Here is a 144,179-nt window from a genome sequence, read left to right as displayed (position 1 = left end):
AAATACAGGAATTATTTGGGCAGGGAAACTATCCAAGCTAACTACATTGTTAACATGGGAAAGTATGTGGCAGGAAAGAAACTGATGCAATATTAATTATGGTGATACAGAATAAAGTACTTGTACGTGGGTTGGTGTGTTAGAGCAACCCAGGGCAGAACCATCCACTTCTCTTCTCTAGAGGTGGATTGCCTAGAACTTTTTCCTGATTTTGAAATTTTGGAGAAATCATGTATGTGTGGGTTTTTGTCTATTTTTTTCACTGGATATTAAAATTATATTCATCTGATAGTATTGGTGTGGAGCTTAAATGAATCAACACATGTAAAGTGCTTGAACAGTATGAGTTAGCAGTAACATTACCACCTCTTCATTTATACCTTACTAATAAAACAGAAATATACCCAAGTACATATGGGGACTTTGTATGTAAGGCAGATGTATTGTAAAACATTAAGGAATGTGTCATTTGAGAAATGGTGTTCAGAAAACTGGTCATCTAGATAGAAAAATTTCATAAATTCTCTCAAGCTAAAAACATTCCTGATGGGCATTTTTGGTAGGAGGGGGTTCCTGGGGATTGAACCCAGGGACATACTATCCCTGAGTTACACTCCTGGATTTTTTTACTTTTTATTTTGAAACAGGGTCTCTATAAATTGCTGGGGGCCTCAGAGTTGCTGAGGCCAAGTACTAGAATTATAGGCGTGTACCACCACACCTGGCTAGCATTTTTCAATACTGCAAATTATGATCCTATTTTACATTAAAATTGATGAGTTCTATTTATGCAAATTTACCCTCTATAGGATGATTTAATTTTTAAAATTAAGGCAATAGCAGTATAGCAGTTATAAAGCATGCCCAGATATCTTTGACACTCTTCTCATTGAAAGGTGGAGTATACATTCTATTCCTTAAATCTTATCTCTGACTGCTTAACCAGCAGAGTGACCTTAAGAAATGAGCAGCTTCCACTTCTGTTTTTGAGACACTTGCTTTTGGGGACTCAGTTACTAAGATGGGCAACATAGAAAGATATCAGCCGACAGGGAGAATCAGCTGTCAGATGCATGAGTGCAGATGTTTCTGAGGTGCCACAACTTTGACACTGATTGTATAAGCTGTCAATTATGATGTGAGCCTACAATGCACCAATAAGTGTATATATGTATATTTACACTATGTATACGTTTATATATGTATAAATATATATACTTTTATGTAAAAATATAAGATATATTTATATAAAATTATATAAATATATATTTTTCATTTTACATATAATGAAAAACATTCTAAAAAAGTTGTAATAGTAACACATTTGGCACACATACAACATATTATTTAGTTGTTTTAATTAACTAATACACATTTTTTTTTTTGGTGGTACTGGGGTTCCTGGAAGCCCTTCTATCTCCGGGCTACACTCCCAGACCTATTTTTACATTTTTATTTGGAAACAGGGTCTCCTAAGCCAGCGCGCGCGGCTAGCTTCGAACCTGCGCGATCCTCCTGTCTCTGCCTCCCAAGCGCGGGGATTAAAAGCGTGCACCACCACGCCTGGCTAATTAACTAATACACATTTATAAGTCAAGAAAAACTAGCAAGTCTGTAGAAAATTGGCATAGAATGACAGTAAAAATAAGATAAATTAATATAGCTCTGACACATAAGGATGGTCATTCTCACTTACAATACAAAAGATACAAATCAGTGCTACTATAAACCACCACTTACTCTTAAAATGTGAAAAAAATATACAAATTTATCTGTGTTATGTAAGGAGTTACTAAGAAAGCTCTCCAGTGTATACTTGTGTAAACTGGGTCAACCCCCTTTGAAGGCCCCTTAATTTTAACTATGAACATTTATAATGTTGAGATATAAATGTTGACATAATGTTGAGATTTTCCTGTTAGGAAAATCAGTTGTAGTAAATATGTTTTTACAAATTTTATTTATCCAAGGTATTAATACTATATGCTGCAGGATGGGTTGATGAAGATTCTGTGCAACTCAAGCATTCAAGTCTCTGGGTTCCTTTTGTGTAGATTCTTTGTAGTGCTGTAGGATTTTTCGGTCTTCCTGAATTGTCTCTATGTGGCTGCTGGCCCGTAGAAGTGAGGATGTCTGCTGATAAGAAGCTGGTGGGGTAGAGAGGATTCACTGAAAATAATAATTTAAAACAAGCTGGGGAGCTGGGTTTATTTTAGTTTCAGCTTTATACAAACATTTGTCTTCTGTTTCACCCCTTTTGTCTCTAGACTTCTTTTATTTTATAGACAACTTAAAAAGATGTACTTAGTTTCAGAAATCTGCTTCAACTATTTCTGTAATTTGGAGATTTTGCATTTTTAAATAAAAAGACACAGTAAGATATTACTTTCCTTTGTGTTAGAAGGAGAAAATCACAAATAATTTAAGAATATATATTAATATTTTAGGCCAACATCTTTCATGGAATGAAAACTACTTGTACATTCTGGTTCTTCATATTTCTCAACAAATAATGTGCACAGAAAAGGTACATTGAGATTTCATTTGTTTCCATAATTGATTTTTTGATCATTGTTATTAAAACATATTTTGATATCTGAGTCTTACGAATTCCCTTAATAAGACACACCATGGGCACACACTGAGTATTTGTCTGCATTTATTTGAATCAAAAGCTAAAATTAGTAACATGACAGGTTAAAAAAATTACCTCTCCCCAATTATATTAAAGAAAACAATCAGGAAAAGCAGATCTGAAGCACCCTTAGTCAAATGTAATTAGGTGCACTGGTATAAAATATTTCTTGATGCTTTCTTCAAAAACACCTGTGTGCCAATTAGGCAGAATTTTTGCCCATTTCTGCACAGCCACACAAAGTCTCATCTTTGAGGCTCTGCATGTGAATGTTACTCATCATATTTGTAACAGAAAATTAGTTCCCCTCATTAGACATTGGTGGGACACTGTTATTTTCTTTATGAAATTGCTTTCCTTCATATATATTTTCAGAAATGAAACTCCTTTTTCTGTTAACATTCTCAATGATAAAATCTCCACCCCCTAAAAATGACCATACTACTTGAGGAAGGAAGAGCTATTTGCTTACAGTTTTTTTTTTGGAAATCATGACAATTCAGTCCATGGCAGACCAGGTTATGACTGTGGAACTCAGAGATTGGTGGTGGGGAAAGAGAGGAAGGAATCAAGGCCTGGCCTGGACTCTAATGGAGAGAGAGGGAGGGAGGGAGTCTGGGAGAGGGCGAGGGAGAGAGAGAGAGAGAGAGGAAGGGAGAGCGAAGGAGAGTGTGAGGGGGAAGGAGAGGGAGGGGGAGAGAGAACACAACTGACCTTTTATAATCTCCAAGGTCATAGGGGCCCTCTTTAGCAACCAAGATCTACTTCTAATATTCCTACCTTGTTTCTGCGAGGGCCAGGGGGACATTTTAAATCCAAATGACTGCAACCTCTAAATATAAGGCTTACTAATGGTATATCTTAAAAGTCTAAAATTTTACTTTTCTTCTGCTCAAATGGAATCTCTGTCTGTCACCATCATTTAGATCTTGTGACTTGTTATCAGTCATCTCTTTTGAGCCCCATAAATTCCCCAAATCATTGATACCTCCTTGGATGGGATGCTGAACCCCTTAAGGGAGGAGCAATATCCTTAGGTGCAATGGGGTGGGGTACTGAATAAAAACAAGTCAGTGGTGAAGCCCTCAAGAAGGTGTTGAGTTTTATGTATTTTTTCTGAGAAGGAGGTGGTAAGTCAGTAAGTTCGGTAATCTGTGGAGCTGAGCCCAGCCCTAAAAATTAATCTTCCTTCCTGGTCAGGTACTAGCTTTGTAGTTTGTCTTAATAATAACAGCACTTGGGTTGTAGAAAGAGTTTACAACTAGATTGTTTTCTTTTATCCTAGAAATATTCCTAAGCAAACATATAGTTATTACCTAAAACTATAAAATCACAATCCTCTATTAAGGGAATGATAATAATTGTATAGTCTAACATACCAGAATGTATGTTCATTCTAAGTTCCTAGGTACTGAGGGGAAGAGGCAGGATTGAGAAAATAGATTTATAAATGAAGTCATGGTAAGAAACACTACAATAATGGACAGAGCAAGATGTGAGCTTTTATGTTTATCCATAAGGTTAACTACTACTTTGCCTGGTAGAGTAATAGGACCATAGACATTACCTATATAATTTATCACCTAAATTAGGTCACTTGTGGCTATGAAGAGGGATGCTATTAATAAATACCCCCAAGATTGCACACCAGCCCCAGTTGAACATATGGTCTCCATAAATTAAGTAGATGATGAACTAGCCGATTGCAGGTGCAGCTGAACTGGTTGTAGAATTCATTTGACCTTAAGACAAAGGTCATGGGAAAATTTTCAGAGCATAATAAGAGAAACAGTAAAGAAAAGGCAGACAATTAGAAGCAAAAGTTGTTCTTAAACCAGCATAGTGGGTGACTGGAGCTCAATCCTCTGGGAAATCTTAAGAACAATTGGTAAGATATATGTCTCAGGAATATTCTGCTTCTGAGTTGAAGGTAAAGGTATTAAGACTCCCAACTGTCAAGAGTCATTGAGAGTTGCTTTTGGGGTGCCTTCTTTACTTGGCAGCTTTCTATACGTCTAGGGAGAAATCTGAGGCAAGAAGTACCCGGGAAGGTGGCGACACCGAGTTCTTTAGAATGGCAGCCACATATTTCTATGATCATGGTGTAAAACTAGTGTCTACAAAGGGTAGTTTTAGCTTGCAAAAGATAAGATATTCTAAGCAAAATTTTCTTTTCAAATTGCTTTTGACTTGTCAATATCCCTGGAATGAAACTATTCCTATTACTTGGTCTTATCTGGGTCCTTGTTTGAGGAGAGTTTAAAATTGACAAACAGTGCAAAATATTTTCATGAGTTCTAAAATCCAATCTTACAGTTTATAACTGAGAATTGGAATTTTTCTTTGGTGATTCATAAGAGTTTTATTTAGAGAGTATTAATTTTTATGTAGAACTGGGGATTAGATTGAAAATAGGACAATCGTTTCAAAACTCACATGCTTTGAAGGGAGTATGTGAGAGACCTTTGGGGAAGCTTTTTTTATTACATGTCCAAACTGTTAAGTTGTTTAATTCTGAGATTACTCTTTAAGTTCCAGTAAGAATTTGAACATTGATTTTGGTATAATTATTGTTACTACAGTTTTTGAGACCAGCTTTTTTCCAGTGTAATTTTTATTATTTTTTTCAAGGTGTGTGTGTGTGTGTGTGTGTGTGTGTGTGTGTGTGTGTGTGAGTGAGAGAGAGAGAGAGAGAGAGAGAGAGAGAGACAGACAGACAGACAGACAGAGACAGACAGACACAGACAGACACAGACAGACAGACAGAGAGGGAGGGAGGAAGGGAGGGAGAGATATCATTGCACCCAGGGGCATTCTACCTCCGAGTTACTCTCCATAATTGTTTTATTTTGAAATGGAGTCTCTCTTGCTAAAGTGCAGAGTTAGAAATTATGTTAAAAGTTAGAAATTATGTCCTTGTTATGTTTTCTGGTTTTCTTTCTCAAGCCTGAACAGTGGCTTGGGCATAGAAGGGCCTAGACTAGATCTGATCAGGGATAGGTGGAGTCATGCACCTGAACAAGCCCGTGCAGTAAGCATATGAATCAGACACAAGTCTCTCTGCTGGATCTGAAAATCCAGCCAGGTTAGTAGAGCTTCAAATTCAGAATATGATGAAGCTAATCGAAATAAATAACTAGACACACATAAAAGTTCCATGGGTATGGTGTAGGGGTAGAGTAAAGTTGGAGACCCTGTTTTAGATGGTACATACCCCGGACTTAGCACTGGGATTCAGAGTTTGTTTCTTGCCTAAAGGATCGAGATGGAAAGAAATGGGAAGAGCAAGTCATCTCTGGTTCTGTAGTTATTCCCTTGGATTTAGACCCAAGGTAGCTTTATGGAAAGACTGTCCTTAAATCTGGGATTCAGCTCAGTAGATTGACAGGAGCTCAATGGCCAGGATTAGAGCACTAAAAAAAAATGTCAGAAAGAGCAGCAAGATGAGTTGATGTTGAATCTTGTCAACTCTGTCAGTATCTAGAGCTAAGGGTTAAGCTAACTCTGCCTTTGTGGATTAAATGTTCCAGCTGAGTGTAGAAAAGAAATATAACAGCAGGGAGGCAAACACACCAGTCTATTTGGTTTTAGAATAATTGCTTAAAATAGCATTTCCCTAAGGATGTTTCATGGATCGCTATTCCTATGAGACACTCTGTGAAATGAGAGCTTTATTTCTACAAACTTTGAAATGCTACTTATCTTTTCCCCTTCTTGAAGAATCGCAGGGCACATTACCATGTTAAAAGCTCTGATCCTATAGTAAAGAAAGTTTTTTTTTTTTTAATTTCCCCAATCTGGCCCTTGGGAAATTACCATATCATGAAACCAAACTTCTGTGCAATGTCACATTGAAAGTGGCTGGATTAAGGACCCTCTTTGCACTAATGGTCTTTGAAGGCTGGAAGTCGCTTTGTAAAGCTTTGTAAAGACTTAAATGGGTAAAGGCTAGAAACACTTTATCAATTGAATCTTGAAGGAATAAAGATTTAGTAAGAGACTATTAAGAGGAGAAAACAGAATCAAGTTCAGAAAAGCTTTTGAGTTTGTCATTAAGATAAAGGTTGTCAAGAGGTAAAGGGACTCAGACATTCTTGTTTTATTCTTAACAGAAACTAGGAAACAAGCACCAACTTGATTGCGCTGGGGTGGCTGTAACCAGATGAACAGAAATGGAGAAAGGTAGATCAGGTGCACCCATTTCAGTGGTTCCTTTCTGTCTTTTATAAAAACCAGACTTGAAGTGTACCTGGCTATGGGCCTAGGGATTGGAGCAGCTGGATACCTAGATTAGAGAGCTTTTGTTGTGTCATTTATAAACCACAAATAAACCTTTGAAACTGAGTATTACCTATTCAATGATGTCTCTAGCAATAACATGGTGTTTAATTTATTGGTTTTTTTTATTAAAATATTTTTTAAAAAACCAATGCTTACTAGAAACATACAGCTAAAAGAATTGTTTTTGATTTATGAGATCATTGATGGGCCATGTGAGACACAAATTGTTTTTATTTTGACTGAGTTCATAATTTATTTTTCTCACATAAATCATATTATTAAGGATTTTTTTGCTTCGATTTATTTAACTTGCAAAAAGTTACAAAAATACTCATATCTGAAAACTTTATATTTGATTAAAAGCCTGCCAAGGGAGTAGCTGTCATGAGTCTAGGCATGCCTACACATGTCAGTTAGGTATTTATATTTGTAGCAATATTTTTATTTTTCTATATTTGTTTACAAAATGAGATGCTATGTTGAGTTTCTGACTAAGGGAAAATTGTTTGTATTGGATTCAATAAAAATGATTTTGCTCTATGTTTGTACTGATGACTCTATTACAAATTTTCTTATTATATCTCGATTTTAATGAAGGCATTGGTTTAAATGTAAAATATTCATGTTATAGTATGTATATATGTACTTAAGTTATCAGGTAATTTATATATTTAGTAGTGTTTGGAAGAAGCATCAGAACTCAATGGAGGTTATATTTTTAATAAAAGGACTGCACTGATATGAATAAGTTAAATATTAAATGACTAGTGAGAAGCAGCTCATTTATTCACTATTGTTTGAATAGTTTTCAGGAGAGAAAATAGTTAACTTTTATACCAGACTCTGAGCTATAATTTAAAGAAATTGTTCCATAATTCAAAAGTCATCCCTACTTAAATATGCTTCCAAAGTTTGTATTATAGTGGATATCTCTAAAATCCAAAAACTAAATGCTTCCAAGGTTTGCAGCATTCATAATGTCTTATGTGCTCTTGTTCTTTATGTCCTTTCATTTTTAAAGTGCAAATAGACAAAGTAGACCACACTATAGAATAAAATAAGGGGATTTGGGAACCATAAAATATCTTCAGCTATGAATGTTAAGGCTTTAAGCAAATGTTAATTAACTGTACCTCCTGCCATTTCCTATGAGTAGTCACTAAGTATATCATACCATTCTTTTTAAATGGAATAAAATTGAATAAACAATTGGAAAACCAAATTGAGTACATATCTTCTCTAGCTGTAAATATTTTCATGTATACATAGAAGGAAATTGTACTTAATGCATTGAATTCCAAGTTGCTGCTATTTTTCATAATTTGTTAAAGTACATATATAAAAAAATTTAAAACTTATTAGAATTATTTTGTGGGAGACCTCTTACACTTGATAGTATGATAGCCATAAAACTTTCACTTTCTACCTTCAAATAGTTTATAGCCTAAGAGCTGAGGGTGGAGATAGTTGCTAGAGAAATAGAGAAGATGATTTGCAATGTGGTAGACAAATGAATTCACTAGACAGTGGGAAGAGAGTAGGAGATGGATATATTTATTATGAGGTTTGGCAAGGTGAGGAAGAGCATGTGTTAGACATTATAATCTTTGAAGGTATTTGAGTATGACCAGCACAGTGTGCAAAAAGTAAGAGTTGAGGAATGTGATTGGGTTGCCTTTAAAGAGCATGAAATAGGCAGGCATGGTGGTGCACACCTGTAATACCAGCTATTGGGGAGGTTGAGGCAAGAGGATCACAAGTTTGAGGCCAGCCTGGGCAAAGTACTGAAACTCTCATCTCAAAAATTAAAAAAATAACTAAGTCAAAATGTCTGGGGATATATCTTGGTGGTAGAGCATCCCTAGGTTCAATCTCTCATACCAGTAAACACACTAATAAAACACAAAACGAAAAACTGAGCAGCAGCAGCAACAACAACAAAATAGCTAGGAGCTGGAAGAAAAGCAAAAGGAAAGTAGGGATAAGAGAATGGAAAAGGAAGAGGGGTGAGAGAGGAGACAGATACTAGAGCAAATGTCAGATGATTTAAATCTTTGGAGAGAAGATTTTAGAATATCCTGTTATGTGTTGTGTTCTATAATTTTCTCATCATTTCCACTTTAAGAAAAGACAAAATAAAAAAACCCTGCCTTCTCTACCTTTTGTTGTCAAATGGAAGGAAGTTTGATTTATGGTTTTGATAGAATACCCTCCATATCTAGGGAGAGCATGAATCAATCTAGTTATGAGCATTTTATAAATTTGCAAGCTCAGGAAGCCAAGGAAGCTTGTTTGTGAAATTTCAGGCTGGAATTTGCCCCTCTTTCCTCTGGAGAGACTCTATAGTAACTTCAACCTGAAATAAATTGTAGGATTTCTTTAATGGGAGCAAAGAAGTTTGAGGTTTTTGCATGTTCACGTTGCGGGGAGGGAACTGCAGCTATAAGCAAGACCATTAAGCAATCAGAACACTTAATGGAGGTTACATCTTATAGGAAATGAGGTAAGCATGTGGAGAAAATAACAAAGGCAGAATAGGAGGGGAAAAACGAGGCTTGGTTAGAAAACTCCACTGAAATGTAACAGAGGAAGGAAGTCTCAGAGTTGAAAAAAATGTTGCAAATTTAGTGAGAGGGTATCCAGTGTCTTCCACTAGAAATTTTGTGACCTCAAAGACATAAAGAACATTATGTGCCAGAATTATCAATGGTCCAATAACTCTTTGGCAGAACATAGAGTGATAAAGAATTTGGTGAAGGATAAGGGTGGATTGGAGGATGCAAGAGTGATATCCGTGTGACCAGTGTATTAATGGCGGGCAGAGAGAGGCAGGTGTTTTCTACTTCAGGGCACCAGGGAACCAGATTTGTGTTGTGCCAGTGGCTGTTTTTTATCAAAATGAGAGAAGGTGAGCCAGGTATGGTGATGCACACTTGTAATCCTAGCATTTGGGAAGCTGAAACAGGAGGCTCGCGGTTTGCAGCCAGCCTCAGCTACTTAGTGAGGCCCTTTGCAACTCAGTGAGACCCTATTTAAAAATAAAAAAGTAGGGCTGGGAGTGTAGCTTGGAGATAGAATGCCCTTGGGTTCCATCCCCAGTATCAAAAAAAATAAACAAACAAAAAATGAGAGAACACAAACAAGAACATGTGTGCATAAACTCAAAAGTGACCCTGATTTTTCAAGCACTTCAAACTAGGTAGAAAACTAGAAAACGCAGAAATTGAAAAGAACGACTAAGATACTTTTGAAATTTTGGTTGGACTTCAAGGGTAGGGGCTCTCAGAATTTGGTAGTCAGTAAAAAATTTCATGCTAGAAATCTCATAGATGAGATGTTAAGAACTTAATAAAATGAGAGAAATGTCGTAGACAAGATGTTTAGAACTGGGTATAAAATAAACAAGGGAAGTATTGAGGACAAAGAAAACAAGACCTAACATAAGAACTTTGGGAAGAGCTGAGGTAAGGAGGAAGGCTGGCAAAGAACTGCTGAGAAAAGTAGTTTAGAAAGGAGAAGAAAGCCACGAGGGGTCTCTATCCAAATAAAACCATTACACAAATGAATCTGGGGTGGTCCGCTGCAACACATCTTCTCTCATAGGGAAGCAACTAAAAGCCTAAGCAGGGGGTTCATGCAGCTCAAGGTTCAGAACATTCTGGAGATGCAGTCTCCTTCTTCAAGACCAGACAGAGCTCTTTGCAGACCAGTGTTCTAGAAACTATCAACTATAACATTGAAATTGAGTTGGGGTTGCAAAGGAGTGTGATATTAGGCCCCTTTTTATTAAAGGTCTGTGGCTCCTGGTTGAAGTCTGCAGACTGATATTGGGAGGGGTCTGTCAGTCTTCAGAGTAGTGCTGCAGAGAGGAAGTAAAGATATTTATGTAGCCAGGGTCTTGGGGGAGGCTACCAAGGTGGGAGAATGTTGGTACTCTCCCAACATCTGGAGTCTGGCCCATCTGTGCTTCTGGCTTCCGGGGTTCTGCCTCCTGTTTCAGCCGAGGGGGAGGGACCCAACCTATCATCCTGGCCTTTTGGTGATACTGGTTGATGACTAAGTCAATAACTACTTCCTTGCTGTCAGAGGAGACGACGTCATTATAGGGACCCCTTGGCCAGGAGAGGTTGGGTCATTTGGAAGTGGGTATGTGGGAGTATGGCTACAGCAACAGTTACCCTGGACAGCTTAGTAATGCACGTTTGAATGAACTTTAGCAGACAAGGGGCTTGTGGTTGGTCCAATGTTTGGTGGAGGGGAGCATATAAGTCTCCCACATGGTGAATTTACAGACATACACAGGTGGGCCTGCTGAAATAAAAACATTAAAGAAAATTATGCTGAGAAAAATGGAGCTTAGTGGGCCTCAACACTGTAGAGGATAATTTGTCATAAGGCTGTTGTAATGGAGCCCTTTTTAGCCAAGTAAGGTGATGCCAATTAGGGTCACCCAGAAGTTTGGCCATAGTAGGTGTGGTGAAGATCACTGTAAGGGGCTCAGTTCACTATGGTTAGAAATGTTTTGGTTGAAGTGACTTGAGGAGGACTTGGTCTCCCAGTTTAAGGGTCTTGGCTGTTGGGCGTGAAGACGCTTCTTTGGTCTCAGGTTGGGAAAGATATTGGTCAGTGTGTTCCTGAAGGAAGTGCCTTTCCTGATGACTGCAGTTAATATGGGATGTGGGGCTTCCAAGAAATGCCAAGGGCTTGTGCCATCTGTTGAATAACCTTAGAAATAAAAACTGGTCCATTATCAGACTGTAAGAAATTAGTGAGTTCAAACCAAAAAATGATGTCCAAGCTTAGAGCATTGGCCACTGTGCTAGTTGTCTCATCCTTTGAGGGTAAAGCTTCTGTGCATCCTGTTAGGGTGTCAACACTGGTAAGAAGATATTTTAGGTTTTTGTGAGAGGGCATATGAGTGAAATAAATTTGTTACTCCTGCCCTGGAAAATGTCCTTTTATTTGGTGGGTAGGAAAAGAGTGATATAGGCCACCTTGGGGAGAAATGGCAGTACAAGTAGAACATGAAGCACTGACTTTACTAATCAGCTGTTGCAGGAGGGGAGAATAAAACATAGGGTCTAGGAAATGTTTAAGTGTTATAGGCTCAACATGTAGGAAAGTATGTATTAGGTTAATGGCCACTTCAGCATGAGCCTTGGGCAGGGCGATTTTGTTCTGTATCATAAGCCATGGTCAGGAGGGTTTACTGTCAATCCTTTGTACTCAGATTGGAGAAGGTAACTGGGACCCAAAAAGTATTGAAGGACTGAGTAGGTAGCCTTAATGCCAACCAAAAAAGTAAATTGAGAAAGTGGTAGGTGCCATTTTTCCTTGCAGCACCAGGCTCCAGAGAGGAGGAGAACTCATAACGGAGCTCAGAACCAGAGAGGAGATAAGCCAGCCTCACACCCGAGGACGTGGCAGCAGTGCCTTACTGCCGGCGGCAGCGGCGAGCTCACCAGATGCCACCAGACCAACACACTCAACAGCCCACCAGGCTCCAGAGAGGAGCGGCGGACAGTGAGCCGAGGTGAGCCGCTGCCGAACAGCCGGGCGGGATTCGGCAGATTTCTCGGCGCAAGGAGCATCTAAAGCTCCCAGAGGCTGGGGGCTCAGCACACCCTGCAGGGACTCAGAGCAGAGCTCAAAAACAGAAAAGAAATATGCCAGCCTCATGGCCAAGGGCGGAACAGCAGCGCCATATTGCCACTGGTGGCAGCAGCAGCGAATTCACCAAGTCCACTACAGCTCCATCTGTGTACTCAACAAGTGTGAGTCAAATTGTGGCCCCTAAAGGAGAAATCCCAGTACTGCACTCCCAGGGACTTGACCCAGTGGGGGAGTGGTGGTGGCAGAGATATCACACCATAGGAGAAGCCCAACCTGGCACCCCCCCATGGTCTAAAGCAGCCTCAATTGACTCCCTGGGTCTGAGACTCTGCGATACAACCCAGTAAAGGAGTAGTAGGGACCAAGATACCAGAGAGCACCTTAAGTGAAGTCATAGTGACCCAAGGGAAGAACCCAGAGAAGGCACAAACTTCCGAAATCATGGGAAAGAGGAATAACAATGGAGCAATGAATGCCCACAACCCCACAACATCAGAACCCAATAAAACAGAAATTCAGAGATTTCTAGAAGATCAAAGCAGGAAAATAACTGTAGAAATAATAGAGGTGTTTTTAAAAGAATTCAGAGAGAGCCAAAAAGAGATAAAGGATGTAATTAATGAAGTCAAGGCCTCAATTCAAAGTACAAACAACTGATTAGACCACATGGAGAATAGAATCTCGCTCTTAGAAGATGATCAATCCAAAAATGAACGCATAGTTTCTAATCTAGAAAAAAATATCCGACAGCAGGAATCTGACATTGAAGAAATATGGGCCCATTTTAAGAGAGCTAACCTAAGAATAATTGGAATAGAGGAGGGAAAAGAAAGTGAAACCAAAGGGATCAACAATCTCTTCAAGGAAGTAATAGCAGAACATTTTCCAAACATAGAGCAAGAGGTCGATACACAGGTCCAGGAAATTATAGAACTCCCGTTAGAGAGGATCAGAGAAGAGGATCCCCACGCCACATAATTGTCAAAATGACCAATGTGGAAGCCAAGCAGAGAATCTTAAAGGCAACAAAAACAAAAGGCCATGTGACATTCAGAGGCAAACCAATTAGAATCACTCCAGACTTCCCAAACCAAGTCATGAAAGTCAGAAGGGCATGGGTTAACATATTCCAAACTCTGAAAGAAAACAACTTCCAGCCAAAAATTTCCTACCCAGCAAAACTTTCTATCAAATTAGATGGGGAAATAAGAAGCTTCCATGACAAACAGAAACTGAAGGAATTTGTCTTCAAAACCAGCGCTAGAGAAAATACTCAGAGATTAAATACAAAGAAGAAATAGGTAATATATACCAGAACCAGAGAAACAAGATTTTCCATCCAACAGACAACTAAGACTGGTTATCTGTGGAGATTCATTATTTATGTTAGTCTTTTACCTATCTCTAAATTGTATTGTTTGCTTTTATTGTTACTAATTTTTAGGATTTCTAGTTGGAATATTAATATACCTTCAGATATAGCATTTGGAAATATTTTATCCTATTTTATCAGTAACTTTTAACTGTTTACGTTGTCTTTGGATATATAATATTTTTTTATTTTTTAGGGAGTTTGTTGCCTGTGCCATTGAAATCATATCCAAGAAATCACTGCCAATTTCAGTGTTGTGAGGTTTTATGACCCAGATTTTCTTCTAAAAGTTTATAGTATTAAGATTTATATTTAGGTCTTTTATCTATTTTGAGTTAATATTTGTATATGGTGTTAGGTAAGGGTTCAATTTTATTCTTTTTCATGTAATTATTATTTTTCAGCAATATTTAGTTAAAAGATTAGTATTTCCTCCACCAAATGTTCATGGAAACTTTGTCAAAAATAACTTGACAATATATGGAAGAATTTATCTCTAGGCTTTTATTTAATTCCAATGTTTTATATATCTGCCTTTAGAACAGTACTACACTGTTTCAATTATTGTAGCTTTATATGGTTTGAAATCAGAAAATATACATCTTCTAGCTTTGTTCTTCTTCGAGATTGTTTTGGGTACCTAGAGTCCATATTCCATATCAGGATAGATTTTTTCTGAAAAATAAATAAATAAATAAATAAATGTATGATAGTTTCACCTAAAAAAAATATTCTCTGGTAAGAAAGAAAGCAAAAAGAAATATTGAAATGTTATCTCTAAGTCATCAAAAGCTTGGTATCCAACAAATTAAACTGTTATGTGAGATTATCATCGTTAATATTGCATAAATTGGTATAAAACTAGATGTCAACCACTGAGCCAAGCATGGGAAGGATGGGGAGGGAATGGGGAGGGGATTGGGTAGGGGCTAACTGGGCGATGTGTGCATGTATGTCTACAAAAGTATTTTCTTTATACCATTATGATGTATGAATTCAGTGCACCAATTAAAAAAAATAGATGAAACAAAAAAAATAGAACAACCTAAACGCTAAAATAAATAAATAAATAAATAAATTGACTTACCTGCTACTTTAAGAGTTATCCTGGGCTCAACAAAGGTGATTTGGACTGATGAGTCTGGGAGCCGTCAGTCTTCGGTCAGGCCGAGTAGGGCCAGTGATGGAGTCTGGTCTGGAAGGGTGATCCCCTTATGTTGAGGCACCTGTGGCTCACTAGTTTTCCAAGGACAATCACTTTTACAGTAGCCGTCCTAGCCACACACCAGGCACAGTCTGATTGGTGGGAGTGGCTGAGAGCAGTGCTTAGCCCAGTATCCTTCCTTGCCATACTTGAAGCAGGCTCCTGAAGGTAGTTGTCATTGCTGTCCCCCACCCCTAGGTGGTGCTCATTGCCCAGAGGGCTGAGCCACCACTGTCTGCTTCAGGGCTGCTATCAAGGCATGGGCTTGCAAATATGCCTTTAAATGGAACCAGATTGTATGTTTCACTTCAGCTTGTTCATCTTGGGAATGAAAAACCTAAAATGCCATGTTCACCAAATCTCAAATGGGGGTCTGAGGGCCATCCTCTGCCTTTTTAATTTTTTTTCTGAATTAGCGGGGTGGGGAAAGGAACAGGTTAGGGTGAGAGGCTGTCTTAGGGTAGGGTGGTGTTAGGGGCAGTGAGGAAAGATCTTAGGGATCGGGGGTGGAATCAAAAGATCCCTCTAACTCAGCGAAATCACAAGATGGTGCCTGTGACTCAGCAGAGTTAGAAAATGGTGGCTGATAGGAGAGAGGGGTTGTTTCCCTAGCCAGCAGGACTTGGGTGGTAGAAGAGTAGGAACAAGGCCAGGATATGAAGAATTTCACACCATTTACCAGAACACTTACAAATGATGCTGAGATAGGTCAGGATATTAAAATCCAGAGTTCTGTTTTTGGGCCACTGGGATCTATTATCTAATTTGTACTGAGACCATGCCATGTTAGAATAGAAATGGATGCATTCAGGGCATAAATCTTCTGATAGCCCCAGAGTCTGGAGATTAGTGACGAGACAACCCAGTGGGGACTGGGAATCTATTTTGGAATTTTGGCTTCCTATGTTTGGTCCACGGGCAAGAATGAAGAACAGGATACAGACATCCTCATTATCATGGTCAACGTCTGGGAATGGGGCCAAGAGTGTACCAGTATTGGGAAAGGGCTTCAAAATGTATCAGTGTGCCAGTATTGGAAAATGACTTAAAAATGTATGAATGTACCAGTATTGGGAAATGGTGTATGTGAAAATAACTTCAGTATTCGAAAGCCAGAAGCTTCAGGGAAAGGGCTGCAGAATTCCAGGTGCCAAGGGGGATTAGCAAGATAATGAGGAAGCCCAGGGTCTTTTACATTTCTAAGAGAAGCAAACTTCCCCAAGGATGGAAGGATGGCTCATGAGGAAGCCCAGAGTCTTTTACATTTTAAAGATAAATGAACTTCCCAAGGATGTGAGAGGATGCCATGAGCCACCAAGAGATCCTGGACTCCAATAATGAACTAACACATTTTGGGTGTAACAAAAGACTTGGAGTTTGTGCGGAGACAGGGCAGGTCTACAGGAAGGAATCCCCACATCAAAAGACCTGCCCTGGAGAAAGGATGGATCTAGTCTTGTCAAAAGACTGGGTATAAAATGTCCTGTGTCCAGAAAAACCTCGGGTGACTTCAAGGCACCTCCCATACTACCTCTTGTATAGGGCTGTATTAAATCTGTTCTATCTTTCCATCTTAGCAATATAAACTAATTTAAACTTCCAGCAAGAGTTCGAGCTAGTGTTTTGTATACATAGCTCAGTACAAGAACCCATGGGTACATCTAACTGTAACAGTTTCAGGAGCCCAACAGGGCCCCCAGAACACATCTGCCACTTAAACAATTTCCCAATGTTACAAAAAGAACAGGAGGGACGTCTCCATTCCCTTCTCAAGGCCAGAGGCCAACCCAGTTGTTCAGAGGCAATTCTGACATGGCCATGCATTTGGACAGAGAAGCCAAAGGCAAGAATCCAGAGGAGATGACCCATTGACCAGAGGAAGAGATGGGAACTCACTCTGTCTGAAAGCGGTTGGTTCATTTAAGGGTCGGAGAATCCAGGTTCCTGGGAGTAAAAAGGAGGGCTCCCCTCAGGGGTTTAGTGGAACCACCAGGGAGTCACAGGGGCTCATGGAGGGGTAAAAACATGAAAAAATCCTTCTGGGTTCAGCACCAAATGTAATGTTGAAATTGAGTCAGGGGTTGCAAAGGAGGCAAAATATGGCAAAAGAGTGTGATATTAGGCCCCTTTTTATTAAAGGTCTGTTGCTCCCAGTTGAGGTCTGCAGATCAATATTGCATGGGCTATCGGTCTGCAGAGTCATGCCACAGAGATGAAGTGAGGGTATTTATGTAGCTGGGATCTTGGGGTGGGGCTAGCAAGGTGGGAGAATGTCGGTCCTCTTGCGACATCTGGAGTCAGCCTGGCGATATCTGGTCCTCTTGCAACATCTGGAGTCTGCCCCATCTCTTCTGTTTCTGGCTTCTGGGGTTCTGCCTCCTGTCCCAACTGAGGGAAGTGGGAAGGACCCCACCTATCATCAATCAAGCAACCTTATCCCAACTCTCACAGTGGTGGAATGGGAACAGGATAACTACTAAAACATTGCATTTGTAAAGACAACGTTGCTGACAAAGTCCACTTTTCTACCACGGTAAAAATCAAATGAGATGATGATTCTACTATCTGGAAGTTCAAAGTTTAATACAGAAATAAATGAAGTAGTTAAAACACTTCATAGAAAACTTGTTTACATGTGTGGAATGTTTGTAAGAATCTGTTAAGTCTTAGTTAGTAGATGAATTTAGCAAAATTGGTAGAAATGAGACCAATATATAAAACGTTCTAATTTTTTTTACTAATAGGAAAAATGATAATGATTTTTTAAAAAGATACCATTTACAATAATATAAATACTTAAAAGTAAAATTAATGAAACAGAAATTAAATGGAGAAAATTTCATAAGTGCAATTAAAGAAGACCTACACAAATGGGGAGATAAGTTTTATATTTTGGAAGAGTCAGCATTGTAAATGTAATTTTTTTGTAAATTGATCTATAGACAGTAATAATAATGGAAATGTATGTCGAATTTTGTGTTTGTGTGAAAGTTAATATATATTCTTATGAAAATTTAGACTACAATTTTTTGAATATAAATTTAAATTTTATATTTTTATAAAAAATTTTTTTCAGTACTGGAGGTTGAACCCACAGGAATTCTACCTCTGAGCTAAATTCTTTCATTTGAAACAGGGTCTAAGTTGTGGAGGGCCTAACTAAGTAGCTGAGGATGGCCTCCAACCTGTGATCTCCTCAGCCTCCCAAATACCAAGATAACAAGTGTGTGCTACCATGCCTGGTGTCAAATTCTTATTAAAAGAAGAAAATCTGGAATATATCAAAGTAACAAAATAAAAAGCTGTAGTAATTAAGATATTAGTTACTGTAATTAAGATATATTACTGTTAAAATATATAAGCCAATCGAACAAAGAAAAAAAATCTAGAAACAGTTATGTAGCTCAAAGATTGTGTTGAGTTAACTAAACTTCCACATTAAAAAAAAATCACCTAGACATAAAAATCTATCTAGATTTTGGATCTAAATGTGAAAGGTAAATCAGCAAGTCTATAAAAGAGATGAAAGAATATCTTTATGACCCTGTTATTGATAAAAATTTATTAGGACACAAAAATCCATAAATAAAATAATCAGACTACATTAAAATGTAAACTTTCACAAAGGACATCACTATGCTAATAAAAAAGAATAGCTATGAAGATTTTGTAACATAAATCCAATAAAAGTTGCTCATAAAGCCTATCTAAAGTATTCCTAGAAATCAATAAAAAATCAATAAGCCCAATAGAAAAAGGATTGAAAGCCTTCAGTACTTTGCAAAAGAAAATACCCAATGGTCAATAAATACATGAAAGGTATGTGACTTCATTAGTCAAGATTGAAATGCAGATTAAAACTTCAATCTGCTTTCCTTTATCTCCCAGTAAGATGAAAAGGAAAGAAATAGACCAAGTGTTAGGATGTGGAGAAGTAGAAATCTCAAGTATTGTTGTAAAGCGTTAAATTCCCATTAGAAAACTGGTCCTGTTCTACAGTTGAACATATGGGGCAAATCCTCTGACCCAGCAGTTCTTCTCATTTATATATGTCGAGAAAAATGTGTAGATGTTCACCAACATAGCACATTCTTAAGTTGATAATATTTAAAACTGAAAACTATCCAGACAAACAGTGAACTGTATAAATGGTTTTTAGTACAATGAAACATTCTTCAGAACTAAGAATGATCAAGAATTGTAGCACACAACCATATTAGTGTGTCTCAAACAATTGAGAGGTCAGGCACAAAAAAGTATTGCATGAATCTTTTAAATTAAGTGTAGAAATAGGTAAAATCAATCTATGGCATTAGACTTAGTGATGCTAATTACTCTTGAGAGGAAGAGAGATAATATGGGATTTTGAGAGGAAAGCAAGTTGTTGGTTCTGTTTGGTTGCTCTTGTATTTTTTGACTCATATTCTGGTTAGGTATCTTTGATTTCTGAAAATACTGAGTTCTACTCTTAAGCATTCTGTAATTTTTCTCCTCCTTCCCCCTCTTTCTGCCTCCTCCTTCATGCTAATAATTAAACCTAGGGGCACTATGTTTCTGAGCTATACCCCTTGACATATTTTATTATTTATTTGGAAAAGATCTTACTATGTAAGACTTGATATGTTGCTAAGGCTGGCTTTGAACCTGTGATCCTCTTGACTCAGTCTGAGTTTACAGCTGAGAATCAGCACACTCAGTTTACTTTCTCAACAAAAATTACTGTGTTTCCAGTAAGATAACTGTAGCAGAAGTAGAAAACTGCATATTGAGAAAATCATAATTTTTTATTACTGTGGTAGGAAACATAAATTTAAAAAGTTAAGCAAATGTGATGAGATTTTTTTCCCCTTGTAAGTCTGGGAATGTTCAGTTTCATTTCTCTGCAAATACCTGCATACAAATGCTGGTTTATGGGTATTTTGTGGTGTGACTCAGATTCATTCTTTTTTAGGCTACCTTTGACATACAACATTTTACTAAAGGATTTAATGGAATACTATGTAATGGAATGGTAAAGACAGATGATTAAGACATGAATTAAATTTTCTGGGTGGAGTGAATACTAATTGAAAATTGTGCTTCAGTGTACTAGCCCTGGATAGACTGAGTCATATCACTAGAGTCTGCCAGGTTTCTACCAACCTATAATTACTAACATGTATGGTAATCTTGAGATATTATTGGTATAGGATTTATATAATTAGCTTCAGAAATTGTGAGATTTGTTCTTACACACTTTAATATGCAAAGGTCCTGGTCCTGGACTGTCCTCAATGTAACCAGGCAAGTACTTGTGGAAATAGATTTGTTATATCATGAAGTGTTCTAGGTGCCTGCATTCAAAGGGTGTCAGGAGGATTGCAGCTCTCCATCTGTGTTGTTGTGTCTGCTTGAGACAATGTGTGTTTTCCAGAGCCAAAGAAAATCAGCTTCCTTCCTCAGATCAGATAAAAGAAGGCTTGGAAAGTAATGAAACGCCTTGTACAGCTCGCTTCTTTAATAAAACTCTAGGCGTGATGAAAAGTTGTTTCAAAGAGCTGTTTCTGGGTAGATGCATTTGGCATCGTAGCATTCTGAGAAATATTCAGCAGAAACTTAACCATAAATTGCTCTCTGGAGATGCAAATTGCCTGGGGGTGTTCAACTACCAATTGAATTTGAAGCTGTTTGCAGCTGCAAGAGAACATAAAGACATCAGATAAACCTCATCATCTCTGCTTCCACGGAGCATTGTCCAATACTTGGTGACACTCCCAAGTCTCTCTGGGCTCTTATAACCCAGAGACATTGAAAAAGCATTTTGTCTGCTTCTCTTTGGTCTTCTCAGAATTCTGTTGTGAGGGTTTGGGGAAGGATAATTGGGAACTAGCCATCTTGGCCTACATAACACCCAGAAATCAGGAAGAGGTTATTGCTCTTCTATTATACTTCTCATTGAAGAGGGAAAACAAGACATTTTCACAAGAAACCCTCATAGTATTGGGGTCTGAAGAGTGATTTATACTTAGTAATAGAACCACAATACCGGCTATTGATTGAACACTGATGGTATGGTTACATATGTTTTTCTCAGGACTTTAAATCTTACATAATTCTCTTACATTTAGTAGTAGTTTTCAAATTTTACAGATGTGAAACCTGAAGCAGAAGGGTGATGAAGTAAGTAGTGTGTTACAGCCTTAAGTGGCAGAGCTTAAGATGATCAGTCTTCCCCTGTGGCACACAGAAATGTGCAGATAGTGTAATGGACCCAGATTCCTGCAGTGCCCCAAAGCCAAGAAAATATCATAGCCATGCTTCTGTTTTTTTTTTTTTTTAATGTAAGTCAGGTTATATTTTACTTCATTTTGTCTTTATTTGTGAAGCAGAGATTGAACCCAATGGTGTTCTACCACTGAACTACAGCCCAGTTTATTTTTATTTTTGGGTAGATACCCAGAAGTGGTATTGCTGGATCAAATGGTAGATTTGTTCCCATTTTTCTGAGGATTCTCCATGCTGTTTTCCAAAGTGGTTGCACTAATTTGCAATCCCACCAACAATGTCTTAGAGTTCCCACTTCTTCACATCCTGCCAGCATCTACTGTTGTTTGTATTTTGAATTATTGCCATTCTAGTTGGAGTTAGGTGAAATCTCAGAGTAGTTTTGATTTGCATCTCTCTGATTGCCAGTGATGTTGAGCATTTTTTCATGCTCAACATTTTTTCATGCTCAAATGGCATTTATTGGCCATTTGAATTTCTTCTTTTGTGAAGTGTCTATTTAGTTCATTTGCCCATTTTGTTATTGGATGCTTTGTTTTCTTAGTGTTGAGTTTCTTGAGTTCTCTGTATATTCTAGAATTAGTCCTGTATCGGAGGGGTAGGTGGCAAAAATCTTCTCCCATTCTGTTGGCTCTTGATTGAGGTTCTTGACAGTTTCCTTTGCTGAACAGAAGCTCTTCAGTTTCATGCAATCCCATGTATTGATTCACCTTTTGTTGTGCCTTTGGGGTCTTGTTGAGAAAGTGTTTATCTGTGCCTATGTGTTGCAGTGTTGGACCTATGCCCTCTTCAAGGAGCTTCAAGGTCTCTGGTTTGATTTCCAAGTCTTTGATCCATCCTGAGTTGACTTTTGTGCAGGGTGAGAAAGTGGGATTAATTTCCAATTTTCTGCATATGGTTAACCAGTTTTGCCAGCACCATTTGTTGAAGAGACTATCTTTTCCAGTGTATGTTTTTGGCCCCTTTGTCAAAAATCAATTGGCTGAAAGTGTGTGGATTTGTTTCTGGGTCTTCTATTCTGCTCCATTGGTCTATGTATATATATATATATATATATATATATATATATATATATATATATATATATATATATATATTTGCCAGTACCATGCTGTTTTTATTACAATGGCTTTGTAGTATAGTTTAAAGTCAGGTATTGTGATTCCTCCAGCATGGTTTTTGTTGCTGAGAACTACCTTGGCTATTCTGGGCTTTTTGTTATTCCAGATAAATTTAAGAACTGATTTTTCTATGTCTGTGAGAAATGATCTTGGTAGTTTAATGTATGTGTATCTATGTTCATAGCTGCCCAATTCACCATAACCAAACTATGGAACCAGCCAAGATGTCCATCAACAGATGAATGGATTACAAAACTGTGGAATATGTACACAATGGAATTTTACTCAGCCATCAAAAAAAACTCAGTTACATCATTTTCAGGGAAATGGATGGAACTGGAGGACATTTTGCTAAGTGGGATTAGTCAGTCACAAAAAATAACTCAGATACTTTCCCTAAAATGTGAGAGTTAGGGAGAATTGGGTCATCAGAGGAACTCTAGATGAAAAAGAAAATCCTATGGAGGAGCAAACAAGACAACCTAAAGGAGGAGAAAGGATGGGGGAAGAGGAAAATCTCTAAAACACACAATGTACTTAAACATATCGAAGTCAACCACTAAGCTGAGCAAGGGAGGGAGGGAAGGGAAGGGAATGGGGTGGGAATTAGGTAGGGGTTAAATCAGTGATGTGTGCATGTCTGTACACACAAGTTTTTTACCCCAATATGATGTATGAATATAATGCACCAATAAAAATACAAAAAACAATTTGGAACAGGGTCTTGCTAGGTTGTAGAGGTTGGCCTTCAACCTGGGATCCCTTGCCTTAGCTTCCTGAGTAATTGGGATTACAAGTATGTGCCATCATACCCAGTATAATTTCATATGTTTTTAGTGATGTAGAATAATCTGAAAAGGAAGGTTCAGTTCAACAAGTGGGGTTCTTTTTCTATGAAGAAGCCTAGATTGTTATTCTCTGTGGCCATCTTTATATATACTCCCAGTCATAGGCCTGGACAAACTGTAAAGTCAAATTAAAAAAAAAATCTCCTAAGCAAGAAGTACTGTTAATCCTTTTGGTTAGACAATTGGATTTTTAGTGCCTAGCAAATAAATCTAAGCATTAATTAATGTCTGCTTCTTATTTGCCATCCTTCTTTAAGGAAACAATACTTTTCTTTAGTTGCAGAAGACAACTTTGCTTTGAAGAAACTAGTTAAATTTTGTCCACTTTTGTAGTTTTGCAATGGAGAAGTCACTGTTTTGTTAGTTGTGCCTCCTGCTGAATGATGCTTGATATGTCTGCTCCTTGGCTAGTGCAGGGACCTGACAGCCTCATTAGTTCCTGACGGTCTGCTCTCTTGAACATAGTTATCATCAGCTCCCTATTGGGATTCAAATCATTTCATCCCTGAAAGCCCAGCTAGTATACACATACCCTCCCACCGAGCTCTATTATTTTCCACAACTAGATTCACAGCCTGTGGGAGTGGATCACATTATGGTTATCAGGACTCAAACTGCCCTTCAGCTGGGCTTTCCCCCTCTCTCCCATCCTACCTCCTTCTTTATACTTTTCTAATCATACTCATAGATATTTAGATGTTCAGTTCATCGATTCATTTTTATCTGCCATTGAGTCCACATGGCAATGAACAACCTGTGATGATTTTTTCCCTAATATTCATTTCTGTATCTTTTCTCCCTTCTTCAAAACTGAACCCAGATTTTGTTCTTGCATTTTTTCTTTTCCACTGGTTTCAAAGGAAGTGGCTTAAGCTCTATTCCTAGCTCAGTGGGTACTTTGGGGCTCAAGTCAAACATTACTGGCTTTATTTCTCTTGCGTGACATTATTCTAGATATTGGCGAATGAAAGAGTCAGAGGAAGGGGAAGGCTGCTGGGGAAGGCTTTGTGGCTAAGAGGTACTCCAGCCTCTTCGGGATGTTATTGTATCTGGATATTTGGGCTGGAGTTGTGGATATACTGGGTTTATGAGGAAAATAAGCCTGAGGATCAAGCTAACCCACTTATACACTCAGACTCACAGATGGCTAGAACCAACTATTTGATCAATGACTTCATTAAGCTACTGAATTAACCAGTCCCCATAGTCACTGTAGTTCTGGACACTTTGTTACTTGAAGTAATTCTCTTTTTATTTCGAGCCCACTGAGGTGCGTTTCTGCCACTCATTGGGAAAACCTGGTTACTCTGTGCTCAGTCAGTTTTCAATGCTAGCATCACCTTTCAGAGCGCTACCTCCTTGCTCTGTAATCCTGTACTAGTCTGTGAAGAGGTTGAAATAGCACAGTAATAAAAGTAAGTACTGATTGAGCCCTTTTTTTCAGTATTGTGCTACATACTTTTGACTGTCTAATGTGCCTGCAAAAATCTAGAACAGCAACTGGCCTCTCCTCAAGGGGAAAGTCATTTCTCTCTTCCTTGTTCATCAATATATTTTGTGTGATGGAGAGAATAAACAAGTGATGTATTCTTGCTTTTGAGGACAGCATTGGTGGAAGAGAGTTTAGGAGTATGTGTAGTTAACAATTAGGCACAGTAGATAGTAGGAGAAAACATAAAAAATAAATTGCATGGTAAGTAATGATACGAGGGTAATTGGAAAGCAAAGTTGGGAAATAGAGAATCTTGGAAACTAGACCAAGTAGGTAAGACCTGATATAACATAAACTAGGGTATGGATAGAAGCTTTTGTACCAGGAAGTTACATGATCAAAGCAGTGTTTAAGAAGATAAGTCAGGTGGCTTGATGTTGGATGAGTTGATTAGGAAGCTATTAAAATCAATTTGGGTGGAAGGTGATAAGTTCTAAATTAAAATTTCAATCAACTCTGGCTTGTTAAAATCTCAGAAAGCAGGACACTCTAATTAAAAAAACAAACATTGTGTATTTTAGCATGAGGACTATTGGTGTTCACTGTAATTGCTAGAAGAATTCTGGATACATAAATGGCATCTAGATCATAGAGATAGATCAATTTATGTTCAGTCCTTTTTATGTTGATTGTTTTTTAAAAGCCCCTTTATTTGAAGAATTTTAACCTACTTACTGTTTGTGACAATTATCAGTTAAATACATATGTGTCCCTGTGTGTGTGTGGTATAGGGATTGAGCCCAGAAGCATGCTACTACAGAGTTATACTCCCAGTACTTTTTATTAGTTTTTGTTTGAAACAGGTTCTCACTGGGTTGTTGAAAATCTAAGTTGCAAAGGCTGGCTTGGAATCTGTGATCCTCTTGTCTGTTTCCCAAATACCAGGATTAGAGGTGTGAGCCACTGTGCCCAGCTTGTTAGGTACAGAAATGCCCTCCTTCCCTATCATTATGGACAAAAGAAACTACGCCGGGGGGGGGGGGGTGTGCATGATTGTGACCATGGTAGTTGGAAGGCTGAGATTGGAGGATCACAGGTTCAAGGATAGCCTCAGAAAGTAGTAAGACTCTGATCAACCTACTGAGACCCTGTTTCAAAATAAAAATAAATTGAGGCTGAGGGTGTAGACCAGAGTTAGAATGCCCTTGAGTTCAATCCCTAGTACCAAGTAATAAAAAAATTATGTCCTTAGTTACTAATTTGGAATACTTATAGTTAACATACAGAACATTTCATGCTTTTTTTTGTAAAGTAAAGGTTTTTCTTTCTGTATTTTTTAAGTTCATTTGATTGCAAATATTATTCTTTTCCATATCAGAAGAGAAAACAGACCTACATATTTCAGGTGACATTTTTCTCTGACTAGTGCAAAGTAGAATTGTGGAGAGAAAATACCTAGAAAAAGACTCTATCTGTGTCAGGTAACAACAGAGTGGTTTAAAAGAACAAGCCTGAGCAAATCATAGACTGAAAGAACAAAAAAAAAAAAAAAAAAAAAGAAACAAGAAAGAGATAAGGACCTGCCACAGAACAGAGGGGACCCAGACCTAGGCTGGGCAACTCATTACAAGTACAGGCATAAAACCTCAAACGAATACAAGGTCAAAAACAAAATTGTCACTTAGGACCTCAATTTCAGGAAACAAATCATATGTGGCCTAGATGTTGTCACGAAAGGTTATTTTTTGACCTCTCATCAGATTTTCTTATTGTATTTTTTGATTGATTATCTTGGATATACAAAAAAACAGTAGGAAACCAGGCAAAATGACTGGTCATGTGTTTAAATATGTGTTTGACTCCAGCATTTTGAATACTGTTAACCAGAAAGTAAACACTTGTAAAAACATCAAAGCTTCTGCACACACACACGCATACACACACACAGGAAAACCACATACAAACACACACAGAAAACAAACCACATACAAACACAACACACACACATACATATATACTATTGAAACCAGTCTTTAGAATTTAGGGGAAAAATCACACATTAGTAGAAAAATGAGAATCTTCTTTTTTCTTTCTTCCTTATGTCCTTTATTAACAAATGTTGCATTATAACCAACCCTTTCTGATTCCTAGACTTCAAAAAAGCTTCTGATTTTGAGATGCATGTTGAGGTTAGTAAACATTTCTGGGAGAATTCGTTAATTTGAAAACTCTTTCATAACTCATTAACCCTGAATTTCACTGGCATGTATTTCACTTTTAAGCATGTTTTTAGCATAGCATCTCATTGAGCAAGTAAGTTTTAAAATGTTATGTAAATATTTATGACGATCTATTTATTACGTGACAAGCAAGATAGATGCTGCTTATTTTTTGTAGTTCTTGGTGAAGGAAGATTGACTTTTTTCCTCTCTCTTCCCTCCTTCCATTTTTCCTTCTTTCCCATTTTTCTGGTAAAAAGGCCCATTTTCTTTTTGCTACTTTTTTCTTGTTCCATTACTCTGGGCTTATCAAGGTATAATTGACAAATATAAAATGTTTGTATTTAAGGTGTATAGTGAATGTGATGGTTTGACATGTGCATATATTGTCTAACAATTACTACCATCAGATTGATTGACACGTCCTTTTCCACAGTTAGTTAACATTTTTGTGTGTGTATATGTATGTGGAAGGGTTGGGGTGAGAGTGCTTAGGTTCTGATCTCTTAGCAAAGTTTGAATAAATAGTACATTATTTTTATTATGCCGTGCATTAGATCCTAAGAACTTAATCATCTGTAAAGTTGGTATTCATTATACAATATTTCCCCTTAGCCCACCACCCTCTGCACTGCCAGTTCCAGCCCTTGACAGATTTTACATACAGGGGTGATCATCTCATATTCATATTGTGTTTGGCTTATTTCACTTAGCATAATGTTCTACACATTTATTCATGTGGATACAAATGTCAGGAATTCCATCTTTTTAAAGTCAGAATGATATTTCATTGTTTGTGTGTGTATACACATTCATACATGCATTTTCTATGTCGAGGGGCAAATACTTCAGACATTGATTGCATTTCCTTGGATATATATTTAGAAGTAGGATTTCTGGATCATATGGTACTTTTATTTTTTAATTTTTGAGAAACCATACTGTTTACCGTAATGGCTATGCCAGTTTATATTTCCATAAACAATGTACAAAGATTTCACTTTTCCCCACATTTCTGCCAATACTTGTTATCTCTTGTCTTTTTGTATTAGTCACCCTAATTGATATGAAGGGATAATTCATTTTAATTTTGATTTGCAATTCTCCAATGACTTGATGGCGGTTGATACCTTTTGGTAAGACTTTGGCTTTTTAAATATTTTCTTTTGAAAAACTTCACAAATTGTCTTCCCATTTTATTACTGTTAGGTAATAACTTAACAATTTATGAAGAATAAAAATTTATTTCTTACAGTCCCAGAGTTTAGGAAATTTAACATAAGGCCATTAGCATTTGGAGTCTGGTGAAGGGACTTCTTGCTGCATCTTTTCTGTATGGAAGGGACAAGGACCAAGGAAAGGGTGTAAATGCTGTGTGCCTGTTCGGTGGAAGGGCAAAGGAGAAAAAAGGCAGGTGGTGTGTGAAGCCTCCTTTATGATGGTCTTAGTCCCTTTCAATAAGACTCTTCCCCACTGCGGGAGGCATTGCCTAGAGCCTCCATCCTCTATTGTTATCACTAGATAGTTAAGCTTCAACAAGTGAATTTTGGGAATATTTAGACTATAGGAAAGTCCTTTGCCCATTTTAAAAACCAGGTTATGTGTTTGCTCTTCAGTTGGGTGAGTTTTTAAATATTTTTTAATGCATTGTAGACTCCCATCATAATGAAGTTCAGAGTGATAAGAACACACGCACATGACCCTTGGTGTCGTGATGTTGAGATTGGCATCAATAATTTCATAGTGTACATAACATCAATGGAAATGTTTCCTTCATTAATTCTGCCTTTGCCCTCACCTTCGTACCCTAGATCCTCTCCACTCTGTTAAAGTTTTTCTTCCTTTCTATAAAGTCCCTCTTATATCCCCCTAGCTTCCATATATGACAGAAAACATATGAGCCTTCACTTTCTGTGACTGGCTAATTTCACTTAATAATGTTCTTCAGTTCCGTCAACTTTTATGCAAATAATTTTATTCTTTATAGCAGAGTCAAATTCCATTGTGTATATATCCCATAATTTTGTAATCCATTCATCTCTTCATGGACATCTAGACTGGTGCCATGATTTGGCTGTTATAAATTATTCTGTTAAAAGCTGAGCATGGTGGCACCCACCTGTAATCCCAGTACTTGGGAGGCTGAGACAGGAGAATTGCAGGTTTGCAAACAACATTAGCTACTCAATGAGGCCCTCTGCAACTTAGTAAGACCTTGCTTCAAAATAGAGAATAAAAAATAGGACTGACTGGAAGTATAGAATGGAGGTAGAATACCCCTGGGTTCCATTCCCAGTACTGAAAAAAAATGTAATAAACATGGATATGCATGTATCACTATAGTATTCTGATTTCAGTTCTTTTGGAAAGATATCCAGGAGTGGCATAGCTATATTGTATGGTGGTTTTATTCTCAATTTTCTGAGGAGTTACAAACTGATTTTCATAGCATTTGTACTAATTTGCTACTGACCAACAGTGTATGAGTCCCTATTTCTCCACATCCTTACCAGTATTTGTTTGTTGTTGTTTTGTATTCTTGATGGTTGTAATTTTGGATATTGCCTCCTAATCAGATGTTTGTTTCCTGAATATTCTTTCTAATCCATAGATTTTATTTTCTTTCCATTCTCTCCACTTTGCTATATGGATGCTTTTTTCTTTGTAGTCTTACAGGTCGATTTTTAAAAAAATTCAGATAATCATTGTCCACACCATCATCAAGCAGGTTTTTTTTTTCCCTCTAGGAATTTCATGGTTTCAGATGTTATATTTAAGTCTTTAATCCACTTCAATTTTTTTGTGTATGGATAAGAAAAAAGTAACAATTTCATTTGAATATCCAGTCTTCTCAGCACCATTTATTAAAAAAATATTCTTTCCCTTTGTGTGTTCTTGGGATCTTTATCAATGATTAGCTAACTTAATACATATGGGTTTATTTTGTGTTTTTAACTCTGCTTCATTGGTATGTTTTTATTTAATGCCAGTATGATACTGTTTGATAACTATAACTATAAAAATTCTTTGAAATAAAGTGTGATTGCTTTTGCATTTTGGAATCTTTTGCCATCCTATGTTAATTTTAGGGTAATTTTTTTCTATTTCTTTGAAAAGTGTCATTGGTGTTCTGATAGGAATTACACTGACTGGAATAATTTGAATAGTTTAAATCTTTTAACAACACTGTTTCAGTTTATGAATATGGCATACCTTTTTATTTTTGTCTTCAGTTTATTTTATATTTATTTATTTATTTATTTTTCTGGTGGTACTGGGGATGGAACCCTTCTACCTCTGGGCTACAATCCCAGACCTATTTTATATTTTTTAATTTGGAAACAGGATCCCTTAAGCCAGTGCTGCTGGCTTTGAAACTGTGCAATCCTCCTGTCTCTGCCTCCCAAGCTTGGGGATTACAAGCATGCGCCACCACGCCAGCCTTTGGTTTCTTTTAATGTATTAGTTTCCAGTGGACAGATGTTTTGATTAATTTGTTTAACTTATTTCTAAGTATTTTATTCTTTTATGATGCTGTGGAACATGGGCTTGTTTCTTTTTCAGGTTGTTAGTGTAGAGAAACACAACTGATTTTTGTACGTTGATTTTTGTATCTTTGAACTGTACTGAATTCATTTATTAATCTCAACAATTTTTTGGAGTCTTGAAGGTTTTTTAGATAAAGATCATGCCACCTACAAACAAACAATTTCATTTCTCCTCTTTTTCCAGTTGGATGCATTTCTTTTTTCTTTTTGTGTGTTGCTCTGGCTAGAATTTTCAGTGTTTTGTTGAATAGAAACAGCAAGAGTGGACAGTCTTGTCTTGTTCTTGATTATAGTGGAAATGATTTCAGCTTTTTACTGTTGAATGTAATGTCAGCTGTGTGCTTGTAATATGTGGCCTTTATTATGTTGAAGTGCATTGCAGGCATACCAAACTTGTAGAAAATTTCTATAATAAAAAGATGTTCAGTTTTGTCATGTTCTGTGTCTATTGAGATGATATATAGTTTTAATCTGTTATTGTGTTTATATGATGCAAAACATTGATTTCCATATGGTGAAACATCTTTGCATCCCGGAAATGTATCTGACTTGATCCTGGTATTTGATAATGTTAATAGGCTGTTGAATTTTGTTTACTAGTGTTATGCAGAGGACTTTTGTATCTATGTTCACCAGGAATATTGGTATATAATCTTTTTCTTATTTTATAGTGTTCCTATTTGGCTTTGCTCTAAGGGTAATGCTGACCTCCTTAAATACATTTGGAAGTCTTCTTTTTAAATCTTGAAATATTTTGAGGATTGCTGTTAATTGTTTAAATGCTTGTTATAATTCATCCATGTAGCTTTCTATCCAAGAGCTTCCTTGGTTGAGAATTTTCTATGTGTGTGTTGAATATTTTATTGATTATAAATTTGGTCACTTTACTCATCATCGGTTTATTTAGATTTTCTATTCATGTTTCATGCTTTGTAGATTGTGTGTCTAGAAATTTTTTTCCAGACAATTTATTGGCATCATAGTTTTATTCATCACAGTTTTCTTTCATGATTATTTGTATTTTGGAGATATTGGTTGTAGTATATCCTCTTTAAAAATTTAGGTTTTCTCTTTTTCTTGATTGTTTTAGCTAAGATCTTTTATCTGTCCAAAATACTATCGGTGTTATTGGTCTTTTCAATTGCTTTCCTAGATTCTGTATTATTTCTACCTTGATCCTTACCTTGATCCTTATTTCCTTCTTTTTGCACACTTTGGGGTTAGATTGTTTTTCTAGTTTCTTTGGGGGTATACAATTAGTTGTTTACTTAAGTTTTTTTTTTCAGTGTGGAAATTTATTCCTATGATCTTCCATCTTTTTTTGTTGCTATTCTTTTTATATATAGTACTGGGGATTGAACCCAGTATCTACTGCTAAGCTACATCTCCAGGCCAAACTTCCATCTTAGAACTGATTTTGCTATATCCCATATGTTTTGATATATTGTGGTTCATTCTTAGACATGGCATTTTAGCTATGGATTATTTATACATATTACTTGATTTTTCAAAATCCTGTAATTTATCTCTAGTTTCATATTATTGTGGTTTTATATAACACTTTATATAATTGGAGACTTTTAAATTTAGATCTTTATAGTTCAATAGATGACTTATTTGAGAATGTCCCATGTACACGTGAGAGGAATATATATTTTGCTATTCTGTATGTTGGGTCCATTTATTATATAGCAGTATTCAAGTCTGCTGTTTCCTTCTTGATTTTATGCCTGAATGTACCTATTCATTGTTGAAAGTAGATTATTAAAGTCTTCTACTTTTGGAGAGATATAATGGTACATAACTGTAATTCTAGCACTTGGGAGGCTGAGACAAGAGGATCACAGTTTTCAGGCGAGGCCTTCAGCAAATTGGCGAGAAGACCCTGTTTTAAAATAGAAAATAAAATAGGGATGGGGTAACAGCTTAGGGATGGAATATCCATGGCTATAATCCATAGTACTATGCGTACACACGTACACACACACACACACACACACACACACACACACACCTATTAATATTGCATTCCTTTTTATTTCCCCCTTTAGTCCTGTTAATATTGTCTTCATATAATTAGGTGCCCCATGCTGGGTGCATACATATCATAGGATGAGTTTTTGTCTTTCTTGACAGATTTTTTATTGAGATGATATTTTTAATGATAGCCACCTCTGCTCTCTTTTGGTTAACATTTGGATTGGATTAGTTTCACCTGCATATGCCTCAGGTTAAGGTGAATCCCTGTTTGTTGATTCCATCTTGAACACCACTTGAATCTTGTTTTATTCATTCTGGCACTGTATGTTTTGACTGGAGAATTTGGTCCAGTTATATCCAAGTTAATTATTAATAGGTAAGGAATTACTACTACTATATTGGTATTTTCAGATTATTTTTTAGGTCTTCTAATCCATCCTTGCTTGCTGTCTTCCACTGTTATTTGATAACTTCTTGTATTGATGTAGTTATTCTTTTTCTTTTCCTAATTTTTGTGGATCTACTAAAGGCTTTTTTGTGATAACCATGGAGCTTATATAGAAATTTACATACTTTTATTAATGCATTATAGGCCTACATCATAATGTAGTTCAGAGTGATAATGACATGTGTGCCCATAGCCCTCGGTGGGCTTTCCCTGGGCTCCCTCCCCACACTCCCTCTTCCCCATATAGGATATTGAGATTGGCATTAGTATTCTCACATATTTATATAATGTCAGTGAAAGTGCTTGCTTCATTAATTCTACCTCTCTTCTCTCTCTCCCTCCCACCTCTATCCACTGGCTTTCTCTTGTATTATCTAAAGTCCTTCTTATATTATGATTACTTTCTAGCTTTCACATATGAGAGAAAACATATGACCCTTCACTTTCTGTGTCTGGCTAATCTCATTTAACACAATTTTCTCCAGGTCCGTCTATTTTTCCACAAATGACATCACTTTGTTTTTCTTAATTGCTGAGTAGAAGTCCATTGTGTGTATATCTTATAATTTTGTAATGGATTAATCAACTGATGGACACCTATGTCAGTTCCATAATTAGGCTTTTATGAATTATGCTGATATAAACATAAACATGTACTTATTATTTCATTTTAAATTGGTAACAACTTCAGACACATAAAAAGCTGCTACTTCTTCCATCCTCTCATTTTAGGTATTGATGACACATCTTCCATGTCAGATATTTTCCAACAAATTACCAATATAGTTATTTTTGAGTACCTTTTGCTTAGGTTTTATTCAAGAAGAATGATTTACTTACCATTAATAATGGCATTAGGATATTCTGAATTTGACTATATTTTGTCTTCATAATTGAATTTTATAGTTTAATATGCTTACTCAATATCAGTTTGTTTTAATTTGAATAATTTAGTTTTTCCTGTAAAGTAGGTTCAGTGATTGTGTACTGCTTTAGCTTTTGTCTGAGAAAGTCTTTATCCTTTATTTCTGAATGTCAAATTTGCTGGGCATAGTATTCTAGTTGGTCATTTTTTTCTCTCAGCATTTTAAATATACCACAACATTCATTTCCAACCTGCAAATATTCTCCTGAGAAGTTTGCTAAATGCCTTGTGACATTTCCTGTGTATGTGATAAATATCTTTAATTCTGATGTTCTCAGTATTCTTTTTGTCTTTAACTTTTGAAAATTTTAAAATAATGTGTCTCAGGATATTTATGGGCTAACCTGCATTGGTATCCTTTCAGCTTAACAAATCTGGATGTCTATTTTTAATTTTAATTTTTATTGTGGTACTGGGGATGGAATCCAGGGGCATTCTTCTTTTATTTCACATTTTCATTCTTTTTTTTTTTTTTTTTTGGTGGTACTGGGCTTCCTGGAAACCCTTCTACCTCTGAGCTATGCTCCCAGACACCTATTTTTTATAGTTTTATTTGGAAACAGAGTCTCCTAAGCCAGCAAGGCTGGCTTCGAGCCTGATCGATCCTCCTGTCTCTGCCTCCCAAGCACAGGGATTACAAGTTTGCACCACCATGCCCGGAGTTCATATTTTCTTTTTTTATTTTGAAGTGGGGTCTCAGTAAGTTGCAAATGGCCCCACTAAGTTTCGGAGGCTGGCTGAGAACCTGTGATCCTCCGGTCTCTCTGGATCTGAGTTACAGGGATGTTGCAGAGCCTTCTGTGGGATGGAAATTAGCAGGAGTATTCTGGTGCATCCCTGGCTAGGCAGGACTGTTGGTTGACTTCAGCGGACAGGTGTTTGAAATTACAGGGTTGCTTTAGGGTCCACAGCTGGGACAGAGGTATTAGGCAGGCATTACATAAAGTACAGGTGGACACAACTCCTTTTAGTCGTTGGCATATGTTGCCAGTGTCAGGGTGAAGGCTGAATAAAGCTGTAGCCAAGTTCAAGGACAAAGATGTATTTGTATCTGAAAGTGGGACCACCACTGGTAAGCCTCCTACTTGGGAGTCAGCCTGTCCATTCAATCTTGGCTTCCAGCAGGATTTTACAACGTCCTGCCTGTGTTCCAAAATTCTCAGAAAAGCATGTGTATTGTAGATAGTCGCTAAATTATTGTCACCGTGAAAGAATACAAGCAGGAGATCAATTATCATGTCATCTTACAGACAACACTTCCTTGATAGGTCTTGATTAGATTGCCAATAAGGCTCCAAAGACATTTGTTGGAGATGGCAGTTGTTGGCAATAGGGGATATGGAGTTTAAGCCAAAATTCGAACAGTGAATAGGAATTTTCAGGTGTCAATGTAGGGAAAGAGAATCCAAGAGGAACTTTGTGTGTGGGAGGCAAGAGAGAACATTGGCTTTCCAAGAATTGGAAACCTAATTGTAACGTAAAAAGATAAATTGGGGCTGGATAATTAAGAGGTCCTCTTCTTTCTCTTAGTAGAAAGATGACAAGTAGATACTTTACCAATATAGATCTTTAAGGATATTTAAAAAGAAGGGCTAGAAAAGAGAGTGAACTTTGTGTTTGCTGTTTATTAGACTAATTACTTGATTTCCTTGAGGCAAATCTCAACTTCTGTTATTCCCTGGGCTCTCAAGATGGAACTTTTGCTTTGCTCTGGTACCTACATCCATAGTATTTTTCCCTTCTAGCAAATTGAGGCGCTTCATGCCAGGACTCAATTTCCAATAAGAAATTTATAATTCTCCAAGGAAAACACAGGGAGGAGAGAAGCATTATATTAAGAGGAATGGATATACTTTCTCATCTTGAAACATACTTATGAGTCTCGAGAGGCAAAGTAGAAATTCCCCAGAAGAGAACTACAGAAATGAGAAGGAATGAGGACTCTTTCTCTCTGCAGGTAACCTCATTAATGTATTATCTGTGGGATGGATTCAGGTTGACATTTTGTCTTAAACACTTTTCTTCCAATGAGTTTCATTTCATTGCATGGTTCACTTAGGACTTCATAGCTCCACCCAGAGAGATTCCTCAGTGCACTGTCTTACAGAGTCAGAGTGAGACTGTCACTGTCTCCACACAAACATTGAAAAGTCTGACAGGCTGTAGTGTTGGAAATATTTCCCTGTGCTGCAATTGTGGTTTAAGCTTTGAATGTACCTCATGTAAGATGGTCCTTGGTTACTGGGAAGAGATAATAGCATCATTCCTGAATTAACAGTCCCTTGGTCTGTGAGTTCATTTTTATGTAATTCTTAGCGTGCTTAAAGAGATAAGACATAGAATTCTAATTTGAGTTCTAATTGTCAGTCATTAGTTATATGATTTTAAAAAGAAACTTCATCTCAACTGCAGATTCCTTAAATCTAAAATGGAGATAATTAAGAAAAAAAATCAATCTGGGCATGGTGTGTGCCTGCCTGTCATCCCAGTATTTAAGAGGCTGAGACAAGACGATTGCAGGTTCATTTTTTCTCTCTAGCTCCCCTTAGTGGGTTTTATAAAAAAATTGAGTAATAAGTAAATAAATATATATTTATACCTAATTCTTCATCTATTGGTAGACCCAAAGTACATGGCTAGTTAATAGGAAATGTGGTTCCAGGATTGTGAACCATTAAATCCCAAGATAGCTATGCACTTTGATAATATGTGTCCTGGCCTGCTTCTTTTTCCCTCAAAATGAAGGATAGATTATTGGTATAACCAGATTCTAGTTGTGAAATTAGCGTTTTAATGAACAAGATTTCAGGGTGAATGGAAACTGGGTTAACTTCTACACCGTCTCCTAGGGAGAGGGATTGGCATCATTCTATGATTTTATAGCAGCATGTAGATGAGTTAGATCTTAGGAGTTGTCTGGCTATGTGGCCCATCTTCTCTCTTCGGGTGGTCTGCTAAATTAAATGGATGAACATAGAAAAATAGGATGGCCCTCAAAGGATAAAATAACAGTTCCTGAAAATAAATGTGCAAGTGAAAAAGTCTTCTAATTAATGCATTGCTGTAGCTTGAATAGGTCAGCTTTTGAAAAACACAGTGGATTTCTCAGTGACTTCTTGCAAGTTGCTGAGTTTTTGTACCCACAGAATGATGTGACAGGGCTCTATTGGGTATCTCTTCTTGAGGCAGTGGCTTGGAAACTCTGGCTTCTTCTGTGTGTATTTCTTCATTCCTAGTGCTTAGAGAAGAGAAAATAGAGAATTGTGTATGGGAGCATGGGAGCGTGGCAGGCCAAACCTACCAGTGTCTCCCACCAGTCTGTTCACATTTCATTCACCAAAACTCAGTCCCATGCTTCAGTCCAAGTGTAAGGGAGGCTGGGAAATGTAACCCAGCCATGCCAAGAAGGAAGAGAGCAATGGGTTAGAGTCCAAATAATTAGTATGCTACAGCAAAGCATAATTAGTAAACGGAGTGAGTGATCAGGGAATGCAAGTTTGTTTACCTTCTGGGGTAGATCAGATTTTCTCCCCACTCGTTTATTCCTCATTTTCCCTCTGAGAGATGAGATGCTCTCCCCAATTCCTTAGAACTTGGAGTCTCCCACTGGAAAGAAGATGCTTCCTCCCCTCATAGCAACTGAGCATGCCATGCTATTTGCTTTGGTCAATGAGATGTAAATTGTACCACCTTCTGGCAGATGCTTAAAGAGCCATTGAGGTTTTGGCTGCTGCTCCTTTCTCTGTGCCATGAGAACAGCATGTCCCAAACAGAGCTGGTCCTTCAATCCGTGCCCTTTAATGAGAAGACCGTAGAGCAGAGCCAAATAGAGCTGAGCAGACTGGACTAGAGCTGCAGCAGCTACAGATAAGTAGCTCCCATTACATAACAGGAGCAAGAAATCAGTTATTCTTATTAAAAGTTTGGAGTTATTTCTTACATCAATGAAACTGGCTAATCTTTGTTTGGCATATGTATAATTGCTTTGAGTAAGGTTATACAAAAGTTGGATCAGAGTGGAAGACTGAAAGATACAAACTGAAGATCTTTATGTCTTAGACCTGACTCATTTGATAGTGGTTGGTGTAGTCTGATTTTGGTGCACACATAAATGCAACCATTAATTCTTTAATATTTTACCAGCTAGCCATGTTGGTTACCTTCTATTTTTAATTGTAATAAGTTTTCTAGTAACAACAGTAAATTGTTAGGAAATAAACATATTGCTATTATGTAAAAATGGTTATTTAAAAAGTCAGTGTGCCCTGGGGATCGTAAGAAGTCCAGGGAGAAAGGAAATGATTGGACAGTTTACCATTGACTTAAGATCATGTATTAAATTTTTTGATAGCTTGGTATATTGAAAGCAAAGTTTTGAGCAAGTAGAACATAAAACTAAAATACATTTTAATAGGGGACAAAGCGTAGAACATATCGGCCAATAGATTTAGGACTGAGGACCCTGTGAAAGTTCTGATGACTGCCTGCAGGCAGGGAATGACATGCCTGAATTGGGGCCAGGAATTAGTTAAAAAGCAATGTGGAGTATCAAAGAAGTACTTTCTCCACAGTTGCCCTATTTACTATTGTTGACTGACTTCTAAAAATTGTTTGAACCTATATGGTAATAAAACTTGTGTGAAAATATAGTTCATTGTGTAGGGGTTATATAAGTGGAATCATTACTGAAGGCATATGAGATTTGTCACTATTAGTTTTTTAATAATTAGAAAAGTAAATTGGCATTTTGCTGGTGTATTTATTAAAATTATGTTGGGTAATGTGGTTACTTGTTTGGAAAGAAATAAGACAAAAAGTTGAGCTGAGCACAAGATCATCTTTATGACATTGTGTTTGGTTTAATGGGATGTTACTCTGATGTTGGATTGATTTTAGGTTAGACTCTGGGGCATTTAGGGATTTTGTTTTTGGTACTGGGGATGAAACCCAGGGGCATTCTTTCTCCAAGCTATACTCCCAGCCCTATTTTTATTCTTTATTTTGATACAGGGTCTCATTAAGTTACAAAGGGCCTCACTAAGTAGCTGAGGCTGTCTGTGAACTGGGATCTTCCTGTCTCAGCCTCCCAAATGCTGGGATTAGAAGCACCATTCCTGGTTTTAGTGAGATATTTTTAGTAGTTGCAAGTAAAAAAAAAAAAAAATTAATCTGTGGGTCACGTCATTGGCAACTCTGGAGACAGGTGAGAGTTGAGGATTGGCTTAATGCCAAGGCTTTAGTTCAAGTTCTTAGTGACCATCTAAGCTCTGCCCTTTATCACCTATCTGCTTTGATTGTAGGCTAGTACCCTTCTTGCTTGCCAGCAATAATCATGGGTAAATGCTACTTCTTCGACACTTAAGGGGCAGAAGACGACTGTTTTCTATACTCATCTAAGCAATTTTTTGAATTTTACTCTTCCAACTTGAACCTATCACTGGATCTAGGTGAAACTCACGTACCAATTGCTTTTGCTGATTTTTCAAGCATGTACTGTGATAAATGAATAAACTTGTATCCCTTAGCTAATGCCCCCAGAACTATGTGGCCACCATACTGTGGGAAAAGGTAGTTTCCTATGGATACAGTTATAGGGAGAGGGCAGAGTGGGATTGGATCCTGAGTAAGCAATGGATGAATGGCCTGTACAGATGATGTGTCTGGCAAGAGATGATATGGCTATTATCTCAATTTCCAGGCTATTGGATGAAAGTGGAATTTCTCAGGGCTTAAGAGACAAACAGATTTGCCTCTGGCTTTATGTCACATAGTATCATGTGTACTTGGATGAGGATTTTTTTAAACTCCTATGAACCTCAATTTTTTTATATGTAAAAGAAAGATAATTGAAATTTTCTCTCCTTAGTACATGAGTGATTCCCTGATGCATCTTTGGTAAAAAGATAAAGTATTAGCGGTGCTTAAAAATTTTAAGATGCATCTCAATTTCAGAAAATATAAATTATTTGTTAAAATAATGGCTAATCTCAAATCTGAAGAGATGATAACGGGGATAATTAATACTGAGGCTTTTTCCCCCCAAAGATTGGTGATTATGGCCTAAGGTAAACAAGAAAGTATGGTAGTATGAACTGTCTTACGGGGACTTGGTTAGTTGTTTTGAATGGGTGTGTGTGTATCATAGTAGACTTTGTCTTTAATTTTTCTCCAAATGAACATGATTATTGGGGCTACTTGTTCTGGGTTTCTGTGTATAAAATGAGTGGTCTTGATCAGATGATGTCTAGCATTTCTTTCCTTAGTTTTAGAGCTAAGAATGTTGGCATTGTTCCATATTCCTAGAATTAACCTAGTTTTAAGCAGCACCTGAGATGTAGGGGCAAGAGCTTGAGTGATTGGGTGAATGGCCTTTCTTTTTGACACATGCTCAGTGTTGGCTCACAGACCTTTGAAAGCCGAAGCACCTCTGGTTTGCAGTGGTGCTGGCGCCACGCAACTCACCTTTTAAGAAACCAACATGGAAAACTTCCAGAGCATCTGCCACTCTAATTTATACTTTAGAGGATACAGCTGGCCAGAAAGGCCATGGAAATAGCTAAATTTATTCCCATTTGTTCAATTACACTGTCTCTCTCAGAAAAGTAGGCTTGTTGCTAAGGATTTTGAGTATTTATCCTCTTTCTTAAAAAAGGCATATGTTACCCATAAAAATGGCAACATGAAAGCATTTAATACATTGAAAGAATCCATAAATGATTTACTAAACAATTTGTTCTAAAGAAGTGTAAGTAAAAAAACCTGTATGTCAAATACCATGTTGTTCTAAGGATCCTGCCTATTCATTGCCTTAAGTTAAAAGGAAAAGAGAAAACTTTCTATTTAATTCAAATCCTGTCCTCTTCCCACTTTGTTTAGGATGGATGACCATTTTTCTGCTAAAAATGTGAGACCTTATTTCTGCATGTCCTTTGTTTATAAAGGGCCTATTTTCCAACCATATAAAGTTATAGTAAGTAAGGAACTTTGGAAGGCAGAATTGATACTCTTAGATTATCTTCCAATAAATGTAACCAAGCAGCCATTTACCATATAAATACTACATGACATAACTTACATAAAATAGCTCCTGACAAGCTAATTCTTTTGGGAAGGGAGAAGGGAAGAAAAGTATTCACTCAAGATAACTGTAACTAGGCTTTTGCCAAACATTTTTAAACTAACATCAATATATTTCTTTCACAAATGTACCATAATATATGTGGAATTATTCCTATTTCTGTCCAAGGAAATGGAGTTTCAGATGGGACTATGGAACTCAGGCTAATAAATTAAAAAAAGATAATTATAAATATTCTTATATGGCTATGATACTTATTAATGCATTGTTATAATCTGGATTTTTGTTTTATAAGAATTCTTCATTGACCACTAGTAAACAACAACATTGATTGAATATTTAGACTGTGTCATTCTTTATGCCAATTACTCTACCTGCATTATTTCACTTAACTCTTACAACAAATACTCCATATTTTCTTCATTTAACATATAAAATCCAGAGGTAGTTAGGTGCATGGTATCTATTCTCTTCATTTTTAGACAAATTTAAATTTTTTTTTTTTTTAGTACTGGTGCTTGAACCCAGGGGTATTCTTTCTCCCAGCTATACCCCCAGCCCTATTTTTTTATTTTGAAGCAATGTCTCACATAAGTTGCAGAGAGCCTCACTAAGTAACTGAGGCTGGTTGTGGACTTGTGATCCTCCTGTCTCACCATCCCAGTTACTGGGATTATAAGCATGCACCATCACGCTCAGTTCTAGGCAGAGATTTTTAAAAAATCAAAGTCTGGTCACATTACTCACTTTAGTAAACTGTTTCCAGGGCTTGCTTTCCCTCAAAGCCTGATGAGACCCAACTCTGCTGACTCTCCATCCATTTCACTTTGCTTTGCCACATGTCTCTGTACAGCAGCTGTTCTTATCTCATCCTGGTATGACATCTGCCATCTCTTCCCTAATTCTCCATTCACTCTCTACACCTCTACACTGGGCTAACTCAAATCCTTCTTCAATTCTTGTAGCAGCATTCTGGAGATCTTTTGGAGCCACCATGGGATTAGGACCATCTTTGTTTCTCTCAGCATTTCGTTGTATAGTTATGCCTTCAATTTTGTATTTCTTTTTAAAGTAAGATTCATGCATATAAGCAGTAGTTTTATTATCATCCCTAGTGCCAAGCACATTTCTTGGCATTTAGTGGTTATTCAATATTCTGCTTGTTGAATAATTCAATGACTAGGACTGAAAATACTTTTATCTGACTTCAAAACTCATCAATAAAATACATCAATAGAGATAACTTCTATACAGCAGGTTGATATACAAAGCTGTACATATTTTACTTTTTCCTAAATCCAATTATTTTTACCCACTTCAACGGCAAGAATTAAGGCTATTAGTATCCTAATTGTGAAGAGAAGGTCCACTGGAGAAACCATAGATCTAGTTATGTCCCATAGCCTCTGACCAGAAATGAAACTAGAGAAGGACCTCTAAATTAATTGCAAGGTGAGGAGGAGAGATTGGTCACTAAATATCAGAGGTGGATACTAGTATGAACCTTTGGGCGAAGATGATTGACTCCTTTAGGTCATGGAGATTGAAAAAGGAGGAGAATATTCATTTGCCTAGGGAACTGTAAGCATGACAGAAAGAGTTGTGCTACCACAGGTGGAGCGAGTAGAATTGAGATGACTTCATGGGGTGACTAGCAGATGGGCCTCAATGTAGCCTTGGATGGAGGTTTCCAGTGGGGGCCAAGAACATTGGAATATTTTTCTATGGAGCCCGGAGAAGCCATGGATATTATGATTAGAGCTGGTGGTCTGAAGAACTTTCACAGGAGTGGTACAAGATGCAGGCACAGATGGATGCATGAGCTGGGTGAGCTGGAGGCCAGATGGTGGCCATAATGTCCTCCATGAATTCTAGTATAGGAGAGTGAACACAGCTGAATGACAGTTGTGGGTAAGAGCAGTCCACGATAATATATTTAACTATCTTGTGATGGGATGATCATTCATTTCAGTGTCTAGAGTCTGAACAGAGCAAGGCTAAGGAATGAATATTCCCCACTCTCCCCATGCTACTCCAAGATGGGAGGAGGAAGAAATCAAGCTTGGCTGGGTTTAAACCTAGATAAAATGGCTGGGCATATCTGAAATTAACTAGAGAAAGTTTGCTTCTCTGAATGAAATGAAATGAAGAGTGTAAGTAGAAATTAAATTTAATTATGGAAATATATATAGAGTTGTGCACACTGAACTTTGGATTTGTGAGAAATTGTACTTCCTGCAACTCTACTGTATTTTTCAAACTTATTTTGTGATAATTAAAATATCATGAATTTTAGGTTGGGTAAAATCCTCATACTCAAACACACTATCTTTGTGTAAGTCCCAAAGAAAATAATATTTTGTCTTTAGTTGCTAGAATTGGTAAATACTTTGGTGATTGCCTTCTCTCATTATGCCAATACAACAGTAGGAACTGTATATTTTGTGTGAAGCAAGTTATTCAGTCTGCAAAAATAAATTACTCACAGAAAAGGAGAAACCACTTTTTATTATTTTTCCATATAACGTGGTATTATTGCATTGAAGATAAACTGCCTTAAATTCCAATTTACCAAACTAGAATGCTCTAATAAAAGCAAGATCTGTCAGGTGGCCAGATTTAGCCTTTTCATTACTTTGAATCACTGGCAAATACAAAAATTTTCTAATATAGTAATGTTTTCATTTTGCATTCTGTTCCAAACTTAACTGGGAAAAAAAGTACAAGACCTCTAGATCCAATTTTGCCATTTGGAATATTTTCCATTTTGTTATTAGTCTTGTTTTTTAAATGTTTCCTCAAAAGACAATGACCTTTTGAGAGTAAAGTCTGTATTTCTGACATTTTATCAAATGTGCTTTGAACACATTTTTACTTCTTCAAGGAATATGATACTTTTTGAGATTTGGTAAAATAAATTATTTTTCATGTCACATAGTAATTACTTGATTTAATTCAGAACTGTATAATGAACAAAATATTAAAATAAATTGTGCCTTTTTAATTTCTGCCTTATCAAGAATCAGCCTCATTTTGCATTTGAGAATTTGTTGGGATTCTCTTTGAGAGAAAAAAGTAGTCTATGTAGTCTAAGGTAATTTGATCCAACATTTAGAGCTTTTGAGATATATATATATATATATATATATATATATATATATATGGAAAGGGAAACCTCCATATACACATATATACATATATATTATATAGGTTTCCCTTTCCAAGCAGCACTAAGGACTGTACATTGTAATATACCATAGTAAATAATAAACTAAGTTCAAATGGCAATAAATATTCTTTATATAAAGCTACTTTCAGCCTGAGTTACTTGCCTTGGGAGCCTCCATTGGTCATTTTAACTGGATGATTTGCACATAGTTAATGTTCAGATGCACTGCCAGATTGAGCATATTGGCTCCTAAAAGTTGATCCAGATTTTTATTTCATGTAAATGAGAAGAACTGAATACAATCAGAATTGCTCTGTTAAATTTTTCTCAGCATGAACCCCCAATGAAAGCAATCCATACTCAAGCTCAGATGAGATGAATTTAGAGGTTAAAACATACTGTTGACATTCTATTTAAAATGCTTGACTACCTGGGCATGGTGGAACACACTTGTAATCCCAGTACTTGGGAGGCTGAACAGTGGATCAGGAAGGTTTGAAGCTGGTCTCAGCTACTTAGGCTCTCAGCAACTTAGTGTGACCCTTTCCAAATAAAACATAAAACAGGTCTGGAAGAGTAGCTTAGAGGTAGAAATCCCCTGGGTTCCATCCCAAGTACTACACACACAAGAAAAACTTGACTAGCTTGACTAAAGCAATTAGGCTAAATGCTAATTTTAATGTTTATATTTAATTCAGTGATTGATTTGGGCAGGAAGTATCTTATAAGCAATGCAAAGTATAAGGGAGAAACATCTAACACGAGGGCATATACTAAAGTCAACTGAAGACAATAGATACATTCCAAGATATTGATAAAACTCACTTGCATCTCGAATTTATCTTTTCAGATAGGTTTCCTATGTCCCAGTCTCATATATTCAACTCTACATTTCCAATAAAATATATTCTAAAGTAAATCCCTTGATAGTCCCTTCCTGAATCTCCTCTGCTTCACCAAATCCAGTAATGGCAGCTTTATCTTTCTTACGTTTTTGGCAGTGTTGGTGCTTGAACCCTGAGGCATATGCAGTCTAGGCAAGTGCTCTATCACTGAAGTACATACTCTCCCCCTTTATTAAAGTTAGTTTCATACAGATTCTGTGTAAGTTGAGCCCGAGATCCTCCTGGCTCAGCATCCTGAGTAGCTGGCATTTTAGGTGTGCATCACCACACCAAGCCCACTTTGTCCTGGTCACTTTTGACTTCATTCCACAACCTCATCAACTCCACAAACTGCTTTTCTTCTCCTCACTCATTTTCTTCCAAGCATATAAGCTTCCAACCCAGGAATGAAATTTTCTTAGCACTTAGTGCTTTTGCACTGATAATTTCTACTAAGTTCTTCCTCAGAGAACTGCATATAAATTTTATTTTTACATCCTTCAAATCTTTGCTCAAAAAAGAAATTCTCAATGAGATCTTCTGTAACCATGCTATTTTGAAGTAACCTTCCCATTTATTGACCCGGCCCTCCTCTTAGCACATGTAACTTAACCTTACTTTGCTTTACTTTGTCTTTTCTCATAGCACTGAAAGCTTTTTTTTTTTTTTTTACACAGTAACCAGTATTTTTTTTTTATGGTTTGTATGTCTTTCCATGTTAGAATATAAGGTGCACAAGTGGAGGAATCTTGTTTACTTTGGGGCATATGATATAGTCTAAACAGTGCACATTAATTAAAGGATTAATGTTGACTAGAACAGAATCCCTGGAAGATCAAAACTGAGTTGTTCAATCATATTTTGTGTTTTAGCTTTCGGTTCTTTTCCCTGGAGAGCAGAGATGGAGGTTGAGTTTGAAAAGTTGCCTCAGTGCCCCACCCTTTCAGTGTAACCCTGCCAATAAATAAGTAAATGGTTAAGCTTCTACTTGGTCTTTGAGATTGATCCCTAAAATGGATACTGATGCCTCCAAGCCAATGGTAGAATAGCACATTGTGAGTAAGGTGCCATTCTTTATATGATGAGGATGAGTGCTTGATATTCCCATGAAGGAAACAATGAAGAGAGGGAGAGTATATTACGTGTGTGGTATAGTTAGAGAGACTAAAGGAACAGAGGATTTTCAAGGTTAGAGAGGAATGCCAGTGAGAAGCAGAAGTATACAATTTTTGACATTGAATACTAAGAAACATAAGATGTGAGAACAGAAATAGCTACTACTAGAGACAAACAGGTGAGAATCAGCCTTTGACTAAGATGAGGAATTCTTGGAAGTGCACACATCTGGCCATGGAATAGCAACAAGTGTCAAAATGGGGAACATGCAAAATGAGTATTAAATTGAAAGATAGTGTTTCTTCTACACAAAAGAGTATTAAATTGAACGATAGTGTTTCTTCTACACAAAGGAAAAAGGCTAATCGGGTTTAGGTGTAATCAAGGAAGAATTCATGGGTTATACCAGCATGCTGAGCACAGATCTTAGAGTAAGCCAGAGGATTAAAATTCTTTAGAGATGATAACTCTTTCCACTTGGAATACAAATAGAGAATGGCCCTTGACTACATAACAAGCCTTCTGTTTGGGCTTCGTAAAATATTGCTAGAGTCTTCATGATGCCCAATTCATCTCTGTCCCTTCTGTCATCCACATATATAACTGGAAATCTGAACAGGTCACACATCTGCATTACACTAAATCCATCTGTAATCTTAGCACTTTGGAAAAATACCACTTTATTGGTAGTTGTAATTAAGTTCAAAGGAATTTTTTTATATTAAGACTCTTGAAGGAAAAGAAATATTCAAGAGATTAATAAGAGAAAGTTATGCCTTATTTATAATAAGCAGGCTAAGTAAACTACCTTAAACATTTACATTAGTACTTAGGAAAAATAATTTTCTTTTTTTGGTCATGCTTTTGTATTTAAAAATTTTATTTTTCATTTTTATTTCATCATCAGAAAATGGAGGGATGCATTAAACTTAGATTATTATTTCATTGATATATTCTAGAAGACAATGTACTACTTTTAATTTCAGAGTACTTTTTATATGTTACTTATTTTTTTAGTATATTATAATTATGTATAATAGCATTCTTTGTTCAAATGGATTCTTCGTTACATAGCTGTACATATAAATAACATAACAACTTCATTCTTGATGTCAAAAATAGCCCCAACAAGTATGCAAGTAAAGAATGAAAAAAGGCAAAGTTCAGGAATGAAAATTTTGGAATCTTTAAAACAGAGATGAACAATAGAATAACTATCAGTGGGCATCAGTGTTTTTGATAATGGAATTACTCTCAGTGGAATGTGTACTTTATGTTATCATGTAATATTGAGAGATATATAATGATATAGATGAGATAGGTCCCTTTTTTAATCATGTGCTCAATCTGAGCTAGATGAGATGAGCTTAGAAGTGCAGTGTATGAAGCTATTGGCTGACTCAGCCTTCTGTATATAACATTTTAACTATATATAATTTTATCTGGGCGTGGTAGTACACACTTGTAATCCCCGCACTTGGGAGGTGGAGACAGGGGGATCGTGCAGGTTCAAAGCCAGCCACGCTGGCTTAAGAGACCCCTTTTCCAAATCAAAAAAGTATAAAAATAGGTCTGGGAGTGTAGCCCAAAAGTAGAAGGGTTTCCAAGAACCCCAGCACCACATACACATACACAAACTATAGATAATTTTATAATCATCCAAATGTATGCCAATTTTATTGTAACATTTTTGCCACATATGATAAATCTTGTTCTGTGTTTGGAATTATAGACCATAATTAGAAAGCTTCAGGAGAATTAGAGTGCTTACTAATATATCTGAAGAAGAAAAAACAAAAATAAAACATGTCTAGCTTTCTAATTATGGGCCATGAAATACATGCAGAACCCTTCCTCTGGTCTTGTGAAGGCATCACTAGCTTATTAGCGTGGTGGTACCCGATTGTTGAAAGAATAGTTTGTTTTCATATACTTCTGAGCCCACTTGAAATTAGGTGGGCTATTTTGGATCATTTTGGCCAATAATTCGTGGAGAGAAGAACATTTATTGGTTATGCATGAGAGAATAGCACCTGACCAGCAAGCTGCCCCTCTCCTGGCAGGTCAGGGGAGGACTCATGAACCAGGTGGCGCAGTTACAGCGTGCTGGCATCTCTATCAGCTTGGCTCTTATCTCCTGAAATCCTTCTCATCTCTGATTTTTCAGGTTTTAGAATCCATCCTGAGATGCAAGTACAATTTATAATAATAAAAAATACTAGTAAATTTTAACTAATAAAAGCATGTATATTCAAATTTACTTCAAAAACATAAGTCACTAGCACAAAATCAAACATATTGTGTGAGGACGTGGAGTCAGGAAGTGATATGAATGTGAGGGAAACTGTCACTTGACTGAACCAGCTATAGCTTATAATGGTTGAAAAGTCATGAACAGACATCAACTCAGATGGTTTACCTGGATGAATGGTATATGCTTGCAGTTGTAATTAAGATAAAGTATAGCATTAAGAGAATGTATATCACACAAGTACTTAAACAGTAAGAATTTCAGTCATTCATGACACCAAAATATAGTAGCCTTGGCGCCATAGCACACAAGGCCACAATGTCTACACAACCATTACTTAGAGAGCAATGATTCTCAACCTTGGATAGACGGGAGACATTTCTGGAGGTCTATACAACATCCATTGTACCCTAGCCACACCAAGGACTACTTAAGTCAGAATCTCAGAGAGAACCCAAATATCTTTATTTGGTAAATCCTTAAGATCCAAGGTATAGCCAATGCTGAGAACCACTGTTCTCATGAGGGGAAACATACTATTACATGAAATATGCTTCTTCATCTTTGGTTTACTTAAAAAAAAAAAAATATATATATATATATATATATATATATATATATATATATATATATATATATGCTGGGCATGGTGATGCATTTCTGTAATTCCAGTACTTGGGAGGCTAAGACAGGAACACGGGTCCAAAGACAGCCTTAGTAAGTAGTGAGACTATCATCAACTTAGTGAGACCCTGTTTCAAAAAAAGAAAAAATAGCCTGGGGATATAACTCAGAGGTAGAATGCCCCTGGGTTCAATTCCTCAGTACATAGATATGTTTTCTACCTTAGTAATAACTCTCTTCTGGTTTTTGAGTACAAAATGTGTCGTCATTTTTAAGGGCCAGATTTTCTTGTATGATTTTCACTGCCTTTTTATGATGAGTGTTAGTTAAAAGGAAGAATAGCAATACCTCGAGGGAAATCTTAGAGATTCCAGTTCTCCTTCAAGTTTCAAGGGCTGGATTAGTGTTTCCCTGGGTTTTGATCTATTAATTTACTTCCTCAAGGCTTAAGCTAGACAAGGAAAGTGCCATGTGGGAGCTGACATTCAGGTAAAATCACTACATGTGTTTGTTTGAAGGTAATTATTGAAGTAAACACAGTTGACATTATTCCAGCGCACCAGGTGCAGTATATGTGTATGTACAAATGAGTGTGTCTTGGGAACAACAATATGTCCTCTGTGTATTAAAAAGTTGGTAAAGAAAAACACTTGATATTTACATACCAGAAGAAAATAATTTTAAAGCTTTTGCATCTCTTATGAAATCCTTGCAAAGCTTTAAATTTGTGGGCACAAGTGAATTCCATCTGTTGCTCTTAAAGAAAAATTAACTTCCTCTTTTTATTTGAAAAGACATTTTAACTTGGAAATAAATCACAACAAAGGTACTTATATAAATAGGTGTTTATACTTGTGCATGTAGCATATCATACTGTGCTTATGCTAATAAATTTTCTTAGCTATATGAACTACTAATGTGCAATATGTTCTTATTTCTAAGCATTCTCTAAGTGGAGCATTTTCTGAATGGATAAACCATAGACTTTTCAGTTAGACAGATGGGGCTTGAATCTTACCTATTAGTATGACTTTGATAAATTTACTTGACATCACTGTCATGATTTTTTTTATCCTGAAGGTGGAAATAATAATAGTATTTACTTTCTTCGTCTAATAGGTTGATTGAGACATACATAAGGTGATATATTTAAAGTGCTTGAAACAGGGCTAGATCATCACTTAATGCTAAACAATATTTCCTATTATTCTGAAGTAGTCTAAAATAGAGCTTGAGACATAATGTCCCTTATATGTACATAGAACTTCAGCAAAAAGCTGTTACCCAGACCACATGTACCATAGGCACAAATTCCTAGGTTACCTTTGTCTTCAAAGTGCATTTGCTTTATGCACACATTGATGGTGAAGGTTCATGCAATTTTATGATTTCTGCCTTCTGGCTTTCACACAGTTTGCATTGCCACCACATAGACTCCTCTGGTGTGTTCTGTGAAACTGCTTCTGCTTGCTTCATTTCCAGGTTGTTGTAGTTCTGAAGCATTGGTGTTTTCCAGCCAAGACTTTGTTATAATCTGTTGACCCTGGGTGTATTATCTGGTTTTCCATTACTGTTATATCTATTCACTCCTGCTGGTTCTATGGGGACAGATGCTATTTTTATTCCTTTCACTGACCGAACCTGTTCAGGATAATCTGGTGTTTTCTGGTGATTGAGGTCTCTTGTTTGTTATTGAAGATTCATCTAATAGTTGATAAACAACAACAGAGACATCTTTCTTCTTCTTTTCACTCAATATACATGGTTTTATTTTTCTATGGAACAGGTGATGATTATCCGGGGAGAAGGTTCCTTTAAATTAGATCTTTATATACCAACTGTCATAAGTCAATGAAATAAACATGTAATGAAATTCTGAGCATCCATGGCACATGGATGAATAAATCTGAGGCTAAAACATCTAATGTCCCATTTTCTAGTTTAATTGATTACCTCTACTAAGTCTTTGTCACCTTAGTAAGGAAACTATTTTGACCTAAGGTCATATCCACATTCTAAAATAATGAGCAAAAGTTTCAAATCATACATTTTCTAGAATTATCTCAAAATACATCTATGAAGTTTTAAGCTAATGATAAAAGAGTCATAGCATGCCAGTAGGAGCAGTTTCTATGGAAAAATCCAACCAGAACTAGTTTTCTTTTAAAATCATATTCATTTAATGTGACATCAGCTGATAGGAGTCACCTGCTAATCTTATCATTTGACACTATGAATTAAGGTAGCTGTGGCAGCTTTAATAGAATAAATAGGTCGCTATCTGCCAATGGATATTTTAAATCAGAATCAATTTTAGTATTTTAGTCAATGAGAGCTTCTTTTATTACTTTCTCATAGAATGTGAAAGGGACTTATCAAATGGAGAGATTCATTATGGCTAACTCAAGGATGTTTCTCTTTTCAGCTCAGAGAGAGTTTACTCTGATAGAAGTAACGGAGCAAGTTAAGAAAGCCTCTGTATGATGCTTTAGAAACAGCCAGCGTGGTAAAGAGAAACCATAGTTGTTTTTAGCAGTAAAATTCTCTTATTTTAGAACTTGTTTTAGGTATCTGGCTTAACAGAGGAATGTGAACGAAATGCTAATTTTGTGGCATCTAAAAGCTAATAGTTTAATTTAGCTTGCATGATCTGTATCTTTCTATTAGTTTCTATGAATATTCTCAATAGGCTCCTCAGATTATTCTTCATCTTATCAGGAAATTATTAATGGTATTTTAAACACTTTTGAAATCCCAGGGCAGAAAAAAGGTGGCCTGTTTAACAGTTGCATCTATAGGCCTGAAGGGCTGCAGAACGGTTCAGAGTCCAGGCCTCTTTTGGCCACTCCTGTTACTTGCTTACAGCAGAGCATGAGACAGATGATACTGTGATTGGGAGATAATTCTCCAGGGTCTCTCAAATCTCTACATGTCTTAAGAAGTGCTGACTGCTTTTGCTCTGGGCTCTGTTCAGCTTTTGAATAGTAAGCAGCCTTGGATGATAGAGACAGTAGCTCACTCTGGAGGAAAGAACAGGCATGCTCGTCCAGTATAGTGAAGATAGTGTTTTCCTCTGCAGTAAAAGATAGCCATACATGTTGCCCATTTCGGTGTCCCAGTGATCTTCTCCTGGAGACATCTTACTGGGTGTGCAGGTATCACGGACACCTCTTTATCTCACCCTGGGGGAACTGGAGTTTGAGAGCTACAGCCAATGCTGACATTCTGGCTCCTGTTATTGCTAATATAAGCTGTCCTTTGTCTCTGACACTGAAGCCTCATATTCTACAAGCATTCGTGAAATTATAGCAGAATGACTTGTTAAAATCAAGTCTTCTGTTTTTATTTATTACAATTATTTTAGTCTCCCTCATATTCTATAGTTTGGAGTTAATATCATCACTAAGCCTCAGTTTACTTAACTGCAAAATATAAGATTCTCGCACCTACTTTCTTGCCTATTTGGAGAATGAAATAATATATGCAACAAGACTTTGTGTATAAAACAGTCTACAGCTTTTTGTAATTTTAGTGATTCATTTGGTAGCTTACATTGAGTTTTCTGCTGTAATGTACAAGTGATCATTGGCATGCTAAAAATAATTGCTATAATCTGTCATCAGGACACTTAATGCATTCTTGTGAAAATAGAAAATAGAGGTAAGAATTTTTTACTCGTGTTAAGTTGACAAAAGTTAAAAGAATTTTTTTATAGTAGTTACACAGCTTTTAGGACTCATGTGTCATGAGAGGTGGTCAAAATTCATAAATGGAACGCCATGGATTTTTCTAATCATGTGACATTTTCAAGATTTTTCTTTTCATAAATTAGATCACTGAATTGTAGCTGTGGAAAAATTAAAGAAAATGATAAGACTAGACATTTTTATGTAGGAATATTTTCTTTACGACAGCTTCATAAAATGAATTTAAACTAACTATAAATATTAAAATAGCAAACTGCATTTATGGATATATAACAATAATAATCTAAAATCCAAAGCAGACTGGGACTCAGTTCACTAATGTCCCTGATGGGTTTATGCCATACCTCATTTCTGCTCTGCCATGCTATGCTGGGTATTTCCAGTCCAAGGACAGGTGATGGAGAATAGGACAGTTGGTTCTGAGAGAAAGAGAAGAGATTCAGGTCCCTAGCATAGGTGACTGATTCCAGAGTCATTTCTCATGAATACATGGATACTGGACTTGTTTTCTACAGGCAATTCCTAACCATGAACATCCTGTTAAGGACACTTAATAGATAAGATCCCTCCTAGTAGCAGATACTATTCCTGTATTCGCTCCAAGGTCCAGTTATCCTCTTGACAAAGAGATTAGATCAGCTATATACTTTCTTTTCCCTCCTTCAGGGACTTGTATAGTTAACATAGTGGATCTATTTCAAACCAGGTGTGTTAACTCTTCTCTCCAAGTGATAAAGGAAAAAACGAGAAAGTCATTTCTTTACAAGCATCATACTTAGAATGAATCCTGATGTCTTTGTTAAAACTTTAATGAATAATTTATTTTCTTTTTTATTATTTTAAACTTTGCTGTAGTTACATAAAGCAAATCTTGACATTTTGTTTTATCTTAACCACCTTCTATCTCCTGTAAGGAAAATGACATTTTTTTTTTTACATAGCTGTAATACCATTTTCACATCTCACACAACTAACAATTCCTTGATATCACCAAATACCCAGTCTGAATTTAAATCTCCTTAGTTGGTTTATTTGAATCAGGATCCAAACAGGATGTACATTTTGTGTTCTCTCATTTTGCCTTTGTGGTTCTTTTGTTTAGAAACTCCCCTTTTTCCCAGGCCACTGACTTGAAAACCCTGGGCTGGTGGTCCTACATTTTCAACTGGGCCTTTGCTTCCTCACAATGCTGTGTCGTTTAATTTTTATCTCCCATATTTCCTACAGGTTGGAACTCTATTATAAAGTATCGAGTGAGCTTTTTAATACTCTTATTGATGCACTGTAATTGTACATCACGCTGAAATATAGTGACAGGAATGTACATGCACACAGAATTTTGGAGTATTTTCCTTTATATCCCACGCCTCCCTCTTCTTCCTTGTACATATCATTGAGATTGGCATTGGCAAATTCATATAATATATAGCAATATTTCAACTGTTATCTTTTTTGTGTCTCCATTCCCCCCTCCTTCCTCTCCTAACCCTCCCCATCACTTGACTGGAGTCTCTTCTCTACCTGAGGACTTTTGTTTTCAAATTATTTATCTGGCCTCAACATATATAACTATTCACTTACTGAGACTGGCTAATTTTGCTTAGCACAATATTCTCAAGTTCTGTCCATTTTCCTGCAAATGACATTATTTTCTCTTCTTTATGGTAGAGTAAAATTTTACTGTGTGTATACCACAGTTTTGTGTTCCATTCATCTGTTGATGGACACTTTTGGCAGATTCCATAGTTTGGCTATTGTGAATTGTGCTGATATAAATATGGATATGCATCTATCTCTACAATACTTTGACTTCAATTTCTTTAAAAGAACACCCAGGAGCGATATCACTGGGTCATATGGTGGTTCTACTCCCAATCTTCTGAAAAACCTCTACACTCGATGAGTTTGAGTTTCTCTGGAAGGTGGCAAGAATATGACATATTACTTCATCACAATATTATTTTACCATAGAAATGACACAAATACTGGGAGTACAATTTGGTATTTTTAAATGAGTACAAATGAAGAAGTTGAACTTGGAGTAATCATTTTTTCAAAATTGTATAGGTAAAATTATGTAGGTATAAATGTTCCATCAAGTGTGATGCTATATCCTTCTTAAGACTTTGTCGATGGACTTTTTATGTATCACACTATTTCTCTTCAAAACACCTGTATTTTGACTCAAGTATGTGTGATCCACATATTAGAAAATTAGTTTTGCATGGTGTGTGTCTGGAGGGTGGTTTAGTTTCTTCCAAAGTAGTGACCACCCTGGCAGAAACCTTGCACTAATTTAGGGAAGCAGGTGCTGACTCTCTAAATTATGTATCCTAAGGACTCTTCTTTGGTGGGCACTGTAAAAATTAGAGAGTGAGTCTAATGTTATAAAAATACTTCAAATTCTTGTCCACACACATTATTTCACATTCCCTTTCTCTCCCTTTAACAAACTAAAATGGCAGTTAACAAAATATGAAGTGTTAAAATCTTTAAGATCAAGAGAATGGAGAAAAGAATGACTTGCGAGTACTTAGAGAATAATAGAGCTTCACTAGTGTATTGTGACCCAAAGCTAACTTCAGGTAGCAGACACAGATTGAATGAGATGCTCTTAGGGCCCAAGTGCTTTCCCTGAGTAGATGTTCAGGGCTTCTTTATCCTCAAGAATGTCTCTATACTTCTTTTTTGTTCTCCCTCTGCTAAGCACAGAGAAATCCCAAACTTCTATCATGTTCATATTATGTATTGAACACTTTAGTTATTGTATATTTTAAACTCTCATGTTTCAAACAGCAAGAAAGCCATAGGCCACCCTATCCTCTTTCTTTACCTTTTTTCTCAGGTGGCAAAACAGTTTACACTGTAAGAAGGAAGGTGGTTGGTGTGTGTTTTTGTGTATACCTGTGTAGGGGGTGGTAGGTGGAGGATAAATAGAGTCTTGTAAATTTCAAAAACCTGTGTTTTGCATGCTAAAATTTTCAAATGTGTATTTTGAAGGTTCTCAAAAGTGAGTACTTATTTACCAGTAGGTTAGAAGTGGTCCTACCTAGTATACGAGAAATTCATTATGTTGGCTTTCTTCTTGTAAACCACATATGGTGAATCATTTATAAAAGAAAAATAATATGTTTATAGACATAATATGTATGCATTTAAATGGTTTTTTGAAAAGTATTTCTCACACATTATACATAATGGATGGCAGCAATTGCTTTTCTTAAGTATTTAAACTGCACTTTACTTGTTATTATATGGTAGCCTATTTAGCAGTAATTAATAAAAAGCAAGTAGTCAGATTGCAAAAACCAAGAATTTTATATTGTTTATATACACATATAAAATATATCCATGTTGATATATATTAATATATAAATATATTATATATATATATATATACACACATATATTTACATTAGATCCCCACAGTTCATTACAAGATGATACAACTTCTGGATATAGTTACCCAAAAGGTGAGATTGTTAAGATTATTTTTAAATTTTCTAAAAAAAACACTCATAGAAAAATAACAAAAATTTCATGTAAGGAAGGTATGCTGAGACTGAGAATTTGAGATAAAGAGCGGTGGCATGGCTTCCTTGTTGAATGTCATGACAGCTGCCTCATCTTTGATGAACATACCAGTGAGTGTCTTAGGATAAATCATTTTACCTGGAGACCTAACGTTGTTAATGGTGAAATGTATCCCGTTCTCTAAATTGCCCATTTCATTGGCCGCATGGAGGAATAAATGAGGTAGTGCCCAGACTTTTGTTTCTCAGCCCTTTTAATGGCTGGCTCGTTTTTAGCTCTCAACTCTAAGGCAACCCCTGGGCAGGCCTTCCTTCACCATCCATGTTCCACCCACCTCCCCCGGTGTGGACTCACATTCTTCATCAAATCGCGCTATTTGTTGCCTTTATAGCACTTAACACTATGCCATGTTATCTTGCTGACATAGATGCTTACTTGTTAATTTTCTGTCTGTTCCCATTGGATATATGTTTCATAAAGTTAGAGAATTGTGTTTCATCTTATATTCTGTATGAAAGTACCTGAAATGACATCTGGCATATAGTAGGCATTCATGAAGAAAGTATCGAGTGTAAGACACGAGGCAAGTTGGCTACTCTGACTTCATATTAAAATGCACATTTTCTGTTTTATTTAGATATGTGCTTTCTTTCCTAGTAAGAATTTTTTCCCCTGTAAAATTTGAGGATCTTTTTTATCTTATTTTCTCTTTTCTCCTTTATATCTTCTTGTCTGTCATTCTTTATTTCTGTTTGTCTGCCTTGTTGTATAAATATTTATTTTAAGCTGACAGAAAATAGAAGACAGAAAAGACCTCCCTGTACAGTAAGAAGGGGTTCCCCAAAGAGAGTAACCCTGCTCTCTCCCTTCTAAAAAAAAGTTCTATGGCAAGTCCTAGCTGTGTGAAGACACAGTAAGCTCAGGCTGTTAAACAGGGCCAAGCTTGCACTTTGTGAAAGAAAATAATATAGGAATGATCTGTTTAGAATGGGTGGGCCTTGGACATAATATGGAAATGTTATTACTTGTGACATTGAATGGGGACAGATGAGTAGATAAAGCTCTGGCCAAAAAGGAAACTTCCTGTATGATGTTGTAATGAGACATTTGACTATCCAGTTGTACTGGCTAAGAAGTGAAATAATTAAAGGTGATCTTTCATAGATGACAGCTATTTTTGTGAAAGCTTATGCTTACCTGAATTTACTGTTAATAAGTGTATTCAATACAAGCCACATGGGGAATCTTATTTGGACAAGGGATAATCCTCAGCCACTTAACCATCTAAAAATATAAAACACCTCAATTCCTGGATCAAAATATATGTATATTGAGAGAAGGATGGAAGAAAAATAATTTTTTGTTTTACCTTGGAAAGCTGGTGGGTTGCCATTCTGAAGGAGGCAGGAGGGCCTGATGGTGATAACATTCAGCTTTGGGATCACAGGAACAGGATCCAATCTTGGCCAGTCATTAATGCTTTGATTGTAACTCCATAGCTTCAATTTCCTCAGCTATAAGGTGGAGGCAACAGTGGTATCAGAGTTGCTTTGAGGATTCAGTGGGATAAAGATGGGGAGAAGATTGACATATAGAACAGAAAAATGGTGAGTATGATACTATTCTCTAATGGCTCACTGTAATGGTGTTAGTGTAGACCCCAAATTTTATATGTTGGAAAACTCAATTCCTAGTGTAACAGGAATTACTGAGAGGTGGGACCTGTAAGAAGTAAGTAATCAGGAGGTCTCTGCACTTAGGAGGACTGCTGCTATCATGGGAGTGGATTATTGATTAAAAGGATGAGTTTGTCTTCTCCTATCATGCCCCCTTCATCTTCTCCCAGGTGATGATGTAGCATAAAGGTCCTTCTTGATTATAGTTTTCTGGTATTCAGAACTATAAGAAATAAATCTGTTGTTTATGAATGTCACGGGCCAACTGTGGTTGCAGAAGAAGTTTTGGCAATGAGATCCTCAGGGAAGATAAAGCACATGGAGTTGCCATCAAGAGGAGAATAATAGGAGCTTTATTCTATAGACCCATTCCTTATCTAGGGTTCTGGGCAAAATGGCACACATTACAGAAGCTTGGACATGCACAGGCATGTTGTGTTTTCCCAGCCATGCTTACATAATTAAATACCTATCTGTGGCTTTGTGGGATAAGTGGATTTATGTCTTTATCACTAGCCTTGATTTCCTCTGTGCCCTACCCTTCACCCTCTAAAGGGTGGTGGTGGGTGACTTGACCCAGAAAGAAATGAATTGGGCACAAATACCACAATAGCAGTGGAGGCTGCAATAGGTAACCACTAGTCCTCCAACCACATAGGCGAGGATTGTCAGTACTCATTTCCAGAAGGAGCTCAGTGAGATTTACCGCATTGTAAGTAAGTCATATCATATATCTTTGCCTCACAACAGGTAGTGCCCAGTCAACCAATCTTGTGCTGCTCAGTCTCTTTCATGAGAGCTTACAAAACTGCTCATAGCTTGGCCCATTGGCTAGAGCATCCAGTACTGGTCTTATGCCAAAAGGTCTCTGTGGCAGGGTATAAGGCCACAGCCACCCATGTGGGTGACTGCTCATGTTTGGAACCATCAGTATACCATGCTTCTGTGGATATAGGCCTTTTCCTTCCTCATAGGGACTTGTGGTGTTTTTTATATCCATGTATTTTGAGGGAGCTATTGCTTAGAATTATATTGGCCCTGGTAGAATATGGAGCTTCTCAAAAAGAGAGCTACTAAAAAACTGTGCTGTTGCTCTAAATATGTTCTTACTTTACCAGAGTGGGCATTTGAGCTATCCCTGTCCAAGGTGTCTGAGTACAGGACTTCAGCCAGTCTTCATTAGGTTAGATGGTTTACATCATCATTGATCCAGTACCTGGAATGGGTTCACAAGCTAAGAGGGCAGCCTATACAGCTGCTAACTTTTATTCAATGAGAGAAGCACACTTTTGCCCCTTTCTATGACTATGACCAAAACACAAGTGGGCTATTCCTAGCATTAACTCCCATCCGAATCCTGTGTTACCCACTTGGACTGTGGCAGGAAAGGCAGTTCAGGGTCTACTACATTACCCTCTTGGTGGTAGAGTGCATGCAATTTTGATTTCAGAGATACAATCCCAAGTTGCCTCCTTATGGACAAGGTGGTATAAGGGGGTGCATAAGCATAGATAAGTAGGGTAAACACCCAAACTCCCAAAGACCCAGATGTGTCTGTAAATGTTTGACCATTCCTGGTTGAAGATACACTCCTATCTTGTCCATCACTGCTTTGGGCATCACCTTTATCTTATATGACTAGACAACTCCCAAGGATTTGACAGAATATCCAGGTTCTTGAACTTGGTCTTTGTTTATAACCCATGTCCATTCCTAGAAAGTGGCTCAGAGGCTGCGTGCTGCTGCTTCCATCTCTGCAAGAGTGCGAAGTTAGCACAATGTCATCAACATAATGGTACAACTGTACAGCTTCAGGCTTTCACCAAGAAGCTAAATCTTGTGCCACCAAACTGTGATACAAGGTAGGACTATGTAGGTATCTCTGGATCAATACCAAAAAGGTTCATTTCCACCCTTCCCAGGTAAAAGTAAGTTGATTTTGGCTTTCTGTGGTAATGCCAATGGAGAAAATGGCATTTGCCAAGTTGACAACATAATGGAACTGTGCCAGTTCATGGGGCAGGTGACCCATCAGTTATGAAGTGTTGAATATCGCTGAATGCAAGGGTGACGTCAATTTGTTTGGCCCTCCATAGTCTATTTGTCATGTTCCAGGAACTGTCAGATAGTTGTATTTGCCAGTGCACAAGGGAACATGTGGCCCCAGCAGTTCTACGGCCTTCTGAACTTTGGTTGAGCATGTATATTGTTTCAGTTTTCAGGTGGGGTGCACACCATCAGATAGGCTGTTACTGGGAATCACAGGGAGGCCAGGGGACACATCTCCACCTTGGGTTGCTTTTCCTGGGGCTGCTGCTTCACAGAGGCACTGGGGATAGTTACTTAATTCTGCCAATGGTGCCAAGTGTCAGAGGCCAGCCATGGATTCAGGGGATGTTTCAATGGTGAGATCCCTAGAGAGAAGGAAGTGCTAGAAATCACTGTTAGGAGGGTAAGAGTAACAGCTTTATTCTACAGACCTGTCCCTTATATGGGGTTCTGGGGCAAAATAGCACATGTGCACAGGATGTTCACAGGTGTTGTGTTTTGCCCAGTCTTGCTTACATAACTAAATGCACATCTGCAGCTTTGTGGGATGAATGGGTCACATCTTTGCCGATGGCCTGTCCTTCCTCTGGGCCTCACAATGAATTACCTGGTCTCAGGTATTCTGTTATCAGTGGTACAAAGTAAATTAAGATGGACACCCAGAACTGGAAATAAAGATCTGATAGCTTTCTTCTGCACTGGCCTTGTGCTTTTGCAACAAAAGCTTTTTGAAGTAAAGTGTTTGTACTATTCTCTACGAGGTCTGAAGGTGTAGGAATTACAATAGGCCTTTGATATGGTGGTGAATAAATCAGGTGACAGAAAAGACAGTTCTGAATCACAGTGAAAGGACCTGCAGTTGCTCTGTGAGGTGTTTGGTGATTATTAAATATAGCAGTTTTCTGTACTTCTTCAGAGGAAAATTAGTGTTTTTGAAATGAATTCTGTTCACAAAAGCCGTGCATTAGAAGTCTTATCTTTGGGGTATATTAATGTGAGCAGAATATGAAAAAATGAATTCATGTCTCTGTGTCTTTGAGACTTATTGGGGAGAGCGCTTATTTTTTCTGTCAAAATACTAAATGGGCAGTATCACTTTTTACATGAGTAATTTGAAATGGCTCAGATTTATTAACTACTGTAAACTTGAAAGCAAAAATATGTGAAAACTTCCCCCGCCCCTCCCCAATATACATATTTAAGGCAAGCCATGGAAGTCAGGCTTTTTTGTTTTTTTTTTTGTTCTGGGGCCTGAACTCTGTGGCGTTACACCTTCAGTCTTTATTCTGAGCTTACACCTTCAGTGTTTTTTAATTTTTATTTTGAGGCAAGGACTCGTTAAATATGTGGAAAAGTGTGAATATAGCATGGTCAGACTGGACACTCATTGTTGGGAGGGGGAAGGAGAAGTGGGGAGGAGAAGGCACCAAGCACAGTCTAAATGTATGCCAATTTTAATATGTTCCATATAAAAATATAAAAAGAAATTAAAAAAAAGAAATTGAGGCACAAAGTTGAAAAACAAAATTGCTAAGCCTGGCCTCAAACTTGCGATTCTCCATCTCGGCATTCCAAGTACTAAGATTACAGGTGTGCACCGGCCTGGCAGGTATGTTCTTTTTACATAGTTGAAATAAGAGAAGGTATATCTTGGTTTTAATATTTTTATTGATTAATAAAAACCTGTAATACTTTATGAGGTAGCTCTGATGCATGAAGCCCTAGTAACTTTTTTCAGGGTTTTTATTATTTATTGGCCCGAATCACAAAACCAGCCAATTCGTTTAGTCATCAGTGAACTTTCTAAAAAATGTAAAGCAATAAAGCCAGAAAAGAAAGTTCATATAATTAAAAAAATAAGTATTAAAGTGGTTATTTTGGGCAAAACAAGAAAATCATTGTTAGGAGTCTCAAATTTAATTAAAATATTCCTTATGTAAGTGTTTCTTGATGTTTCACTGTGCATTGGGTCTCTCCTCCAAAGATAATCAAGACAGGTCCATGCCCCTAAGGAAATTCACAGCTTGGGGAAGTAAGGGAGAAAGAGAACTAGAAAAAATAAAAATACATGGAATATTCTTGAACGATTCCATTATTTATAGTTCCTGTGTGGGGTCAGGGTAACCTGGATAGCCGGGTTTATTCAAGGGCTGGCTCTATGATCCCTAGCCAGGTAATGCTGTTGGGATATTGTCTGCCATTGTTTTTAACAAATTCTGCAGCTCTACATTATGCTCTAAGATTGTGTGATGTATGGGCTCTGTGTATGTGCACATGTGTGTGTATGTGTGAATGAAGATATGAATATATTTTTATTCACATCTCATACTGAAGACTTTTATTCTCTTGCATCTTGAGTTATTACTAGATTTATAATTGTAGAATACATGCTCATAGGCTGGTGCAGGATACCGCAAGCTGTCTGGCAGTGGACTGTACTCAGAAAGCTGAGAAACTTTTCCAGCTTTTTAGACAGAGGTTGGTTCATTTAAGATTTTAGACAATTTTGCTTCCGTTCTGCTTAAACCACAAATGTTGTCTTTTCTGAAGTTTATATATTTGGGAGAACTTTTATTGATATAAGAAAATTTGCTGATAAATCTTTTTTTCCCCTCAAATTATCTTTTGCTTACCAAGTATGGCTTACTTCGCTTTGTTTTTGTGGTAACTATTTGTGTGGTGTGTGTGTGTGTGTGTGTGTGTATGTGTGTTACTAGTGATTGAATTCAAGGACATTCTACCTTTGAGCTAGACATCAAGCCTGTTAAATTGTGCTGTAGAATCTTAAAGTTTGTTGAATAGAAAAATTAAAACTAATAGGCAGCTTGGTGCAGGTTTAACAAATCTTTATTACAAGATCAGTAGGAAATAGAGAAGTAAAAAGCAGCATGATAGCGCACAGGCCGGATAACCCAACAGTGGAAATCTTACTGCTTTTTGGGACCCCAGCCTTTAAATAGAGTTTGTATTGGTACCTTCTTATCTGCGTTACCAAGGCAATGGGCTAGTAACTTATTTCTTAGCCAGGTGGTGCCTCTTTTTCTCTGGACAGTGCACTTACTAAGTGCAGGGGTCAATAACCTACCTGGCCTTTGCCTCTCTTGTATTGGGCAGTATTGGTTGCTTTATCAACTATGGGTGCTTTTAATTTACCTTTCCTATACCCAGGTCAAGTCACAGAGGAGAGGAGGTAAACAGAGACACTGATTGCCTCTTTATATATTTAGGTCTAAAGGCTTCAATTGACTCTAAGGCTTTTACTATAGGTTAATCATTAGAAGGAAGGGCAAAGAGAGAGAGGAACTCTGCATTGTAACAGCTGCTGCCCCTTCCTGCCTGAGTGCCTGCGCAGCATCCAGGCTCTGACTACATTTTACATTTTGGTAATTAATACCAAAGCAATTTTCCAATACCAGCACAGAGCCCTATTTTTTTTTTTTTTTTGAAACAGGGACTCACTAAGTTGTAAAGGACTTCACTAATTTGCCGAGGCTGTTTGTAAACCTGTGATCCTTCTGTCTCAGCCTTCCAAGTATTGTGCCACCATGCCCGGCTGTGTTTGGCTAATTTTTTGTTCTTTCTGTTCTCTTAACTAAAATTGTCTTGGTGGGCACCAAGTGCTGTGTGCAAGTATGTCACTATCAGTATGGTTTACATTATGTTGTGAGACTATAATGTACCAGTAAAAGCAAATAAATACAAAATTAAATTTAAAATGGTCTTTGGTATTCTTGTCTGCTTCAGAAGTTGAACTCTTCTTAACAGGTTTTAATATTTAAGAGAGTCATTCTCATTCTTTTCCCTGAAATAAAAAATTTCCCTTTTATTATTTAAGACAAATTTTAGAATCTTGTCAATTTCTAAAAATTAACCTCTTGGAATTCTGTTCAATTTACCATATCATTTGAAGATTACTGCATCTTATTACTCATTTCTCAAGTCCCTGGGAATGTTTTACATTTCTCAATAAAGTTTTGCAGTTGTCTTCAAGTAGTTCTTCACCCACATAGGATTTTGAAGGTAATTTTTTTTTAGCAGATACTATAAACAAACTGGAATTATTTTAGCTTGTCTTAGTCTATTTGTGCTGCTAAGACAAAATATCTGAAGCGAGGTTAATTTTAGAAGAACAGATATTTATTTCTCACAGTCTGGAGGCTATAAAGTCCAAGATAAGGCACTTGAAGGTTTGGAGCCTGGGGAAGGATACGTCTCTGTGATTCCAAACTAGAGCCTTGTTTCTGTGACCTTGCTCTGCGGAAGATGGGAGGGCAAAAAGGACCTAAGCAGAAATAGTTTAATGAGGGTAGAACTTTGATTGGCCTCATCATTTCCCAGAGGGGCCTACTTCTTAATTCCATTGCCATGACAATTAAATTTCAACAGGTTTTTTTGAGGGAACACATTCCAACAATGGCACATCTGGTTAATAGTCATCACCATCATCATCAAACTAGCATCTAGAAAGTAGTTTTATATAAAGTATCTTATTTGATCCTCTCAATTACTGTGAAGTGGAAGCTCCCATAATCTTCATTTTTATAGATAGCCTCTGCCCAAGATGCTCCTTTACCCCACTGATGTATCTTTGAGTCCTGTATATCCATCAAAGTTGGTTAAAATGTTATCTCTTCCCCATAGAATTTCCTGATCCTCCCAATTCACTCAAAGAAATAGTCTTCCCTTTTACTAGCCCTTAGCTATCTCTCTCAAAGAGAATATGCATTTGCTTTTTCTTATGCCTTTCAACTTAGATCACTGTAGCACTCAGCACAGTGCCTGTTACAAAGAGGGCTTGCAAGTCATATTGCTCCTAGCAACCTGAAAATCCTGCCAGGCTGTGGACATAGGATTCCAGCATTACAGGTGCCATTTCACATGGTTGACACCCCAAACACACTAAGACCATCATGCAGTAGCATTCATATAATAATGAAACCCACATTTTAGTCTTAGAATACTTATCTCCTAATACTGATTTTATTTTGTACTTGTGTCATGTCATAAATATGTTACAATGTGATAGTAACTAGTTCTACATGGAAAGAATATTAGAAATGTCATATATACAAAATAATTCTACCTTTAATGTTTCTTTATGTTTATCTTCTTTGCACAAAACTACATACTGTGTATACAACACTATACTGGACATTTTTATATTCTTATGGGAATTATTTTGAAACTCAGATCTGTTGATATATGCTATATTTTTTGAGTGTAAAAGAAATCAGATTCTGGTTTGTGTCATTAAAAAGGCAATAATGCAATGTTTTACAATAATAGGTTCTTGCAACATTTTAAACACACATCAGAAGGCACACACACCTCTGCTGGTAATAATAAAATGCAATTTTTATGAGATATATGTAGTCAGAGACTACTATGTTTAAAATGAATCCTCAAAGACCTTGATGGAAAGATAGATGTGATATAATCCCATATATGCCATAATAAAGAAGCTACATAATTTAAGGGTTTTATTGGTCAGAATAAAACATTTTGCATTTTGAAGACACTCATAATTGAGCATTAAAATATTCATGGTATTATCCTTTTCAGCTTTCATAAAATTTGTAAAGAAAAGGATATTCTTCTTTACTCTTAAGAAAATAAAAGGAAAATTCATTATAGTTTACTTCTATAAATATAATGAAATAAAAATGACAAGCACAGAGTCCCACCTGGTGGGAAAAATACATGTCATTATTTTGTGTCCCAGTTTAGTTTTTATTCTGCTATAACCTTCGATCAACAAAAGTTTCTTTCCTTTCCCTTCAAATAGAAGAAGGTCAACATAAACGTGCCTGTCAAGGATCTGACAGAACAGATTTATTGTGCAAGTTAGATTTTGTTGGAGTACTTTCCCCTTACGTGTTGCCTCAGGTGCTGAATTTTTTTCTATCTTGAAATTTATATATATTTCTCTCCTGAAGGGATGCAAACACAAGACATAGGTTATCCCAAGAACTCTGAGGTATTACAGTATAATCTATTAAAAATTGAGACTGTACCTCACTGCTGGAACTATAGTAACAATGCAAAAATGTGAAAAGTCAGATATCTGGAGATAAAATGGGTATATTCAAAAGAAAAACATTTGCAAATGCATAATCTCCATACAGACAGCTTATTATTTGTTTCTAAATGCATCTCTGTCTATGCATCAAAAGTCATATGAAAATTGAAGCATTTTTATATACAGGTCAAGAGAAAATATCAGCCTCCCTCCTTTTTTTAAAAAAAATTAATCACCTGGATGATTCAGGTTAATTATTTTCCTGACCTAACTCTTTTGGAGAATGACTTTAATTATCCAGTTAACCTTGCACATGTAACAAAGTTTAAGCAAGGCACATGATCAGAAGAATATATATTTTTAAAAGTGTAAATCTAGTTAAACTGTTGACTGAAATTATGTGATTAAAAATACAAAGAAAAATTATTTCTCAATTTAACTTGAATTAACTAGGGCCATTGGCTGAAATCAGTCCAATGTCATCCAATGACCAAGAGGCCATGGGAAAGCTGAAGTATACAGTGGTTCAGAACTGCTCCTAACCTTGTGAACAGGGATGAACTTAGACCTCATTTGAGTGCTGTATCAGTTTCTTAAGGCTGTTGTAACAAGCTACTAAAAAATTGGGTAGGTTAAAATAGCAATGGAAATTGATGCTGTCACAGTCTGGAGACTGGAAATCTGAAATAAAGGGTGTCATCAGGGCCATGCTCCCTCTGGGACCTTAGATGGAATCCTTCCTTCCCTCTGCCTTGCTTCTGATGGTAGCCATCAACCATTGGTGTCACTTGGCCTGCTGCTGGGTCACTCTGGCCGGTGCTCCTGTAATTTACGTGATGTTCTCTCTGTGTCTTCAGATGACCACCTTCATACAAGGACACCAGTTGGATTACAGGCCCACCCTGATCCAGTGTGACCTAATTATATTTGTAACAGTACATTTCTCAAATAATGTCAAATTCTGAGACACTGTTGACATACATTTTGGAGAAAGTCAGTTTAATCCCAAAGAAGTGTCTGTTCCTATTAAAAGAATATAAATCTGCTTACCACTACTGAATTCGTTAATGACTCCCTTATGGACCTACCTAATGGTCACTTTCATATGATTTCACTTTCAGGTAATTAAAATCTAAGTCCTAATGGAAAGGACACTGTCTTATCTGGAATTTTTCCCTCCCTTTATTGCTTAGCAACATTCCTGAGACATAGACATGATTATTTAAATGATCAGAGCAATTTGGCTGTTTAATGACTAATTAATTTCTACCCTCGTTAGGCTCAGGCTTATCTGATGGGATAAATCCATATTACACTTTATCCTTTTGATATTCTGTGGTATCTGTGTTCCAGGTTTTTAAAATTTTTCTTGCAGTATGCTTCCCTTGGTTGACATTAACAGTTTTTATGCCTTGTGTATGCTGACAATTGCCTCATTTATATGTCTGTTTAAGATCTTACATATCAGTCACCTATTGGACATCCAATGGGGATTTGCCCTAACTACTTGTACTTTTCTTGTCTCCAACTAAACATGTGTTTTCAACTTAGGGGCAGAAATTTAGGTACTATTACTGAACCTGCTTTATGTTTATCTTATCCATATTCAGTTGATCATTAATTTTCATCTAGTCCATTAACTCTTATTTAAACCCTTTCTTTTTTATCTTTATGTGGATCATATTGAAATGGCATACACTCAAATGGTGCTTGGTGTCCCTTCCCCCCACTTCCCCTTTTCCCCCTCTCAACAATGAGTGTCCGGGTTAACCATGCTACATTAATACTTTTACACATACTCGAATGTAGCTCCTTCACTAATCAACCTCAGCCTTCTTCCTCTCCTATCCGTCCATTCTAGCTTTGCTGAAGTTTCCCCTCCATTATCTGGGGTCCCACTGGTATTCCTAATAGTCCCTAGTTTGGGCATATTAGAGAAAAAACATATGTTCCTTTTCTTTCTGTGGCTGCCTGATCTCACTTAACATAATGTTCTCCAGGTCTTCCCATCTTCTTGCGAATGGCATGATTTTGTTCTTTTTTATAGCTGAGTAGAATTCCATTGTGTGTAAATCCCATAATTTTGAAATCCATTCATATGTTGATGGAGACCTAGGTTGGTTCCATATTTTGGCTATTACAAATTGTGCTACTATGAACATGTTTCTGTAGTTCTCTGATTTCAACCCCTTTGGAAAAATATCCAGGAATATTATAGCCAAGTCATATGGTGGATCTATTCCCAGTTTTCTAAGGAACTTCCACACTGATCTCCATAGTGCCTGAACTAGTTTGTACTCCCACCAACAGTGTAAAAGAGTTCCCCTTTCCCCACATCCTCGCTAGCATTTGTTGTTATTTAATTTCTTTATGCTTGCCACTCTGGTAGGGGTTAGATGGAATCTCAGCATAGTTTTGATTTGCATCTCCCTGATGGCTAATGAACATGTTAAACATCTTGTCATGTATCTGTTGGCCATTTGTATCTCTTCTTTTGTGAAGTATCTATTCAGTTCAGTTGCCCATATCTTGATTGGGTTATTTGTTTTGCTAGTGTTAGTCTTTTGAGCTCTTTGTATATTCTGGATATTATCCCTCTATCAGAGTGGTGGCTGGTAAAGATATTCTCCCATTCTGTAGGCTTTCTCTTTAGGTTCATAATGGTTTCCTTTAAGCAGAAACTTTTTAGTTTGATGCCATTCCACTTGTAAATTCTTGCTTGAATTTTCTGCACTTTGGAGGTTTTTTTGGGAAAGTTACCACTTGTGTCAGGTGTGGTGGCGCACGCTTGTAATCCCTGCGCTAGGGATGCGGAGACAGGAGGATCGCGCTGGTTCGGAGCCATCTTCGCTGGCTTAAGAGACCCTGTTTCCAAATAAAAATATAAAAAATAGGTCTGGGAGTGTAGCCCGGAGGTAGAAGGGCTTCCAGGAACCCAAGTACCACCAAAAAAAAAAAAAAAAAAAAAGAAAAGAAAGTTACCTGTGTCTATATGTTGGAGTATTGAGCCTATGCCCTCGTCTAATAACTTCACAGTCTCTGGCCTAATTTCTAAGTCTTTGATCCATCTCAAGTTGATTGCTATGCATGGTGAGAGGTAAGGATTTAATTCCATCTTTCTACAAATGGGTATCCAGTTCTCCCAGCACCATTTGTTGAAAAGGCTGTCTTTTCTCCAGCGTATAAGCTCTTTCAACTACTTCATTACTGCTTCAGCTTTAACTTGTTTGTTTTCTGGACAGTTGAAATATCCTTCTGTTTTCAGATGTATTCCACTTTTGTCAGTCTTCTGCTCAAAGTCAAGGGTAAAATTTTAAGAATGCATTTCTGAATATATTTCTTACTTGCTTAAAATCTATCAGCAGCACAGTTGAATGATGCACTTTTAGCATCATAGTTAAGTATAGAAGTCCTAGAATTACATTTCTGTCCATGTGTACCTGCATGTTCGAGCCACACTGAACTGGGTGTTATTTTCTGGTAATATGTTATTTGACATTTTATGCCTATATTCCCAAAATATGTCTGCTAGGAATAAGATTTCATTGTGTTTCATTGTCTCATCTGGCTAACAGATAAAAGTTCTTTAAAATTCTTTAAGTGGTATATATTCAAGGAAATCTCTCAATGGAAAGAGACTCTTAGACTATATTACTGAATACTTTTGGAAGCTACGGATTATTCAAATTAAGCTTGATTTTGATTTTTATCAATATAAATATTAGATTTCTCACTTTTCCATTGTGCAATTGATTATAAAAGTTACTTGCATTAACATCATTCTCTACTGATAGGTTATGAGGCCAGTATACATGGAAAGGTGAGTTGAAGCAATCCCAAGGTTAATGCCCAGCCCACATTTCTGCTGAGTAGCATTAAAGCTATTTGGCCTCAAAATTCTTCCTTACTCAAAAGCAGTTTCCTTTCGAATGGAAAAGTAGTTTACTGAATGGTAAACCATGGGGCTGATGCAGGTTGCCTGGGAACTGCACTGAAAATCACCTAATCAATCACAAATTTGGGGCTGTCATAATGACTGAATTACCTGGGTGAACTCTAGTGTGGTGAAAAAGAACTTGGCTATATGGACTGTCTGACCTCTGTGTCATCAATTGTACAACAATGTGATTGATTACTCTGTGACTGGCCTAAACTATCTGGAAAATGATCAATTTTCTGTCATGTCTAATCCTGTCCATATTATAATGCAGGCTATTGCTAAGATGGCATTATATTCAATTCTCCATCCCTGGTGAACAAGGTCACTGTAATTGGTGATACATGAAGCCTTTTATCACTGTGTGAATAGAGGGAATTCTGATCTCAGCAAAGCCTGAAAAACTGAATCACTTAATTTAATCAGAGTATTTGTAGTTAAGTGGTAGTACTTCTCTCAAGTAGTACTTGAGAAACCTGGTTGTATCATTTTAGCACATCCATTGCTGACTTTTCATCATGATATTGAAAATATCAGATGGTTTGCCACCTGCATAACTTTGACTTCTATATTTTCTGCTATATTCTAGAAAATGTTAATCCTCTTAAAATGATTAAATGTGGTTGCAACTATGGAATAGTGATTCAGAAAACCATGTAGTATATGGCACATTTATAAGCTATAGAATCTCTAAAAATGTCTGGTTTATTAATAATAAATATAGTAACTATAAAATGCTTTGAGGAAAAACATTGGAATTCTGGCTTTCTTGAGCACATACTTGAACATTTATTTTTAACAGCAGGAACCTAAACATTGGACACAGGCTAAAAATGCCAATAATTATTGGGTGTTCTGGTTGACACATCACTAAAACTTATCTGCTATCATGGGTTGTGAATGAAATGTTCAGAGCCACTGAAAGTTGTTTTCCACAATCCTGAATCAAGAACTTATTGCAGAGTATGTTAAAAGTAGTGATTTTCAAAAATTATTTGTAGTTTGAATTTATGATGTATATTTATAGAAAATATTTTTATCTGATGTAGTCTTCAATTTGCTATTTAAGCCATCAATCATACTGTGAAGCTAGTTCAAAAGAATTCTTACACAGGTAGATTTGAGAAAGATTATGATTACTAGAGACAGAAAATGCCTTCATGGAAAAGCTCAATTTTATTTCAAACTTAGCATATGTGGAAACCAAAAGTTCAAGAAGTTTATACCAAGCAATATATAAAACCAAAAATAAAATTGGTTAGAATGATAAGAATTAAAGAGGTAGTTCTGAAAAATAAAACAATTTGAAATTTATGACTTTCAGACATAAGAAATTTAGCCAGGCATGGTGGCATAAGCCTAGAATCCCAGTTTCAGTACTTGAGAGTCTGAGATAGGAGAATCATAGGTTTGAGGCCAGTGTGTGGTAACTTAATGAGACCCTGTTTCAAAATAATCAACATAAAGTAGGGACGGGGGTGTAGCTCTGAGGCAGAATACCCTTGGGTTCAATTCCCAGTACAACAACAAAAACAAAACAAAATTTAAGAAATTTACTGGATTTTGTTTTTGGCCTTAAGGACTATATTTTAAGTTATAATTAATAACTTTGGCATAAGATACAAAAATAAGATTCAAATTCAGCCTTTTTTTTGTCTTTTTACTTATTAGTAATACCACTTGAAGATTATGGTTGCCTGGATTAACTTCTGTATTTTAAAATTTTCTGGCTGGTCAATTAGAAACAAATGAACTCGGGAATTTATTTAGGATATAAATTGATGAAAGGAACAAAGCCCCTACATGAAGCAAGCTTCCTTAACTTATTTGAACAATTTGGCATTTTTGCTTCTTGACATATAATTGAGAAAAATGCACAAAAATGAACATAACACTATTATTATTAAACCTAAATTGAAAATGACTCAAATGTTGCTCAAAAGCAGGAAGGATCAGTAAACTACAGTATAGTCATGTAATAGAATATTCCACACAATATAAAGGAAAAAGCTAAAGTTGCAAGTAGCAGCAGGGATGAACCTCACATATACTTTGGAGCAAAATAAGCCTGACACCATAATACCTGCTGCATATTCCTATTTGTATAAATATCCAATTATAATAAATGTTAGAAGTCACTATTGATCCCTTTCGGGAGGGGAGAAAGGGTAGTGACTGGTAGGGGACAACTGGATCTTGGGTACATTCTTTTTTTTTTTTTCTCAATCGATGCTGCAAAAACATTTGACAGAATCCAACACCAATTCATGTTAAAGAAATTGCAGAAAACTGGAATGGGAGGAAATTATCTCAATATCATAAAGGCAATATTGAATAAACTCTAAGCCAGCATCATACTGAATAGGGGAAACTGTGAGAATTATCTTTAAAATCAGGAACAAGTAAAGGATGCCCACTGCCACCACTCCTTTTCAAAATAATACTTGAGACTCAGGTCAGGGTGATAAGGAAAAAAGTAAATAAAAAAATTACAAAGAGAAGAACTAAAATTATTTCTATTTGCAGATGACATAATCATATACTTAGAATAGCCTAAACATTTAAAAGACTTCTAGAGCTGATTAAGAAATTCAGTAAAGTAGCAGGATACAACATCAATCTTTAAAAAAATAAACTTTTCTATATGCCAACCATAAATTCACTGAAAAAGCCAGAAAACAATTCCATTCACAATAACCTCAAAAACAATAAAATACCTAGCAACAAATCTAATTAAGGAGGTCAAAGATCTCTACAATGAAAAATTTAAAACATTAAAGAATAAAACTGAAGATTTTCGAAGATGAAAATATTTTCCATGGTCTTGTGTCAGAATAAATATTACCAAAATGGCCATCCTTCCAAAAGTAATATACAGATTCAGTGAAATCTCTATCAAAATACCAATGTCATTCTTCATAGAGCAGTACTTGAGATTAAACTCAGGGACATTCTGCCTCTAAGCTACACTTCCAGCCCTCCTTATTTTATTTTGAAACAAGATCTCACCAAGTTGCTGAAACTGGTAGCAAGCCTCTGATCCTCATGTGTCAGGCTCCCAAGTACTATGGTACATTCTTTTTTGATCCAGGTTATTGTTTAGCATTTTTAATAATTCCTGAATAATTTGTACAATTTTCTGTGTATGTTCTATACTTCAACAAAATGCTTTTAAAGTAGGATTTTTTGAGGCACTTGGGATGGAACTCCAGGGGGCATTATACCCCCAAGCTACACTCCCAGACCTTTGTTTTCATTCTTTATTTTGAAACAGGGTCTTGCTGAGTTTTCAAAGGACCTCACCGAGTAGCTGAGGTTGTCCTCGAACCGCAATCCTTCTGTCTCAGCCTCACAAATGCTAGGATTACAAGCATGAACCACCATGTCCCTTAAAGTAGGATTTTAAAAGAGAATACATTACACATTACTACTATAATTTGAAAAAAGTAATATTAAGCCAGGCATTGCATCATTTTAAAGTAGCTTTCTATCACTTAATAGAATAAATATCCTGAAGGTCTAAAAGGTAATAAAACACGGAGAATGGTATAGTGATAACAGTGACTTTTAGTTAAATGATTTGACTTCTATTACTTAGTTGCTATGGGTTAGGATCTTTAATTTTTATGTCCATAAATTAGTATATACCAATTTTCTATAAAATGTAATGATAAATCTAAAAGTTTAAATGCCAACTAAAAATACCACTTTTTATCCATGCTTTTGATGTTTGCTTGACATAAAAAATTGTGTACATATGTGAGAATACCAATGTCGGTATCAATATCCTGTAGGGGGAAAGGGGGAGTGAGGAGAGAGCTGAGGGAAAGCTCATCAAGTGTTGTGCGCATGTCACCATTACTATGAAACTGCATTCTGATGTGAGAATATAAGGAAACCATCAAGGACCTCAACAAAGGGATGACAGCATGGGAGGAAATTTTTGTCAGCTACACTTCTGATAGAGGACTAATATCTACAATCTACACAGAACTTTAATATTATAGAGGACTAATATCTACAAGACACAAAGAAGTCAAACTTACCGCTAAGAAAACAAGTCAATCAAAAATGGTCAAGTGAGCCGAGTATGGTGGTGCACATCTGTTATCCCAGTATTTGGGAGGCTGACACAGGATGATTGCGGTCTGCAGCCAGCCTCAGCTACTTAGGCCCTCTGCAACTTAGTGAGAGCCTGTTTCAAAGTAAGGAATAAAAAATAGGGCTGGGAATGAAGCTCAGAGATAGAATGCCCCCGAGTTTAATCCCCAGTACTGCAAGCAAACAAAAAATGGACAAATGAACTAGACACTTCTCAAAAGAAATACAAATTGCCAGTAAATGTATGAAAAAATGTTTTAAGTCATTAGTAATCAGAGAGATGTAAATCAAAACTAACCTGAGATTTCATCTAACCCCAATTAGAATGGCAATCATTAAAAACACAACAAATAATCCTGGGGAAGGTATAGTGAAGTGAGCACTTTAATACATTGTTAGTGGGGTTGCAAATAAGTACAGTCATTTTGGAAAAGAGTATGGAGGGTCTTTAGAAAAATGAAAATGAACTTGCCATATGACCCAGCAATACCACTTCTGGGTATCTACCCAAAATAATGGAAACCAAACTAGCAGACTAATGCATTCATACCTATGTTTATAGCTCCACAATTCACAATTGCCAAACTACGGAACCAGCCAAGATGTCCATCAACAGATGAATGGATTACAAAACTATGGATATGTACCCATGGAATTTTACTCAGCTGAAAAGAACAAAATTATATAATCTGCAGGAAAATAGATGGAACTGGAGAATATGCTAAGTGAAATTACTCTGTCACAAAAAGTGAAAAGTTGAATGTTCTCTCTAACATGCGGGAGCTTAGGAGAAAATGGGACAGAGAAGAACCCTAAAAAAAGTAAAAACCTTGGATGAATAAAGGTGACCTGAGGGAGAAGGGGGGAGAGAAACACCCTAATGCAGATGATGTACATACACAAATTAATCACAGTGCCAAACATGAGAAGGAGGCAGGGAGAAGGTAATGGGGTGGGAATTGGGGAAGTGCTAAATGAATGATGTCTCTGTGTATGCCTCTATCATTTTGTACCTCATTAGGATGTATGATTATAATGCAAAAATAAAAAATAAAGTACAAAAATAAATATATTATATATAACAATTAAAATATATATATTTATGGTACGGGGGAATTGAGCTCAGGGCCATTTTGCCTCCAAACTACAGCCTCAGCCCTATTTTATTTTTATTATTGAAACAGGATCTCATTAGATTGATGAGTTCACTACCTGCTGAGGCTATCCTCACCTCTTTTAGGCTCTTACAAGCAAAACCAAGCTAAAACAATATATTCTTAAATAAAAAAATTTCCACTGTGTTTCTGTGAAAATTAGACAATTGACATAATTTATCTACGTCATTTAAAACAGCATATCAAATGACTTACTAAAACCCAGATAATCAATGATATTACTTTTTAAATTGTCACTCATGTGATTTTAAAAATAATGTGTCCATCTGGTATGACATGTTTCTCTTTGACAGGATATAATATTTTGGCAACAGAAGAAAATTTAGATATTTCAAGCTTTTTATTTTACAACATTGGTACTAGTTTGTGTTTGTTGGATAAATCACTAAGTAAAAATTTATAGACAATAGTATAGTAGTAGGAAATATTGTATTTTTAAGCATCTCAAACCTGGGCAGTTCTTTGCTTAATTAAAAATTCTCAAATTTTTGCTCAAAGCAAAAAAAAAAAAACGCTAAAACTATCATAAAAGCTAAACTATCAAGTTTTCAAATAATTATTTCCAAATGTAACTGGTTAACAGAGTACACATTTATGGGACCATATTTTTATTTTAAATTCTTCGGAATAAGTTTTACCTATAGCAAATTTTAATGGGATAACATTATGAAATGTTTTCAGTAGGCATAGATTTTCAATTATAAAATACTTTATTTACAGTCTGAATTGCTGTTTTGATAACAGATGTCTCTTTTAGTATTTTGGAATACATTCCCATTCTACCAATTCAATTAATTTTAATAAAACCTTCATTAGTAATAGTAATACAGTACTATTGCTAAGAAAATATGGAATTGTAAATAGCAGACTCTACATTTAAGCATTTATAGCTTAAAACAGCTGAACTTTCGAAAATATACTTGAACTGGACTTGGTGCTTGGGAGATCAGAGAGAGAGCCAAATATTGGTAAAGAAAACAATTCATAGCTTCTCGTGTTGATGGTGGATAAAATTTGGCCAAAGCTCAAGGTAGGCAGAGAGGATAATTAGGACAGAAATTTGTTTCCTGAAGTTTCCCAAGGGAGGGAGATATAGAAATAAACTCTTTCTAAACAAAAACAAAACACTGCTGTGGTGTTTGAAAGGAATATTATGGGTCTGAAGAGTCAAGGGCTCTCTCTAGGAATCAAAATGGTATGAATGTCTTCACTAAATCCCACTGATGGGTTAAGAAGGTCCATGCCAGTGTTCTTGTCTCTTTTTCTTTTTGGTGGTACTGAGAATTGAATGCAAGTGCATTCTACCTTTGAGCCACACCCCCAGCCCTATTTTATTTTTTATTTTGAAACAGGGTCTGGCCAAGTTAATGCACCTTCAAACCTGTGACCCTCTCATTTCAGCCTTCTAAGTACTGGGATTGCAATTGTGTGCCACTGTACCCAGCTAGCGTTTGCTTTTTCTTTGAGAAAACTCCCTAGATAAAAGGATCTCATTTTAATATTTAACAAATAACCAAAACAGAATTCCCCTGATTCCCAATTAGTACCCTATAGTCAGAGACTAAACTGTGTTTCACAAGAATTCAGAAGCAAAGCATTTTGAAAACTCTCTCATTCAAAAAAAAAAAAAAATACCTAGATTATAAAACGTAGAATGCAAGCTGATCAAGTCTGAGTATTATCATTTTAGGTAAGTTATGAGAACATGGTCATCTTTATCTTAGGTGTTGTTTTGTACTGGGTATTGAATCCTGGAATGTTATAACTCTGAGATACAACCCTAACCTTTATTTTTTTTTAAGTCAGAAACAGGGTCTCACTCAGTTGTTTAGGGGCCTGCTGAATTGCTAATGCTGGCCTGGAACTTGAGATACTCCTGTTTCAGCTTCCCAAGTACGGGATTATGGGCAGGTACCACCACACTTGGCTATTTTCTCCCTTCTATGACAAATATTTTGAAACTGTAGAGTTGTTATTTACTTAAGTGATGACAAAATGATAATGCTTTGTTAACCAAAGTAAAGGTTTTTTTTAATGTAATTTTATTGGTCCTTTATGTGAAAATTTCACAATAGTAGTTATGTTGTTGTGGTTGTTGATTTGCCTTGGGAATTCAGTGTTTATTTTGAATACTTGAAGTATGTAGTATACTTAAAAACTCTTAATTCATATCTATCTGAAATTATTTAAAATCTACACTGCTGCAACATCAAATGTTTTTATTGATTGTTTTCAAGAGAACTAGTTACATCTTGTTAATTAATATTTTGTTTGTAGAAATTTGGTTGGAAGCAATATGGAAATTTTTTAGAGAAATATCCATTCATTCATTTGTTATTTAATATCTATTTGTCAAACATTTTTGGTGTCTCATGAATTATATACCAACTATGCAAAGATACCTAAGAGATTCTTATCTTGGCTTAAAAGAAATTTACTGGCTGATTTGAAGTTTTATATATAGGACTCCCCAACCAAAATTATAAAATCGTGATGCTTTTTATTTAGCTCATAAAAACATTGAAAAATTTCCAACTTATTATCATTTTCATGGTGACAAACACAGGATAGATAGTTCTTGTACCAGAGGTATTTCATTCAATAAGAATGTTAAATATGTGACTCTGTAAGTCATACAGAGTGATGAGTGTGAGGAAACTTTTAAATGTTAAAAATGGAAAATATTGCCTTTAATAAAAATTAAAACAGCACAATTGCTTATTTTGCAAAGTATGAACTCAGTAATAACATGCTGGAGATAGCTTCTACAGTTCATGAAAGTTGGCTTATACTAGCAGTCAGGAGGCACTTGTACAAATTTTCAAGAATTTGGTGCATTAATTAACCATTAAGCATACCCATTATTAAAACTAAGAATAAACTTACAGCTAATCATGTTATATTAGAAGCAATGCATTCAAAATACATCACTTTCTAAATATTTTGCTATATTTTACTTCTCTGCTGTTGGGCTTATATGTATGTGAACTGTGCATCTTTTCCTAGATTTACTTTCAAGCGTTCAAGAGCGTGTTGAGAAAAAGCCTAGTACTCTGTTGGTGGAAATGTAAATTAGAACAGCTAATTTGGAAAACAGTATGGAGTTTCCTCAAAAAATTAAAAATAGAATTCCCATATGACCTAGAAATCTCCATTCTGGATACATGCCCCAAAAAAGAAAGTCAGCATTTTGACTATTTGGGTGCACTCTCATAATTCACACTAGCCAAAGATAAGAAAATTATCTAAGTAGCTTCTGATGGTTTAATAAGGAAAGAATGGTAAACATACACAGTAGAATATTATTCAGTCCTAATAAAGAAGAAAATCTTGTTTTTATGACACATTGGCTGAACCTTGAAGATATTATGCAAAGTAAGAGAAAGATAAGTACTGGATGATCTCATCCATATGTGGAATCTAAAAAGGTAGAAGTCAGCCGGGCGTGGTGGTGCACACATGTAATCCCAGCATTTGGGAGGCTGAGACTGGAGGATCACGGTTTGGGGACAGCCTCAGCTACTTAGTGAGGCCCGCTGCAACTCAGTGAGACCTGGTTTCAAAATAAAGGAAAAATAGGGCAGGGAGTGTAGCTCAGAGGTCAAATGCCCCTGGGTTCCATCCCCAGACCTGCAAAAAATAAAATAAAATAAAATAAAATAAAATAAAATAAAATAAAATGGTAGAAGTCACTGCAGCTGAGTAAAATGATAGTTCCCAGAACCTGGGTGGGAATAGGGAGCTTTTGGTTAAAGGTTACAAAGTTTTAATTATATAGGGTGAATAAGTTTTAATGTACAGCATGGCGATTATAGTTATTAATACTCCATTGTTTTTTGAAATTTGTCTAAGATTATATTTTTAATGTTCTCAACACACACATGGTAATTATCAGATGATGAATATTTTAAGTATCTTGATTTTGGTTATTGTCTTACAGTGCATATGTACATCAAAATATCAAGTTATATTTAAAATATACAGTTTTAAATTGTCAATCAGACATCAATAAAGCTGAGGGGAAAATGAAGTTGTTAAACTTATCCTGGCTTATCAGATTCACAAAGAAGGCTCACCCTTCTTCTTTCAAAGGGTAGTGGAACCATAACCTCATTAACATTCATTTTCTTAGTTCAAATTTGTCATTTCTCACCTTGTAGGACTTGAATGAAGCAGATGGCAAATCTGTGAACTAATTAATCACTGTTCTTGGAATCGTATTTTGTGTTTAAGCTAGCTAATATAGGGCACAGATCATACAAAGATTTGCCAAGTTGAGTCATGAAATACAGACTTCGCCTTTATAAAGCCACTGCAGTGGAGAAAGCAATTGAACTTAGAGTTAAAATGGGCATGAAATAACTCATTTATTGTCCCATCAATTGTGACACTCATTGTAAAGACAAAAATTATATAAATATTAATAATAGAAAAGATCCATTCAATTATTTCTCTAGTGTTTTGTCACTGTTTAGGAAGAGTCCATCATTAAATGGAAGTTTGGGAGACAAAAAAAAAAAAAATAACGGTTCACTGATTACACACTAGACTTGGTCCAAAGTGTAGTACATGGAAGAAAAACCATGAACTATCAGGCATTTAGTAAGATAATTTTAGATGCATTAGAGTCAAGTGTCGTATCATTTTGACTTTACAAATGCTAAATCCTTTGTAATTAACACTTTACACTTACTGTGCCATAATGGTTTCCTCATCAAAGAAACTATGAGCAAAAAGTCTAAGCGGGTTTAGACTCTTGTTGGCAGATCAAACATCAAATAGGTATGAAAAAGGATTAAAATGATACGTAAGATGAAAAAGTAGATTTGACATCATAATTAGCTGAGAAAACATTTTACAGAAATAATTAGTTGCATTTCTACATAGGGTGACAGCTTATAAAAATTTTGTGTATTTTTAATTTTTTATTTGTATATTTTTAATTGGTGCATTGTAATCATACATCATGTTCAAGCTGAAAGCAATAGAGACATATATATAGATATGCACACTCACTTGGCGAGCCGTGTTTCCAGCCCATTCTCTCCCCATCCCAGTGCACAATATTGAGATGGAATCGATAATTTTGTAGTACATAATTTCCATTGTAATGTTTTTTTTTCATCAAATCTCCTTCTCTTAGGCCCCTCCATCACTCTACTGGGTTCTCCTCCTTTGTCTGGAGCCCCTCCTGAATCACAGTTTCTCTCTAGCTTCCACATGTGAGGGAAGACATCTGCCCCCCCCCCTTTGGTTTATGAAACTAAGTTTTCACTTAGCATATTTTTCAGTTACATCCATTTTTCTGCAAATAACGTAATTTTGGTTTTTTCGTGTGTGTATGTTTTCAATCTAGATTGGAGGTTTGCAAGTGGCTTTCTAAAGGGCCAGAGAGAATATATAATTTTAGAGAACATATACATAAGTGAATATATATTAAAATGTATATATTAGAGAATATTATTAGGGAATATATATTAGAGAATATATATTAGAGAATATATATAATATATGTATCCTATTATATATATGTTAGGCTTCATAGGCAAGAGCATCTCTTTTGCAATGATCGACCTGTGGTTACTATTGGAGTATGAAAGAAGCTAGACCTAATTTGCAAGTAACTGGGAGAAGCTGTGGTCCCATAAACACATGGGGGTCCTGAGACCTTCATTTGTCAAGTTCAGAGCTATAGTAATTGAGATTTGGTAAGTGTCTCTGTTGATTCTTTCGATGCATAAGTTCTCCTTTAGGACCTACACTGCTCGATTAGATATTTTGATCACATTAACTGAGGGAATCCCCAATTTTCACTTTTCTTGCACAAATAGAGAGTGTGACAGAGAAATACGTATGCGACTTCACTGTCAGGTGTGGACTGAGATGTTAACAAGATGTTTAAAATGCCACAACATTTCTTCAATTAACAATAGTTTATGTGAGAATAATGTATGATACCTGGATAATCCCAACCTTTTAACAATTTCACATTTAGAGGCACAATGCCAAATTTGCTAGCCCTTAAGATAACCCTGAGATCTTATGGATAGGAAATCTGACTACCCTGATAGGCAACACTTTCTATTAAATGTGAGATTCTGGGAGTAAGATAAAATTCTGGAAATGGAAACCAACATAATTAAACCATACTGGGAAAAGGCATAGTTTTAGGCCCTTTTTTTTTTGTGATACTGGGGTTCCTGGAAACCCTTCTATCTCCAGGCTACATTCCCAGATCTATTTTTATACTTAAAAAATATTTGGAAGCTGGGTTTCTTAAGCCAGCGAGGCTGGCTTCCAACTTGCGTGATCCTCTGTCTCCGCCTTCCAAGTGCGGGGATTACAAGCGTGCACCACCATGCCCAGCTAGGCCCTCTTTGAAACTACTGAGAACAAGCAAACATAACAGCTTCTATTTTCTGGAAGGTAACTGGTGAGTGAATAAAATAGCTTAATTCTCAAGTGTGCTCATTAATTTCATGGGTCAGCTTGACCAGAATACAGAGTGCCTAGCTGTTTGTCACACATTATTCTGGGTTTCTGTGATACGTTTTTGAATGAGAGTAATGTTTAAATTAGTAAACTGAGAAAAATAGATTGCCCTTAGTAACATGGTTGAGCCTTGCTCAATCCGTTGAAGGCATAAATAGATTAGAAAGACTGACTATCCCAAGAGTAAGAGAATCCCTACCTTCTTGATGTGCTTTGAACAGAAACATCTTTTCTTACTTTCTCTATGGAATGAACTGTCAACTTTTTCTGAGTCTCAAGTCTGCTCATATTTGAACTGGAGAAATTCCATTGGTTCTTGGACCTTTGGACTGTGAATCTTGGAATGTAGCAGCATCTACAATTTCAAAAGCCAGTTTCTTACAATCTCTTTAAGTGTGTATCTCAAATACACATGCACACACCCCACCTCCTATTTGTGTTATTTCTCTAGAGAAACTTGACATTAGTTTGCTCATCAACACTTTTTTCAAGATAATTACTACACTGCACCTGCTAGTCCAAAGATATTAATGCTTTAATCTGTCCAGTTGGAGCCAGTTTCCTGCCCTTTCGTGATCACCTTGAAATCACCAATCCCAGGCCATAAACACTGAATATGTCCTTCTACAGACTTTTTCCTTCTGGACAGCACAACAAATCCATCAACATGACTTTCTCCCTTAACATAGTAGGTCTAAGATTCTTGGCTTTGTTCAAAGCTGGTGTTTATGACAGTGTCAAAGAGCCGATGGTTGCATTCATTAGACATTCCTTTGAGTTAAATATACGCCACTATTTAGACCTAGGTATTGTGCTTGGTATCTGGGCTTTTCTTGACAAGAGAGACACAGATCTAATCTTTGTGTTTGACTAGGATTTAGATCCTGTGAGATTCTACTATAAATACTTTATTTAGTAAAAATAAAATTTTTTACATGGATATTTTCTCTCTAGATATTTGTCAGTAGTTCTTGAATCTTTTTCTTTAGAAACTTAAACATAGTGATATATTAATGTATAAAAGCACCTACTTGTCATATATCAAAATGAACTCACACCATTTCTAACTTCTCTGAGGCTGTTTTTCTTAATCTGTTAGTGAGCTTTTTTTCCCCCTCTCCTCCCTTACTTGGACATGGACAGTTAGAGAACCATAGGCTTTTATGTAGGCTATATTAGAATGTATGTCTGAACTTCATTATGATGAGTACAGTCTACAGCATATATAAAGTATATATACTTTATATCCAAGTATATAAGTACATATAACAATGTAAGTATGTATAAAAATAAAATATGCTACTTTAAAATGTAAAAGGAAAAATATAAACCATAACCATTAGATTTATCCAAATGCTGAAATCCCATTTAGTTTCCAAGATAGTGTGATTTATTGGCACTTTTGTTACTAAGGTCAATGGATAAAAAAAAATCAGTCCTTCAGTGTATTAAGATTTCAAGTTCATATTAAAGCTTTATAGGAAAGGCAATTGGCATTTATAATGATCAGAGTAACTGTTTCCATGCAAATATCTTTCCTATATTTGTTCACAAAAAAGCTTGTCAGTAGGCAGCATTGATATAACTCTATAGAGAACAGAGAAGAGGATAAAATGTGGCAGGTGTTGGGGAGGAGCAAGCAGCTCGTTGACACACTCACTGTGTTTATTGAAGAATAGTAAGTTAAAATATAGACATAGTCGTGTTTGGAGTGAGATGTGAATTGCTGAGAGCAAATTTGTCAAAGCACCTACCGTTTTTAAACATGTTATTCGGAACCCATAGGTACATAACTGCTTAAGTGTAACTAATTGTACCTATATTTGGTCCTACAGCAGGGCAAGTGGCCAACTACTTAGCTAATTAATTACACAAGGGGGTAATTAGTTCATATGCAGTTATTGTTGAAAGGTTCCCCCCCCAACACACATATACACAGTTGTTGAGAAACGTTGTGAGGTATAACTAGCTTCGTTTCAACTTATGTTTGGGCTTGTTTTCTGGAGCAGCCCCTGCCCAGCAGCTTAGCACACCTGTGATAAAAACCAGTGCGTTTCAAAGCCAAGCTAAAAAGGAAGTCCTTTTTAAAGACTCAAGCATAGCCAAACATATCTGGCTTCTTTCTTTTATAAAATGAGTGTAACTAATTAGAATAGCAAAAACAGTTACTCTTTATTACAAGCCTGTGTTAATGCAGTTGCTTTAGTTTGCCATTATTCCTTAATAAGATACAATAAAATCACCATAATGCATGTAAACAACCATCCTCGCCGGGATAAAACTGGATTAATGACATATTTTGTATTTCTAGAAACAAACACCATTTAGCAGCCTTTCCTCGGGAGGGATTTTTCTTAACTAGCAACCAGGTACTTATTTTAGACCTAAAAGGAAAACACAGTTAATAATATTGAAAGGTTATTAGTGCAACAGGATACTTATCATCCTGGCACAATGGAGAAGGCAGGTTCATTTGAAAGAGTCATAAAGAAAATTTGCATATTTGTATGGGGCTGATGGCTTTCCATCTTTCAGGTGTGGAGTTAGTTTTAATTATGAATTCCCTTGCTGATTAGGATCTGACAATGAAGAAATGAAAGTGGCTGTTTCTAAATGGAAAATCGGAAGTACACTTTGTTAACAAGTATAGTTTTGAACATCAAGATCAAAGACATTCAGATGGTGAGATTGCATTTCCAGTTTAATTAACTTTGGCTTAAAAATCAGTTGAGGAGATTCTCCCCTTAACATGGGACTCCGCCACATTCTAATCCCTCCACATTCGATATACCTGATCAAATTAAGTAGTGTCCTTTGAATAGGATAGACAATTACATGGAATTCTTTGTGTTCTCTTATTCACACTTTTATTTTTAAGTGTAAATGACTCCTTGAAACTCACAGCAGACTTAGAAATTGAGGAGTAATTGCACAATGTATTCGTTTCCCATTCGAGTTGGAATGAACTCACACATTTTTAGTGGCTTCAGTATTCAAATGGAAAGGTATTATTTTATGTTTCTGGAGGGCTGAAATCTGGAGAGAATTTCAGCAGGCTTGTACAACTGGGTGTCAAAGGCCTGCACTCCACCAGAGGCTCCAGGAGAGTCTCTTTGTGGACTCTGCAGCTCCTTGAGGATGCTCTCATCCCTGGGCTGGTGGCCTGGTCCTTTATCTTCAAAGCCAATGATCACCCCGCTCAGACCCTCTCTGACTCGACCCGCCTGCTTTGCTCTCACCAGATCCTGGTAATCATGTTGAGTCTACCAGGATAATTCAGAATAATCTTGCAATCTGAAGATCCTTAACTTAGCACCTTTAATAAATTATTTTATTTTCTGAAGACATTTTCAGAGGTTTCAAGGACTGAAAGATAGACTTTTTTTGTGTGAAAATACTATTGGATCACCACTCAGGCACAGCTTGACTTATTTACTTGTTGACCACTTTAATTAATCACATTAATTTTTTATTAGCCACATTATTTTTTTTTCAGGTTTGGGGATGAAACCCAGGGGCATTTGACCTCCGAGCTCCACCCCCTGCCCTATTTTTTTTTTTTTTATTCTTTAGTTTGAAACAGGGTCTCACTAAGTTGCAGAGGGCCTCACTAAGTAGCTGAGGCTAAGTAGCTAAGTAGCTCCGGTCTCAGCCTCCCAAATGCTGGGATTACAAATGTGCACCACTATTCCTGGCTAGTCACATTATTTTTTATTTTGTGAATAGTGCTATTGTTGATACATTAATATAAATAGGTATTAATATATGAATATGCTATTTATGTAAATTTTTATATATTTATGTGTTTACAATTGCTGCATTGCTTGCTGAGTTGATTTTTTTAATCAACATATAATGACCTTTTCTGTCTCTTCATAGTTTATTTAAAATCTGCTTTGTCTCATGAATATAGCTAATCCTGCTTGCTTTTGCTTTCCATTTTTGTCTTTTACTAACCTTTTACTTTTAGCTGTATATATTTCACATAAGCATCAGATAGTTGGCTTTTTATTAATCAGCTAGTCTAGTTTTTGATTGGTAAATATCCATTTACAATCAAGGTTATTGTAGCTTACCTTTAATTTCATTATTTTTTATTTCATTATTTTTAATTTGAACGTTTTCTGTCATGCTAAGGTTTGAGTCTCTTTCATATATCTCTTCTAATGAGTTCTATATTTATGTGTTTTAATGGTTGCCATCTTTCCATTTCTGGTGTAGGATTCCCTTAAGTATTTTTTTTAGGGCTTATCTGATGATAATGAATTCTGTGTGTTTCTGCTTTCATGGAAATGCCTTTATTTCCCCTGATTTTAATTTTAAAGAAAAAAATTTCTGGGTGTAGTCTTCTTGGTTGGCAGGGCTCCTTCTTTCTTTCCTTCCTCCTTGCTTCTTTCTTTGTCCTTCCTTCTTTCCTTCTTTCTTTCTTCCTTGAATATATTATTCCATATTCTTTTGCCCTGTTAGATTTCTGCTGAGAATTCTGCTATAATTTTAATAGTCATTTTCTATATGTGGTTTGATCCTTTTCTTCTGCTGTATTTTAGGATTTTTTTGTCTTGTATTTTTGACTATAACATTCCTTAGTAAGGTCTATTTTGGTTGCACCTAGTTGGGCCTCTTGGAGCTTCTTGTATCTGTCCATATCTCTGAAAAATTGAAACAGTTTTGACTATTTAACAAAATAGGTTTTCAAAGCTGAAAACTTCCCCTTCCCTTTTAACCTTTAGGTAATCCCATAATGCAAATATTTGTTTATATAACAGTGTCCTATAATTTTCATATAAGTGCTTTCTTTTGTTCTTTCTTTTCTTTTCTTTTTTTTTTTTTTTGTGTGTGTGACTGGATCAATTTAAAAGACTGATCCTGAAGTTCAGAATTCTTTTTGTTACTCTGGTCTATTGTGGAGGCTCTCTGTTGTATTTTTATTTTGTTGATTAAAATTTTTAGCTCCAAGATTTCTAATTGTTTTTTTTTTGTTAAATGAGTCCTCTTAGTTGAATTTCTCATGTATATCCTGAATTGTTTTTATCTTTTCACTCATTTGTATTGTTTAACTGTGTTCTCTTCCATCATACAGAGTTTCCTTGGTATCGTTATTTGAAATTCTTTTTCATGGATTTCATAGATTTTATTTAAGTTGGGATCTATTTCAGTAGAATTATTATTTTCCTCTGGAGTTTGCATGTTTCTTGTACCCTTACATTGAGATCTGCATAGGCCTCTTCAAATTTTATTATGTAGTTTTTGCACAAAAATATTTTTCCACTTATATGGGACATAGGGTAACATTTGGATAGATTTGGGTTTGATTACAGAGGACTTAAAAAGCAATGTCTTTGTATAATTTACTTGATGTCACCAATATCTATGTGTGCCCCAAAAGGCAGTTCATAAAGATAGTTGTATTGTGCAGTGGGTATAGCTTCCAATGATTGCTGGGACCTTCAGAGTTCAGGTCCTTGGTCCTACAGAGTCAAGTCCTAATGACACTGAGGCTTGTGATGACAGTTGCCTTAGTCTTGGTGGTGTGAGAAGTAAAATAGACCACCCCCAGTTTCCTCAGGGAAAGTACAGATGATGATAAGAGTTGTGGCATTGGCAGCCATGTTTCTAAACTTCTCCAGGATGCTTAAAATGAATGTAGGGCCTTAGCAGTTCTAGACATGCAGGATGTGATGAGATTTTCTCCAGGTCCTGTGGTATAAGCACTGGTCTGAAAATTCTGGGGTCTATGGCACTGGTTGGTAATATTTCAGTCAAGGTTATGGAACACAAAGAAGACCATCCTTAGGTCCTATGAAGCAGCTATAGTTGGTAACAGGGCTTATTTTGTGCTGTTAGCCTCATTGGTGGAGCTGTGGAGCCCAGGTGATACCTTCTTCAGATTCCAAGGGAGAAGTATAAAAAATACTAGAACTTTGGCACCAGAAGCTGGAGTCCTAAGGCTGTGGGTAAGTAAGGAGACCTTCTCTACTTCCCGTTCAGACAATGTAGATTGTGCTCATGGTTAGGGTCACTGGTAAAAGCTTTTCTGGAGCTACTGAAAGCAGCTGGAGTTTCTCAGCTCCCCATGGAAAGGAACAAGTGAAGCTAGGACTCGGCAACAATATTTACAGTTCCAAGGTTGTGAGCTAGAGAGGATACCTTTATTCCTACAGGACAAGCATTGTGGGAAATGAGCTTGTAGCTGTGAAACCACTGGTCGTGCCCCTTCAGGATGCTGAGGCGATGCTTTCTGGCCATTGAGTTGAGTACCCATCCAAGGCTCTGGCTGCATCCAGAGGATGGGTGGCTGCTGACCCCTAAAATAAAATAATGTCTGGCAGTGATTATTGTAATATTTGGGTTCTGGGGGCCCCAAACAGGGCCCTTATTTGGATCAAAACAGTTACTCTTAGACCAAAAGCTCCCTAAACTGGACTTAAAGATTGTTAAGGTGATATAATTCTTTCAGTTAGGACTGCCTGAGCACTATAATTGGGGTTTCTGGTACTTTCCTGTGTATCTTTTCCTAGAGGGGCTTGGTTAGACTTGCAGATTGCTTTGCTATTTTGTCCAGATTGCCTTTTCAACTCTTAATGCTGTTCTAGGTTTCCATCACTTAAAAATTTTTTTTTTATTGGTGCACTGTAGTCATACACCTTAATGGGATGCAAGATGGTAGAGGCATACATGCACACATCACTCATTTAGCCCTTCCCCAATTCCCACCCTATTCTCATTTCCAAAGTTCTTCCCCAGTCACCCTCCTTGACATCCAGAGTTTCCTTTGGATTTGTTATGGTTCTTCTCTGTGGCAGAGTCATGCCCAGAACACTTCTACTTACCTATCTTGCAGAATGTGACATTTTGAAATAATGAGAGCACATTTCTGGTGAATATATCGGTTTTACCTACAAGTGGCATTGTGACTCATTCACTTACCCACTTGTCTAACTTCCACTCTTTTGTTGACTCATGGAAGTATTATTTATTGCCTTTTCGGTGCAATGTTTTGGGTAAAAGAAATAAATAAATGGTGACTCACCTCATATTCTTTGGAGGCAGGCTAGTCTTCCTTTCTTAAGTGATTAAAAAAATTAGTTCCTAGATAGAAAAAAAAATGTAGGTCAATAAGCCATTCCCCAGTTACTTTGATTTGTGAAGTTACCTTGGTTCAAATAATAAGGGGTAGAGCATCTAAGTAGATGTTCATATTTTATTTTAAGAAACAATTTACTACTATCCCTCTCCCCCCAAAAAATCCAAATTGACAACATTTGCAGTATACTATGATTTTGACACCAGCAGCAATTTAAAGGTCTTTAAAAAAATACTGGGTCTTTTATAAACATGCAAATTATAATCCAATGTGAGGTAGACCTGGGACCTCTTAACTGAAATGGGGAAGGGGGAATTAGTAGAAGGAGGAGGGCATGCATTTTGTCTGCACCTCAACGCAAGACAGGTATTTATCTGAATATCTCATAAACTCAATTTTTATGTTTTCTTTTATAGAGATAATTTTTAATACACTTTGATATGCTATTGAATGCAGTGATGTTTTCTGCAGGACTTAATACATTTAGCACTGTTCTATGCGTATAGAATTTAATAAAGAAATGTACGAGGAACTTTGAATCTTAAAGGTGACTGTGCAGTGGTTCTGCAGGAATTCTTTTGAGTTTCAATCAAATGCAAACTGATTGAAGCAGCTTCTCTGATAAAACTGTGATGCTCTGCACTTTCTGTTCCTTTCAAGCATGCAGCTTTGTCTTCCAGTAACTCCACTAAAAGCTTCCAGTTCAATGGATGAACTTCTTCTTTTACTTCACTGAGGAAAGGTCAAATTCTGTTTCCCCCTCCAATCACCTCTCACCACTCACAAGCACTGTGATGCAGGGTGAGTTATTGAAAATCCTATTTTACCTTGAGATGCTGAAGTTAGTGCTTTCAAGGCTTCTAATCAGAGTTGGCACTTTCTGGTCCCTGCTGATTCTTTTACTGCTGAAATCATTTCTCCTTTATTCTCCACGCCTAAAGCAGCTTCAGAAAGGCCTTCCCTGGGAATCTTTATGGATATTTACATATTACTGTCTGAGCCTATCTTACAATGGGCTGATTGGAGGATTGCTGCTATTTGGGAAAATGTGACTAGATGACTGTATAATAGTGTGAGACCATGCAGGCAGAGATGTACACAGCACCTAGTTGACTTAGAGGAAAAAAAATTCATTTTGGTGATGTTTTAAACGATAGCTGCATGACAGGTTTTAGAGACAGTGTGAAATTGCTTTCAAATTTATAAAGTGCTATATTACAGAAAGTTATTAAGTATGGTAAACATATATATATATATATATATATATATATATGAATGATACATGTGTGTAAAAGAAATGCAATAACTGAAATTGTTTGCCTCTCTAAATAGCTGCATTTGAAGGATAGACAGGAGAAATATGACGTGTTGTTCAATGAGATAGTGTTTATGACTCCATGAACATTTCAATCAAATGAAATTAGTTTTTATAATACAGACAGTTGTCACACTGATGTCTCTAGGAATTAAGTTTAGCTAAAGATGCCTGGTTTTTTTTAAGAGATTGTTAATATTTTAAATAACTAGCCTACAATTAAGTATTTTACAACCAATATGTAGTAATGCTTTAGCTTTGGTCATGACCATTGTACAACTTCATCTCTGCTTTGATAATCATTCTTCAGCATAAAAACTCAAAATTATTACTAAATTGGCTAAATATTAAGTATTTAATATGCTACAAACAGCAGCATTTAAAGTAACACCATCTACCTACACTGAACTCAAATTACAATCTTTTTGTGTGGTACTGGGATTGAACCCAGGGGCATTCCACCTTCAAGCTACACCCCCAGTCCTACTTTTTATTCTTTATTTTGAAACAGGGTCTCACTAAGTTGTGGAGGGCCTCACTAAGTAGTTGAGACTAGCCACAAACCTGCGATCCTCTTGTCTCAGCCTCCCAAGTACTGGAATTATAAGTATGCGCCACCACACCCGGCTCTCTAATATTATTCTTAATTTAAATTAAACCTATTAATTACTTTAGACTGTATAATAATGTGATTTCTTTTTTCAGAATATGCTTTCTATAATGAACTTTGAATACTGACTTTGATTGGGATGGAGATAATTCATGTCTCTGCATTGTCAACTGGGAAAAACTTTTCACAATTTCAATAATAGTGTAAGATGAGCTTTCATTTATGTCGTCTTCTTTTTTTCTTCTTCTTTTTTTTTTTTTTTTGGTGATACTGGGATTCCTGGAAGCCCTTCTAACTCCGGGGCTACACTCCCAGACCTATTTTTATTTTTGGAAACAGTCTCTTAAGCCAGCGCGGCTGGCTTTGAACCTGCATGATCTTCCTGTCTCAGCCTCCCAAGCGCAGGGATTACAAGCGTGCGCCACCACGCCCGGCTTTATGTTGTCTTCTACTTCTTGACTTGAAACCACATGTGGAAACAAAGCAAAAATAAATATTTGAAGGTAACTGAGGCATTAAAAAATGTTAAGCAACATTGTATAGAAACCTGAATGCCTGAGATCTTTACTAAACTGTCAAGAATGATAAGTAGCTGTCACTGTCTTAGTACTGAATTTATTAGGTTAAAAACTTCCAGTCATGATTTATATAAGCATCACTATGGCAAGGTCCATATAACTTTATTAAATTTATTATGAAGTCATCTCATGAATGAAATGTTGCCTAACAGAAATGTCAGAACAACAGGGTAAAGATATGGTAAAGTCTATTCTCTGCTCTTGAAGTGTGAGGAGCCCTGGCTTTTAATGAGATAGTGTTACTTCAAAACAACTTGGGATTATGCCGTTGATTGACAAGATATTTAATTAGTAATTTCTGTTAGCAGGTATTTTATACCATTGAAGAAGAAGTAGAGCCTGGTTGATGGTGCATGCCTGTAACCCTAATATTTGGGAGGCTGAGATAGGAGAATCAAAGGTTCAAGGACAGCCTCGGTAACAGTGTCAGGGACCAGCTGTGGTTGCAGGGGATGTTTCAGGGTTGAGATTCCTAGGAAGAAGGAAGCATGAGGAGTCGCCCTCTGGAGGAGAACCACAACAGCTTTATTTTACACACTTGTTCTTTATATAGGGTTCTGGGCAAAATGGTGCACATCATGCCAAGGTAATCTGCATGTGTGTGCTGCATATTACTTAGTCATGCTTATATAACTCTACACACATCTGCAGCAGCCATGCAGGACGACCTGCCTAGTCATCCTTATATAACTAAATGCTCATCTGTGGCAGTGTGGAATGAACAGGTTCATCTAGAGTTGTGTGGGGTGAACAGGGTCATGTCCTCACCACTGGTCTGTACTTCCTCTGGGCCTCACATGTAGTGAGACTCTCAGAACCTACTGAGACTCTGCTTTAAAAAAAAATTAAAAATCTGAGAGGTGTAGCTCAGAGGTAGAATACCATTGGCTTCAATCCTCAACACCACACACACACAAAAAGAGAGAGCTGAGATAAGATTTTGTTTTTACTCTAGCTCACACAGTCATGAGATTTGTCTAAAGTTTCATTTCTAAGCCAAAGGAGTATAGTCAGTGATGTAAAAGTCCTCTTTCAGCTTTTGTAATTTTATAAACTTTGAAAGATTCATTCCCTTACAATCATATACTCGACAGTAACTTATAATAGGTTATACTGCTGCCCAACAACCCATTCTACACAGTACCTTCAAAACAAACAGTGTGAACTATATTATCTTCTTGTTTTCTTCTAAAAATTTTTGATTCCTTGAGGAACTATAGGGGAAAGTTTAAACTCACTATAGTTTCTTATTTTCTGTTTTCACTTTATTATCAATCATGTGTGTGCATTTGTAAAACATTTATATGTGTACATATGTACATATATAGATACACATATATATTCTTTAATGTCACTCATTTCTTGAAAAAAATAAAGGAAACTAATCAAACAACACACACACACACACCTAACAGTTTTATTTTCTGGATCAGCATGCCTTTCTTCTTTCTAAATGCCCAAACTTATTTCTCTTTCAAGGCCTTATTTAGCATTTTAACCCATATAAAAAGTTTCATAACCTTTCTAAAATTAAGTCGTACTTCCTGGAGCACAGGTTTGTGATTTGTTTTTCACCATTGACGTGTCTTGTGAAAAATCTTCTATTCTTGGCTTAAATTGTGATCTAGCCCTCACATATTTATCATCTGCATGTTCAAATGCTTTCTCTTTTTCTTCCCAACTAGAATATAAGTTATTTTGAGGAAAGAAGTATATACTTCTTTATGTTATACTTAGCATATATATTGTGTCTTTTTAAAGGCATTTAGTAAATATTTGTCAAAACACTCTGTTTTGGACACTTTATTTTCAGAGGTAAAACAGCCTATTTTTCTGATTCCCAAAATAAGATTGAACAAAATTCAAATACACTTTATTCTTTTTCAAGCTACGTACTATGGAGAACAATGATCTGGATGAGAAAATACTCAAATGTTAGATCCTATGATTGATAATTGAATATTATTCTATCATTATACTCTTGAGATACTACTTATCATATATATTTTTTTTATTTTTGGTGGTACTGTGGGTGGAACCCAGGGGCTTTCTACCTCCGGGCTATACTCCCAGACCTATTTTCTATTTTATTTGGAAACAGGGTCTCACAAAGTTGCTGAGAGCCTCACTAAGTAGCTGAGGCTGGCTTCGAACCTGCGTGATCCTCCTGTCTCCGCCTCCCAAGCGCGGGGATTACAAGCGTGCACCACCACGCCCAGCTTAGCTCAGAGTTTTGAAGGTTTCAGTCTGTGTTTGGTTAGCCCCATTGCCCTAATTATGGCAGCGTCTCATGGTGTGAGTGCATGGGAGAAAAACATCATTTCCCTCAGGGATGGGAAGCAAACAGGAGAGAGAGAGAGAGAGAGAGAGAAGAGAGAAGAGAGAAGAGAGAAGAGAGAAGAGAGAAGAGAGAAGAGAGAAGAGAGACATACAGACGAACAGACAGACTGACTGACCGACCAAGGTCCTAAAGTTTCATTTGAAATTTCCCTTCAGTGACTCGAAGGCATCCCACTAGCTTTAACCTCCTACAGGCTCTAACACTTCCCAAAAGTACCAGGCTGGGGAGCAAAGCTTTACCACATCAGGGTTTGGGGAAAACTTAAGATCAAAACTATAGCAGAATCTTTAGGTGTCTTTATTCTGTCTTATCTTATTCCTGTACTCTATTGTGTTGTATTATCTTTACCACAAATTCTGCTGAGTATCAACACAAAGATGGTCTGAGCCATCTAGGGAGGCAGATGGTTGTATATATTTGCACTTTAATATTTTCATCTCTGTCATATGTCTTCAGCTCTGGGTTATAGGTATTATTTTTTTTGTTTTGTATTTATGGTAGTGATGATTGAACCCAGTATCATTCTATTTCTGAGCTATATCCCTAGCCCTGTTTTAGTTTTTATATGGAAACAGAGTCTCACCAAATTGCATAGGACCTCACTAAGTGGCTAAAGCTGGCTTGCCACCTGTGATCCTCTTGTCTCAGCCTCCCAAGTACTGGGATTACAGATGTGTGCTACTGTGCCCTGCTTATACGTGCTATTATCCCCATGTTAGAGATTAAGGACTGTGAAGGTTAGAAGACTATACCCCTCACCCAAGGCAATTGTTTCAGTTAATTTGGCTGTACCAGGAATCACCTTGGGAGCTTAGCAGTGTATAACCATCTTATTAGCCTTACTCATTTTGCAGTTCAGGAATTTGAACAGAGTGCAAGAGGGACATGACAGCTGGGGGTGACTGAATGCTGAGACTGAAGTCTTTTGAAGACATTTTCATCTACATGTTGGTGTTGACTGGACTCCCAGCTCATCTTTTGGTTCAACAGTGACTCATGGCATTTTATGTACTCTCTTTCTATGAACTAGTTGGTGTTTTCTCACATTGCATTTGCTGCATTCCAAGCATGAGCACCTTAAAAAAGGAAGGTGGAGTATGTGGTGCATTTTTGTGACTAACCCATAGAAGTTACTGGTGTCACCTTCACTAAAATCTGTTGGTTGAGCAGTTATAAAGATCTGCTCAGGTTTAAGGAGAGGAAACACTTTTGTCCCACTGAAGGAATTGAATGTCAAGGTGTATTATATGGAGAACATGGGAAATGGGAAATATTCTTGCAAGCCATATTTTAAAAATATAATTATCCACAATGACTTAAGTTGCACATAGCAGAACATACTGGTAATCTTTTAAACCACTTAGTTGAAGTATTATTGACATACAAAAAACTATATATATTTACTGCATGCAACTTTTGTGTTCAAAGATAGGTATATACAAGTGAAACCATCAAAATTCATGCCAAAAATATATCCATGACCTCCAATACTTTTTTCTTTTCTTTTAAAGTTATTTTTTTGTGATAAAAACACTTGCCATAGCCTTAAAACAAATTTAAGAAGACATTATACAGTATTGTTAACTCTAGGTACTGCATAGCACTGTAGATCTTTGGGGCTTACTCATTTCGCATTACTAAAACTTTGTGCCTTTTGAATGATACTCTTCATTTCTCTTTTAACTGTAGAGATGTGAACACAGTTTTTCTTTTCTTTTCCTTACTCCAATTCCTGACACTTTGAATCAGTATTCTAAAATCTACTAATGTTAGAAAAATTTAAAAATTTACAGTGTAGAATTGAGTTCATTATATTTAAGAGATAAGTAAATAAGCCAAAATGATATGCATTTGGAAAAATGTTGAACTAAACAAAAATTGGGCAAAAAAATGATCTCAAATTTGCCATTTTCCATGTAATAAGGAGAAAGACATTAACTCCTTTAAAAACCACATCTTTCAAGAGTGATTGTGGGGGTTTGGCTTACATTATGTTACTCTGATATTTTTAAATGAAATGTCAAATATAATTTAGTGCTTGAAACTTGAAGCAAGCCTGACTACACTCGGTTTGACAGCTTTGCTCTATTTCCATTAAGCTATCTATCCACTGGATCAAATATTGTGGTTAGTGGAGAAACCTATTATGATTTATCTATGGATGCATATACACCTGGGTTGTGGATTAATATTAGTAGCTAGTGTTTATTGGGTATTTATTATGTACCACATTCCCCCTATGTTTTCTTTTCAAATCTCCCCTTAATAACCATACACAAAAATGTCTTAATTTTGTTTTTATGGATGAAGAAGCTTAGAAATATTCTGATAATTTTTCTGAGGTCATACAGCTGAGCCGAGATGGGATTTGAACCCAAGCATTCTGATTCTTCAGGACAGCACATTTCAATACTCATTCTTTGTACTTCTACAGCATCTGAAATACAAAGCAGTCTCGTTTATCTTTTGATGATTTACGCCATATTCCTAGGACAACACTGTGATGCCACCCACCTTTGCCCATTCTCTTCTGAAAAGCAAGATGGTGCCGCATGGATGATGATCCAACCTCCTAAGCATCTCTCTGAAGTCATTATATTTTGGAAGTATTCTAGAGATGTTTCTTTTCCTCACAAAGCTGTAGGAGTTATAGTTGTCCACATTTTTTCTGGATGAGGAGTGGCTTCAGAAATAAAGTGGAACATGGTTTATCATTTTCATTTTATTACAGAAGAGTGTGCCTCCTGGGTGCCTTTCCCTGTAGTACAAATACAAATGCACACAATCTCATGCACTGTTCCTCAATGGGAAAAGCCAGGAATCATTGCAAGGAGTGAGATCAAGGGATGGGAATGTTTTCTTTACACTTTTCAAAGTTAAGACATTTGTGCTACTCTCAAACTTCTGATGAAAGAATGAAATAAAATTAGCCTATACTCTTTTATAAGCTAATCTGACAGCCAGTCTCTTATATACTCTCTGTTGAGTAATGAGAATCAGTGTAGGGATGAATTAGAAACCATTGCTTCCTTGACTTAAAATGCCTGTAAATACAGGCCCAATTAAATATGAGTATGGTGAAGGGGGTAAAGAAGTGGCTTGTAAAAACAACAACAACAAAAAACAACAGAAAAGCCAAAACACTGGTCTTGAAATATAAAAAAAGAGGTAAATTCCTTTTCTCCGGAAGGTTGCTCCTGCATCTCAGCCTTTATTGACAAGAATCCCTTTCTTCACCCATGGGTATCCTTTGTTGATCCTGCAATCTATATCTCAGCATTTAACCACAGAAATCTTTACTTGAACCATCAATGATGAGTGTTAGGAAATTGTTTTCAGTACATTTCTCTTAGCTGTTGGCATTAAGGCTAACATAGGTTAGTCTGACTACCCACCTCTTACATGCCCACTGTACTACAGTTTCCATAATTCTGATCTTCTTACTCAGAATTATCATCTCCTTGTTCTCCCAGGAATGCAGTTTAAACTACAGCTTCCCAATCAGATAGTATAGTACTAATGGCAGTCCAGGGTAAAAAAATTGAAAAAAGGAAAAATAACATTCTCCAAATAAAGTTACACTAAGAGGATCAGAGTATTTGGATGTAAAATTGTTAAATGAAAGGGTAAACAGAGAAATGTGGTTAAAGTCTAGAATTGAACAGCCATGAGCAGATTTGAGGGAGATAATTTTAGGAGTTTTTTATGGCAGAAATTTGAAGTTTCCATGATGGGTAATTAAACACAGCTACAGACTTAAAATATAAGTTGATTACAGAATTTTAAGTGATATTAAGAATACTATATCCATAAGAGTTTCTAAGAGGAAGATATTTAGGGCATGTCCACAGCTTTTAGAGATTAACATCGTGGTGGAGAACCATTGTGTTTCATTAGATATAGTTTTCTGGTAACATTTTCAGCAATGGGGACCTTGGCATGAGGTGCCTTGTCTCTTTCTTTATTTCTTTATTTCATATTTCTTTAAATATGAAATTGAATGATTTTGTCCCCTGAAGAAATCATGTTGAAATTTGTCACTTGAAAAATATTGGAAAGTAGAGGCTTCAAGTGGTGATTTGGCCATGATGTAGTACGGGAATGTTTTCTGCTGTAATTGGTGGATTCATTTAATTATGAAAAGAGATTTGATGGTCTCTTCCCTTGTCCTTCTACCAGCATGCAAGCTTGAGGCCTTTGTCCCCTCCGGAGGATCTAATTTTAAAGATGCCATCTTAGAATCAGAATTGTCAAACTTACTGGTGCCTTCATATTGGGAATTCCCAGCCTTTAAAACTGTCAGCCAGTAAATTTTTTGTTTTTATAAATTACCTAGTCTCTGGTATTCTGTCATAGCAGCACAAAGTAGACTTTTCTTTTCTATAGTAATAGTTACTTTTATTATCTTTGATTCCTGTTTCTTTAGTTTTGATCAAGGAAAGCCTGAGGTTTTATTGACTCAAAGAACAGTATTATCAAGAACAATTCCATAGAAATGGTTATAGGCAAGCTTAATTGCCAAATTGCATTTAATATAATATATTTAATTTATATTTATGTCTATTTATATTTATCTGTATTTGTCTATATATACATCTATAATCTATTAACCATCTTGCCATTATATCTTTTCTTTTTTTTTTTTTGGTGGTACTGGGATTCCTGGAAACCCTTCTACTTCTGGGATACACTCCCAGACCTATTTTTATACTTTTTTTATTTAGAAACAGGGTCTCTTACGCCAGTGTGGCTGGCTTCAAACCTGTGTGATCCTCCTATCTTTGCCTTCTAAGTGCAGGGATTACAAGCATGCACCACCACACCCAGCTATATCTATTTCTTTGGCTGATGAAATTAGTCTTGCTACTTGCTACTAAAAACATTTTAATCTGAATTTTTTATATTCTTAATTTTTGGTTTGCTGAATACTTTGGTGTATGTGTGTGTCAAGACACTGAAGCTTTTGGGGACATCTGACATAAGAAGCTGCTAAATATGCTAGCAAGGAGCTAATGATTTGGCAGAAGTGCCATGAATCAGGAAGCCAGGCTTGCCAGGTTTCTGTGCTTGAGTTTTTCTGTTGACCTTGAGTAAGTCGAGTGGTGAATAGGCAATTTAGCACTCACCTGCTGATTCCAACTTTCTACCTTGCATTGTCCTCATGCAATCCCATGAATTTGGTTGGTCACTCCATCCTAAATTAGCATTTAAGAAACATCAAGCTATAATCTTGATGGAGGACTAGCAAAGGCATTCGAAATTAGGAATTAATTTCAGACCCTAAAATGTAAAAATACTGCTGACCTCATAGACCAATTTTTATAGGTAAGACAAATGACAGCCATAGCACTCAAGCACTAAATAAAAATTATGTCCTGCAGATTTGTTTGGAACATTCCTGGTGAGTGTCAGGGAAAGATAGTCACATGTTGACAATTGAGGATGTAAGCTGGGCAGAGCAGAAAATTATGCTCGAGTCTTATGACAGGATATTACATTTGCTTCGCTTGCTCCTTATGTCTGAGGCATAATTGAATGTTCTTTAATATGTCTCTCTTCCCTCAAGCAAGTGTGCCCTGACCCAGTTACAGAACATTTGTGGCAATTTGAGATGAAGGGTTGAGGGAGAGGGTCATGAGTCTGAGATAGTAACAGAAAATTTAATTTACTTTGTAGATCTCCATGCCTGGTTGTCGAAGTCTTCTGGCATAGTACTGATAGAGTTTTGCTTGGCCAGTCTTTATTTTAGCTTGAAAAATAACATTGAGTAGAAAGGAAAGTTCACTGTGCTGGTAATTTGTGAAGGATTTTATTTGGAGGGATTAAGCCAAGCATGCTTAATTTGTAAAGTGCTCTAAAAATGTAGTTGTATGTGTTGTTCAATTTTATACAAGTAAACAAACTTTATTGAATTGTGACTTTAGGACACCTCTTAAAAGGTATTTTAGAGAATAAAATACCTCCAATAAAAAAGGCAAAAACAAAGAAGCACAAATATGTGTTAATATAATAGCCTTTGTGTTTTTTTTTACTGCAATTAAGATAATCTGAAGACATTAGTATCTACCTCTTAAATCATATAAATATATATGGTAGAGAGAGAGTCTTAACATGAAAGTTAAAATAGAGCTTTATAATTGATTTGGCTTAGAAGAAACTAAACTGTGAACATACAGTTACTAAAATTCACACTTTAGCCAAAGAAAGTATCAGGATTTTGCTGGAAGATAATAGCTAGCAGTCCAATTTGTGGGATAAAGTTCAATGAAATTATTTTTAGGGAGGAAGGATAGTGTAGAATAGAGTCCCTCACATTGCAACAGGGCTAGGAATTACCTGAAGATCTTTGTAGAATGCAGGGTCTGATTTGGTACCTGAGCCTGTTTCATATAAGCTTCCACGTGAGGGTGTTGGTGTTGGTCTGAGGATCACATGCTGAGTAGGAAGGGACTATAAGGAAAGTCATTGACATAAATCCCAAGATTACATCCTGATTCAATTTGCTGATTTTCTTTGGGCAACTTAACCTCTCTGATCTCTACCTTGCTTACCTACAAAACTGAACCTATTTAATAGGAAAACTGAAATGTATAAGAGTATGAAGTACAGCCAGGTGTGGTGGGGCATGCCTGTAATCCCAGTAGTTGGGAGCCTGAGGCAGGAAGATCGCAATTTGTCAAGATCAGCCTCTGCAATTTACAAAGACTCTCAGCAACCTAGTGAAAACCTATTTCAAAACAAAACGTAAGAAAGGGTTAAGTGTATAGCTCAGAGGAAGAATGTCTCTGGGTTAATCCCCAGAACCAGTAATAATCAAATAATTTTTATGTTACTATTATGGGGTATGTCAATAAATACAAATACTATTTGAAATTAAAATCGTGCAAAGAATTATTTCTGTTATTTATGATTTTTGTTGGGTGGTGGTCATTTTTTGGCTACAACTCGAGCTCTTCCAGATATAGAATTGAGTATTCAGAACACTTGATGACAGCAGCAGCTTCTGACAATTATTGTAGTGGTTCATCTTGAGCAGTTCCAAAGTGTGAACCTGACCAGCAGCAGAAGCTTCCACTGGGAACTTGTCAGAAATGCAAATTCCCAGGCCCTCCCCAGACATGCTGAATCAGGCACAGCTCAGACATCTGTGAAGGCACAAGGCTGGCAGGTGATTTTGATGCACACTGTCGTGTGGGCACTGCTGCTAAAAAGGGGGTGCCTGCACATCAGTGTGAGGGTTCTGTGATTGAAAAGTTAGGACATCATTGCTGGCTATGTGCTTCAGAGGAATTTGATCCTATTATCTTACCCTAGTTCTAAATATCAACACATTGTTCAGAGCAGAAAGTATTAAACATGCGTTGCTAATGAAATTAGAAGATGATAAACAGTGAGGAGCCCAAGCAGAAAGATATGTAAAGGATGATCCCAGGGCAGAAGCTAATTTTAAAAAGTCGTAGGAAAACCAGAGAAAGTGTGATAGGGCAAGGAAAGCTGATTTGAACAGCATCAGATGAGTGACAAGCCTTCAGAGTATTTAAAATGGAAATCAGGAGTCACAATAGACTTATTTATTTATATTTCTTTACTTTAATATGCCGTAATGAAACAAATAGGATGCTGTTACTCTGGCAAAGAAGCTTTGCAGAGCCATTACAGTTTTCCAACTGTATTAGAATGTAGAGAAAGAAGAAAACCAAACGACTCATAAATTCAGGAGCTTTCAGTGTACCTAGAGGAAAAAGTGCTGCTTTAAAGATTAGAGACAAGTAGAGTACCGTCACTAGAAGATCCTACAGTCGATGCACCTGTGAATTCAGTCTGTGATATCTGCATTTTAAAATCTCAAGTTCTTGAAATCCAAGCTTGTCACACACTGCTTTCAGTGAGGCATCTACTTATATCTGTCTATCTCCACCCACAAGGCATGACATTGTAAAGAAACATGTCTTAAAATAGAAAAAAGAAAGCCTGCTTTATGGAACATGATGTAATGTCTGTTGGTTTTCTAGCAGAATGTTTTGCATCTCAACAAGGTCTAAGAAATCAGGAATTATTACTGAGTAGACGCAGTGATTTGAGAAAAGCTATGTAAAGCAAACATTGTAAAGTTTTCATATTTGGTTTGAACCATCTTACTGGGGGAAGGAGGGAGGCAAAGAGAAGGGAAAGGGAGGGTGTATGCCTGTCCGCTGTCTATCTACGTTCACTACATGGTAGATGATGCTAAGGTGTGCATCTTAATTAAATGAACAACTTAACCTTGTTTGTTTGTACCCCAATGTGAACAAGATGAGTTCTTTTGCCGTTCCAGGACTGTGCTGGTCAGGCTGGGGCATGTCCACTTCACTAAGCTATTTCTAATCACTGAGAGGAGAATTCAAAGGAGCACCGGCTCACGGTGGCTATGATGCTGGGAAACATCGAGTTAGAATTATGCTATGTTTTTAACAGTGTTTTCCCCATGGGACATTCTGTCATTTTCTTTAGTTATCTGTTTTGCATCTTTCTAAAGAGGAAATAGGAACAAAGGAGTAGAGGCCTAGTTGCTGAATCTCTGTGTTCTTAAACTCATCCTTGAACCATGCCCTAAGGATGAGGGATATTTCATAAAAGGAAGCATTTTTCTTTCTTGGTTAACATGAGTGAAAATTTATTTATTTATTTTTTTCCCCTGGAGAATAGGTACTTAATTACAAATGAAACTTTTGGGGGGACAAAAGGACTGTCTGGAATTTTGTCATATTTATGCCTTAGTGAAGCAAGGTCAGTGTAACACACACATATTTGATTAGATTTTGAGTCTCACTTTACTGAATTATGTACATTGGTTTGGTTTTTTAAATATGCTTTTATTATACATTATGAGGTTTATATGAATAGGAACATTCATGCACACAACACTTGGTGTACTGTTTTCTGGATCTTACCCACTCTGTCCCCATCCCTGTGCCTTTCATTGGGATTGGTCTTGATAGCTTTGTATCTATACATATCATTGTTTGAACTGTTGACTTCATCACATCTCCTTACCATCTCCCCTCTCCTAACTCCCCTACATCACTCCACTGGAGTCTCTATTCCTCTATCCAAAGTCCCTTTTGCTACCCACTTTTTCTCTAGCATCCACATATGAAAGAAATCATATAACTGCTCACTCTCTGAGACTGGCTAATCTTACTTAGCATAATATACTCTAGTTTCATCCATTTTACTGAAAATGACATAATTTAGTTCTTTTTGGCTGAGTAAAATTCCATTGTGTAAATATACCACTGTTTTATGATCTATTCATCTGTGGATGGACACCTAGGCTGGTTCCATAATCTGGCTTTTATGAGTTGTGCTGCTGTAAGCATGAATGCATGTACCACTGTAATACTCTGACTTCGATGCCTTTGGAAAGATACTATGAAGTGCTTTTACTGAATCATATAGTGATTACATTCTCAGTTTTCTCAGAAACTTCTGCACTGATATCTTCAGCAGCTGATCTAGTTTGCAATCCAACCAGTAGTGTGAAAGGGTTACTATTTACTCACATCCTCACCACCATTTATTGTTTGACATCTTGTTGATTGCCGTTCTGATTTGAGTTAGATGAAATCTCAGTGTAATTTTGATTTGCAGCTTCCTAATGGCTAATGATGTTGAACTTTTTTTTCATGTGTGTATTGGCCATTTGTATTCCTTTTTTATGAAGTGTCTAGTTAGTTTGATTGCCCATTTCTTGATTGGATTGTTTGGTTTTTAGTGTTAAGTCTTACAGGTACTTTGTCTATTCTAGATGTTAGTTCTCAGAGAAATTTCTGGCAAAGATCTTCTCCAATTCTGTAGGCTCTATCTTTAGAATCTTTGATTTTCTTTGATGAATAGAAATTTTTTAGTTAAATGCCATTCAATTTATTCTTGTTTTATTTTCCTGATCTTTGGGCATCTTAATGAGGAGGTTTCTACCTATGCTTATATGTTAGAGTGTTGGACCTATGCCCTTCCTTAGTAATTTCAAAATCTTTGGCCTAATTTCCAGGTCTTTGATCCATCTCGAGTTGACTCTTATGCAGGGTGAGAGGTAGGGATTTAATTTAATTTTTCTACAAATGTATAACCATTTTTCTAACACCATTTGTTGAAAAGACTCCAATGCATGTGTTTGGCACCTTTATTGAAAATCAATTGACTATAGGTGTGTGGATTTGTTTTTGTACCTTCTTTATTGTTCCATTAGTCTATGTGTCTGTTTTGTGGTCTTTTTATTTCTATAGTTATGCACTTCAATTTGACATCAGGAATTGTGGTGCCTTCTCCATAGTTCTTACTGCTGAGATTTATTTTGAATATTCTGTGTCTTTTGTTTCTCCATATGAAATTTAGGACTGACTTTTCTAGGTTTGTGATGAATGGCATTGATATTTTGATAGGAACCCACTGATTCTGTAGATCACTTTTGGTAGAATAGTCATTTGGATAATACTTATTTTGCCTATCCAAGATCATGGGAGATCTTTTCATCTTTTAACATCATTTGCCAATTTATTTCTTTAGTGTTTTATAATTTTCATTGTAGAGGTACTTTACCTCCTTGGTTAGATTTATTCCTAGGTATTCTATAGTTTTTGAGGTTATTGTGTATGAAATTATTTTCTGAATTTCTTTTTCAGTGGATTCATGGTTTGCAATGAAAAGCTACCCATTTTTAAAAAATTAAGTTTGCATCCTGCTACTTTGTTAAACTTATTAGTCAGCTCTAGATATCTTTTGTTTGAGTTTTTTGGGTCTTCTAAATTTGGATAATGTCATCTGAAAATAGAGATAATTCAGCTCTTTTTCTATTTAAATTACTTTGATATCTTTCTCTTACTGCTCTGGAAAGAGTCTTGAATTCTATATTGAAAAGAAGTGGTGATAGTGGACATCTTTGTATTTTTCCTGATTTTAAGAACATTTGTACAGATTTTCCCCATTCAATATGATGTTGGTTGAATTTTTTAAATTGATATTAGATTTTGTCAGATATTTTACAGCATCTATTAAAAGGATCATATGGTTTTTGTTCTTGTATTTGTGTGGTGGATGACATGTATTGTTTTAATATGTTGCAACAGCCTTGCATACCTGGAATGAAACCAACTTGGTCATGGAGTACAATTTTCTTGATATTGTTTTGAATGTATATCAGTAGTATTTTGTTTAGAATTTTTTTCTTTCTTTAGTTTTTGTTGTTTCTTTAGCCGTACTTGTGTTGGACCCCAGGGACATTCTACGTCCGAGCTATGCCCCAGCCTTCTTTTGATTTTTTATTTTATTTTTTATTTTTATGTGGAACATATTGAAAATGGTACTTTTGCATCTTTGATCATCAAGAATATTGTCTGTAATTTTCTTGAGGGATCTTGATTTGCTTTTGGTATTAAGGTGATATTGGCCTCACGAAAGGAGTTTGAAAGGATCCCATATCTTTTGATTTCACAGAATAATTTGTGAAGTATTTAGTTTTCCTGTTAAGGTTTTCTAGAATGCAACTGGGAATTCGTCTGGATCTGAGCTTTTCTTTGATAGAAGGCTTTTTATTAGTGTATACATCTTTTGCTTGCTATTGATTGGTTTATGTTTTCTATAGCTTGATTTAATTTAGGTAGGCTGTATGTATATAAAAATTTGTCAATTTCTCCTGTTTTTCAGTTTATTGGAGTATTTTTATAAGTAGTTTCTTATGATTATCTGCAATTCCCCACTGTGTGGTGATGTCTCATTTTTCTTTTCTGCTTCTAATAATTTGAGTTGATTCTTTTATTCTTTTGGTTAGGTTGGCTGAGGGTTTATCAATATTGTTGATCTTTTACAAAAACCTGCTTTTGTATTCATGTTTGGGATTTTTCCTTCTACTTCATTGATTTTCACTCATAATTTTTTTGCCTTCTACAAGCTTTAGTATTAATCTGTTCTTTTTTTTTTTTTTCCTAGTTCCTTGAGGTGTGTCGTTAGATTGCTTAGTTGGTGATTTTGTTTTTCTTATGTGGGCATTCAGTGTTGTATGTTTTCCCATTAAAACCACCTTCAAAGTTTCCCATAGATTTTGGTATGTTTTGTCTCTATTTTCATTTATTTCTAGGATTGTTTTATTTTCTCTCTTATTTCTTCTATTAGAGTCCTCATTCAAAATTCCCATGTATTTATCTGATTTATTTTGGTCATCTTGTTGATTTCTATTTTAATTCTATTATGATTTGAAAAAATTTAAGAAATTATATTACTTTTTTAAATTTGCTGATACAAGATTTGTGGCCTAGAATGTTGTCTATTTTAAAGAAGCTCCCATAAGCAGCTGAGATTCAGCTGTTGTTGGTTGGAATATTTTGTATATGTCTATTAGATCCATTTGATAATAGTATTCTTTAGGTCTGAAGGGTCTTTGATCATCTTTTTTCTATAAGATTGGTCTAGTGGTAATTTGAACTCTCCCAATATTATTATATTTGGGTATATTTGAGAGTTAATGTCCAGAAGAATTTGTTTTATGAAGATGAGTGTAGGCCGGGCGTGGTGTTGCACGCTTGTAATCCCTGCGCTTGGGAGGTGGAGACAGGAGGATCATGCTGGTTCGAAGCCAGCCCTGCTGGCTTAAGAGACCCTGTTTCCAAACAAAAAGTATAAAATAGGTCTGGGAGTGTAGCCCAGAGGTAGAAGGGCTTCCAAGAACCCCAGTACCATCACCAAAAAAAAAAAAAAAGATGAGTGTACTGACATTTGGAGCATAAATGTTTACTATCATTATATCTTTTGTTGGATTATTTCTGTTATTAGTAAAAGTGACTGGCCTTATCTCCTCTGATAAGTTTTAGCTTAATGTTTGCTTTGTTGGATATGAGCATTACTACCCCTGCTTGCTTTTGGTCTCCATTTGCAGAGTATATTTTTTCCATCATATCACCTTTAGCCTATGGATATTTTGTCCTCTAAGGTGAATTTATTGCAAACAGAATATAATTGGATTATGTTTTTTAATCCACATTGACACTCTATGATTTTTAATTAAAGAGTTTAGATCTTTAATGTTCAGTGTTATCATGGAGAGATTATTTGTTTCTCATTTAAAAAAAATTATTAGCCGGGTGTGGTGGCGCACGCTTGTAATCCCCGTGCTTGGGAGGCTGAGACAGGAGGATCATGCAGGTTCAAAGCCAGCCTCAGCTGCCTTAAGAAACCCTGATTCCAAATAAAAAATACAAAATAGGTCTGAGAGTGTACCCCAGATGTAGAAGGCCCCTGGGTTCCATCTCTAGTACCACCAAAAAAAAAAAAATTATTTGCGCATTGTAGTCATACATCTTAATGTGTTACAAGAGGGTAGAGACATATGTGCACACATTTGTTTCTCATCATTATGAATTATGTTTTCTGTTTAATATAGTAAAATTTTCTTTAGCTTACTTGTCCGTTTGGTAGAATTACCTCTTCTCTAGTTGTGGTATTTATTTCTTTGTGTTTTATTTCTTTAAATATTTTCTCTAGTGGTAGCTTAGTAGTCATGCATTATTTTAATTTCTGCTTGTCTTGTAAGTTTTTTAAAATTTCTCTGTCAATTTTGAAATATATCTTTTTTGGATATAGCAGTCTTGGATGAAATTTGCTTTTTTTTTTTTTTTTTTTTTTAGAACTTGAAGCATATTATACCAGTCCTTTCTAGCTTTCATGACTTGAGAAGTCTGGAGTGATTCTTGTTGTTTTGCCCAGATGTCACCTTTTCTTTTATTATTAATTCATTTATGATTTTGTTCTTGATCTCTGCTAATAATTTTGATTTATATTTAATTTTTATTATATGGTGTGAAGAAGTTTTTCTTCGATCTTATCTTGTTAGTGATCTGAATGTCTAATATACATGGCTGTCCAAAACTTTTCTATGTTTCAGAAATTTTCTGATTTTTTTTTTCTCTAAAGATGTTTCTAATTCCCTTGTTTTATGCTTCTACACATTCTTCAATGTCTGTTATCCATGTTAATTTTTTGTATTATTCCATGTTTTTTGAATGTTTTGGTCCTGTTTTATTGTCCTCTCCATATTGTTAACTGTGTGTGTCCAGTTTGCGTTGTCTTCCAAGAGTGATACTCTAATATCTATGTGGTCTAGTCTTCCAGAGGTGTTTTCTGTTGAGGTCTTTAATTCATTTATTGATTCTTTCACCCAAAGCCTCCTTTTGGTTCTTATTTAGGGCCTCCATTTCTTTATTCATATGTTATTTTATTTCTGCTGTACTTTCTCTGATTTAATTTATAAGGCCTTAGATCATATTGAAGATCAATATTCTGAATTCTTCTCTTCTAGTATTTCCTGAAGATTAATATTAATGATCTGCTTTGTTTTTCAGTTGGGGAAGTTTGTTTCCTTGGTGGTCTTCATTCTAATGTTTTCAGAACTGTCAGGTTTGTATATTTTGTCTTGGCATCCTTTTTCTTTTTGTGCAGGAGTCCTTTGTCTATTTGTTATCCCTTTACAATAAGGCTTATGTTGTGTGTATATATTTGCTTCAAAAAATCTGTCTCATATAATCAAAATTTTGAGTTTTTCTTCCAGAATCTCTTTAACAGTATATGGTTCTTAGTGCAGGCAAAAAGAATCTCTAGCTGGGCGTGGTGGCACATACTTGTAATACCAGCACTTGGGAGGCAGAGACAGAAGGATCTCACTGGTTCGAAGCCAGTCTTGCTGGCTTAAGAGACCCTATTTCCAAATAAAAATATAAAAATAGGTCTGGGAGAATAGCACAGAGGTAGAAGGGCTTCCAGGAACCCCAGTACCACAAAAAAAAAAAAAAGAATCTCTGTTTCACTGCAGGCTATCATATTCTCCAGACCCAAACTCAACAGAGCCAGAAACTATGATGTTTCATTCAGAGCCTATAGCCTATTGATTGGGATTTAATGCCTCACAGACAGTACCACTACTCTGCTGATTACAAAAATATGAAACATTGCAGGATACTGATAACTATAGCTATTGTCCCTAAACTCAGCAGTACCAGAGATTAGTATGTTCCAAGTTTATGGCCTGTCTGATCTTTAATCTAGGGGCACCATTGTTGATATGCTGGTTGCAATTATGTGGTTCACTATATGTTCCTGGCATGTGTGATTGCCAGGCACAAACTCTGCTGATAGAGAACATATTCTGGTCCCAGCCTGTAGCTGCAATCATGTGAACCACTGCTGGTCCCTGGGCTCCCTTCTTTTAGGGCTCAAGCTCTGGTAAGGAAAGATTTTTACCATTCTATGCCTGAGGTTTGGGTGGCTCAATTATTTATTCCAAAGACACCCTGCTGCTGTGCAGCTACAACCACATAAGACCTTTTCATCCTCTGGCCTTGATGGTTGTGGCACCCAAAGACCACTGGGCTTAAGTTTATAGCCTTCTGAGCTGGAAGGAAAGTTGACTGAGATATTACACCCCCTAGACACCATGGCAGTCCTGTGGTTTTTGCTGGAAACCCTGAGGTAATCTGCAAATTTGCAATGGTCTTGACAATGTAGGATGGAGCCACTGAGGTTCCTGCAGAAACTTCCTCTCTTTTTTGGTACATGTTGGTACATGTTGGTACGTTTGGTTCAGTTGTAGTCACAGGAGTTTGCTGGGTGGTTTGGCTGGGCTGTCTGGAGAATCACAATCTTGAGGTATTTAAGTGTGCAGAAGAATGCAATTACTTTTGAAGAAAGTTTTCTGCAATCACTGACTTTAAAAGGTTCTGTGGCTTCTTTGATGGAGTTGGTCTCTGAGATCTTCTGGGTTCTGGCAACTGTCAGACCAAATGTGGGCTGACCAAGATGGCACTACCTCTACTCTCTGTTCACCATATGAGTGATATGGAGTTCTTTTCAGTCCTCTGCTTTCTGAGTTTCATCTAATTCTACCACAGTTTGACTGTCTTTCTTCTGTTGAATCCCAATTTTATTCTTTTGGCAAGAGGCAGTCATCTTGCTGGTTGAGTTCCAAGACTTGGAGCAACCAAAATGCACTGTCTTCCTCTATTCTGATATCTTTAACATCTCCTTGGATGTTTTATACATTGTTTAATTATTCAGCTATTTGGCCTTTGATTCACATTTATTCTATGTATCATTATTGGTTATTGATTGAGTATCTCTTTTTACTTAGTCTTTTTTAATACTTTGTTTTTACTATCTGTCTTTACTTTGTCTCCTGAACCTTTTGTTAATCTTATACTCTCCTTGTTTTTCTTTCTTTTTTTAGTTATTACTGTTCTAAATTTTGTTGGTGCATTATAATTATACATAATCATGAGATTTATAATAATACATTCACGAATGAACATAGAATAATTTGTTCTCTTTTCTTTACAGCTTCCATTTGCTTCCCATGATACCATCCTCATCCACTTCCATTACTCTACTAATCTCTCTCCTATTTCCATGAAGTGTCTATTATTTCTTATTTGTCTCTCTAGCTTCCACATATGAGAGAAAACACACAGCCCTTGATTTTCTGAGTCTGGATTTTCTTAGTATGATATTCTTCAGTTCCAGTTATTTTTTTGCAAATGGCATAATTTTGTTTTCATGGCTGAGTAAAACCCCAGTGTTTATATATATCAAATTTTTCTCTATCTTTTCATCTGGATGCTTAGGTTGGTTCTGTAACTTGGTTATTGTAAATTGTGATGCTGTAAACATTGGTATGCATGCATCACTATAGGATTATGACTTTAATTTTTTGATAAGATTCAAAGGAATGGTATAGCTAGGTCATATGGTGGTTCTGTTCCTTGTCTTTTTGAAGAACTTCCATACTTTGCAAATTTGTGAAATTTGCAATCTCACCAAGAATTTCTTTTCACCCACATCTTTACCAGCATTAATTATTATCATTTATTATTAGTAGTATAATTGATGAATATCATTCTAACTGGAATGAGTAGGTTGGATTTGCAAAGTTGTTTACTAAAGATTTCTTGTGTATTTATTGGGCATTTGTACCTCTTCCTTTGAAAGAAGTCTATTTCATTTAATTTCCAACTTACTGGTTGCTTGTTTTTTTGTTAATTTTTTGAGTTTTTTTTTTCTGGATATCAATATTTTGTCTAAAAAGTAGTTAGCAAAGATTTTCTCCCATTCTGTAGGGCCTCTCTTCAGTCTTGATTGTTTAATTTGCTTTTCAGAAAGTTTTAAATTTGATGCCATCCTACATATTAACTCTTAGTTGTATTTTCTGAGCTTAAGGGATCTTATTTAAGGATATTTTACCTGAGCCCATATGATACAATATTGACCTTGTTTTCTTCTGCAGTTGTAAAGTTTCTGGTTTAATCCCTAGTTTCTTGATCCACTTTGAATTGACTTTTGTGAAGGTTGAGAAAAAGAAATCTAGTTTTATTTTTATGTATAGAATATCCAGTCTTCCTGGCACCATTTCCTGAAAAGACTCTTCTTCACTGTATGTGCTTGGCAGTTCTGTCAAGCATCAGATGACTATCTGTGTTGGTTCATCTCTGAATATTTTAGTTTATTCTACTGGTCGTGTTTTTTTTATGACGGTACAATTCAGTTTTTGTTATTCTTTGTCTATTCTTGGACTTGTTTTTAGTTCTGTGAAGGAAATTACTGTTACCTTGATGGGGTTTTGTTGAATCTTTGTGTTGCTTTTTGGTAATTCAGCCATTTTAACAGTATTCTGCCTATTCAAGAACATAAGATACTTTTTTATCTTCTGGTGTCTTTCTTTTTTGTGTGTGTGTTCAATAACTTTCACTGTAGATACCAAAACTAGATAAGTACACATCAAAGAAAGAAAACTGCTCATTTGTTGTTGTTGAATAAGCATGTGCATTAGTCAGGGTTCTTCAGAGCTACACAAAAAGTAGGATGTGTATCTATATATATGGAAATTAGCTCTGGAGGTTTGGGAATTGGTTCATGGAATTTTCAAGGCCTAGAAGTTCTGTGATAAGCTTTCTCTAAACTGGAGGCTCAGGAAAGCCAGTGGTTCAATTCTTCAGTCTTACTCAGAAAGCCTGGAAATACTGAGATGCTGAGGGGTAGTGGAGAAAATGCTGAGGCTGGGAAGTTGGTATAGGTTCTGAGGTTTGAAGATTATCATAGTACCAGGACTTGCAATGTTTCAGTGTAGGGGAAGATAGATGACAGAGGTCAAAGAAAGAGAAATCATCTTTTTTTCTACCCTTTTAGTTTCAGCCTTCAGTAGATTGGATAATGCCACTCATTCCTTGAGAACAGCTCTTCTTTTTCATAACGATTCAAAAGCTGATCTCCCTGTGAAACACTGTGATCTTTCTCAGGGACCCAACCAGAAACAAAGTTTTGCCATTTATGTGGACATAACACAGTCAGGGAACAGATAAAACTAACCATTACACCACATAATTTGCTTGTTTTCTCAAATCTGAGATTCCCTGGTTACCTAGAATACAATTTTCTAACATATGCATTGTCATGTAGACCTGATTAAAAGAAAAGACAAAAACAAAGGGGGTGAATGACATACCAAAATACTTTCAGGATTTATACATTTTAAATTTAAAAAGATGTGCACATCATATTTATTTCTGTATGAGAAAAATTACAAAAAAACTTAAAAAATAATATTATAGCCAGGCGTGGTGGAGCAGGCTTGTAATCCCAGCATTTGGGAGGCTGAGACTGCAGGACCGTGTCAGCTACTTAGTGAGGGTCTCTGCATGTTAGTGAGACCATGTTTCAAAATAAAGAATAAAAAATAGGGAAGGGGATGTAGCTCGAAGGTCAAATGCCCCTAGGTTCCATCCCCAGACCCCCCCAAAAATACTATAAAATTTTCCACAGGATTTCTTAAATGACCTTATTAATTTTCTAAAATGTTTTTCTTCATTCTCTTTGATACTTGGATTAAAACCAACTTTTAATTAATGTAGAAAAATACAAATCAGAACTGTGACAGGAACTTTTCTAATGCTTAAGTGTTTCTTTACTGATTAGAGCAAATCCAAAGCAGTTATATTAATTTTTGTAATTATTCAATCTTTTATTAACCATTCAGAATATAAACCAAATTAATGGGAAACATTGCAGTCTTGTAAGATCTTCTTTAATCAAACTCTTGGTAATATCATTTGGAGACATTTCTGAGTCCCAGAACATCATTCTATGACCTCTCTAGTTTATATAACCAATATAGCTTCAGGTTTGATGTCTGTAGGGTTCTCAGAGTATTGGAGATTTATAATAGGAAATTGAGAAATATGAGGTAACTCATGAGTTCATACTTATTGCATAAAAACAAGAGATTGAATTATTAAATGAGTATTAAAATACCTCTCCCTTATAAGTAGATTTAGCTGTCCTTCTAAATAACAGTAATATCTGAACAGCTGCTGCTACATTAAAATTCCTTTGAAAACAAAGTTATTTCCTTCATTAGAGATTTCCATTCTCCTTTTGCTCCTTTCCTGATCCAACTTTGCTCTGTCCACTTAAAATTTCTATTGTTGTAAAAACACCAGCGTCTTAAACAGAGCCCAAGGAGAGCTGGGGCAGAAGCTCACATTTGATTTTTTTTTTATATTAAAAGCACCTAAGTGGGAAATCTGGGTGAAGACTATGAGGGTTCTCTGATGTCCATTTGTGAATTTTCTATAAATCTAAAACTCTTCCAAAGGAAAATAATTAAATTACTTGACTATTTATTAATTGCTTTGAAGTAGTCAAGAGCTCTGAATGGCTGACTCACCCATTAGAGCTCTAAAATTTATGATAACTATTTTGACTTTATTACATTCTTTTCTGAAATTAAATTATTGTTTAATCCTTTTCTGATGACTCTGGATCTTGAGTCGCATCCAGTCTTTGGTCTTAAATTTGTCAATTCTGCTTTTCACAGAACACTCAGAAACATCTTAGGGAGTATCGAAACTTTTGAACCACCTTTAGTGACTTTCTGAAACTTTTAGGATAAAGTCAAGCTCCACCATTTGACATCTCTGTTCCTTGTAGACTCCTCCATTTGTACCCTTTACTTTGCTTCCCTTTGACCTGAGTTCTGGTCACTTTTGCTAGTTGCTGTCACCCACAGTGCATTTGCAACCTGGAATGCACGCCCCTCACTCTTGGCTTGCTTAAATCTCCATTGTATCTTAGATTAAAAGAGATGTAAATATGGGGGGAGAGGATGTCAGGAGAGGCTGGTTGACAGACATGAAGTTACAGTTAAATAGAAGAAATATGCTCCATTGTTCTACTGCACATTGGAATAACTATAGTCAACAATGATAAATATTTCAAAATATCTGAAAGTGTAGATTTTGGCATCATCCCCCCAAATCTTAAGTATTAGGGGACGAGTAGGCCAGTTACCATAATGTGATCATTTACAATGTATGTATGAATCAAAACTTCACATCATATCCTATAAATATCTATGATTTTTTATGTGAAAGTCAAAATATTTTTAAAAATATACTTATCTCTCTTCTTCCAGGTTAACAAAGAACATCAGTGACCACCATCACCTTGTCTTTGATGCTATTTTGTACTGGATACATATTTTGTCATTTTTATATGGTGAATACCATGAATATAGTGACCACTCGTGAATTTTCAACAAACATAGTATCCTACATAGAAATTAATATATGGTCATGGTGGTTATTGAATGAAAATTATTAAATCAAAATTACTGACATTTATTGAAGAATATAAGATTATTACATAAAATGCTGTGCTATTTAAATCAGTGAGTGTATGCTCTTCTGTGTACTCCTGTTTGTCATTTATCACTTCTTGTTTCTTCTGTACTTGGCTTTATATCTGCCTCTGGTAGCTGCCTCTTCAATTTTTTTTTATTTTCATACACACACACACATACACACACACACACACACACACACACACACACACACACTTACCACTAAGCCAAACATGAGGAGGGAGGGGGGGGGAATGGGGTGGGAATTGGGAAAGGGCTAAATGAGGGATGTGTACATGGATGCCTCTACCACCTTGTACCCCTAAGATGTATGACTACAATGCAATAATAATAATAATAATAATATAAACAATATGTATGTACATATGGCCTTCTCAAAAGAGAATGTGATAATAGTCTATAGCTGGGATAATTTTTAACTGCACTAATTTTCTTTAAGAGCTAATGAAATGTTATATTTAATTTTATAATATTGTTTTGATGCATCTTCCTTAAATTCTTGATTAAATGAAAGCAATCATTGTTTTTATATTATTCAATAATAACTTTTCCACATCCTCATCAGCATTTGTTGTTGTGTTTTGAATGATTGCCATTCTAGTTAGGTGAAATCTCATGGTAGTTTTGATTTGCATCTCTAATTGCTAATGCTGTAGAGAATTTTTCATACATTTATTATTTGAATATCTTTTTTGTGAAGTCTATTTAGTTTATTTTTGCCCATTTTTTGATTGGGTTACAGGTTAGTGCTGAGTTTCTTGTCTCTAATACATTGTTGGTGGGATTGGAAATTAGTGCAACCACTTTGGAAAACAGTATGGATGGAAATGAACCTACCATATGATCTAGCAATGCCACTTCTAGGTATCTACCCAAAATAATGAAAACCAAACTACCAAACTAATGCATGCATATCTATGTTCATAGCCACACAATTCACAGTTGCCAAACTATTGAACCAGCCAAGATGTCCTTCAACAGACAAATAGGTTACAAAAGTATGGAATATGTACACAGTGGAATTTTACTTAGTGATAAAAAAGAACAATATTATGTCATTTGGGGGGAAATGGATGGAACTGGAAAACATGATGCTAAGTAAGATTAGTCAGTCACAAAAAATAAGAAATCATATGCTCTTCCTAACATGTGGGAGCTAGGGAGAAAATAGGTCATAGGAGGAACTCTAGACAAAGAAGTAACTATAGATGAGCTAATGAGGCGACCCAGTTGAGGGGGATGTGAGGAAAGAGAGAAACTCGCTAATGCACATGATACATACTTAGAAACATATCAAAATCAATCATTAAGCCAAACAGGAAAAGGAGGGAGTGGGGAGGAAATGGGGTAGGATTCAGGTAAGGGTTGAGTGATGTATGCATGTATGCCTCTACCATCTTGTATTTTATTAAGATGTGTGACTACACCAATAAAAAGAATAGCTTTTATTATTTTTCCAGAACAAGCTTTATCATATACTCTAAGCGTGATTTTACTTAAAAGAGCTTACTTAGGTTTTTCTAGTGTAAAAAGCAAAGTAAATCCAATGAAAAGTTTGAATTAAAACTTACAGGATATCTGAGCCTGATGGACAAACACTTGTAATTCCAGTACTTGGGAGACTGAAACCAGAAGATGACAGGTTTGAGGACAGTCTCAGCGAGTAGTGACACTGTCAACCTAGTAAGACCTATTTACAAATAAAAATAAACTAGAGCTGGGGGTGTAGCTCAGAGGTAGAATGTCTCTGGGTTTAATCCTCAGGGACATATACACACAAACAAAACTTAGAAGATAAGTAAAATATTTCACCACTAATTTCTAGTCTTGTTTATGGAGTGATAATTTCATTATAGTATATACACAAACTCATTGGAATACATTTTACAACATAAATTAGGATGATATTTATTTCTGAAGTTTATAATAATTATTTTTCAGTGAAGCCATGTGAGTGTTAAATAGGGTCCTCTGAATTTAAAGATGAGGACGGGTACATAAGACACCAAAACCTGTACTGAACTTCCAACTTTAATTATTTTTTGTAACAATACTAAAAGTATTATATTTTGATAAATATATTTCAGGCATTGGTAATTGATCCCTCTCTTCCCATAGCCTATATTTTATAAAATTACTAGGGTGCTCTATCACAAAATAGATTTTAGGGTGTATTTTCTTGACAGGGAGTCTTGAATTCTTGCTGGTATTGTAGGATTTATGCCCATCTTTGCACACAGTTTCTTAGTTAAACGTGCTCAGCAAAATGCTTTGGCTTGACATTCTGAAATGTGTTTGGGGCAGGCTGTGTGAGCAGGAGAGAGGAAAGAGTGCTGTATAAATCTCTTCTACTCAACCTTGAAGAAATGTTAAGTGTTAATTCCTCGCTTCCAATGAATTCCACCAAGTGTATATGCGATGTTTCTAAGAGCTTCCTAATGAAGTGAAAAACAAACAATCTGAGGTGGGAAGAAATATATTTCATCAACCCCCTGAGCAGCGGTGATTTTCCACAGCTTGTTATCTGCACTTGAATCCGATTAGAATAAGGCAAAAGAACTAGCTTAACCCTTCTTAATAAAGAAATTACATTTGTCTTTAATGAAACCTTAAATTCTACATTCTATAAATTGTGTATGTTGGTGGTGAACATAAATTAGTAAAGTATATAAAGTAATTTATGTTGAGGAATGTTGTTTAGTGGACATAATTTGATCCAGAATTAATTTTTCTGAAGCCATCTTGGCAGTAGGAGTGGATATGAGATGCATGGCTGAAAAGGTCTTAAAAACCTCCTTAAATTGCTCCTTTTCAGCATTTATGGTGGTTGAGTTAATAAAAATCATGTTGGTGACTGATGTTTAAAGGAATAAGGTAGCCAGTCATGGTAACACATGCCTGTAATATTTGGGAGGCCAAGATAGGAGGATTACAGGAGGACAGCCTCAGTGAGTAGTGAGACTCCCAGCAATCCAGGGAGACCTTTTTTCAAAACAAAATAAAACAAAAAGGGCTACAGGTGTAGCTCAGAGGTAGAGTGCCCTGGGTTCAATCTCTAGTACTGCAATAAATTAAATAAAACATTAAATAAAAATAAAAGAAGAAGCCTATAGTGTCAGGGGAAAACAAAGGCTTTGATACTTACATTTATCCTGTTTTGCAAATATATATCACTTCATTTAAGAAGTGCTCTGTGCATTTAAGAATTTTGACCCAAACTCAGTCATAAGGAGAGATGTTTCTTTCAGGATGGTTATGAGGAATTTTGGTATTTTTTAAATGACAAAATATAATTATTGGCCATTTTAATAGCTTGCCTTCCAAACAGAGCCCTCAGCCCACTTCATCCTATCCTGAGTTTATTCAATTTAATGAATACCTAAATGTTTAAGATATTTTATATTATGAAGATATATAATTTCTACAAATTAAGGCATATAAATGAACAACATTTCCAGAGAGAATTTGTTCCTTGGAATTAAAAAGGTGAAAAAAATTTTTTTTGGTAGTACTGGGGTTCCTGGAAACCCTTCTACCTCTGAGCTACTCTCCCAGACCTATTTTATACTTTTTATTTGGAAATCAAGTCTCTTAAGCTAGCGAGGCTGGCTTTGAACCTGACCGATCCTCCTGTCTCTGCCTCCCAAGCGCGGGGATTACAAGCATGCACCACCATGCCCAGCTAAAAAGGTTAAATTTAATTGTCAATTTCTATGCAAAGATAGCAGGGCAGTTATATAAAAGAACCAATAATGTAGACAAAGAATGGTCTTACTAAACAGTGAAGTGTATTTTAAAGCTACACTATATATATTTGGTATTCATTTATATTTGGCTCAGCATATCTGACTCAGAAAAACAGAATAAGGTTTAGGAGCAGGCCCAGGAGGCTTGAATATGTAAATATGACATTGCAATTCATTGGTTCATTCAGTAACTGGTGTTGAAATAACAATGGCCTATGTGGGCCAGTAAAGATGGGTCTCTGTCCTGGGAAGAAAAACTTCTCCTTTACACTTGTACTATCTTACCCTAACTCACATTTTTATCATCTTAATGCTTCAGTTTTATAGTAGAAATAACTTTTAAAAATAAAATGACTTGTGCCGGGCGTGGTGGCGCACGCTTGTAATCCCCGCACTTGGGAGGCTGAGACAGGAGGATAGCGCAGGTTCGAAGCCAGCCGCACGTGCTGGCTTAGGAGACCCTGTTTCCAAATAAAAATGTAAAAATAGGTCTGGGAGTGTAGCCCGGAGGTAGAAGGGTTTCCAGGAACCCCAGTCCCACCAAAAAAAGTAAATAAATAAAATGACTTTTTATTTTTTAAAAGTTTTGTATTGGTGCATTGTAGTCATACATCTTAATGGGGTACAAGATAGTAGAGGCATACATGCACACATCTCTCATTTAGCCCTTCCCCAATTCTTACCCCATGCCCTACCCCCTTCCTCCTTCTCATGTTTGACTTAGTGATTGACTTTAATATGTTTATGAATGTACACTTTGTACATTAGGAATTTCCCTCTTCTCTCCTTCCATTACCCTCAGGCCTCCTTATTTGCTCATCTGTGGCTTCTTCTTTGTCTAGAGTTTCTCCTATGACCCTTTTCCTCCCTAGCTTCCAAATATTAGGAAGAGCATACAATTTTTTTTTACTTTTTTTGACTGACTAATCCCACTTACCATAAAATGACTTTTATAATTTGACTGATAGTACATGAAAAGGTAAACAATTTGCTCTTTTTTTTTTTGGTTACTAAGGATTGAACCTAGGGCTATCTGTCACTGAGCTATACCCTCAGGCCTTTCTGGTATTTATTTATTTATTTATTTATCTTGAAACAGGGTCTAAGTTGCTGAGAATCTTGCTAAATAGTTGAGGTTGGTCTCCAACCTGTAATCTTCCTATCCTGGCCTCCTAAGTACTAAGTTTATAGTTGTGTGCCACCATGCCTTGCCCAATTTGCTAGTCTAAAGTTTTATATCGTGTGCTGTAAACCTCTGTGTTTTAAAATGTGGGCATTTATATTTTTAGTGACCACAAAATACCTTGCTTTATTAAAAATACAAAATTCTCAAGGAGATAATCTCAGTGGGATGTTTCGGTCCCTCAGTTTCCTTATCCTGCTTCTCTTTGACAGCTTCGGATTCTGCTTTTAGTCTCTAAACTATATGAAACTCTGCTTTCTCTTTGATGCAGTGCCTGAGACCTTAATTATAGGAAACGATGATTTCTGCTCACTGTTTGATCTGTGGGTTCTTACCTGAGCTGAGCTTTTTATAGTCAAAAATCAGTTGTCAACATAACACAACTTCTATTCCATTAAAATGCAGAAGCCAACAGCAGCACATCAAGAATGCTGTCTTTCTCAAATAATATGTTGAAATAAACTCAAATAATTGGGATTGAGATGTGATCTTAGAAACATCTCCTAAAACAAAAGATTTTTTTCTGCCTATTTCTAGTAATATAATTAAGATGGCATTTTATGATCTCTAATTTATTCTATAAATGTGGTTTTCTATTGTGTTATGTATATATATACATTATACATGCATATATATACATGTATGCGTATATAAAACATACATATACACATATGTCTGTACACACAGAAACATGTGAACACATTATCAAAATAATGTTTATCTACAGAGGATCCTTCATGAATATTGAATACAAGAAGACCTGGATACAAAGTGAAATAGTAGCTTATAGTAGGATTCTAACAACCATCCAATTTTCATTAAGCTGGAATTTACATTGCTCTATTTAAATCCTTAATACTCTTATTTGCTACTTCTCTCTAATTATTCTTTGCATCTGCCAAGAGACCACCTTAATAGATCTTCTAAGTTACATGAAAGAAAAGGAACTAAATTTGCAGGTGTGAAATTTTAACCTGTTTTTGTATGATCTCAGGATGGCATGGAATGTTAAAAGATTAATACAAAGCAAATGTTTCAGACCAGGCTGGGGATGATGTAAGGTCTAGTGCTACAAGTAGATGTGAGCTTCATATGGATTTAGCAAAGGGCGAAAAGCAAATACTTTCCCCAAATTCTTAATAGATCTACTTTTTAGAATTAAAAGTCAAATATTAGCCATTCATAGTGATGCATATCTGTAATCACAGTTCTTAGAAAGTTGAGATAGAAGGATTCCAGATATTCTTCTTTAAAGAATTATTTCCCCAAGATTCAAGATCCTTTAAGTGGGTAGTATTATGTTAATTAATAAATGTAAAATGTGCAAATATATTTTGTAACTAGAACACGGCCCAATGTAAATATGTACCTATTAACTTTTATTCACTAATCAATTAAGCCCTTTTTTGGGGCTGATGAAAAATTAGTCAATAAAAATTATGGACTTAACATTTTTAAGTAGGATAGAACAGAAAGATCTTAATGGTAGTGATTTCTAGTAGGAAAAAGAAAGGAATTCATTTTCTCTATCAGGGATGTGAATTGGACTCTGGAGGGTGAGTGTGTAGTTTAAAAGAGCTCCTTTCTGCCCACTCCTTGTCTTCTATTGTTTTATTAGGAACCTTGCCTTAATATAATCAAAAACAAAATATGGTGTAGGGAGGATGATGTCACAAAATAAAATGTAGTTTATGTGGTCATTTTCTATACTTAGCTGGGCTCTAAAACTATGATGAATTTATGGAAAATAAGTGATAACTTGAAATGGAATGAAGACATATCTAAAATAGATAATAGCTCTGACCATGCATGGTCTAAAACATACTGTTTGATGAACAGTGATGGATTCTGGAAGTTATCTTGGTGTGTCTCAGTAATGAATGTATGGGTCACTGAACAAACTAGTGAAACTTCTCTCATCATGCGATCTACCAAGGATACTGCACAAATTTTTGACAGTTCTGTAAAGTTTGGATAATGATTTTCAGTTAAATTCTGTGGCACCAGTGATTGAACCCAACAGTGTTCTGCCTCTGAGTTACACCCCAGCCCTATTTTTTATTTATTTTGTGACAGGGTCTCACTAAGTTGCAGAGGGCCTCAATAAGTAACTGAGGCTGTCCAAGAACTGCAATCCTGCTGTCTCAGGCTCCCAAGTACAGGGTTTACAAGCATGTGTCACCACACCCTGTTACCACTGAGATCTTGAGATACTCTTTTTTGTTTTTATTTATCTGTTTTACACATTAAAATGCTTTATAAGAATAATCTTTCTTTTTAAAATTAGTGATATAAAAATCATACAAGTGTAGTTGAATATAATTCAATACTTTTGAGTTCTTCAGTATCAGATGGCAATAGGCAGCTATTATTAACTGCCCCAGGGAAAAGTTGATCATACTAAGAGGTTGCCTGTGCTCATTTGAAGTTACCCAGTGGTATAAAATTAAATTATGAAATATCAGACAATTTACTAAATAATTTTATCTTACTGTAAGATTTCTCATCAGAGCTTTTTACTAGTTTTTGGCTGATGTTATTTGAGTGACATTTGAGAAGGGAAATGAAGCAAATTCCTTTTTGTATGTTTATAGATTCTAAAAGATCTTTGGGAAAACTTGACAATCTTGAAAACTAGAGCATTACATATAGAAAAACGACAAAGTTTTAAAAACCACACAGCTTACTTTGGAGTCTGTTTTTAAGCCACCATCATTTAAACCTCTAAATATTCATGGTAACTGATTAGTAATTATAATATAGCAAAATTTCAGCTTTATACTTTTTAATTTGCTTTCTAATCCCTCCATTCAGAGCATATTCTGCCAACTGGCACATTTTCATCCTCATAGTGGGATGATGAATGATGCTTACAGAATATTTCAGAGGTACCATTAAAATTAATTCCTTCTGTGTCACCAAAGAAACATAAAACTGTATTCAAAAGAATTATATAAAATATGCATTATTATCTTGTTTAATTTTGAAAATTATTGTAGGATATTTAACTGGAACTTAGTTAAATATACCATATAATATAATTTACTGTGCTTATTTGGATTAATTTGTGTGTGTCTATGTGTGTATATATGTGTGTTTATGTGTATGTATATATAAAATAATGAGTTATTTTTAGCCCCAATAATTTTAGTCTTGCATATTGCTAACAAAAAAGCAAGGCATTTCACTTAGAAGTAAGAGAATGTGCATAGTAAAACTGGCATAGTTATTCAAATAAATTTAAAATATTTATTAAACTCTAAAAACTGTCATGTTGTATGATTCTAGAATTGTTATAGATAAATCTGGAAAGAATATAATATATCATGTTATAGTAATTTTTTTCTTCTAGATCTCTCTATATGAAGCTTTAAACATTTTAAGAATAAGATAGGTATATGTATAGTTGTATATCATCAATACTGAAGATCAGCAACATATTCAGAAAAAATAGTCTTACTTAAATGCATTCAGTAAGAGGAAAGTTAATATGCTCCTCACCCAACTTTCTAACCTTATGTACTAAAATCTTATTAGCATTGATTAGATTTGGTTTATTTAGCAATATCTAGAGAATTTTTTAAATGCTCCATGAAAATAACTGAAGATCTATAGTAAAATATATAAATTAATAGTGTGGAATGAAAACCATAGGCGTTTTCACATAAAATTAAACATAATTATATATAAATACATACAAAACACATTTAGGGAGGTCTTGCTCTGGAAATAGGGAACCATAAAATCTCAGGAGCTCACAATACCAAAGTCCATTTATTTCCTTACTATCTAACACAAGTTGGATTTTTCTTTGCTTCATTTTTTTCTTTACTCTGCACCCAGACTGAGTGGTTCTACCATGGATCTTGATGGTCTCAAGCAGGGGAGGTGTTGGAAATGATAAACCATAGATTTCACCATTTCAAGTTCAGCTCAGAAGAAACATATCTGCTCTGTGTGTTTCATGTATTATGTCTGAGTTCACTGGGGAGAAAGATGAGCTAATCCTCTCACTGAGACATTTAATGGTGGGGGTAGGTATGTCAGAGAACAGGGCATCAAATATTTTGAATAATAACACATCTATAGATCTACATTCTAGTTACTTTTCATTGAAGTGTTGATAAAAATTCCTGGACCAGACATAAGTAAATATGATTTGGTTTATATTAAAATGTAATTTATTTTTTATGAATCCTATGCTGTCTTACCATGTGAATGCTTTCTTAAAATTTTCTTTTCAGACTGAAAAATACTCTCAATAGTCTTTATTGGTAGCTGTTCCAACATTCAAGAAACACTTAATACTCTTATTTGTTAATAAAAAAAGAATTCTTATCCTCCAGAAATTGAGTTTTTTTAGTTGATAAAATAAATATTTATGCCGGGCATGGTGGCGCACTCTTGTAATCCCGCACTTAGGAGGCAGAGACAGGAGGATCGCGCAGGTTTGAAGCCAGCCGCACGTGCTGGCTTAGGAGACCCTGTTTCCAAGTAAAAATGTAAAAATAGGTATGGGAGTGTAGCTCGGAGGTAGAAGGGCTTCTAGGAACCCCAGTACCACCAAAAATAAATAAATAAATAAATATTTATGTTGAATATTGTGATAATAAAATTAACTAGTAAACTACTCTGTTGACTGTTTTAAAAATTATGAAATATGACTTATATATATATATTTCCTTAGATAATACACCAATCTTTCCAGGTAGATCCAGTTATTTTAATCATAATAACAAATGAAAAAACAGGCTTAATGTGGTTACATATCATGCCAAGGTCACAGGTGTATGTGCTACTCAAACCACATCATACATTCTACAGCCTAAACTTTCTCTCACCACACTACATTACTTCATCCTCTATTTTATCTTTAAAAATGTCTTATTTTCAGCCTGTATGATCCCAAAGTTTTGTTTATCCTGTGTGTTGTATTTGGATTATTGGCAGTATTTAGACTATTTTTTAGTAGTTTGATGGCATGAGTGTCTTCTACTTAAATAGAAATCTCATTAGGTGAAGCACTGGACGAACCTCCTTTAGTGGATCTTAGCATGCCTGTTGATAGCAGTTTACCATAGTTTGACCACTTCTCCACATCAAAGTGGTATTGGTAATTGTGAAACTGTTTTCTACTTGTCCAATGAACAGTCCAATGAACTGTTATTTGTACTGTTTTATGAAGTCTTTGCCAAGATCTGATGTTCTGAAAGGCTGATAAAAATTCTGAAGATTTGAGGACCATAATAATTAATGTATTTAAAAATTGAAGGTTTTTATAATTATAGGGTAAACTAAAAAGCATCTTTAAGAAGTTATATTTTGCAAAAATATCATAGTTTTTAATGTTAGGAACTTTCCCCCAAATTAAATATTTTTGGAGGTAGAGAGTTGTTTTGTCAGATAGCATTTAGGTAATTATTGTTAAGGAGAAACGCAACATTGGATAAAATCCTAAAGATACTGGTAGTCTTTGCTTGTAGCACTTTTTTTCCCCACTCTTACAATAGGACTTTTGTTCCTGGCCCTTAAATACTTAATACAAATTTATTCCCCAAACACCAATTGAGTAATGAAAATTTTATTGAAGATTTCTTAGGTTGAGAGAGAATATGTATGTTACCAGTCACAAAGCATGGAACCTTATTGAGTTTATTAGTTGCTTTTCCAAATTTCCTTAGTTTCATCTGCCAGGGTGTCTCCTACTTTCTTACCTTACATCCTTACCCATGCAGGCTTCTAAAGTTTCCTGGATCCTGGTCCTCTTTTTAACAAACTGTCAGCAGATAGATGGTCTGTTCATGTCTTTCTCTGTATCTCTATAATCAGCATTTTAGCTCTCTCATTTTTAAACACATATTTCTAGTGTCTTTGCCCTGCTGTGCTAACAAAGCACCCTTTGGCTACTGAAATCTGCTCTTCTTTGAGCACAGTGGGGGTTATTGAGAAGAAATATATTTTTTGTATGTTTTGAACACATAGATGCATGCTTATGTGTATCTTGAGATCAAAAGATTTAAAACACTGATAAAGATATCATTTGGATTAAGGAAGAAATTTTAAATACATCAAAGGCATATTTTCTGCTGTCAATAAGCTTAAATGATAACACATGCACAAATAAAGATTTGTCACTAGTATCCCATTTCTCACTTTTTGTACTCTTCAACAAAAATGTGTACATTATGTTTAATGTTAATTACCATTTCTCATTTTTAAAGAAATTTAATGTGACTTTTATTATAATTGTACAAATTAATGGATTTGACTATGACATTTCCATAATGCATATACCATACTTTGATTTTATTACTGTCCCTACTATCCTATGCTTCTTCTTTTTCCCTCCCCCTCTATCCCTTCTTTATCCTAATAGTCTTTTTTGTATTTTTAGTTTCTGCATATGAGACAAAATATGTGCTCTTTTTCTGTCTGGCTAATTTCCCTTAACACAATAGCCTCCAGATCCATCCATTTTCTTGCATATGCCAAGATTTAGTCTTCTCTATGAGTGAATAATGCTGCATCCTGTATATATCCCATATCTTCTTATCCATTAATCTGTAGATAGGCACATGGACAGTTTTATACTTTGGCTATTGTGAAGTGCTGTCACAGGAAGCATTGGTATGCAGGTATCTCTTGTGTATGATGAGTTCATTTCCTTTGGGTATAAACCCAGTAATGGGACAGCTAGTTAGTATGATAGATCCTTCCTTCCTTCCTTCCTTCCTGGTACTGGGGTGTTGGGGTCTGCCCAAACTGCCTGACAGAACTTCTGATGAATTAGCTACATGTAGCGCCAAGCGCCGTTGACGTCTGCACAACCGCCTAACAGAACTTCCGATTAATCAGCTACATGTAGCATCTAGTGCAGGTCTGCACAACCACCTGAACTTCCGATGAATGAATCTGCAACATGTAGCGCAGAGTGGATATAGAGGGCGTAACTACTCTCCTTGCCCCCGCTAGCCCAATTTGGTAATGATGAGCCTTATTGGCTCAAATAATGCTTCCGTGTTCGTGAACCCCTCGTGCATTGTACAATGATTGGCTGCAAGTTATGTGCTTTGCACATGCAAGGGTGACCTTTAGCTTGATAGGTTAGAATAGTTTCCTTTTGGGAATCCCCCTTGCAGTTTTTTGCCTTAAATTGGGTTGCCTGAGAGAAATAAATGAGATCCTGCTTGACATGTCTCCTGGCTCCATGTGGTTCTGTTTGGGGCTGTCGGCATTAATTTTCCTCTCAGCCCCACTGCTGACTGGCTGGACCCATCACTGGGGTTCCTGGAAACCCCTCTACCTTTGGTCTACACTCCCAGACCTATTTTATATTTTTATTTGGAAACAGGGTCTCTTAAGCCAGTGAAGCTGGCTTTGAACCTGCACAATCCTCCTGTCTCCGCCTCCCAAGCGTGGGAATTACAAGTGTGTGCCACCATGCCTGGCACATAGATCTACTTTTAACATTTTATTTCTCCTCCCACCAATAGCGTATAAATGTTAACCTTTTCTTAGCATGCTTGCCTGCACTTGTCCTTTTTTTGATTTTTGATAATAGCTACTCTGACTGGTTTTGGATAGAATTTCACTAATCTCAATGTAGTTTTGATTTGCATTTCCCTGATTTTGAGCTTTTTTTTTTTTGGTATATTCATTGGCTTTTTGTAGTTCTTTTGAAAAGTACCTGTTAAGATCATGTGCTCATTTTTTATTAGATTTTTTTGTTCATGTTAACTTTGAGTTCTTCATATGTTCTGGATATTAATCCTCTGCAGATGAATAGTTGGCAGTGATTTTATCTTATTCTGTAGGTTTTTTCTTTATTTTGTGGTTTCCTTGGCTTTGCAGAAGCTTTTAAATTTTGTGTCTTCCCATTTGTCAATTCTTTGATTTCCGGAGCTAGTGGAGTGTCCTATTCAGGAAATTGTTTCCTGTGCCAGTATCTTGAAGTGTTTTCCTGTTTTCCTCTAGTATTTTCAAAGTTTTAGGTTTTAACATTAAGGTCCTTGATCTATTTTGAGTTGACTTGTGTAGAGGATGAGAGATAAACATCAAGTTTCAGTCTTCTTAAGATATATTAACAATTTTCTGGCACCATTTATTGAAGAAGCTTCCATTTGTATAATGTGTATCTTGGCCTCTTTGTCTAAAATCATTTGGCTGTAGATGTGAGGGTTTATTTCTGAGTTTTCCATTCCATTAGTCCGGGTGCCTGCTTTTATATCTATAGTCTATACCATGTTGTTTTGGTTAGTGTGACTCTGTAGTTTTTAAATCAGATTTTGTAAGGCCTCCAGCTTTGTTCTTTTTGATCATTATTGCTTTTACTATATGGAGTATTTGGTGCTGCTGTAAGATCTTTAGGGTTGTTGTTTCTAGTTTTGTGAAGACTATCATTAATATTATTCTGGGGATTGCTTTGAATCTATAGATTGCTTCAGGTAGCATGGATATTTTAACAGTGCTTTTCTAATTCATGAACATGAAAAGTCTATTTTTGTATCTTTAATTTGTTTCATCGGTGTTTTAGTTTTTATAGCTTTTATCATAGAGATCTTTCACTTTATTCTGAGTATTTTTCTTTTTCTCTTTGATAGCTATTTTAAATGAGATTTCTTTTTCACCAAATTTATTATTTGTATGCAGAAAAGATAGAATTTTGCTTGTTAATATTATATCCTGAAGCTTGACTTAATTTATCGGTTCTCAGTCTTTTGGTAGAGTCTTTAGGGTTTTCTATGTATAGAATCAAATCATTTGTAAAGGGATCATTTGATTTTCTCTTTTTCTGTTTGTGGGCCTTATGCTTCTTTCGTTTGTCTAATTTCTCTAGCTAACACATTATATTGAATAAGAGTGGTGAGGGTGCTCATTCTTGTCTTGTTCCAGATATTAGAGGAAATGTTTTTAGCCTTATTCTATATAACATTTTCTGGGAGTTTGTTGTATATAGCCTTTATTATATTGAGGTACAATCCTGTTATCTCTAAATTGTTCAGCGTTTTTATTATGAATAGATGTTGAGTTTTAGCAAATGCTTTCTTCACATCTATTGAGACCTGCAATTGTGCCTTTTGTTATGCTGGCACTGGCACAAATCTATGTGCCCTACCATGCCTTTATTGTCAAAGACAAGCACCTTCATTTCATAGTACTAAAGCAGAGCATCCTACATCCCGAGCTGTGTGGCAAAACCTGTCCCTTATTGTGTAGGAATCTAGTTGGCTTGATCATCGTCATTCTGCTGGGCTGAGTCAGCTTCCTGAGACAGCTAGGACCTCACCCCTTCCTGGCCTGAAGTAGTGCAATAGAAGGGCTGTGGGGCCCCAGAGATGGTGATATGCAGTGATTTTTGACACCAAGGGCAGCCTAAATTTAGATAATAGCTTCCTTCTCAAGATGGTGCCCAGTTATAGGACATTGTGTGTTCACTGGGAGATGATGTCAGATCCTTTTCAAAGCAAGTTGACTGTAGATTTCAGGTTACTTATCAAAGGGAGCTGAAAGCCAGTAAGTATTTTGAAATTTTCCTATAGTGAGGATTGCCCATATCTATACTGATGAAGTTGCTGGGGCTCTCTCTTTCATGCTTATTCCTGCAAAGGGGAGACTCCATTTCCCTGGCTAAGGAGCTAGACTGGCAGATACTGGGTTAATTTCTCTAAGTATGTAGATGCCCCAGTCTCTGAATATTAAAAGTTTCCATTGTCTAACTTGTTAATTTCCAGTGTTTTCTAAAGGTTACTCACCTTCAAATGCAGATGGTTGGTCCTTCTTTGTGGAGTAGAAGGTGAGTGACAGGTATACCTCTATTTGGCCATCCTGAATCTCCTTTCAATCTTTTATTACCTTGGGATATTTCCATCTTCTTTTCTCATTAAATTGTAAGCTATTCAAAATCAAAATTAATTCAACATTCCAATATTCGTGCCTTTGATTTTTTTTAACCAGGGTGAACTACTAAATAAATTATTAAGGACACAAAAATAACTTCAATTAACTTCAAAATAAGCTAGATGAGTTGATATTAATAATAAATGCCCGAGGCTTCTTAATTTCATGAAATTAAAGGAAAGTAGGCTCTTACTTAGTAATTTGTTACTACAGAATTGTTTTAATGAATTAAGAATCACAGTACAAGATTTTTGGAACATCTTAGAGAAAAGGTGTCTATAATAAACAAGCTACCATGTTAATGGTTTGTGATATTATTTGTATTGTAGTTTTACTACTTGTAGTGTTGTACATGTATAATGTCAATGTGAGCAGTTACATATAGATTTCATAGATAATTTCTTCAGTGAAAGAGTCCAAAATCTTTAGGGATTGAAATGTTTTGATATATTTTTCCATTCAGTTGAGGAGTAGTATTTTAGGTGACAGTATCTTAAACTATCATGTGCATTGAAATATTTTAATATATAACATTTTAAATTATTAATTGCAGGGTATATTGAACATAAACTTATATTTTAGTCTCAAAAGCATTATAAACATCTTACTTTAACATGCTATTTTTCGAGCTTTTAGATACAGGTGAAAATTGGAGCAGACCTGAATGTGTTCACTTATTTTATGCCAGCTTTGACTTTAAATCATTGTGATTCTTTAACATAAAAATTATTGAAGTATTGTATGATTGATTGAATTATCAGAGAGAATAAAAACCCCACTTTTATCTAAATTATAAGATATTCTGGAATGATAAATCCTTGCTTACTAAGAGTTCTGGGCCCATATTGTATGTTCAAATAATATTTGTTAATAAAATGAGTAGAAAGGTGACTCAGGTGGCTGATTAGGACTATGTGCAACTCTCCAGGAGTTGCGTGGCCCGTCGGTCCCTTCCTCCGTGGCCAGCTGACTCTCTGGAGGGGTCGGGTCCGAATAAAGCAGTGGTCTCTGATAACCTGGTTGGTATTTTTACCTCCCTCCTTAAAAAAAAAAAAGCAAATAAGTGCTAAAATAAAGTAAATATATTCTGTAGAACTACTTTAAACATTTTTCTATTTTCAAGTCATGTGTAGATATTTCCTTCAAATGATTTGTGCAATTTTAATGTATCTATTTTTCCTTTTATTAATAATATGTTGCTATATTATGTAACATATATTACAGTACAGAATATTTGACTGTGGTATATTTTTATGGCTTATTTTGTCTTTATTCAGTAACTGGCCAAGAATGCATTACTTTCTGTGTGCTTAATTGCTTAGAGGTGAAACTGCAGAGATTTAGACACCTTTAATATATCAGGAAAACAGAAATGGCCATAGGTAACCATAACAATATAAGTCTATTAATTGTAGGTAACATGTATTTTGGGAGATGAGAGAGTGAACCAAATGAAAATAAGTAGAAATTTCCCAGAAATAAAATAGAAGAAAAAGAAAAAAAATATTACAGGTCTAGAGGATTGTACAAGAACAAATTTGCAGAAGAATAGAAGTTATCACTATTATTTTAGTCAGCTTTCCCATCACTGTAACCAAAGTACCTGACAAGAACAATGTAGAGGAGGAACTGCTTACTGGGGCTCACGGTTTCAGAGGTTTCAGTCCATAGGGCTGACTGCCAAGCATAAACAGTGGAAGTGTCAGTGGCAGGGTGTCCAGAGGGATGGAGGCCAGAAGTAGAGCAAGGGGAGGTGATGATGGACAGACATAATCCCCAGGGCCACACTCCCAGTGGTCTATGTCCTCTTGCCATACCCCATCTGCCTTAGTTACCACTCAATAAGTATATTCAATGAATAATCAATCAATCAATCGATTTATTCCCTGAGAAGATTAGAACCATCATAATTCAGTTATTTTACCCCTAAACATTTTTGCATTTCTAATACATGAGTTTTTCCAGGAAACATTCTATATCTAAACCATAACACTATAAAGGAGTAGATCTATGTTTGAAGGAGGAAGAATAAATGTAAGTGGCCAGAAGAGGATGAAGAAAGCCAGGTTTTCCCCTAAAAAAAGTTATTGCAGAAGGGAACTAGAGCCAAGACTAATTTTTTTTCTTTTTATAAATAGTTGACCCCTAGAGTTCTGTGTGGTTTTACCTCAGATACTGTCTTGGAAAATGGTGAAATGTTCTCTAGCATACTGGTTAGCTTCTGTTATTCAAGCTTTCTCATGTTTTTCTTACTTTTATTACAATTTATGATGAAATATTAGTCTTCTGATAAAAATGCATTTCAAAGAGTACTCGCCTCTTCCCTTCTTCCTGTGTAGCTTGACATTTCTTTTAATGTCTGGATGAATCCAAATTATGGTCTATATCTGAGTTGTGGGTGGGATGCAAGGGTTTGTGTAGATGGAGTAGGTGGGAATATTTTTCATGGATACATGTTAATTTACTTTTTCTTAACTTTGCTTCAGCAAATTCATATCACTGAGATTGTTTCTTGACATATTACTACTTGCTTAAGCACCCTGCTGGCAACTAATTACAGAGGAGTGAGTTCCTCTCTCGTGGTGTTATTCCTGTTCAAATATATCTGTTTTGCCTTAACTGATAGTCAGCTTTCTTGAGGCAAAGTTCTCCTGACTGATAAGCAGTTAAATCTCAACAAACATGAAAACAAATGCTGCTATATTAATGAATACTTAGATGAATACATGAACAAATATTGTATTTTTCATATAGGACTTGAAATATTTAGGCCAGACTTTAGACTTCTGATTTCTCTTCAACTTATTCTCATCCTACTGTCATGTTTCCTTTAGGCTAGCAACGATTCTTTGTTAAATTCTCAGCTTATTTTTGGTTTAATATGAGTGAAGCTAGGTATTTGTATATGCTTAAAAAGCACTTAAATTTTTTTCCCTGGAAGTATTTATTTGTGTCCTTTACACACTGTTTATATTTTTCTCTTGGCTTTTTTTTTATCCTGCTTCCCTTACACTTTATAGATTCCCTTTATATGTTAGGGAACTTAACCCTTTAACAAATATTTTCTTAGTATGTGGTTAGTGTTTTGAATTTCCTCTAGGTGTTTGGTATATTGGAATTTTTATTCACTTTCAGGGAACTAAGTTTATCGGTGTTTTACGGCTTCTGGATTTTAAGGCATGGTTGCATGTTGACTCTTTATATGTAAAAATATGTTAGTAACAGTAAAGTCAAGCTAATTTTTTGCTTTAATTAATACTGTAAGAGAGAATGCCAATGAGTAATATCTCAAAATGTGTAAATTAGGGCTGAGTAACTTACTGGGTTACTCTGAATGATGACTTTAAGGGGGGTCTTAGAAGAGTTGCCTGATTTGGGGCAAAGTATGTGAAAAAATTACTTTGGGCTAGTGGATATATTTTTTTATGTTTAAACAGTTGTTAAAACACTGTTGGTCTGAATGTGTTCTCTCTGCCTAGAATTGCTTTGTCTATTTAATTGAAAGTCAATTGGAAAAAACCATGGATATATATGTGCATATATACATGTATATGTATATATTATATACGTATATGTGTGTATGGGTATGTGTGTGTCTACAGTCACTATTAGCATGGGACTTTTTTAAGAAAAGTGAACATCATCTTTAATTTTAATCCACAAAGTAGACTTGGTTACATTTTAACATTTTAATTTAATTATGTGAAGTGACTGGCTCGCTAATGGAATAAGAAATGAAAAGGAAGTATGGTAAAGACTGAAATATCATTGTGGAGCAGCCTTTGTAAGGAATGAAGATGTGAAACAGTGTGTATGCATTGTGTGTAAGAAACAGTCACAGCTGGGTGTGATGATATACACTTGTAATCCCAGGAATTGGAAGGCTGAGACAAGAGGATTGGAGGTTTGAGGACAGCCTCAACACATACTGAGACTCTTAAACATCTCACAAGACTCTGTTGACTCTGTTTCAAAACAAAAATGAAATAGGGTCGCAGGTGTAGAGAGGCTGCAGAATGTCCCTGGGTTCAATTTCTAATATCATAAGAAAGTTTTATCTAGCTTACCAGATTCTTAGTAAGAATATGTCTTACTTAATGAAATAATAAATTGATAGATAAATAAGTGTGGGAAGGTGGAATGACAAATTTGCTTTTAATAATTACTATGAAATTTTAATCATTTTTAGTTTTTAGTGGATTTCATTCTGAGACCCATTTTGTGTAGATGCTGTCTGGTAAAATTCTCTAATTTTGCACCTGAAGAAAAATATTTCAAACCACCAAAAAGATAATCTTCAAGGCACAGAGTGAATGGTCAAAGTAAAATTTTGATCCAGATTTTTGGACGTCTTGTTCAGCCAGTTCTTTCTTCTATACTAAAAGCTTTATTTCAGACCTCACATACAGTGCTTTTAAATCATTGCATCAGGATTGGAAGGCTAAAATATATTTTAAAATCTTGGATGGAAACCTTTTAGGAAAAAAGGAGTCCAGGAAATGGACCAGTTGTTGTTTCTGCTTTTTTTCTGCCCAGCAACAATTTGGGTTTAAAGAATGCTTAAAGACTTTATAGGATTGTTCCTGGATACAATGCCTGAATGGCTAGTACCCCAGTCATGTAAGAGATATATAGACAACATTTCAAGGAATTGGAATCTTTTTCTATTTTTTTTAAAAGGACTATTCCTGTAGAAAACAAATCCCCATGGTAGTGCTAGGAATATAAGAAGTTTCAAATATTTAATTTCCTTCTATCTTTTTGATTGAATATAAACTGTTCTCTTTAGTGACAAAGAAATGTCTCTCGAAGACATGGAATTAAAGCTGCTTTCTGCCAGCCAAATTGCACAATCAGTGCATAATGGATCATAACAGAGATCATAACAAATCAGCTTTAGGATAGAGAATGGCTTTCAGGCCAGAGTTAGTAGTCTATTTAAAGAATAAACATGTTTGTCATGCAGAAGGAAAAGGGTTTCTTAGCAGTGGAAGGATAGGCAAGAGGGGGGGGGAGCGAGCGCGTGTGTACACGCACACGTACAAAGCTCATTCCAGAGAGGCCAAGAAAAGAGAATATTCTTACCTGAATACCTGAATGTATGATGTATATTTGGATATCTGGTATAACCCTGTTATAGGGAGGGACACCTTAGGTTATATGATGTTATTAAAATTTACTTGTCCTATATATCCTACCTCTGATATTGTGCTCATCAAGTTGTCTTTAATTTATATTTTGGTTCAATATAAGCACACTCAGACAGTATGCTGGCTAGGAGTTGCTAATTTCCAATCCAATGAGTCATTAACATTCTAAAAATAACTGAATAAAACACCAATTTTTGCTTGGTATCCTTAGCCTCTAGTATATTTGGGTGGGGAGAATCTACATCTGTGAATCTAAGGACGCAGCTAAAGGAAGCAAATTCTATTAGTGTGCAAGGGAGAAAAAGGTACATGGGGTGAAAAACATTATGGCCACATGGCAGATGTCGTGAATTTGGCTGAGGTAGGTTCATGTGTGAAGGAACTGTGGGAAATGTGTCATGTGAAATCTAGATATAAGGTTTTCGCATATGTAGCATAATTTACTTACATACATTTCTAATTTTCAATATGGGACCTATCTGGAATGTATATTTTAAAACCAGAAGGCATAGTTTGCTCACTTTTGTAGAAAAATTGCTTAAACTCAGTTGTAAAAGAATAGTGGGCTGGTTTTGAGGCCAAGAGAGAAGCTTAGAGTAGCTATGAGGAAGAGCCCCAAATTATTAGGTATAGATTTGCCAGATAACTCAGCAGAAAGATGCATGCATTTTCATCCTCAAGAAGATTATCCAGTGCAGAGAGGTATTGGATATATTGTTTCAGTATTTCTAATTATAAAGCAGTCACATTTCAGAAATTAAGTTAAATAAGGTTATTTAAAAAAAAATCTCAGGTAGCATTTATATTTTCTTTAAAAATACAGCTGCTGATAAAAAAAAACCCTGCTTATCTGTTTAAACTAGAATCAAAAATGACTTTATTCCCCTCAGGGATGTCATTTGATGTGTGAAAAAAATATTAGAGTTGTCAACTGACATTGGAGATAGTCCTTTGTCACTACCCTGGCTCAAATAGATCTGTTTTAAAGTTAGATTTTGAAACCTGAAAGACACAGCGATGAAAAATGATATCATCATTTCAAACAATATTATCTCCAGTGATTTTTGATAATGATAGAGCCTGACAAAGTATTTCCATTTAAAAATACTTTTTTGTGAAGCAATATAGTATAGAGGCTCACTGTCATTTTCCCACTAAGCAGGATTTAACTTCCTGGTGAATGCTTCCCTTGGACAGAGTTTGAAAAGTTATGTGTTCATAGTCAAGTGAAATTCATTCTTCTCTATTCAGTTAAGAGAAGAAGGAATGTATACCTCGTTCTATTTACTCATTACAGATGAAATCAGGCATTCTGCTATCCCTTTAATAATGTATAGACAGCCCCATGTCCTGAATTTTGTGATGATGTTTGGTAAATTAATGAGAGCATAGGCTTTAGCACTACTTCTGTGAAAATTAAATGTGAAATTCAATAGAGTGTGTCTAGACTGCACAGAGCATTAAATTAAATTTGTAGTCCTTCATTTTGGCTTAAAAAAGAATTATTGGCAGAGCATACAATGAGGATTATTCATAGAAATAGAGCAAATTATTAGCTTTAGATGGCAGGTTTATTTATATCTTAAAATACTTGGGTATTTATTGTAAGCCATATTTTTCTTAAACAACATTAAAAATCTATAGTAAGGCTGAAAGGTTGAAAACTATGCCGTGTTGTTTATTTGGAAGAGAATACCAACAAAAGTAGAACTATTAAATACATTTCATATAGAAAATATAGATAAATTATTGGATAAATAATAGGAAATCTGGGAGCTGAGCATGGTGGTGTATGATTGTAATCCCAGTGCTTGGGAGGCGGATCAGGAGGATTGCACAGGTTTGAAGCCTGCCTCAGCTACTTAGTTAGGCTCTCAGCAACTTAGTGAGTGAGACCCTGTTTCTAAATAAAGTATAAAATAGGTCTGGGAGTATAGCCCAGAGGTAGAAAAGCCCCTGGATTCTACTCAGTACCACCAACCCCCCCCAAAAAAAAAAAAAAAGAAAACAGGAAACATTGAAACATTGAGTTATTTTGATGTAGGATTTACTTGTATGGGACTGGCCATATTCATGTAAACATTTTAAACATTGGAGATAATATATGAACTGTCTATTTGGTTAATAGGTCAACAAGCAGTACAGAATTGTAATTCTTGAAAAAGAAATAAACATGGCAACCTGCTGTTGCCCTGACTTTCTGAAAAGAGAAAAAGTCTAGACTGCAGTGCAGAGGAAATTAGCCAGACAGATCTGGACCTCATGCTAAATCTAAGAGACATAGATGACAATTTAAGGAGGCCATGACAAGAAGCATTTCTAAGCAAAGCGACTCTATCAAAGTCCTTTTGTAGAAGGAAATTCCACAAGTCCAGGCAAAGAAAAATCACAGAGAAACCATGGCTCACACATGCTTGGCAGAGAGCTGTATTTCTAGAAACCAGAGTGTTGAGACTTTGCGGAATGTTTTAGGCATTTGGTAGGAAACCTATAAAGGTCTCACATATGGGTAAGGGGGCTAGACTTGCTATCAGTTAAGCAAAGATAACTATATACAAAGAAAGTTTCAATCATAAGCCTTGAATGATAAGTTGATATGCAAGTAACTTAGTATCAGAGATGGACAGGGGACTTAGCCCAGTAGTAGAGCAGTTGCAGTAGGCTGATGTTCAATCTCAAACTCTGCAAAGAACAACAACAAGAACAGCAGTGAAACAAAAACAAAACACAGTAACAACAATGAAACAAAAAGAAAGCAAAACAATAACAACAACAATAATAGGAGAGCTCTGAAAGGTCTGGGGTATTTGCTGAAATACATGTATTTTAACAAATCAACCTTCACCAGTCCAACTGAAACTAGCAGGCACAAAAGACTAATGAATTAAACTAGTCTTACTGCTTATTACTTGTACCAATAATAGAAGCCAGAATATTTATATTGTAATGTTGGTTTCTTGAGTCTCAATTTCCACAGACAATGCAATGAAGGCTGGAAGATACCTCCATACACAGTGGGTTGTATTATAGGAAAGAACCCCTAGAGAAATGGAAACTTTTATAGTGAGAAATACCTTTAGAATTGTCTTGAATACATTTGACAGTGTCAAAAAAAGATGATAGCTCTACCTTCTAAGGTTGGTTGTGATGAAAATATTCTAGAAATAAAGGACCATCAGTGACTTGATCACAACATAGGAAGAAATGTGAGACACTTATAAATGTCTCCCAGAAATACCCACTGTCATTGATTAACATTTAATCTTATGTTCTGATAAATTCTCCCATGAGTAAACCACTATAATGGTTTGAATTTATAATGTCTCCTAAGACCTCACTGAGAATAGGTAGACCTTTTGGAACTGGGGCTTAGTTGAAAAAGAGTTCCTAGGGCTGTTGCCTTGGAGATTTTATATGATACCTCCTCCCCTTGCTTCCTCTCTTTCTTCTGGTCTCCATCACGTGAAAGCAGAGCTCTTGTGCTTTCCTTCTCTTTCTACCACCATGTCCTGAGCTCTGAAGACCCAAAATACCATGAACTTAGAATGCTGAAATCTCCAAAAAATGTGAGCAAATCTTTCTTCCTCTGAGTTGTGTGTGGTCAGGCTTACTGAGTCATAGCAGTATGAATGCTGTTTGAAACAACCACTCTGTAGGTCACTTTGATTAATGTAACTGGTAGCATCTGGAACCAAATCCATTGTTTATCTACTGAAGCATTTAACTAAGGCCAATATCAATAGGATTTCAAGCCACTGAATGACTGCAATTTTGACATAAATTTTTCCTAAACCACTACACAAATTACTATAAACCATTAGATTCAGCCTTAAAAAGCAAAGTGACTCCCTAAGTTTCTGTATAAACTATCAATTTTAACCCTTAGCCTGAGATGTTAATCCAGGTAGAAGCATTAGTGGTTGTATGTCCATACCTTGGCCTGCAAATAAGAAGTCTATGGCATTTACACTATCTGTAATGATCATAAGAATGAGTTGAGGTCCAGTAATGATGGCATATACCTGTAACTCCTATACTTGGGAGACTGAGACAGGAAGATAGTAGGTTCAAGGCTAGCCTCAGCAACTTTGTGAAATCATATTTCAACATAAAAATTAAAATAGAGCTGGGGCATACCTTGGAGGCAGAATGGGCCTGTGTTTAGCTTTTAGTACCTCAAAAAATAAATAAAAACAAAGTGAGTTGAGGCCAATCTGAATTCCTTCCAAGGATCAAGATGGTATTATTGAACACTCACATGCCTACCTTAGTTAAAAGTATCAGATGAAACAGGGACAAAAATATTTATTACATAAATAGTATTGATATTCATGCTGTTGGGGAATTTGTCGAGCAGAGTACTCACCAAGTGCTCATTATCCTTAGGGTCTGGTATCACATACAAGAAAGAAATCCAGGTCACTGAATCAGGTCTGAATCTAATGGGCTCTTTCTTGACTAGGCTACCATTAGTATGCTTTACCAATGAGACCAACTGGGGTAGGTATTAAAAGAAATAGAGCATCATGATTTTTTAAATTGATTTTTAATTGTGTCGATAATACTCCCAAAGAGAAGCTAAAAGCATACTATGGCTGAGCTAAAACCATAGTAAACTAAGACCATAGAGGAATTTTGTTAGAAAAGTTAAGATCATAGAGTAATTTTGCAGGGGTAGGTGCAGTCTCTAGTATCATCTCCTGCTGTTTCATATAGATTTTTCATAAGATTAAAAGAATAGCATTAAAATTTTCAGAGCTATCTGGTTCAGAATAGTAGAACAAACAACCAATGAAGTTTAATTTGTTTATAATATTTTAGGAGTGGTACACCAGAGCACTTTTCATGTAGAATTTTCTAGTAACATTTGACTGCCTGAGAAAATGAACTTTTTTTACACTTTCAAGAAAAACATCTTACTGAATGTTCATAAGGTACATCTTTCTTTAAAATTTATATGTATATGTATGAGGAGTTACAGCAAAGTGTGACCAAGAAACGAAAAATTTTGTAATAGTAACAGATTCAACAGTAACAGAGCTGATGAGATTATCAACAGAAACACTAGTGTAGGCTTAAAATGTAGTAACGAATATGTGATCTTTAGAACTATTGAAATTTGTACTTTTTAAACAGAGTTAACAGTTAAAATTAACAGTAGGTTAGAAACTGCAAAAGAAAAGATTAATGAACTTGAAGGAATCACAATAAAAAATTTACTCTCCAAATTAAAACAGAAATGAAATAAATGAAAAAAATGTAAGCAAAAGGTTAGTGACCTGAATTGCAATAGAAAGTCTCACATAATTTATTGGATCTCTCAGAGAGAGGAGACAGACTTATTTGAAGGATTAGGAGCCAGCTTTTCCCAACTTTTTTGAGCTACACAAAGATAACCAAACATCCCATATACCAAGAAAATCATATTAAGACATGTTACATTCAAATATAAAAGCCAATAAGTAGGGGTAATTTTTAAAGCCATCAGAAATAAGAAAATAGTGCAGAACCATGACTTAAAAATTTTGGGATCACTCAGCAAAACTGCAAGCTAAAAATAAGGGAACCACATCTTTAAAATACAAAAAGAAAAGAAAATAATTAGCATCCTAGAATTCTCTGGTCAATACGAATATTCAAATAAGAACTCAGTTATATAACCATAACCACAATGGAGATGTACATTATTTCTGTCACCTCCCAGTTTCCATGTAATACTTTCTGTTCATCCCAATGCCATAAGACCCTTGTAATTTTTGTACTTTGCATTTTCTAGGGTGTCACATAAATAGATTCTTGTAGTTTGGAGCCTTTTGTGTGTGATGTCATTGACTTACAATGATAACTTTTGTTTGCATGCCTGTTGTTGTAGGTATTAGTAGTTTCTTCCTTTCTATTTCAGAGTAATATTCTGTTGTATGGATATACCCCTGTATATCCATTAAGAAATTAACAGAATTTTAAATTACCTGTTTAAGAAACTTTAATTGTTTCATTACTCACAAATTTGATATTTAATACTAAGGTGAGATCCGGAACAAGGATAAGAACTGAGTATATGGAAAACTACAGTATGTGAAACAGGAAAAAAAAAGTAAAATTCTGATGTTTAGTTCCTCCTCTTATTGTTTTATTTTTCTGAGAAATAATTAATTTCCAAGACTATAGAAGGATAATGATAGGGCATAATAATGTATTTTAAACCAAGGAAAAATAGATGAAAATAGCTTCCGTCCCCACAGGAGAGAGGAACCCTGAAAGAGAGCAATCATTAAGTTCTTGGGAGGTGAGCTTTTATCCCTTCTTGTGTTCCCCCATCTGCTCTTTTGTGATTGGTCAGAATTAAGTCTTGGGGGCCCAAGTCTTTTGCCCAATTTCAGTTCTTAATTTGAATCCTTATCCTGTGAGCTGGTGTGCTTCCCAGCTTCCACTTGTCTGTCCACCCCCACACCCTATACTTATTTACACAGGTTGTGCTCAGAACAGAGCTCACACAAGGGACTCAAGTTCTGTTTTGATTCCTATAGTCCTTGTGTTGTCATTGTTACCCTTAGATCTTAGTTTTCCCTGTTTTTCTTCATACACATGGCCTCTTTTAATCCTTTCTGTTTCCGAGTCCTCTTCCCTACCTCAGTTCTAGTTTGTTTTCCAGAAGCCAAGAGTTCATGACCTTTTAATTGTTGAAGGGCAGTAAAGTACTGTGGTCCAAAGCACATACTTCTAGACTGGCTTCTTCCCTACTAGTTCCAGTTCCACCAACTGTTTATCATTTGTGTTAATTATCTCTCTCTCTCTCTCTCTCTCTCTCTCTCTCTCTCTCTCTCTGTCTCTCTCTCTGTCTCTCTCTCGTCTCTTTCATTCATCTTCTGATGTCTATAATAGACATAATAATAATGGTCCTGGCATCATGTTGGTGCTCTGATGACTGAATGAATGAATACTTAGACAGAACTTTGAATAGGACTTAGTATCTACTAGTCAGATATTATTATTTCTGTTTTTTCACATTCCTGTAAATAACCATTTCACATCACTGTCTTCTCAAGTCTGTGCTCTCAATATTGTAAAAAATACTTTTTAAATTTTTTTTTTTTTTTTTTTTTTTTGGTGGTACTGGGGTTCCTGGAAACCCTTCTACCTCCGGGATACATTTCCAGACACCTATTTTATACTTTTTTATTTGGAAACAGGGTCTCTTAACCCAGCACAGCTGGCTTCGAACATGCGTGTTCCTCCTGTTTCTGCCTCCTAAGTGTGGGGATTACAAGCATGCGCCACCACGCCCAGTTAAAAAAAACTTTTGCTTGTGGTCACTCTTAACTGATTGAGAGACTAATAAAGAGTAGCCTCAAGGCATGGCAAATTTATTTGACTTTCTTATCTGGATGGATTTGGAGTTACTTTCGATCTTTTTTTTTTTTTGGTGGTACTGGGGTTCCTGGAAGCCCTTCTACCTCCAGGCTACACTCCCAGACCTATTTTTTACATTTTCATTTTGGAAACAGGGTCTCCTAAACCAGCGCGCGCGGCTGGCTTCAAACCTGCGCGATCCTCCTGTCTCTGCCTCCCAAGCGCGGGGATTACAAGCGTGCGCCACCACGCCCGGCTACTTTCGATCTTTGAAAGCTAAATTTGTTATAGATTCTCAATTAGAGACTGATTAATTTATTGGATGTTTCATACACATACACAAATACAAATAGCTCATTCAGACCTGATACATGTAAATTTGTTTCTGTCTATATGATATAAAAAGTCAGCAAGTTCGAGGTAAAAATATGAACTAGAGAACACTGTTATTTTCCTTCTAACTTATAGGAGCAAGTTGCCACAAATAATAAAGTTTTACTTTTATTAACTTTTGCTCAGCCTTTGATGCTGGGTAGAGGAATTGTTATGGGCTAAGTTTAATCAGCTCAACATAAACTCTCGACAATCAATGTTCATATAGAGCCTGAATTATAATAGCTATCTCAGAGTCAGGCTAAGCCTCTGGTCTCTTAATCAGCTAGTGATTTCTAGTGACATAAAAGAGGGATATTTTCTCTCTTTTCCCTTCAAAACATTCTACCTTAGCAACTCGATACTATTTTTTTTAAATGAATTAGACAATTATAGTGAAATAGAAAGAAATGAATTTTTTGCCTGACAACTTTGAGGAAGGGACTTGGAATTATGACTGAGCCTCAAAGTAAGAAAAAACCAAAATCTAAGAAAATATAAACTTTTATGAGATGTAGTAGGCTTCTTTCCATAGACTAGAGAAAAATTCTTTCTTTCTTTTTTTAGTGCAGAGCATTTGCCTAAAAGTCTCTTTAAGCACTGGTTAATGAATAGATTCTTATGAAAGTTTACCTCCAAGACACCTGATTATTCTGATAAGAATTGATTTTTTTTAAAAAAGACAATGAAATGGGGTAGATATATTTGCACATCACTCCATGTATCCAGAACTTTCTTAAAATTATAATGACACGTAATGAAATCTCTAATTACCTTTATAAAATTTGTGTCTTGTTGCCTCTAGAGATTTCTCTAGCATTAGAAAAGAATACTGATATTTTTATTGGTACAAAATAAAAATATTCCTTACCCTATAATTTTCAGCATGAACTGGCCACTTTCTCTTTCAGAACCATTAAACAGGCTGAAATTTTAAATCTCATTTCCAGAACCAACTTCCTCTTATGATTTCTAAAAGTAATAGGAAATCTTTTGTAAAAATTGTCTGTTTCAGAACTGAGTAATGTGCTGTCATTCATCTGAGGCATATATCCAATGTTTATCCAATGTGTTCATATTTTTGTCTTTTTCATATTTCTTAAAATTTATATTGGTGCATTGTACTCATACATCTCAATAGGGAAAAAGACTTTAGACATACATTGCACACATCACCCAAGGGTCTAGAAACCTGAAGCCTAAAAGTCTTTTTTAAAAATTTTTGGTAGTACTGGGGTCCCTAGAATCCCTTCCACCTCTGGGCTACACTCCCAGACCTATTTTTTAATATTTTATTTGGAAACAGGGTCTCTTAAGCCAGAGAGGCTGGCTTCAAACCTGCATGATCCTCCTGTCTCAGCCTCCCAAGCGCTGGGATTACAAGAGTGCACCACCACGCCCGGTGGCCTCAAAGTTTTAACTGTTGTGTTTGAGGTATTTTTATCAATAGTGAGCTGGATTCTACATTGAAGAAAATAAATGATTTCAGGAAGTGAACTTAAAGCTTCTAAAAATAAGATGCTTGGTCAGGTGGTATATGCCTGTAATCCTAGTATTTGAAGGCCTGAAATGGGATTGTAGATCCAAGGCCAGCCTCAACAATTTAATGAGCCCGTCAGCAATTTAGCAAAGACACTGTCACAAAATTAAAAGATTTGGGGTATCTTTTAACTCAGAGATGAGTGCTCCTGGGTTAAATCTTCAGTAACACACACACAATCATACACACACCCACAGTGACCGTGGGAATGTAAATTGGAGAAAATGAAAAGATTGAAAAAAATTCTGCATTTGAAGTCATCAAGGACATTGTTCTCACCATCTGTCTTTGCCTGTAGTTTTTCTCCTTGTGATGTCTAATAGCCCAGGTCCAGCCATTGACATGTACTATACGGAATCTTAGACTGAAAACTTACAATTATTCTAGAACTGTTTTCATATTATCCCATTATTCACTCTCATACTACCCCATTATTAACACTTTATTTTTATGCCTTATTTCCAAATTTAAATTTCATAGAATGAAATTTAAGTTGATTGTTAAGTTCACCCCAATTGCTTGCATTTTACCTGTTTACACAGCAGACCTCGTGGCACTTTTCTCTCTCTTGACTGTTCTGTCTCTTAGTCATTCTAAAACT

Source organism: Muscardinus avellanarius (genome assembly GCF_963383645.1).
Source record: "Muscardinus avellanarius genome assembly, chromosome: 7".
In the NCBI taxonomy this organism is placed as follows: domain Eukaryota; kingdom Metazoa; phylum Chordata; class Mammalia; order Rodentia; family Gliridae; genus Muscardinus; species Muscardinus avellanarius.
Note: the sequence above shows the minus strand (reverse complement) of the source record.